Below are 138545 nucleotides of genomic sequence, written 5' to 3' on the forward strand. Positions count from 1 at the left end.
TTAAAAATGTTTTATAATATGCATATATTCCTATTTCTATATAATATGCCTGATAATTTGTTTACAAGCCATTTGCAGCACCTGAGACCATCCCTAGTTTTTGGTGGGGTTCGTGTTGCTTATTCTTTGGTTTTCTATGTTGTGTCATGTGTACTATTGTTTGTCTGTTTGTCTTTTTCATTTTTAGCCATTACGTTGTCAGTTTATTTTCGATTTATGAGTTTGACTGTCCATCTGGTATCTTTTGTCCCTCTTTTTTTTTTGCTGAAGCAGTTTTTTCAGTATGTTATATTGTGACTCAGTTCATACGACGGATGCAGTTTACATGTTACAATTATCTGTTTTAGTATATCTTTTTTTATTTTAATCTCATCATGCTTTATTGAAAATTTGAACATTTGTTAGTTAGATACAGAAAGTAATGGTATCGTCAAACATTGGATTGCAGATTTAATAACACTGGTAACTAAGAAATTGTTAGTATTCTAAATTCTGAAATATACATTTTTATATTACCATATATCCATTGTTTCAATATTATTGTTCAATAAAGAGAAAACTACGTTTTAGAGGGAAAGAAAAAACAAAAAAGAAAATACTAAATAAGTAAAAGAAAAAAGAAAAAAAAGCAAATTATATATAAAAAAAATACCAAAACTGAATTTTGGATTTTTGGCAGTAGTATATTGGTCAAAACTAAAATGTGTCTGAAAATACATCATTTAGCACATTTGAGAAAGGATGGTTTTCTGTTGTAATTTTTTTACAAGAATAAACAGATAGTAATACACATACATGTGGTTGTTAGCACAAACATTTAAACAAACAAACATATTACACCATATTACAAATTACTATATAAAACATATATGGTGGTGAGGAGAAGACTAAACACTGTATCATTACGTAAGTTGTTTTATTATAAATTATTCCAGTAAAGGAAGCCAGGGGTCCCAACAGAGATTGGCAATGTGAAGAGGCCTAATTAACAAAAATAAATTCTTTTCTAGTATTCGATTTTCTTTAAGGCAATTGTTGAGACCTGTAAAATTTACTTGTTTTTCATATAATTTTTTTCTATAAATTAAAAAAAAATCTGTTTTTCCTCAGTTTTCAAAATAAATTATAAATAATTCAAAAATTGGTGACTTTGTTGAACGCATCTATCCCATCGAACTAGAGATAAAGGATTCTACAGATACAGTTAAGTCAGCCTCATATCTTGACTTACATTTAGAAATTGACAATGAGGGTCGATTGAAAACAAAACTTTACGACAAAAGAGATGATTTCAGCTGTCCAATTGTGAACTTTCCATTTCTAAGTAGCAACATTCCAGCAGCACCTGCATACGGGGTATATATCTCCCAATTGATACGATATTCCCGTGCTTGCATTTACTATCATGCTTTTCTTGATAGAGGGTTGCTGCTCACAAGGAAGCTATGAAACGAAGAGTTCCAAATGGTGAAGTTGAAATCATCCCTTTGTAAATTTTACGGACGCCATCACGAGTTGATTGACCGTTATGGAATAACCGTTTCACAAATGATATCGGATATGTTCCTTACGTCGTAACTACAATCCCCTTCCCTTTCATGAATGTGACCTACCGAATTACACTATTTACCGGATTTGTTATCACATAAGCAACACGACGGGTGCCATATGTGGAGCAGCATCTGCTTACCCTTCCGGAGCACCTGAGATCACCCCTAGTTTTTGGTGGGGTTCGTGTTGTTTATTCTTTAGTTTTCTATGTTGTGTCAATTGTGTGTCTGGTTTTTTTTTTCATTTTTAGCCATGGCGTTGTCAGTTTATTTTAGATTTATGAGTTTGACTGTCCCTTTGGTATCTTTCGTCCCTCTTTTATATCCATGTGTAACCGGAATTATTAATTGTGTTTGGGTATAAATGCAGTCACCGAGTCTTATCCCACTATGTACACAGCTATCATGGTTAATTTAGCTTAATCTTACTATGTACAAAGCCATCACAGCTTATATAATTATTAGTCATAAGATGTATTAAAAAATGAATCAACTAAAGTTTGGATTAGATTTCCCATTCAAATCGTATTTGCTTGCTCGCTTTCTCGATGAATCACTACAACTGTATACAACAATACACAATTGTAGAAATATAACTCCACACAAGGTTCCAACTACAATCCAGAAATTCTGCTTAGTGTAAAAATCTGCAAAAAAATATACATGTATAATAGTAATGTCATGATAAAAAAAAAATACAGCACGAATTCTTTTCGGTTTTGTGTAAATAGGATGGAAATGTAACCAAAATATTTTAGTTTGTCTTGTCACACGGATACTAGTTAATAATTTTCAAGATGTTGCTGGAGTTTTTAATTTTGAATTTAAGCATTTAACTTCCGTTGTATTTTCCTCTCGATTTTCCTGGCTTTGATTCACATATAATGCTGGGAGGACTGGTCGAAGACATGTTTAAAATTTGCAAGAACTAAGCTTCATTACCAAAGGAAGCGATTATTATATCTTAAATAAACTCATCATAGATACCAGGACTACATTTTGTATATACGCCAGACGCGCGTTTCGTCTACAAAAGAATCATTATCGCTCGAATCCAAAAAGTTAAAAAGGCCAAATAAAGTACAAAGTTGAAGAGCATTAAGGATCAAAGTAAATGTTCCTAAATAAAATTCGAATTCATAATTTTTTCAGCTTGCATTTTATTTGTTTGACCATTTCAGCTTCTACTATTTTATGAAATCATTCACTAATTCTTTTTTCAAAATTATGTGCTATTTTGTGCTTTCAATCTACACAGATACTATTTCTGAATACTCTATCGTACTATTTTGTTAATTCTAACAAATGTTGCTGGCTGTTGTCTTAGTTACGTTTACGTCTCGGAGACAACACGTATAGTCGGAATCTTTTTTTTTGTATTGTGTTTATACATATTAGGCTCTTACTTGATAAAAAAAAATGTAGCATATGGGATATTGAAAAATAACAATTAAATATCAGTATAGGAAAATACATTTCCGTTTGATTAAAATGACTGAAAAAATTACCCTACAAATTCCTTAAAACCCCTTTTTCTGCCTAATCCGAATAATGTCAGTCGTTATATTCCACCGATCTCCGACTAATCTCCGATTACTACATCAACTCTCGATAGGATCAAGACTGCTAGAGAGATCAGAATTATACGAGTTACCTTCTGCCAATCAAAACAAAGAAAACAACAACAAAGATAATCTTCAATTGATTTAAGTTTCCAACAAAATAATAAATATTTCAACCAAAAGATCATACTGACCATTGCACACTTGATTTATGAACAGTTTTAATTATAAAAAGAAGATTTAAGGGCATACGATACAGTTACAGGGGAGGTAATGACGTTGCTAACGTAAAATGTTATTTTCGCGACGTCAAACTATGACATATCGGGAAAAAATGCATTTTCGACTGATTTTTATCGTTCAAACTGATTTAATTTGAAAACGAGTGCATGGACCCCTATTTTATAAAACGACATTTTGTTTCATTTTGCAGGGAGATTATGTGGACCAAATTTTATAAAACTGTAAATAGTGCAATTATTTTTAATTTTGATAAATATATAGCAAAAAAATACGTTTTTTTTCTCAATTCATGACCATATGATAAAGGTGACTTATTTTTGAATAAAAAATGCATAAATTTTTAGGATACTTATAAAACACAGTAATTACAAATTATTTAACAAAAAACAATTTGTGTTTATCGTTTAAAACAAAAAAGTTATGAATTTCTTTCGAAAGGGAAAATACGGCCAGAAATCCGAATTTTTAGCAAATATACAAATTTTCGACCTCATTTAACTCAAAAAGTAGCACATGAAGGTATATTTTTTATTACATATTTGATTTAATCAGGCAAAAATTAGCCTATGTAGAAATTTTCATCAAACTGTAAATACGGAATCAAAACTTAGGTAAACGTCTGTAAGAAAACAATCGAACGGTAAAAAAACATACAACTATAGAGGTCAAAATACGTTCAACAGGGAAAGGACTTTACAATATGTCAAGGTCTGCATCGCTCTAAGTTTAGACAAGCTGTATAGAAATTTCACAGAGACTATCCAAAGTGTCCTAAAAGGATAAACCTAATAAAATGAACTAAAGAAAATCTCTAACTGAAGACAGCCACATGAGCTCTCGATCTGTGGACAAAAATGTTTAAACAAATCTGTTTCATTCAAAGCACGTGACTACATTATAGAATTAAAATAGATAACTGTCGCTTTACATCATTCGATGTTAGATTGAGTGAGAGATTTGTTTTTCAACATGCACTGTCAGCATTCTGTGATGATATGTTTTTTTGCTAAACTTCTGTGTTTTGTTGTCTAATAAGCGGGTACATGTATTGAGATCTCACAAACATGTTTAACTCCGCCGCATTTCTGCGCCTGTCCCAAGTCAGGATGAATGATTACAAGGCTAGATTAATCGCGTCACATGTTCTTTTAAGGTATTTTGGAAAAATCAAAATTTGACAAAGTGCTATACATGGTCGTGATAAAATTGCTTAACCTGCTCTGTTTAAACTCTTTCGGTTTTATACTTAAAACACGTTTGTTATGAGTTTAAAACTTTCATTGGCATTATAGTAATGTCCATATCAGAATAGATTTATCTATTTCAAGTGTACTTTTGATAACAGATTGCTATTGAATCATTGAATTATACACCGGTCCATGAATATGAACTTACCAGCATTAGTGGTTCCAGTTTCTTGATTGATAGGAAATTTTGATGTCATTGATGAAGGGGTTGTAGATGGTTGTGGTTCGTTGTCAGGATAACTATGACAATTAGGAAATCCCGTGGGTGGTGATGGGTGATGAGGAAACGATTCATTAATAAGCATGGCCATTCCATCATTCGCATGAAGTTCAATGTGACAATGTAAGAACCAAACGCCAGGATTATCTGCTTTAATACGGGTTATAACATAACCTCCACTTGGAACAATAATTGTATCCTTCCTTACTGGTTTTAGTAATTCCAATCCTGGCACATTTCCGTTAGCCCATGCTGGATTACTCCATGTAGCATTGTTGCACCAACTATTGGCACGATCAGTTCCTCCTCTACAATCGATGTCAGAATTTCCTTCTAGTTTTAATCCTGTTCTGTTATTATGGTTGGCATATCCCATTTTAAGGACATAGAACGTATGCCCGTGCATATGAACTGGATGCGCCCATCCTGTTCCTTGTCCCATATTTAGAAAAATCATTTGGACTGTATCACCATGGTTAATAGATAAAGAATGCGTACAAAAACAATGTTTCTGTTCGCCACAATCTGCTTCCTCACAAGGAAAGTTGGCATAATCAGGATCAGCCAAAACATTTTTTGTTGGAAATACGAACCTTCGTCCATTGATAGTACTTGGAAAAGACTTAATTCCGGGAAAAGCAAAGTTTAAGAAATATTCCTTGAATTTTCCTTGATGAACAGGTGGAGCAGGGTCAGTATCAGATTTTAGTTTCAAACCATCAATAGGTAAACAATCGGTAAAATATTCTTCTGGGTAATATGGAAAGAAACAATTTATAACAACACATCGGTCGTCAGCTGTACACTGCCGAGGAACAGACGTTGGTTGTACATTTTGATTGGCGCCATGATAATGAAGTATAGCTTCCGCTGTCGTGTTGCGGTTTATTTCGAGAGTTTTGGCTCTAATGTAATAATTATCCACGGTTTGGTTTGCGGTAATGACGAAATCGTATCGTTCTCCGGCATTTATTATAAATGCATCTGCTATCTGTGGTTCAATATCAAACCCGTCGGTGGCTATTATTGTTAACGGGTGGTTATCTACAGAAATAGACCAAGGAAATAACTGTCCTGCTGCTATCACCCGGAACCGGTACTGTTGGCCTTGTTCTACAGTGAACACCTCAAGTGGAGCCTCATTATGACTATTTTCATCAGTATAATATCTTCCGCGTCCATTAATAAGACCACTTTGCGCTTTTATATTACTAAAAAATTGCCCGTCAAGTGACTGAGAGCTTTGGAATTTTTTTCTGTTTTCATAAAATCCAAATACCATTTTTGCATCTTCCAAATCTGCGTCAAAGTCATGATTCCATTCCTGTATAGTCATTATATGTTCCTTCATTTCCAAACTTGTTCTCTCACGGACAATCAATGCGCCAATCAATCCCTTTGCTCTTTGAGCCCCAACATGAGAATGATACCAGTAAGTTCCTTTAAGTGATGCAACAAATCTGTAGACAAACGTTTGGCCAGGCGATATTGGGCACTGTGTTAAAAAGGGTACTCCGTCCATATACGGACTTCCCTTTTGAGTGATTCCATGCCAATGAATTGTAACCTCTTCCGATTTAAGGTGATTTGTTACGTGAACAATGATTGTCTGGTTTTCGTATACAATAATAGGCGGACCCGGTAATGTACCATTCGCCACAACAACCAAACGAGAATCCTCCCATCCATCTGCTGTTATAACATCATTTATAGGTATAGAGTTTGATTCATTTATATTAGTCACGTCATATTTATACAGCCTCCCTTCTGCTGAGTATACAGCGACTTTTTTATGCATCATTGTCAAACGATGAGATATCAATAAAGATGTTTCACATGTTTCAGCTGACTTTTCACATTCATAGCTGATAGCACCATGAATTAAAAAGACTGCACAAATGGAGACAGACCTCAACATTGCAGAATATCTGAAAAATACAAAGATAAGGTTAACACATATCACATCCATACAATGTGAGCTAGTTGTAAAAACAGTGCACTCAGAGAAGGCAACTGCACACCAAATTACTGAGCATCTGAGATCAACTCAAAATGTTTCATGTGGGCTTATTTTTCTACTAATTGGGATTGATTTCTGTTTTTCAACTTTTTATGTATTTAGCCATTTCGTTTTTGTTTCAGCATGGCTTTATATTTCCTCGTACAATCTATTGATATTCTGATTGTCATTTTGGTTCTGCACGTTGGAAATAAATAAATAGTCCTCCCCTAATCGTTCGAACTAGATAAAAGTCCTCCTCTAATAATTTGAATGTCGAAAAATATTGATAAAATTTACATTAATCAACAAATGAGCTAAGCGTATGAGTAAAACATCAGTGTTGTTTTAGACACAATTTTGCAAAAAAACTATAATTTGATAACTTCTTTTTGATACATATTAACAACGGTCTTGCCAACACTAGCTGCTGTATCACATCAGGCCGGGCAGGAAAACAAAGATGTATTCCAGTATTTCGTTGTAACCCATGTAGTAGTTAAACTCTACATATTTGAATAAATGTTTATCCCCGACACATTTTATATTTGCTTGTCTCCAGTCAGGAGCCTGTTTTAATGGTTGGCGTTTGTTACTGTATTGTATATTTGTTTTTCGTTTGTTACTGTATATCATATTTGTTTTTCGTTTGTTGCTGTATATAATACTTATTTTTCGTTTGTTTTTTTTGTACAAAAATCAGGCCATTATTTTCTTCTCGTTTGAATTGTTATTGTTTGAATTACATTTTGAGATCTTAAGGGCTTGCTATGCGATATGGATTTTGATCATTGTTGAAGGCCTTACGGTGATCTTTAGCTGCTAACATCTAAGTCAATTTGGTGCCTGGTGCATAGTTGTCTCATTGTCAAACATACCACATCTTCTTATTTTATCTTTTAAATGTCTTAAGAGTCACTATCGACTTGTTCCCTCACATTAATAGGCGACTGTTACTTTTGTTTAAATGTTTATATTTGATTATGTTTCATTACATTTTTGTCATTTCAGAACATGTCTTTTTGTCATTTTATATCATGTTTTTTTGTCATTTTAGTTCATGTTTTTTTGTCATTTTAGATCATGTTGTTGTCATTTTAGATCATGTATTTTTTGTCATTTTAGATCATGTTTTTTTGACATTTTAGGTCATGTTTTTTTTTGTCATTTTAGGTCATGTTTTTTTTTTGGACATTTTAGATCATGTTTTTTTTTGTCATTTTAGATCATGTTTTTTTTTTTTGTCATTTAAGGTCAAGTTTTTTTTGTAATTTTAGATCATGTTTATTTTGGTATTTCTAGATCAAGTTTTTTTTTTGTCATTTTAGATCATGTTTTTTTTTGTCATTTTAGATCATGTTTCATTTTAGGTCATTTTTTTTGGTCATTTTAGATCATGTTTTATGTCATTTTAGGTCATGTTTTCTGTATTTTTTGGTCATTTTAGACCATGTTTTTTTGTCATTTTTGATTGAGTTTTTTTTGTTATTTCAGGTCATGTTTTTTTTGTCATTTTAGACCATGTTTTTTTGTCATTTTAGATCTTGTTTTGTTTCTTCATTACAGGTCATGTTTTGTTTGTAATTTTAGATCATTTTTTTTGTCATGTTAGATCATGTATGTTTTGTCATTTTAGATCATGTTTTATTTTTGTCATTTTAGATCATGTTTTTTTTTGTCATTTAAGATCATGATTTTTGTAATTTTAGAACATGTTTTTTTGTCAATTTAGGTCATGTTTGTTTTTGTCATTTTAGATCATTTTTATTTTTGGTCATTTTAGGTCATGTTTTTTTTTGTCATTTTAGATCATGTTTTTTTGTCATTTTAGATCATGTTTTTTTGTCATTTTAGATCATGGTTTTTTTTGAAATTTTAGGTCATGGTTTTTTTTTGTCATTTTAGATGATGGTTTTTTTGTCATTTTATGTCATGTTTTTTTGTCATTTTAGATCATGTATTGTTTGTCATTTTAGATCATGTTTTTTTGTCATTTTATGTCATGTTTGTTTTTGTCATTTTAGATCATGTTTTTTGTCATTTTAGATCATGTTTTTTGTCATTTTAGATCATGTTTTTTGTCATTTTAGATCATGTTTTTTTGGAGAGAAAAGCATTATTGACTATCTCGTGAAGGTCAGTTTTTGTCGGTGAAGGAAACTGGATTGCACAGACCTTCGACATGAAAACTGGCAATTCTTGTCAATTAAGATTCGACCAAACACACCTGTCATGTGCGGGGTTCATATCCGCAGTATTGACAGCCTAGTGATACAGTAGATACACTTTCTAGACCACTCGGAATACGAGGCCCCAATGAAACTTGATTGATTTTTATTGACGGCTAGTGCATATTCATGTTGAGAACAAATTTGAATGAAAACAAAAAAGCATTGTTGCAAAGCTTCTTAAAGGTGAAGAGAAAGTGCATTTGTACTTATCAAACTGTCTTCAAATCGAACGTCTTACTGTCAGATTTCCTAGATGACAAAATGCCTACATCCCAGTCACATAATGGTTCAAAAGACCGGTGGTATTATATTTGCGTGTATTGTTTGTTTAACTGAAATACAGATAAACAGATACTTTTCCTGTTGGTAGTGACTATACTAGTAGACCCGAGTGCGGCAGTCATTTTGCAATTGGTCTAATGGTTGATATGATATTTCTGCTTTTGCAAGTGATTAAGGACATATTATTGATGCAAGATAAACATAAAGGTTTCTATTCTGTTGTGTTGGTTTAATGGGTACATTTTCGTCATATTGAAAAGATTAGACGTTTATTAATTTGGTCATAGATTTGTCTATCTTTTTTTTTTCATTTTCTTTCTCGTTGGTATCTTTTAAAAATTACGTAATTATCACGAAACTACAAATTCAAACTGAAAAATTAAACAGCAATGCATGGTAATAAAAGTTCGCTATAAACAAATTGAATTGTCTGGCATAATCCTCGACTGAATCAGTTATTATGTTAATGTTTCCAATATGTCACCCGCAATGACATTTCAAGGTTATGGAGGGAATGCGTCATTGTGATGAAAACGCCGTTAACTATGAGAGTTACGACTTTTATATATATGATAATACATTCCTTATCTAAAGATGATAACCCAATTAAGAAACTGTCTAATTTTTTATGAGGCACTTAACAAATACATGCATGCATTACACAGTCAACAGAAAAATATAACATATATAAAGTCATTTATACATTCAAATGTCATTAAAATATCTGCAGCGTATCAAACTAATCATAGAAACCAGAATTGAAATTTTGTACGTCAGCCGCGTGTTTCGTCGACAAAAGACTCATCAGTCACGCATTTATACGGAGCCTCTTAAATGCCAAAGATGAAATTAAAAATATTTGTGCGCGCGACTTAAAATCTTGTGCGCACAACTTTTTGAAACTTGAGCGCACAACTTTTAGGAACTTGTGCGCACAACTTTTTGAAACTTGTGCGCATAACTTTTGTAAACTTGTGCGCACAACTTTTTGAAACTTGTGCGCACAACTTTTTTAAACTTGTGCGCACAACTTTAAATCTTGTCACGGCGCACAACTTTTAATCTTATGCGCACAGCTTTTTATCTTGTGCGCACAATTTTTAATCTTGTGCGCACAACTTTTAATCTTATGCGCACAACTTTTAATCTTGTGCGCACAACTTTTGTAAACTTGAACGTACGACTTTTTAAACTGTCCACAAAACTGTCAGTCATTTATATCTATAAACTTGCTTGCATTTACAAGTTAATCAAAAAAGGATGGGCCTGATTTTTACGTATATTATTTTGGGAATAAATCATAAGGATATACATATACTGCATTTTCTGGCATTGTAGCTTATTCTAATATTTAAGCTGTTAGCCGAAGCACCATATGAGCTATTGTCATCAATAAGCGCCAGTCGTTAGAGCCGTGGTGTAGTGGTTATCGCATCGGAATACTAACACAAAGGTTCCTGGTTCGATCCCCGTTCCGGGGACAGAATTTTGGGCTCTCCCTAGACACCATTTGCGAGTATGGTCTTGAGAAACGATGATAGTCCATCGGAAGGGTACGATAAATGTCTGAACCGTGTTAAGAGAGAACAATATTTCTTGCACGTAAAAGATACCCATGTAGATTTCGAAAAAATGCAGATCTCATAAACATGTTTAACCCCGCCGCAATTTCGCGCCTGTCCCAAGTCAGGAGCCTCTGGCCTTTGTTAGTCTTGTATGATTTTTAATTTTAGTTTCTTGTGTATAATTCGGAGTTTAGTATGACGTCCATTATCACTGTACTAGTATACATATTTTTAGGGGCCAACTGAAGGACACCTACGGGTACGGGAATTCTCGCTACATTGAAGACCCATTGGTGGCCTTCGGCTGTTGTCTGCTCTATGGTCGGGTTATTGTCGCTTTGACACATTCCCTATTTCCTTTCTCAATTTATTAGGTTTAAGGCAGCAAACGCACCCACAAAATGTAAAGGAATTAATATAAGTTGTAATAACTTGTTTCCCAATCCACTATAAATAAATATGTTCAAACTAGGCGCCAGTCGTCCGCCCGTCCCCAATTCACATTTTAATTGTTTTCCTCTGAAACCACTGGGCCAATTCGGACCAAACTTGGTCGGGATGATACTTGTTATATAGCAGGGGGTTCGTGGTTTTTTTTTTTGTCAAGTGGTGGTCAATAGGTCTGTGGAGTATAAGATCTTGATATTAACTGAAAGTTTAAAAAAAAACCGTAAGAACCAGCAGTAGTAAGGCAGTCATATTGTCCGATTCATCAGAAAGCATGATGTTTCAAGTTTGTATTAATGAAGGTCCGGGTTCCAAGGGGTCCGAGCAACTGGGGTCCATAGTTTAACATTAGCTTTAATTTGAAATTTGTTTTAAAGTATTGTTCCTATGAACCAACAGTAGCAATGCAGTCATATTTTGCATGACACAACAAAAGGATAGAAGATTCAATTTTGAACAAATGCAAAATATTTCCACACGAACCAGCAATGATGAGGCAGTCATGTTTTGTATGAAGCATGAATAGGACATACATATTCAAATTTATATAAATTGATGCCTAGTAATCTTTGGGACCAGCATATATGAGTGAAAAGCTTAGAATATTCCTTAATGTACAAAAGCTTTAAAAAATATTCTTTAGAACCACCATTGATAATGCAGTCAAATCTTGAATGACTAAAATTAAGAATGGAAAGGGGAATATCACCAAAGAGACAACAACCCGACCAAAGAACAAACAACAGCCGAAGGCCACTGATGGGTCTCAAATGCAGCGAGAAAATCCCGCACCCGGAGGTGGTCCTCAGCAGGCCCCTAAATAAAATTGTGTTCTTGTTCAGTGAAAATGGACGCCACACTAAACTCCAAAACATATAAATGAACTAAAATTAAAAAAAACATACAAGACTAACAAAGGCTAGAGGCTACTGACTTGGGACAAACGCAAACATGCGGCGAGGTTAATCATGTTTTGTGATATCTCAATCCTCCCCCTATACCTCTAGCCAATGTAGAATCTTGAACGAAGTATACAAGTAGTATATGAATATATGTTATGAATAAATTATATCTTTTCTGAGCTGCAAGCAGTGTCCGAAGATTAAAATAAGCTCTTATTGGAAAAAAGCTATTAAAATCCTCTATTTCTCTAGAATCAGCAATGACATGGCAGTTATATTTTGCGTTAAGCTTCACTGACAGTGTCATTTCTTTTACTTTTTCCTTTGATGTTGTAAAATATTAATTGAAACTGATTTAATCATTTTTTTTATAATGATCAACAGCCTTCAACCTCGACCTGAAATATTAATGCCATCAATTACTTATCAATTATGGACTTCTGACGAGGTCAATTCGTTGTTATATGGACCTGTTCGAAGCTATATCGACAAAGAACGTAGCCCGAAGTTTATATTTTGGTTTAGCAGGTCCATATAACAACGTTTTTGTCGAGATAATCTTTTTTTAGTCCTTAATTTTAATATTACATGTTATATCTGTAAGAACATGGAAATAATGGCGGCTTTTTGTTCAAGGTTATTGGTTTTTTTTTATATTGTTTAACATCTCACAGCGGTATACTATTGTTGCCTTTATTTGTTCACCCCTTATTTTATTGATTTTGTATTTACATTATATCATAGATCAAATTTATTAGTTCAGTGTATGTTCACTAGTGTTAATATATCTTTTGAATGAGTTCAGCCATTTCAATTGATATTTTATAGTGTGTCTTTCTATGTTGTGATGTAACACTATTGTTTCAGATAAGGGTGAAGGTTGGTACCTATTAAAACGTGTAAACCCGCAGCATTTTTTTTTTTTTTGACCTGTCCTAATTCAGGAATCTGATTTCAGTAGTTGTCGCTTGTTGATGTGGTTCATAAGTGTTTCTCGTTTCTCGTTTTTATATAGATTAGACCGTTGGTTTTCCCGTTTGAATGGTTTTACAAAATTTACTCTAGTCATTTTTTGGGGCCCTTTAAAGCTTGCTGTTCGGTGTGAGCCAAGGCTCCGTGTTGAAGACCGTACTTTGATGGGTTTACTTTTACAAATTGTGACTTGAATGGAGAGTTGTCTCATTGGCACTAATACCACATCTTGTTATATCTATTGTTAAGAACTGAAATTTAGAAATCAATGCGTGCATTTATTTTTGCGATTCCTTGATAACTATCCAACATTTGCGGTTAATATTTTAGTTGTGATTTCAGTAAATGTTATATGAAATAGTTACTGATAAAATCAAAATACGAGTTTTTATCAATGTGACGAACATCTTGTTGCATTATTCGCATTAATAAAATCGTTGCAATAATTTCTAAATTTGCAGTACTTTATCAGTATTTGCGTCCTGAACTTCGAGCATTCATCGTTAATATTTGGTTTGCTTGTCCTTTGGTACTGTCAATTGATGTTAGAGTACTATTGGAGGAATTGAATACCAGTACATTTCGGTTAATTTCTTCTGTTTATGTGTGTGTGTGCGTGCGTTTTTTTGTTTTGTTTTTACATGAAACCCTTGAACAAACTATTTTCACTCTTCCGCAAATAATTTGCGTCTGTACCAAGTCAGAAATTTGTGGTCATTGACATGTGATTGTCTCTTTACATGTTGTTGTTACTCGACATTTCTGAGATAAATTGTTGTGTATGCCAATTTATCCACTTGTATATTTTGCTGGAGATATTTAAAGGCTCGTCATATGGTAAATGGCTTCCAACTTTATTGGAGATCAAGTGTGAACTCAAGATGTCTAGTTTCTTAGGGGATGCATGTTGCCTTTTTGACATTACTGCATGTTCCTTCTCCTTCATTTTCATTTTAAGATAAAAAATGAAATAGACACAATGTGTTTACGTGTCAAAATATTTCTGGAAGAACAAGAAGGGGTTAATGAGCCAAAAACAATCTTTCTGATCATTTTTTGGACTGTCGACTAAAGGAGGTGTCGGAAAAATAGACTGTTTGACAAATGGGGAAGTCGGACTTGTGGACTGTCGGAATATAGCTACGCACCCTTCTCAGCTCACAAAACTAACCAGCACATTAACAATAAAAAAGAAGAAGTGGTTTGATTGCCAATGAGACAACTCTCTACAAGAGACCAAATGACACAGAAATTAACAACTATAGGTCACCGTACGGCCTTCAACAATGAGCAAAGCCCATACCGCATAGACTTCTTCTTCTTCTTCCAGTTAAGCGGCCGCAATCAACTGTCTGCTTGTTCTGCCACTGTGTGTTGCGCATGAAAGTCCAAAGAAATTCAATTATATTTACATTTTGTGAAATAGTCAGCTATAAACGGACCCCAAAATTGATCCTTATTGCCCAAACTACTTTAAACAGATGTAGATTTATCGAGTTTTTGTTTAGGGGTATGTGTCTGTAATCATGTAATAACTCATTGGTGTGCGTTGGTAGTCATTAAACTATTTCCTTCAGTAATAAAATTATCACACCAATGAAATAACGCAAACAATTATTCATTAGAAATAACACATTATGATAAAATAATCAGCCTCAAAATGCTCTTGTTATCATATAATCATGCAATCAAAACCCCTAACACAGTTCAGTATCATTATAGACATACATCAAGTATTCCGTCTTGAACTTGCATTGCAGTGAGACCGTTGACTTTGAGATGAAGAACAGCAATAAAACTGCTATTCCGTTGCTTTGGGCTTTGTCAGGTGTACTATGTAGAAATTTTGAGTCATGAATTTATACACCATATTCATATTTGGGAAACATGTGTGCAAGATATAAAAGTTGAGGGTAGTTTTTTTAATGATTTTCTTCACATAATGAATTTAAAACAATTCTAACATTTGGACGTGTTTCTGGTACAAGTTATCTAGGCTATGAATAAAAAAGAGTGAATTAGGATCAACATAAATAAAAATTAAAAAAAAAAAACGTTTTGATATGCAAACAAACATGTACCAAAGACTTCAATTTGGTAATTAAATGATGTCCATTACCCAAATATCATTGATAAGAAACCGTTAAATGCTGTTCTAAATGAGGGATAATTTTCGTAGCTTTTGTTACTTCCAAAAGTTTTCCACATGACCCAGACTATCTTGTAAAACAAACTGAAAGGAATATCTACCAGGTCTTTCAACATTAAGTCAGACGCTGTACAAAAGCATAAAAACAATTTTAATTTGGCCTGGACTATTTCTTTGATGTATTTTTTCAAGTACTGCATGACATCACTATCAGCAGAAGAAAGGTTTTCAAGAAAGATAAGGCTTCCCAAAACGTTTTTACAGTCGGTTGTTACGTATTGTAAAGCTGTTGTTATTTCGTTGGATTGATCAAGGTTCCCAAGTCCGATCAATGTACTTTGGTTGCTGAACTAGTTCTTAATGTGGAATTTCCTTTATGATTAAAAGGTTGAAATTGTCAGGTTTTCCCACTTTTCACAAGAGTGGCTATCAAGAAAATCTGCAAGGTTTATTTTGTCGATCTCTGCAAAGTTTTCCAAAGCACATAACAAAGCTTCATTCTCACATGGAGTCTGGTACTAAAAAGATTGCTTCTTCAAATATAACTCAGTCTTGTGCAATTGAACCATTAAAGATTTAAAGTTGTGCGCACAATATTAAAAAAGTTGTGCGCACAAGTTTAAAAAAGTTGTGCGCACAAGATTAAAAATAAGTTGTGCGCACAAGATTATAGTTGTGCGCACAAGATTTAAAGTCCCGCGCACACATATTCTAAATTTTATCATTGGCACTTAAGGGGCTCCGTAGGTACAGGTGTCTGGACTTTCGTCTTTTTAATTGAGGTAATATTTCCCATGTAGTGGTACCGGTGTTTGGACTTTCATGTGTTTAATTGAGGCAATATTTCCTATGTAGTGGTACCGTTGTGTGGACTTTTGTCTGTTTAATTGAGGTAATATGTCCTGTGTAGTGGTACCGGTGTGAGTATTTTCGTGTGTTTAATTGATGTAATATTTCCCATGTAGTGGTACCGGTGTCTGGACTTTCATGTGTTTAATTAAGGTTATATTTCCTATGTAGTGGCACCGGTGTGTGGACTTTCGTGTGTTTAATTGAGGAAATATTTTTATGTAGTGGCACCGGTGTGTGGACTTTCGTGTGTTTATTTGAGGTATTATTTCTATGTAGTGGCACCGGTATGTGGACTTTCGAGTGTTTAATTGATGTAATATTTCTATGAAGTGGCACCGGTGTGTGAACTTTCGAGTGTTTAATTCCCTTTTCATTGTTATGACTATCCTTTTCATCAAGTTACCGTTAAGTCTGTCCCTTTAGAACAATTCTATTGTCTTTGTTACACTTGTAGCAGAGTCATTTTTTATGCTTCATAAATTATGTAATTTGCACTTTTGAAATCATTGATTTATATTAAAAATCTCCTTATTAAATTCATATTGAGTCTCAGTTTATTATTTCACTCTTGTAAAGTATTTTTGCTAAAGGATATTCATCCTTTAACATTTGATTTAGTATATAATTTACGTATTGAGTAATGTTACTCATACATATTCATGGGGTTGAAACTGAACTCTTGTTTTGATTGGTTCTTAGTTATTTGCGGTTAAGTTGAGTTTTTCCTTTGTGCACCTTGAGTAGAATTTACCTGGACACTGGTCAGTGAAAGTCGTCCTTTTATTTATGCAGATTATTATTATATCAGAAGCCCATATTTACAGATTGTATTATTAGATTCAGCTGTATAGTTTTCCAGACATGATTTGTCACGACTAGTAAGTTGCACTTTCTTCTTTATTAACATTTTGACACGATTTAATATATGTGGTTAACTTTCCTATTTTCGAGTAAATACTCTTCAGATAGCATTTTTATAACACTGGAATGAAAGATTTGAATGAGCGTATTTTGGTAAAGAAGCTAGGTCATACTTTTATAAAGTAATGTAATATTTGCCACTGATCATAGCGTAACTATATAATGTTTAGAGAAATCGTAATAACAGTATTTTACAGATACTGCATGTAGAAAAATGGCGGCATGTATAATTAGTTATAGTATATTGTGAAAAGAATATTCGAGTTACATGTTAGCGTAATGCTATTTTTATATAGACGAGTTGAATACAATTGTCATGTCATTGTGATTAGTATTTTATATAATTACGAAGAGTCCGTTCTTTTTATTGTATTTTTGTTTTCAGGACTCTGATGTAGATTTTTTATTTATACTTTGTGCCAAGTTCCTTGTTTACTGGAGAACTCACTCCACAAGTGGTAAGCGCATAATTTGTAATTTTTGTACTATTTTATACTATAGAAATACTAGTCAGACATGGATTATTTCCTTTTGACGATTTGTGCGTTTTTAGCAAATCAGGGTATAGAATTTATGTGTCGGTATTCAGACATAGCAATACTTTTTGAATGTTGTAATATTTATTAAGTTTGATTGTAAACTTTCATGTACTTGTGAGAAGTAAATCTAAGATACATTCAATAATATTTAAGAATTGAATGCTTCTTTTTGTAACTTCATTGGGGTGTAAAAGCGTTGACCGAAGTACATTTTGTATGAAGCGCGGAAGCGCTTCATACTAAAAATGTGCGCACGGTCAACGCTTTTACAACCCTATGAAGTTACAAAAAGAAGCATTCAATACATATAATTACATTTTTTTAGCAATGATCATGAAAATACGAATTTTATTATTGTTTTATTTAATTCACCTGTGCACTTTATTGTAGGACCACGTGTTATCATGAATGAAAAGTTTTATTGAGCAATGCAATTGTTTACGGAATAACATGTGATGTGCAGTTAGCCAATCAGAAAAAAAGTATCATAATGAAACATACATCTAATGTAATTATTTAGTTGTAAACGCAATGAAACTGATTACCGTTATATTTTAATGACGGTCACAGAAACCGGTTTATTAAAGTAAAGGTGACATGTGATGTGAAAAACAAATTTTGGTTAAGAAATAGTCTAGAGCAAATCAGTTTCAGAGTGTCAGTCAAAGCAGGGATGTAATATTTAAAAGGAATAACATCGACTAATTATTTTGTTTTATAAAATGACCATAAACCCACTTATTCATGGTATGGTATCAATATTTCTGACCTGACACTACGTACTTTTTATTGCTTAATTCTTAAGAATTTTATATGCAATGTTTCGGGTTTTTTCGTGAGTATTCCAATGTAAACCCTCATCAGAGGCCGACTTTCGGTATCTATTTCGTATCTAGTATCATAGATAGATGTGTGTCTGTTTCATAACAGTTTTTTAATTTATTAACTACACGTGCATATAGGTCTACGTTGTAGCTAGTCTTTTTACAGACTGAAAAAAACTGACCAAGTTGATCAGCACTTTTGTTAAATTAATGAAGAGACTTATTGTCTTTATTTTGATCACTAATTACTTAAACATAAACTAGTCTACACGGGATATAGTAGAGATAGTATTTATCAATGTCATATTGTTGAATTCAGGGTATACTGGCGTGTTTGTTTTATCATTTATATGATATTATACAAAAGTCTTCATGTTTAGCATTTGAAGAAACATGTGTAGGTACCCTGCCGGGTAGAAACATGGACATATAAGAAACCGTCGGTTATCTCAGATACGTGATCTATTGAAATAAATCGGTGTCATGTTTTTATTACACCTGTTTCACAGTATACACTATATTATAAAGCTTCCTGTATAGGGGTTCTTCGACTTAATGATTAATTATCATGTCGCTAATATTCTTATTGTTTTTGAAACCCATATCTGGTTTAGATTTAAAAATTTGTTTGGCAATCGGGTCTTTCAGAATTATATACGAGAACTTTGTTATAATTTTTTAAAGATATTTAGCATTATAATGATACGTTGTCTGCCTGTTATTTTGTTTCTTCCGAAGTTTTAACTGTCTGTCTTCGTGACGAATTTTGTGCAATATTTGACTGACGATTTCTTTCGTGTATCCCCGTCTTGATAATTTATCTATAAACAGTTTAATACGTTTATTAACATGGTCCTTATTGCTGGTGTTTCTAACAATTGTAATTCCTTGTCCTTCAAAAACACAAGAGAAACAGGTAGGGGCATGACTATGAGCTTCTATGTTAATACGGAAATGTATTTATTCAATTTCTCAGTAGGTATGGTGTGACAGTTTATATATAGTATTCCAAAAGTAAATTTCAGCAGGTTATGTTTCTTATTTGCTATTTCAATTGGTTGTTTAATCTTCTCACTGCTTCCATTAAATATAATAAAGCCATCATCTCTCATTTGTTTATGAAATTTGATATTATCTTTGTATGGACATTGTTCTATAATATTATTTATATGGTCAAATATAGCAATGTCAGTTATTTCCGGGGAAGCAACTCCGCCCATTGGAACGCCAACAATTTGTTTATATGCGTTTTCATTTAAAGTAAATTCATTTTTTGTCAGTAAAATACCAATAGTATCAAGTAGACCTTCTGTAGATGGTCTTTTAATTTCATATTCTTGATTTACATGGTCTTTCAGCGTATTTTCTATAGCCGTATTAATTTCATTGAAATTAAGATTAATATATATAACTTTATTGCAAAAAAACATGAAACCCTGACGGGTTAAAATGCAAACATAGTACATTGTATACACAAGTGACAAGAAACATATGGTGGCATACAGCTGCCATCGAATTGACCAGTTGCCCAGATAATTATTGATGTATATTATTACGATAAGTCGACATGTTATCTCGATATGTCGACTTAATTATCTCATCAAGTCGACATAATGGAGGCACTAAATCGACTTGTTAAGATAGTTAACACAACATGTCGACATACTTATCACGACAAGTCGACTAAAGCTATCTCAGGAACTCGTCTCGAGGTCGAGATGAATGCCCGTAACTGCCCTTGTCTTGTTGAGTTGTCTAATTAATTATCACAACAAGTCAGCTTTATTTTCTTGACAAGTCGACATGCAACGGGGTCAATCGAGACGATATTGGTTAAAAATAGACATTCGTTCGGAACTCTGCAGTAACGTTTTTCCGCTACGGCAGTTGACATGGCAAAAATCTTTCTCGCGTTTACAGTCAAGTTCCGAAAGAATTAATAGAGTTCCGAAAAAATTCTATTTTCAAACTATCTCAGTATCTGTCTCGATCCGACCCCGTTGCATGTCGACTTGTAAAGAAAATAAAGCTGACTTGTTAATTCGACAACTCAAAAAGATAAGGGCAGTTACTGGCATTCATCTCGACCTCAAGACGAGTTGCAGAGGTAGCTTTTGTCGACTCTTCTCGATAAGTATGTCGACATGTTATGTTAACTAACTAGACAGGTCGATTTAATGTTTCCATTATGTCGACTTGTTGAGATAATTAAGTCGACATGTCGAGATGATATATCGACTTATCGTGATAATATATCAATTTGCCGTTATAATTATCTGGGCAACTGGTCAATTCGATGGCAGCTGTATGCCACCATAGAAACATTATAGCGATGTTATATCATAGGAAACATATGGTGGCATACAGCTGCCATCGAATTGACCAGTTGCCCAGATAATTATTACGGCAAATTGATATATATTATCACGATAAGTCGACATAATGGAAGCAATAAATCGACTTGTCTAGATAGTTAACACAACATGTCGACATACTTATCGCGACAAGTCGACAAAAGCTATCTCGGCAACTCGTCTTGAGGGCGAGATGAATGCCAGTAACTGCCCTTATCTTGTTGAGTTGTCGAATTAATAATCACAACAAGTCAGCTTTATTTTCTTGAAAAGTCGACATGCAACGGGGTCGGATCGACCCTAGATTTGGACCTAAATTTTTTTTAAATCTTAGCCGAACGACACCTTGGATTTTTTCTAAAGTAGACCTTAGCCACCCAGCTTCGTTTAGCACCTAGTGCGGACAAAAGTATTGCCGTAGGGAATTTTTTATTAACTTATCCGTAAGGGTGGGGAAGGGTGTCCGACCCTAACTTTGGACCTATTTAAACAAAAAACTAAGCCGAACAACACCCAGTTTTTTTCAAGGAGACTTCAGCTACCCAGCTTCCCTTTGTACATAGTGCGGACAAAAGTATTGCCGTAGGCATTTTTTTTATTAACTTTTCCGTAAGGGTGGGGTTGAGTGTCCGACCCCAATTTTGGACCTATTTAAAAAAAAAAATAAGCCGAACAACACCCTGGATTTTTTCTCAAGAAGACCGCAGCTACCCAACTTCCCTTTGCACCTAGTGCGGACAAAAGTGGGAATTTTTTTATTAACTTTTCCGTAAGGGTGGGGTAGAGTTGTCGATCCCAACTTTGGACCTATTTAGAAAAGAAAAAAAAAGCCGAACAATTAACACCCTGGATTTTTTCTCAAGTAGACCTCAGCTTCCCATCTTCCCTTTGCACCTAGTGCGGACAAAAGTATTAACGTAAGGAATTTTTTTATTAACTTTTCCGTAAGGGTGGGGTAGAGTTTCCGACCCAACTTTGGACCTATTTAGAAAAGAAAAAAAAAGCTGAACAACACCTATCGGCCAGCCTTTTTTTAATTAACTTCATACGGAACAATGTTTTTTTAAATAACTATAGTCTGCCGTTTTTAAACTGGTTTTTTTTACTAAGTTTATGAAACAAATAAATATAGGGGAATTATAGTTAAGATTATATGGTGGCATACAGCTGCAAAAGAAAGCTTGGAAGCTGAGATCTACTTGAGAAAAAATCCAGGCTGTTGTTCGGTTTGCTTATGTTTTTTTTTTTTAAATAGGTCCAAAGTTGGGGTCGGACATGTGCACCATCCTCATTTATACAACACAAAGAATATGTCGTCCACTTTTCGGTGTAGTGAATGAGAATTATTGTCAGGGGTAAAATTAGAGAATAGGCAGGCGAAGAATGGAGATCGTAGCGGTTTTTTTTTTATCCACACAGGAAACACATTGAGAGATTTATGCTATAAGAAATTAAGCATTTCGCATTGTGTCCGAAAAGACAAATTTTCTTTCATTGTAGAGGATGCTTACATAGTTTTGACATACTATATTTGATTGTAATATAAAATTTCAACTGTTTTTTTTTTAAATGATTATTTATTAATTTATTTCTGTCATTTCTTTAACCCGAAACCGTCTTTGAAACTGGTGAAAATGTTTTGCAATGTTCCTGGGATATCAATTTTACCCCAGGGTTTTCGGATTTTTTCATTGCTGTCAGTGGGAAATCTAGTGTCAAAATATTACCTTCTAAGTAAACACTGAAAACTTGATCTTTCAATGTTGGTTCTGTTTTAGCAAAGACACTATAAGTTAAAAATTCACAAGAAAACTTTCTGGTATTAAAGGAGCACTAGCTACGATATATATAAAAAAATAAAGTATGATTTTTTTTAGATCAATCATTAATCAAAATGGAATAATCAAATAATAATTTGCTTTTAGCAATCAATTTCCTTTAATTTTGTTGAAATAAGCGATTAAACATAATTTTTGACTGATTCACTTGCAAGTGAAAACGTCATCATCATTCTGAACCGGTATTCATGTGAACTTCAAGTTAACCCCTAGCTAGAGATTGACAACGCATGCATTGTACGTGTACTGGTTATTTAAAGAAAAAGAATGTCAACAATGAAAGTGAAACTACGGTACATCATTTGATTACTAATTCGATGCACATAAAATCATTCGTATATGGTTAAAAACAATGAGAAACATCTATTTTTAATCTATAAAATAAAATCAAACAGACCTATAAAAATCCACTTGCACGTGTTGGTTTAATCTATTCGTATCTCTATTTTTGTTTACATCGCTTATATGGTCATCTGAGGTCAAATCGATAGTTAATTAGATGGCGTCTGGAGTAAAATACACACGAAACGAACCTATATATTATCTACCCCATGCTCTGTAAACTGTTTATTTTTGACTTTTGATAGTTTGGATAAATGTTTTACCTTGTTATAAACCAAATATGAGAATTTGAGTCAAATCGGTTACAATGAATTTGACAGCTAGTGCCCCTTTAACAATAAAAAAGATTTGCACTAAAAAAAAACATTTCCAAATAAAGTTATCATTTCCCTCCTAAAAAAGCAATTAAACGACGAGTACAACAGGCTACAGAAATTTTGTGTATATTAAAGATAAAAAAAGAAGCTTTGTGTCAAATTAGGTGAAAATACTCCTATGCGAATAAATTCCTGGAGTACCAGCTTTAATTTATGTTTTTACCGGCTGTATACCTCTCTGGAACATGCTAATTATCCGCATATGTATCATATGTACATTTTGGTTCAGTGGTGCTGATGGCATTTGAAGGAGTCCTCTTTTTCATATAATGACATCGGGGTTTTATATGATTTGCTATGTGGTATGGGGTTTGCTCATTGTTGAAGTGGTAATAAGCATTGTATGTAACTTTCATAACATTTGGTTGAGGCAATTAAAGTTAGAGCGCGTAGACGACAAATTTAAATTTTTTCCCATTTATAAATGGGCTTGAACGGTGAAAGTGATGCCAGCCAAATTTAAACTTGATCTCAGTTTGGTGGTAATTAGCATTGTGTATAAGTTTCATAGCATTGTTTGAGGCAAAATAAAGATAAATTGCGGAAAATTCCAAGTTGTAAATTTATCCCATGAATACGTACGGACGTAAATACGGACAAGCGTTAAAATTAATGCCCCCTCCGCTGTAGCTGAGATTATTCCGGCGGCACGTCTGTCTGTGTATACCTTCGTTAAAGAAATAGGCCATTTATAAGAATGGATAAGTTTGAAAAAAAGTTTGTGTATGGAAAAGGAGGGGGGGAGGCAAACTTCTGAAAATGACAAGAAAAAAACCCTATTTTAATAATCTAAAATTTAGTGATTGTTCTCTTTCATTTTCATTTTTTAGTTTCAATTTTTGTTTAAAATGGGAGGGGTCATAATTTTGTACCCTTTTTGCCCCTGGCTCCTATACCTACACTGTAATTATGACATATGTGTTGTAATAGCAATGAAACGAGTCATTTCGAATACCGGTATGAAAATGAGACTGTTCTATGACGACTTTTATTTATTGAAGGCACTAATTTATAAAATAAAAAAATATTGTATTTATTGGCTCTTTGTAATATTCAATAGTGTATTTGAATAAAATTTCAAAGAATTAAATTTACTACAATACAAACAATTCTTAGCTCTATTTAAGAACATGTAATTTAAAGTTGTTGAAACGAAGTTAGTTTAGAATTTGTCAAAGTAAGCTTTAAGAAGTCCTTCTTTTAATTAAAATTTATATTTCTGACTCCATTTATGAAATAAAATCTATAGAGCAGAGAATTTTGATTTTTTTGTGTATCAATTAAAAATGTAGATTGAATGAAATACGTATTTGTGAAGAAGAGATAAACACTTTCCTTGGCTTCTTTTTTGCGGACGCCGAACTATACATTATATATAAGTTTTGAAGAAGATTTACTTTATCGTTTGAAGTGAAAAATATTTGAATCTACATTTTTAATTGATACACACAAAAAAAAAATCAAAATTCTTTGCTCTATAGATTTTATTTCATAAATGGAATCTGAAAAACATCCATAACAAATGCACCGTATCAAATGCATATAAGAGAACACCTACTTATAAACTGTTACGTCGCATACTATGTATAGAGACATGCATAATAAATCTTAATTAAAAGGAACTCTTAAAGCTTACTTTGACACATTTTAAACTAACTTCATTTCAACAAGTTTAAATTAAATAATATTCTAAAATAGAGCTACAAAAAAACAAAATGCTCTGCTCTATAGATTTCTTTCATAAATGGAGTCTGGAATATATCCATAATAAATGCACCGTATCAAATGCATATATGAGAACACCAAGACTTTTAAAATGTTACGCGTCGCATACTTTGCATAAAGTCATAGTTAAATACAGACCAATTTTACTTAGCAAGCTTTATCAATATCCAGGTTTAATTTCAGATATGTACTAAGCTTTCTAATTTTTTGAAACATACACTAGTTCACTGAATGAGCATGACATGTAGATATTGTTTAAGGCAATTTCAAGGGAAGCTTTGTCAATATGATTATAATTTTACCTCAAGAGCTTGAATTTAAATAGTAATTGTAGCAAAGTTGTCCAATTTTGGATGTTGAAAATGAGATAAGCCGACTGTTGTATGAATTGATGGGATCACTTCCTGGAGGAAGTGTTAATAGTAACAGCGCCTTTTGTGTGTACCCTGTAAACCTGTATGTGGTGGTCTGAAACATTAATCAAAGGATCATGACAAAGAACTAACATGGGTTGTCTGCTGTATGAATTATCATTGTCAAAGATAAATATGTATATAAAGAAAAGCATTACCAAGTTCCTTCTTTAAGATATCTCATAGAATTAATCTAATAAAAGGAAATCAGCTTTAACCTAAGAACTGTAAAAAGGGCGACTTATGGCCAAAGATAGTCCTGTCTAATCTGAAATTTTTGCAGGTTATTTAAGTTGCAATCTAATTGACTTTAAAAACCTCGAATCTCTCTTTATTCATAATTATACTATATTACTCATTTGAACGAAACTAAAAAAATATTTAAATAAAATACACCTAATGCCTCAAGAATATAATTGTTTAGCTTTTAAGGTCCACTAAACTTTATCAGTGATCTCTTGGTAGTATGTTTGAAACCATGATTTATTGTAAAATCTCCCTCACTTTAAAAACATAAGAAGATGTTGTATGATTGGCAATGACAAAAATGTTCACAAGAGAGAACAATGATGAGGGTGTGGATGTTAACAACTATAATAGCTCATCGTTAAAATATAAAACTGTTAAGACAATAAATAGAAAAATAAATATGACAGACAGCAAACAATAACCACCATGTACTAAAGGGCCACTTACTTGTGATAACCATGTTTGCAAGCACTCTGACAGCCCTCCCATAATCAGGAACAGTTGTGAAATAGCAAACAACATAAGTGCAAATTGTAAAACTCAGTTCGAAAGGGCTCAACTAAAAAAGGTCAGCACAGAGTATATATATATATACTAAACCAATTAATAAAATGACACTAAGTTCCAATAGCTAGTTCGAAGCTAATTACAGTTGATGAATAAATACTCTTGACACCGACAAAAAATATAAATCAGTACACATCCGATTAGAAACCAGTGAAAAGTGGGTTCAGTGTTATTATTATAATTATATTATATTGATGTTTTGGAGGCGACTTTCCTGGTATGGAACTTGCACCCTTGTGGGTTTAGCTTCAGAAGCCTGGAAATCGCATTTGTGAAAAAATATTTAACATACAATCATTTAACACTCATCGTTCTTTTTTTTATGAAAAACATTGTTCGATTCTATACCTTAACATGTTTGTTCAAGAAGAAAAGGTGTGGTAAAAAAAATAAAAAACTTTGAATTTCAAAAATTAAGTCTTGTAAAAAAAAATATTTTAATGGCCAAAAAATTGTGTAGTAAGATTGTGACTATGTTGGTTAATCTAACTCAAATTAGTCTTATGTTATAGGTTACATACCAACACTGTTGGGGAGAACAGATCTTTGAATTCTAAAATAGCAGAACACAATCTCGGTCTATATCTTTATTTAAATATACAAATTTTGAGACAGGAAAATGATGCATTTGTTATATTATTCTTTTGAATTGAGATAATTATGCATTGTATTGTATTGTATTACTTGAACTATTTTAAAAAGTACAGAACATTTTTTGTATATTTTTTTTTCAACTTTGGCAAAAAAGGGGAAGCAACTCATATTACCTTACTTTTACTACAAAATGTTTTTTTGTATAGTTTAAGTATGGATACATGTAGTTACAGACTTGTTTTGCAGAAAAAAAAACTTGTGTTGCAATTAGTTGCATATTGTTCACTAAATTGACTAGACTAATAGGCAAGTGTAATATTTGAAAAAGACGTCTAGTTAAGGACTTTAATGCACCCACCTAACACACGGCTAATTTCTTTTTTAAGTGAAAGAATAATGATTTATCTTTGATTTTTGCCCGGTCGTCACAAAATCGTACGGTGCAGTTTTTGTAAAATTGACGTTTATTTCAGAAATTAGTTGAAAATTATAAAATTACGACATGTTTTTCAAGCAAAAGAAATTAGTCGTATCTCTTCTTTTAGACAGAATAATTAAGTGAATTAGATTCTTAAAATAATGAAAAACAATATTTACAACTATAACTCCGCATGCTTTTGCATTCCTTCTAAATATTTGACATTTTGTACGAAAATTTTCATAATCCTGACCTTTTCGGATCTACAATTAAATTTTTTATTAAATGCTTTTGCACTCTATCCATTTTAGAACACACCAAATCACTCATCAGTTGTCGTTTTTTCATTCAAGATCAAGACTTTATCTCAACATTTCTTAAAATCACGAATTTCTGTAATTTTATGATGTTGGGTAAAATCACTATAGTTTCCGGAATCCTTTATCTATTTCGTTATCGTTTTTTTACTGAATATATTAGTCGATTTCCGTGTACTTAAAGTGTTATTAGAGTACGATAAATCATATTTAAACAGTTCTATTTCTATCTTAAACTTCAGTGTAGCTTAAATAGATATAAAATCGTCCGAAATTAAGATCAAATCAAAGTAAAACATAGTTTTTGAGTTCTGTAGAATTCACCCATTTCTAAATAAGGAATCGTATCGGAAAATTGTAGAAAATCTTCCGAGTCGTGTCAAATTTTCACAGTCCAGTTCACAATGAAACCCTTCATATGCTAAAGAGCAAAAACTATCTATTGATTGACACAGATGCATAGTCTGTCATGTATTTACTACATAGAAACTATGTAGTTTTAAAAAAACACTTAAATGAAGATACAGTTGTATTGCCGCAGTGGGAAAACGAAAAGATGAAGTTTACAGAAGACTGGTCGATGAATATGAAAAAAATTAAAACATCCCATTTGAAAATACAAAATATCATAAAAGTTGCTATGAATATTTCAAAAGTAAGCACAACCTATCATCTTCTGTTTTGTCTGTACAAAGACTTTGTACTACATGTACCAATTCTACCGACCAGTCTCTTCTCATATATCAACGAGGGCAATAGATCTAAAACTCATTCTGATTTGTATGTTTGTATATTTTGCAAATGTATAAAGCCTATAAGCAAGTTACACAACTTCATAAGGTATCCTCTGAGTAGCAAACTCAAGCTGTATTGAGTGTTAAAATACCTATATCTCCTACAATATATAAAAAAAGAAGATGTGGTATGATTGCCAATGAGACAACTATCCACACAAGACCAAAATGACAAACATTAACAACTATAGGTCACCGTACGGCCTTCAACAATGAGCAAAGCCCATACCGCATAGTCTATAAAAGGCCCCGATAAAACAATGTAAAACAATTCAAACGAGAAAACTAACGGCCTTATTTATGTAAAAAAAAGAACGAAAAACAAATATGTAACACATGCATAAACAAACGACATCCAATGAATTACAGGCTCCTGACTTGGGACAGGCACATACATATAGAACGTGGCAGGGTTAAAAATTTTAGCGGGATCCCAACCCTCCCCTAACCTGGGACAGTGGTATAACAGTACAACATAAGAATGAACTATAAAAATCAGTTGAAAAAGGCTTAACTCATAAGATGGATAAAAATACAAGTGGACGTAATGATCTCAGTGATTTACAAAATAACTCATGATTATTTTACTATTAAATCTTTATACCATCGAGCTTGCATCGCTAAATATTTGCTACAAAATTTGAAGTCAGAGAGTAAAGAGCTATTTTATTCTGAACATAAAACAGCTTTTACTAACATTTCGACGATTAAAGATGACGTGCCTGTACACAAGGAAGTATTCTGGTTAACAACTTTTAAATTAATTACTTGATCAGTTAACTGGGCTTAATTTATGCCCGAGGATCGCAACTTCATAACATATTATCAGCTTCAACAAATACTAAAAATACATGTATATGGTCAATTTATAGTTACAATGTACATGTATACAGCCTCAACAAGGCCAAGGTACATCCAATATTGTATACAGCAGCTCTATAATTTTGTCTTATTCTTTTTAACTCTTTTTCATTTAGATTTATCATTACAAATGCACCATATTTATGGACACACCTTTGATAACTATTAACAAGTTTGACTGATCAACAGATTAGAAAATGGGGCATACATTCTACATGGCATTATTTTTCTTCTGGGGGTCAAAATTTTATCCAAGACAATGTCGACCTAACTACAGAAACAATAAGAGTTCTCCGTATGACTTTGGTTGGTTAAAAGGCAACATCGGTCCGGTATGATGTTATCCAACTTTCTACAATATTTGATCTGTTCACGCAGGGGGAGGGTTGAGATTGCAAAAACATGTTTAACCCCGCCGCAATTTTGCGCCTGTCCCAAGTCAGGAGCCTCTGGCCTTTCTTATTTTTGTATGATTTTTTGTTTTAATTTCTTGAGTATATTTCGAAGCTTAGTACGACGTCCATTATCATTTCAAACTAGTACATTTTTGTTTAGGGGCCAGCTGAAGAACGCCTCCGGGTTTGGGAGTTTCTTGCTGCATTGATGACCCATTGGTGGTCTTCGGCCGTTGCCTGCTTTTTGAACGGGTTGGTGTCTCTTTGACAAATCCCTCATGTCCATTTCCAATCCTTAATTCAATCTGTATATAGTAGATCTTGTGTCCGCTTTGAGCAAAACCTCTGCTGTACTGGTATATACCCATGCCAAGGAAGTTGTCTTTGTATGGATATTTTGACCGATATGAATTATTAGATTACAAGTTAAAATGAAGCTATAATATTCCGATATCGCAATATTCCGACACCTAAATGGTCCTTCATCCCATTGGTCCGACGTTTCGATCATTTAGGTTATACGCTAACGGGATTTTAACATAAGAAAGCCAAATAAAAGGTTCAATATTAGGATAACCTTGTCCTCCGTTTGAAGCGGTGAAACAAGATATAAAAAAGTATTACGTAGTGCCAAAGTAGCCGAAGGTCATCACAAGCGTAATTTAAAAAAAATACAAACAAACTTTGTCAAGTGCAAGTTGTTTGATTAATAAGATATCTCAAGATACACGGCGGCCGACTAAAGTAAAAATCAAACACAGTTTGACGTACAATGAGTGGTCATTTTTTTATATTAAAATTGTTGATATAAATATACTAGTAGCACTTTACTCATTTAAGTAATGTTAGTTAATACTCTTATCATATCTGATTTTAAAATTAGTGATGTAAATAAAATTGCGGTATGATCCAGACTCAACATATTGCACTACAATAATAACAAAAAATCCACCCTATGGTTGTCTGTTCTTGAAGCGGTTCGTAGGCTTTCAAACTTACAGGAGACCATACGCTTCTTCAATTTTAATGCACAGCTCATCATGGGACTTTCTAAACAATTAAAAATACGTCATATGTTAAATTTCCCCTTGCTTCAAATATTTTGTTTCGGATTATTTATATCAAATTTGCAGATATATGTTTGTAAATACGTGCAATCAAATGATACGGAGGTATTATAAGATTTAGATAATACAAGGGCGACTACAGATACAGTTGTGTGACTTAATGGTTGATTTTTCAAGACTCCGAGAGAAAACGTTACGTAACATGCGTTACCGTTAAAATCGACCAAAATTAATTAACACTATGATAGAAATATATTTTCGCAACAGTAATACAGCATTCCTATAAAATTGTTTCATTTTTGCATTTGTTTTGACTCGATTTTTCTACTGGAAGTATCCGTGAATTGAAATTGCACCCATGACCTTTGATCTCGATTAAAAAAAAAATGCACCATAATTTCTTTTGACGACCGGGATATTTAGAAAGTACACATTCTTAGCTTTCCAGTGATATATAATTTAGCCGTGTGTTAGGTAGGTGCATTAAAAATGTAAATTTGGCTCTCATATCACTCGCCTATAAGTTACTAGTTACAAATTAAGAATTTTGACCCCGTTGGCTTTCCATACTTGTCGGGCAAGTTACATACACATCATAATACAATCATTATTATGAAACAAATTTTTAGCGAGATATCTGATTACAAGAAAAATTCTCACGTCAATATAGATGGATGGATAAAAAGAACAATCGATGTAATTAAACAATTTTATCATGCTTACAAGGTTATTTTTTGCAAAAAATATCGGTTGAGAGATAAACAAATTTCCCTCGGCTCACGGCTCTGGAAATTTGTTAACCTCTCAACTAGTATTGTTGGCAAACACCCCCTTTTATGCATGATATATTTGTATAAAAGGTCATAATAAATAGAGTTCTGCTATATAAGTAAAAATTTTATTTAAAAACAAATGCCTACCTTTTTCAATAACGACCCAATTTGAATTTAACTCTTCAAAAAATGTATTTGATACTTAATAAACAAGTTTTTTTAAATATAAGTGTATTAATTAAGGTTGATATCTCGACTGAGACGGTGAAGAAATAAAACACCCACCAAGGTTATATGTTCTACATTACGAACATTTCTTTGTTGTATAGCCGATTTAAAGGGTCTCATTATGTTCATCGAGAATAAAGATCGTGCAAGAATACCCAACGGGGGTTAAATATTACGATTGGATCGTGAAAGCTCGGGTATAAGATCGTGAATTCCACGGGTGTAATTCGGTTTATCGAGATAATTGGTCGTGAAAGAATACCTAACGGTGGTCAAGCATTGCATTTGGATAGTGAAAGATCTGGTACTGGATCATGAATGTAATCAAATGTAAATTCTACCTTAAAATATTTGAAAAATCGCTGAATTTTCAAAACGCGGAACAAATCCGAAAAAAAAGCGCGATACATGTCTATGGATTTCATTAAAAAAAAACAACAAAAAAAAAAAACACGCTTTTTGTAACTTTAATGGTCACATTCCAATATATCATGATATATTTGAAACTCCATGTTTGATTTGTCTGATAGTACAGGGAAATAAAAGTATGCTCTTCCCTTGAAACCGTTCATTTGTTTATGAAAATCTTGTTGAATTTTGTTGATTTTTCATCAATTTTGATCGTGAACGATCAGGCAACGCTTTAGAATGAAATTCAAAACAGTGTGGCTGTGGCCATTGATTGACACATTAAATTCATCCATTGACTGGGACAATTTAGGTGAACGTTTGTATGTAACGACCATTGTTCACTGTGTACTTTTTAAAGACACTTAAACTATGGGGTCACCAAAGGTCCTCAACACCTTAATAAAGTATTTCGAAAAATTAATCATGAATACACTTGCAACTGATGGAAGCGTGTAACTATATATATTTTAATAAGAACGAACATTGATTTCTAGCTTTCAATTATTTTTTTCTAAATTCAATCCTTTACCTCGATAATTAATACAAATAACTAGGGATGTCAAAAGTTCTGAAATTTAATACTCGGATACTCGGTCATGATACTCGAGTACTCGCGAGTACTCGGATGAATCTTATACGTCTATTGAAAAGTTTAGATTTTAGGCGGGATGCAGTGTTTTTGTCATTACCTTTCATATACATATTTTACGAAAGACAACCGTACTTATAAAAGCACAGCTTTATCCTCTGTTTGTTGTGTCAATTTAACAATGAATTACCGACCGCTGTTTCTATAAATAATTGTTTTTTGCACTATCTTACGGAGCCCCGCTAGAGACATGCTAAGAAAAAAAAATATATTGTGCGCACAACTTAAATAAATTGTGCGCACAAAATAATATACTGTGCGCACAAAATAATATTGTGTGCGAACAAAATAATATAATGTGCGCACAAAATAATATATTGTGCGTACAAAATAATATATTGTGCACACAATTTAAATATATTGTGCACACAACTTAAACATATTTTGCACACAACTTAACTTTGTGCGCACAAATTAAATATATTGTGCGCACAAAATAATATAGTGTGCGTTAAATTATTTGACCTTACACATGGTTCGGGTCTTCAATGTCTCCTTTTTAAAGTGACAGAATGGAGAAATGCCAGTGGCGGATCCAGAGGGGGGCGTAGAGGGCGTACGCCCCCCTTTGCTTGGACTTTTTTTGTAAAATGATTAATCAGACTAGACTTTGTGAACTTTGCCATTTCCCGTGTAATTATCATGCGACAATTCTTTACTTATACATTTGTAAAGATATTTTTCGCTGGTATTTACTGATTATGTCAAAGTCATGTGATTCGCTACATGGTGGAGTTGATCAGTGCGTAAAATAAAACGTCACTTAGTTATTTTGAAATTCAAATTACAGTAACACTTTGCTTAGGCTGAGGATAACAACCATGATACCTTCAAAGCGACACGGGATTGAGCAAGAACGTAGTGACATCTATTTCACAATTTCACCAAACAGAAAGTAATACGTACTCTATTACACTCTCATGAAAAAAAAATCCACAGCGATATCATTTACCTACGAAAAAATGTTTAACCCCAAACTACCCAGGCTATTTTAAAATAGCGTGATAGCTGAATAATGATCCCCAGTCAGTATAAGATCTAGACAGATTTAAAGTCTAAGGTACGAACCATTTGATTTGAGGAGGCAGTCTAAGGTATTTGAAAGAAAAAAAATCTGACTCTGATTTTTGCATTAAATAAAAATTCTGGCCGTATCTGGAATGAAAACAATAATCTTTTTTGCTCATTGATTAGAAACAAAAATTTCCAACAGAATTATTTAGTATTAAATGAACATGATGAATACAAAATGGGCGTATTTGTTTGAGGCCGGGGTTTGTATGTCTGACCGGAATGTCTGTTTCGCTGAACTGATTTATTGAATACTTTTTCAAGACCAGACTGCAACCTGTCTGCTGAGTGTGGCCTGTATGTCGCCATTTGTCGACCGTCATTCATAAATTCGTTGTCTTTTCAAACTCATTCGTAGCCTTTGGTTGATTTGGAACCCCTCATCTTCCTTAATTTTGTTGGGTGAAATATATCAACCAAACATTTGGATAAAAATTGCTTGTTTGACTTTTTTTAACTCGTGATAGTCGTATTGTAAATTTCATAGAACAGCCCGACGTATTTCTTGTTTGCAACAAGAAATCTTTGAGGTTATGCTAACTTAACAAACAACAAACGAGAATTTTCCATGTCTATTTTTTACTGACAAGTCCCACATCAAATATATCAGTACATAGCTTTGGATCCATACTATCATTTTATGACAGACAATCAATAGGGAGAATACAGCATAAAAAAATGGCCAACACTTACACTTTAAAGCAACTATATAATATACATGCCCCACGCCAGGAACTTTTTAAAAAGTGCATTTTACACTTATTTTATGGTTTTTAGCCTAAAAAAGGTCCCAAATTTTTTTCGCCTAGCTCCGCTCGGCAAACATTAAAAACTTCGCCCCCCCCCTTTTCCAAATTCCTGGATCCGCCCCTGAGAATAATATGTTCTTCAAAAGTGACAAATATTAATTGCGGGATAATACCTTGTGTATACTATAAATATATACATATAAAAGAAGATGTGGTATGATTGCCAATGAGACAAGTCTCCACAAGCGACCAAAATGGCACTATTATTGAAATAAACAATTATAGGTCAGCGTATGGCCTTCAACCATGCCCATACTGCATAGTAAGCTATAAAAGGCCCTGAAATGACAATGTAAAACAATTGTAGCGAGAAAACTAACGGTCTTATATATATAAAACTAAAGACTCTCAAGAGCCTGTGTCGCTCACCTTGGTCTATGTGCATATTAAACAATGGACACAGATAAATTCATTACAAAATTGTGTTTTGGTGATGGTGATGTGTTTGTAAATCTTACTTTACTGAACATTCTTGTTGCTACAATTATCTCTATCTATAATGAACTTGGCCCAGTAATTACTGTGGAAAATATTTTCTAAAAATTTACAAAAATTTATGAAAAATGTTAAAAATTGACTATAAAGGGCAATAACTCCTAAAGGGGTCAACTGATCATTACGGTCATTTGACTTATTTGTAAATAGTTATCAAAGGTACCAGGATTATAATTTAGTACGCTAGACGCGCGTTTCGTCTACATAAGGCTCATCAGTGACGCTCATATCTTACTTTGCTGAACATTATTGCTGTTTACAGTTAATCTCTATCTATAATAATATTCAAGATAATAACCAAAAATAGCAAAATTTCCATAAAATTACCAATTCAGGGGCAGCAACCCAACAACGGCTTGTCCGATTTATCTGAAAATTTCAGGGCAGATAGATCTTAACCTGATAAACAATTTTACCCCTATCAGATTTGCTCTAAATGCTTTGGGCTTTGAGTTATAAGCCAAAAAATGCATTTTACCCATATGTTCTATTTTTAGCCATGGCGGCCATCTCGGTCACTGGACACATTTTTTGAACTTGATACCCAAATTTAATTGTTTGGTTTAATTTGTCCCAGTAGTTTCAGAGGAGAAGGTTTTTGTAAAAGTTAAGGACGGACGACGGACCCAAAGTGATGAGAAAAGCTCACTTGGCCCTTCGGGCCAGGTGAGCTAAAAATGAACGAACAACAAATATGTGACGCCCCTGATATGGGAAAGTGGAATATCAGTACAACATAAGAACGAATCATAAAAATCAGTTGAAAAAGGCTTAACTCATCAGAACGACACACATAAAAATGGACGTGTATGTCAGTTTCATTTCAAAAGCACACACAGCGCGTCAATCGAGTACAATGGAGGGTTTATATTTATGCAACAGTTTCATGTTCTCGTCTTGAATATGCATGTAGTTAGACAATTGGCGTTAATGACTCATTCAAACATCAATGCTACAATCTGTGCGGTTTTACTCCTGTGCATGATGTTGATTATAAACATAGAAAAAACCGTTATAAAAAAATAACTGACCCACTGACATTAATTACTTTGGTGAAATTGCTACACGTTGATATTATTATTTATCATATACTTAGCATTGATATGATAGCTTTTGCATATGTGTAATGAGCGGAAGTACACAAGCCATCATTTCCCACCCGGCCTGATAACCCATATCAGCCCCGGGCTGATAACCCATATCAGGGGCGTCTCGTGCAAAAACCCATAATGTTATCAGTGCTTCTCGTGCAAGTTACTTCCGGTGTTTCTGGTATCGATTGTTTACTTTTCCATTGTGACGTCAGATATTTTTTATGACGACGTCAAAATTTACGGGAACTTTTGTCCCCAGTTTAGTACTTGCTAACAAATGCCATTGACAATTTAGAATCATATTTTAGTACAACAAACATGGAGTAATAATGATCATAAAACTCTTCCAAATTTTCAATGTTTCAAGATGCCTCTATATATAGGAAATGTTACCATACATATATATGGAGGTAGTGATACTGTTGTTGGACAATTATAGTATATTTGATTCATAATTTAACTTCTTTATAACGTTTTTGACTGTTTTAGTTATTGTATTCGTTTATTTGCCTTATTTAGTCCTGGTATCTATGACGAGTTTATTTACATAACACTAGTATCGGAAGTATATGATAAAGCGATTAATACATGGCCTTCTCCATATCAGCCTGGGTATCATCCCTCGACCCATATCAGCACCTCGACTCCATCTCGGGCTGATATGGGGGTATCGGGATGATACCCAGGCTGATATGGAAAAGGCCATGTATTAATCTCTATTTATAATTTGACAATGAAAAAGAGACCCATTCCTGTGGCACGTCTATGTATTCTTTATAAAGAAGGAACCCCCTACCACGGTATGAGGCTGTCAGAATAAAGGTCTAGTATTGAAGATTCACAGTTAAGCACTGATTATGTAAATATAGCGCAGGTGAAGCAAATTGCCCGTGCTAACGATTTTTAAAACCCAGTTCTGTAGATAAAGTTTAGTGCTGATGTTAACACCAGGGCTGCGTTCAATATCGTAGCAGCTACGCAGTGCTACGTAGATTTTCACTATTGAACGTGTAGCTATTTATTAGTTGTTACATAGATATTGATAGCAGCACTGCAAATGTAAAGTATAGTGATGTCGATATCGAAAAGCTAGCTATTGAGATGTCAAGATAAGCGTTGTAGGAATAAATTCTAGCCCTGGAAATGTCAATTACACCATTATTGACTCTACACCTTCTATGCAAAACTGCACCTCAAACGCTAGACTATTAATATCCAGCGCTAAAACGCTGGAATTTTTATTGTGTTCATATTTTTTTCAGTACATTCCTACAATAATTTTTTTTTCTTATGAGAAGGAAAGCAAATTTTTTTCCCTATAATGTGACACAGAAATACATTTTTTTTTTCACAAAACTATAAAATTAACATAAAATTCATTTTAACTATTCACTTTGATGTAAAATAAAAGTGCATGGCTCTGTCTATATCCTGGCATTGAATTTTGTCTCTTTTGTTAGCCCACTTCCTATATTATCATATTCTCCGAGTCCGTCATACAGGTACTACAGTCCTTAAATTTAAATACTGCAATTGAAGTGGCCACCATTGCCATATGTAATAGTGGAGTGACAAATCGGGAAAAGTCGCTTATTTAAGGAGTTTAATGGACCGAAATACCTCACGGCTGAAAGTTCACATGAAGATAGAGTAAACATTATACTTTCATTTCAGTCCTGTCGTAGAGTTTTCCCAAGGTGCTGTTTTTTGTAAAATCGCGTAAAACTGAGATTTTCTGATTTTTTTCTTTTTCATTTTTAAACACGGGAACGTTTATTATAAATTCTCGAATGAAGCTATCATCAAAAAATTGGTATCAGATGAAAGAGTGATGTATCAGCTTTTATTTGACATCAAACTTTAATATCATATGAACATATAAATTGAGTGAATTGGACGATTTTCAATTTAGAATTGAATGCTTCTTTTTGTAACTTTATTGGGGTGTAAAAGCGTTTACCGAAGTACATTTTGTATGAAGCGCGGAAGCGCTTCATACTAAAAATGTGCGCACGGTCAACGCTTTTACAACCCTATGAAGTTACAAAAAGAAGCATTCAATACTTATAATTACATTTTTTAAGCAATGATCATGAAAACACGAATTTTATTATTGTTTTATTTAATTTACCTGTGCACTTTATTGTGGGACCACGTGTTATCATGAATGAAAAGTTTTATTGAGCAATGCAATTGCTTACGGAATAACACGTGATGTGCAGTAAGCCAATCAGAATAAAGTATCATAATGAAACATACATCTAATGTAATTATATGTATGTAACATCTTTTTACCACCTTACCGTCTATCAAAGTATATTTCATTTCTTGTATATATCATCAATAGTAAATTTTCACAAAAAAAAAAGTGGAACAACCAATTCTTAAGAAGTTTTGATGTATAAAAGTTTGATAGAACATACAAATCAATTTTTACGAGCATTTTTATAAAACTCATCACATAGCAGTATTACTACTCAATTTTCACCTCAATAAGTCATGTAACGTTCCCCTTTCCTATTTCCCCTGTCATATGAAATGCAATAAATTAATATGCATTTTCTAAAGTTTTATAAAAAAAAGAATATATAATTGTATCAATAGTTGTGTCTATGTGCTTGAATAGTACAGATGCTAAGGTTAAATAACTTTTGAGATGCTTTTATTCTTGTTCGGAAATACTAATTTTAAACCACATTGGAACACATCCGAAAAATTCCGGAAAATTATTGTCAGTGCTAATTATTCAATTAAATAAGAACGAGTAAAGTAGCTTAGATCGTATTATTAAGCCTTTACATGTCCAAGAAGAAAACATGATCACGCATTTGAATTAGTGAGAGCAAAAACATGCGTGTAACGATGAATCAACATTCGTTAAAACACGTTGGTGAGTTCACTCGTCATAAATAACTTCAAGGACAAGCCGCTTTAACATTCAGCATGCATTGTTAACTATTTGATGAAATTTAAAATAATTTGCTTCTGATGCTTCAAATTAATGGTATGATTGCCAATTAGACAAATCGCCACAAAAGACCAAAAATTACACATACATTTACAACTATAGGTCAACGTACGGCCTTCAACAATAAGCAAAGCCCTTACCGCATACCGGTAGTAAGCAATAAAGGGGCCGAATTGACAAATGTAAAACAATCCAAACGAAAGAAAAAAACGGCCCAATTAATGTACAAAATAATAAACAAACAACAAAAATGTAACAGCAACAAATGACAACCACTGTATAACAGGCTCCAGACTTGGGACAGCCACATACAGAATGTGGCATGTCAGCAGGCGCCCAACCCTCCCCTTACTTCGGACATTGGTGTATATAAAAAGAAGATGTGGTAGGATTACCAATGGAATTACTCTCCACAAGAGACAAAATGACACAGATATTTACAACTAAAGGTTACCGCACGACCTTCACAATGAACAAATCCCATACCACAATGTCAGCTATTAAAGGCGTCAAAGGGACAGTTTAATATGATTAAAAATGGTGGTAGGTCCAAATTGTTCTTCAAGTCATTGAATGCAGATCAATTAGAGATTATAAGAAATTTCTTTGCATCTGAAAATAAACATGGGTTGATAAGATTTGTAGGTACACTGTTATGCACTATCGCACTACAATGATTTTGATTTGCAAGAACATGACGAAATATTTCCAGCGGGATCTTTTCAAAATCTATAGACTGTGAAGCAATTTTGTGTAGGATTTGTAAGTGACTGAAGTGGCAGTTATACGAATTATTCTGTCGCCCCTTTTTGTCAGTAAACAGATATTGAAAAGTTATTCCAGTGGTTGCATCATATTAAAATCATGACAGTTATGTTTTAATTCTAATAAGGTCTTTGTCAAACAAGATGAATTGTGATTTTAGACTACAGGCGTTTCTTCAACCAAAGCCACAAGACACTTTTTTCTTATTCACGAAATATTCAACTTTTTAAAAGTTATTGGACCCCTGATATCTGGCACACCAACAGAAACTCGCGTTCTTACAGGATGCGATACGTCTCCTATAATCGAAATTGGCAAAGGAAGACAATTACAAGGGGTCTGGAAAACATGCATGTATCCAAATTTGTCATTCTAGCTGGTTGACCGTTCTTATATTGACATATTTTGCAGTGAAAATCACTTCACCGCGGATCAAAATAACCCCAGAAGCAATTGTGGTCAATCAGTACATGGTGAATTGAATAAACTCATGAGTATTGTCGGCGCTATATATACAATGACATCAAATTGATGTGCATATTATAATAATACATAGACAGCAACTTTTGAAGCGGTATGTCCCTGTGAATCTTTGTTAACATAAATATATCGAGCTTTCAAGTCGGCTTTATATTTCATTGTTTATAGATATAAGAAGAAATGGTATGAGTTCCAATGAGACATCCAGGTCATAATTTGTAAAAGTTAATCATTATAGGTCAAAGTACGGTCTTCAAAACGGAGTCTTGGCTCACACCGAACAGTTTAAGGGCTCCAAAAATGACTAGTGTAAAACCATTGCAACGGTCTAATCTGACTATATAAAAACTAGAAACGAGAAACATTTATGAACCACATCAACAAACGACAACCATGTCTGTCGTTGTTTTATAAAAAGAAAAGGGGGACACATCTTCTCAATGTGCAATTGGTATAGTACTGGTTTATTTATTTACATAAAAACAAACTTCATATACTATAGTGTCATGAACATGAAGACTCATTTTTATAGTTCTAAAATCCTTTTAACAGTTTAAATATTTAGAAAAAGAATTTCATCATTTCTTTCATAACGTCATGGACAGAGTGTTAACTTTACAGTTCTTATTTCTCCTCTGTTCTATATGGCATTTTAATGAAACTTCACAGAAATATCTTTATAAGTGGCAATATATTATTGCATAGCTAAATCTTAATTATGAATATTTTTTGTCGATTATTTCCGTAGATAAAGATATTTGTTTCATTTTCTAACATGTTGCAAGCGAGGGTACGTATTACTGATATCTGGTAATCAGACATAAAAATGGCTAGCTGTATTTGTGGAGCATTCTTAGCGCATGCTTCCATCGAAAAAAAAAATCTCATTTAACATGAGAGACTACCGAGAAATTGTCCAAAATATTTAAAATTTGCGATTTTTTAACCCCCCCTCTTTTGACCTTTGAACGCAGTTTTCCAAAATCTGCACCACTTTGGCACTCTACGACATGCCTTAATCAAAGGATATTATATTTATCTACAAAATAAGAACAAAATCAACCGTGAGGCATTTCGGTCCATTAAATTTTCAAATTTACCTTATTTGTCACCGTACTATTATGGCAAAGAGTGAGTAACTCCAAATTATAAACATCCACTGTTTCCAACTATGATAATTGATATTCCATTGAAAAAGAGATATAAAGAATGATACAAACGGAAAATACTACCGGTATGCAACTCTGTGTCATACACAATCAGTGCTATTTTAAAAGACTGCTTATGATATCATATCTATTACTGTTATAAAATGACCATTTCATGTTTATGATAGTTACAGTTTTAAGTATGGTCTTATGCATGAGATTTGGAATGCTTTTAAATATTTCTGGATCAAACACTGTTACAGGAACATACAAAAAGTAAGAAGGTATAAATAGAAATCTTAGCTTAATCTGTAGAGTGGACAGATGTTTATAATCTGCTGTTTCACTGTCTCAACTGTTGTTGGTTTCACCATTCTCAATTCAGCAGTGCAAAAAAAAAAAAATCAAGCAGGTAACAGCATATATTTTTTTTCAGCTACAGTGCCAAATATATTTTTTTTCTGTCAGCTAGGCCATCAACATATTTTTTTCCAAAAAAACTTAGGCCCCTCCAGATAAGAAAATGGTTGTTGCCTTAGACTATATTACAACCAAAGGTCTCTTTAGAAGCTGCTGTCATAATTACAGACAAGATTTAAATGACAGTTGAAATGTCAAACAATATACGGCAAATTTATGAATTTTGACGGCTAGTTGAAAATTCCATTCACCAGAAGATCTCAACATTGTTCCAGAATATCACAATTGATACCAGAAAATCTCAACATGGCATACTTTCTAACATATTTAGCTTTATGAAATTATATAAGTAAAGAAAAAGAACAAAATGTAATTTTGTGTTTAGAAGGTTTAAGAAAAATACTTATTTACTGATATATACATTAGTTTATCAATGATATCACTGTCATTTTGTCAAGTATAGCTGACTGCACTGGCCACATTTACCTGCTGGAGAAAAGTCATTCCGGTGTCATTTGAAATCATATTGGTCCATGTTATACACAAGACAAACCCTAATTCAATTATCTATAGCATGACATTCTCCTATTTTACAAAAAACGCATTGATATTTAGTAAATCGACGAAAAGTCGACCTACCCTGCGTTTATTTTGGATAATTTGAACCTGAAAAGCTCAACAGAAAGTGCCAGAATACTTTTTTCCGTCTCAACCGATTAGATTGTTTACCAGGCGTGATAGAGCGAGGACACTATTGAATTTACGTAGACTTTGATAATATAGTTTTACCTGTTTTCTTTTAACAAAGATTGACATGCTACTCAATTCACGACTTTGTTATGCTCCGTTGACGTTGGAGATGGTCATTATATTTAAATGTCTTTACGTCCGTCCATTCGTCCGTCTCTGTTTAAGGTAAATGTTTTGGTTATAGTTTATGATGAAGTTTTAGTGCCATCAACGTCAATGAATTAAGTGGTTTCTCTAAAGATAGCATTGTAAAAGTGTAGAGTACATCTTCCTATATCTATAAAGTAAGTCAAATCCGCTGAAAACTGAATACACCTACACCTTTTTTTTATTTATTAAAGATGACTATGTTTGATCATGATTTAGTACGTTTCTGACCCAAAATGTACTGTTCGTTATTGAAATGTGACGGTGTGTTTAGTATAAGAAATTCACCATAAAGTTGTGATCAAATAAAGATAAAACTCAGTACATATACAAATCAGAAGATGCAATATGAGTGCCAATGAGACAGCTCTCCATCCAAATCATAATTTATTAAAGGTAACAAATATTGGTTATGATACGATCTTCATCACGGAGCTCACACCAAACAGCAAACTATAAAAGGCCCAAAATGACTATAACAAAACGATAAACATATATGCACCACACCAATAAACGACAATCACTAAACAACAAGCTCCCTATATATATAGAACAGCATGCTTATTATGATTTAAAAATTCATAAGAGTTGTGTACAAATGTTTCAGGTCAAGTTATAGTTTCATTCTGAGTAATAAAAGAGAGAACAAGAGGTCACTTATAGTTTCTATTTGTGATCGATTTGATTATAAAATTTACAGAATGTTGTTCGTGTTCATTATCACGGCCGACACTCGGCTAACCGAGAGATTGGTCGGTTAATCTATATTGAGTATGCGGCTATATCGGCAGTGGGTCTGTTAATCGGGTTGGCTATACGTCTGTTAAGAGTAAAACGCACAATTTAATGTTAAACTCTATCAAATATACAGATTTTTGGCATATTATAAGAATTAAATAAAAAAAAAAAAAGTGTCTGACAAAATGATATCTATCAAAGAACATTTTCCACCTTTAAAAACATTTCATAGTCTGCGCAGTTTTCAGTAAAAGTAAAAGGCGTCGCGCAAGTATGAAGTATTTATGATTACACGCATAGCAATTTTTAAATAAAAGGCGAAACAAACAATTTTAGATATCATTTAAAAGACACAAAATACTACTTTGGTTCTTAAATATAAATTGACATTAGTAAATATTTCATAATTGTAATATAACGTGAGTAATACCACGTTTTAGTGAAAATTATGTGAATAAAGTCTGTTAATGGGTTGGACAATTGAAATTGTGTCAGTTAAGAGTTATTTAGCCACGAAAATAATTGTGATACCTTTATATTTTCCCATTGAAAATGTTAAGAATGAGATGTAAAAAAAAATATTGTAAGGGTGCCGCGGAACCCAGTGTCTCGCCTACTTTTGCTGTAAATCGCAGGCTCAACAAAAATGAGGAAAACAATCAATAAAAATATTCCTCTTGATACTATCTTATGATTGTAAGAAGCTTCTGTCCAAGTTTGGTAAAAATTTAGGATAGTGAATGAATCTAATAAATGTTTTGAAAACTTTAACTGCAGACTTGTAATGTTAACTGGAAGAAAATCTAAGTCCATTTAAAAGTTAAATACAGAATAAATGGAGTTATCTTTTTACAATATTTACTTCTGGATACTATCTTATGATCATAAATAAGCTTCTGTCCAACTTTGGTACAAACCCAGGATAGTTTAAGAAAGTTATTCAATTTTTAAAAACTTTAACCACAGAGTGAATGTAATGTTTCCCCGCAGAAAAACTAAGTCCATTCAAAAGTAAAATACGGAAAAAAAATGGATTTATTTAATTACAAAATTTACTTCTCGATACTATCTTATGATCATAAACAAACTTCTGTCCATGTTTGGTACAAACTAAGGATAGTTTAAGAAAGTTATTAAAACTTTAAAAACTTTAACCACATAGTGAATGTAATGTTTCCCCGCAGAACAAACTAAGTCCATGATTTATAAGTAAAATACTGAAAAAAGGGAATTTTATTTTTACAAAATTTACTTCTGGATACTATCTTATGATCATAAACAAGCTTCTGTCCAAGGTTGTTAGAAATCCAGTATAGTTCAAGAAAGGTATTAAAATTTCAAAAACTTTAACCACAAAGTGAATATTTGTGGACGCCGCCGCCGACGACGACGGAATGTAGGATCGCTTAGTCTCGCTTTTTCGACTATAGTCGAAGGCTCGACAAAAAATAATAATAATACGATGCAACACTATCCTTCCAGTAAAAGCATTTTTATTTTGACTTTCTTTGAATTTTATTCAAGAGTGTGTCACTTCAATATAGCGTGATCTGGGTTGGTCGCTGGAATATGCATGAATTTATTATTAACGATTTTAATCAGCCTTAATTTTTGTGTCTGCTCAAAGTAGCATGTTCTCAAATCCGATTGAACGTGTCTTTCTAATACAACACAGGGTACATATATAACGTGTTGTCGTTCTCATATGCACATGACATTTGTCACTGGACGTTTAGGTGGTATCCAACACTACAGGGAGATAACTCTGTAAAGTCAGTGATACGGTTTAATTACGTTGTGTTGTAAAAGGGAATAATAAGCTTCTCGAAGATCAAAATTGGTGTTTGTCAAACTGCTATATAACCAGTTACTTTTTCTGACAAAACGGTTGGTTCAAATTTTTTGAAATTTTAATATTTCTGTTAAAGGGTCAAATTAAATACTTTGTCAAAATTTTATCCAAATTAAAAGAACCACATTGATTTTAGTGAAAGTGTTCGGTACCACCTTAATCCTAATTCGTCAGCATCATCCAATTGTTTTTTCTTCTTCTATTACTTAATCATCTGTTGTTTACAAATCATTCTAAAGAAGTAAATGGAAAGGAGCGAATGCAGCTACATTTGGTTGTATTAAAATTTAATTCATTTTATTCCGTTTAGTTCCTTTTCTGCATATGTGCAGAGGAGAACTGCAGGTGTCCACATGTAAACGTCAAGCATTTATATACTGATTACCAATGTAGATGACAAATTGGTGTCATTCATTACAATTAAACAGAATCCACATGATATATGCGACCATTCTCGGATAAAATCAATTTTACTTTAATTTAACACTTTTTGAAACCATTTTTTTCAATTGGCAATTTCCATTGCCTACATTGTTATTGTTCATGTGTTTTGTTCCGTATATTTTATATTCCCTTGCTCATGTTTGTTTCCGTATATATTTTATGTTCCATTGCTCAAGTGTTGTTTCCGTATATTTTAGCCGCTCGTCTTGAGCCTACCAAATGAACACACCATAAAGTAATAAAATTATACTTTCATTGTCATTCATAACTCTTAACAGACCAATTAACAGACCGGGTTTTATACATCCGACCCATTAACAGACCAGGTTTAAATGAAGATTGATTCATGTCACCAAAATACAGATTTTCGTGTAGATTTTTCACAAAATGATATCAATTTGGTCAACACTCATAATGCCTGTCTTTTTTCGATGTTCAAAATATTGCATGCAAGTAAATTCTACCCAAGTGTCATTTTGTGTACATTTTGTGTGTGTAAAATGTGTATAAATTTACTGATGAGTAATTTGCCTTTTCATTTTATAGATCGTACATAGAAGCTAGAAAAATAATAATTACACCACTGGATTCAGTACATTGAATAGTTTTGTCAGACATAAATATTGTTTTTGATAAACATATATTTAAAAGGTTATACAATGAAACATTCTGAGTTTTCAATGATTTTCTCGATAACACCTGATTAACAGACTTTAGCCAACCCGATTAACAGACCCACTGCCGATATAGCCGCATACTCAATATAGATTAACCGACCAATCTCTCGGTTAGCCGAGTGTCGGCTGTGATTATGAAACTGAAATGTTACGAAGCAATTTAGGAATAGTCAATAAAATTCCTCACTGGAAGATTTTGAAAACAAACGAAACAATTATGATTCATTTTTTCCAAATATGGTCCGTTTAGGGGCATCATTTATTCAAAAACTTGTGGCCCGATTGATCTCGATCGATGTGATTGCCAACGAGACAACTATATACATATACACTATAGCTCATACAAATACGGGTTATATTCTTCTCATATATTTTACGATGGTATGAATTTCAACCGCTAACGGAAGGGATTGTGATTGATATTCATATGATTAAGACATATTCTTTCAATCAGTTTAATTGAGGGGTGGAGCTGGCATGTCAGTAACTGCTAGTAGTTCTTTGTTATTTTATGTATCATTGTCATTTTGTTAAGTTTCATTTGTTACCTATTCTGACATCGGACACGGACTTCTTTTAAACTGAGTTTTACTGTCGGTATTGCTGTTTGGTTTTTGTTTTTATCTGCATTGGCTAGAGGTATAACAGGAGGGTTGAGATCTCACAAAACATGTTTAACTCCGCCTCATTTTTTGGGCCTCTTCAAGGTCAGGAGCCTCTGGTCTTTGTTGGTCTTGTATAATTTTTAATTTTAGTTTCTTCTATATACTTTCGATAGATAAAGTACCAATTAACCCTGAAAATGAGGTCAAGGTATTATGACATATGTCAAGTGGGCATTTAGACATTAAAATTGTTCCATACAACCAAATATAGAAGAACTATTGCATTTTGTATCTGAGATTTCGTCTTAACCACGAACACTTAACCTTGTTCAATGATCCATACAATAGGGTCATGCATGGTCAAGTGAAAACTGTTTTCCTATTTTTAGGAGCACACCATATTATTTTGGTGCGCACAGAATATTATGTTGTGCGCACAACATATTCAAGTTGTGCGCACAATATATATAAGTTGTGCGCCTAATATATATAAGTTGAATGTCGCTCTCGTATTTTCTCCCATCTTTAAATTGTAAAAATTAAACAATATAAATAGTTAAGTTTCAAATACAGAGTAATTAAATTAATTCAAATGTACATATCATACCAATCACGTTTACATAGACGTCTTGATTAACAAACAAATGTAAGTTTTTACGGCTTGTGATGAGTTAATTTTTAATCCATGAAGGTGTTGCTCGTGTCCAAACACCGTTATAAATGTCTCTAATCAGTTGCGTAGGGTTCACCGCAGGTCACTTTGATTTTATTCTTGTTTAGAAATATGATCTGGTGAACAATTTCAGTCGATGTACTGTTTGACTTTTTATTTTTTGTTACAAGTAGTGCAAATGAAAACCTTCCATCGGAAGGAAAGGACCTTGCTGGTACTACAGTAACTATAAAAATAGTGTATGATTTATATATGATTAGGTTCTTTTTAGAGTTTTTTTTTTGGCATTCTTAAAACTTCTGAAAATATTCTTTAAAGCTCAGTTTTTCTGATTTTTTTTATTTAAGTATAAACTGCAGAAAATCCTTAAAATTTGAGATGTTTTATGTATTAGATGTTCCAATTAAGGTGGTGTATTATTTTCAATAAAATATATACGAAGCCTACGTATAAGTTGTATGCAACTAGGCTTCACTAAATTCATCTGTAAAACATCTACCATGATTTCATCCAAAAAAAAAATAATATGAAAATATGATAGATAAAGCAAATGCATCCTGATTAGTTCTTAAATCTATTTTGCGATTGTTTGTGCAATTTGCATTCGATATCCGGTTTGCAGAAACTGGGATTTGTAATAGGATTATGAAACCATGATTGGCACTTCAAAGAAATAAATCAAAAAGTCAAGCCTTAACATGTAAATTCAAATAATAACTGTATATATATGAAGGCAAATGTAGTATATTGCTGTTCAACAGTCATAAATCGAGAAAGCGAAAACAAATCCGGGTAACAAACCAAAACTGAGGGAAACACATCACAGAGGAAACCAATGGGTCAACCGAAACACTGAACTGCAATGAAAACAAACGCAAACATACATAGAAACAGACTATATGATAAAAACTGCCATATTTCTGGCTTTGTAAAGGACGTTTAAAACAAATGGAATTAATAGGCAGAACCTGTTATTATGTCTATCCATACCTTTTGCTTATATGACAATGTTAAAAATACTGTTTTAATGACAAAATTATGTGAGAGGAATATAAAAAACTTGCAAATTAATGCAAGGACATTTAGGACAGGGAATTGCATAAATAACTAATATGATTGTACATTTAGTCATTACGACATGTAAACCACAGAATAACAATGGCCAACTCTTATGAATTAACGACAGTATGCCAGGAGATCCCACTCGAATTATAAACTGTTTGTCACACAAATATATCAATGTTTTTCATATGACTTTGTAAGCGATACAAAACTATAGAAGTGAATGAGCCATCATTCAGGGGGCAAGCCTTATTGTAACCATAAAAATATGTCTATACTAATATAAATGCATACCAAATATTGACAAAACCATATAAAAAACGTATCGCATTTCTATGAGAAAATATCGCATTGGAAAAGTTTTCATATTAGAACATATCGCCATTCTATCAAAATAACGTCACATTCATATGAGAAAAAATAGCATTATTATCAAATTAAAGGGTATAATGGCGTTTTTTAGCAATTCTAATGTCTTGAGGCAAACTCCATACAGCGTTATCGTTCGGATCATACTTCCCTTTCCCTACAAAAAATCCTTTATTCTTACAAGTGTCAACATTCGTCTGAGAATCCCCCACAATGCATTTAACAAAGAAAATATCGATACTTCACATTAGAAACCGATTTCTCGATTTGCACTTTCAATATACTGCTGATCACTGCTTAAAGATACATAAACCTTCTATAATGCAGTATTCGGTTATTCCATTCATTACTTGTAATTTGAACTGATCAAACTATTAAACAGCTATCATGGTTAATTTTGCCTGATCCTAATATGAACATAGCTATCATGGTTTATGTGACATGATCATACTATGTACACAGCTATTATCAATCTCCCATACAGACAGAGTTATCGTCCTTTCCTCATCAAGATTGAGGAGGAAAGGACGATTACTCTGTCTGTATGGGAGATTGAGCTATCATGGTTAATTTAAACTGATTCTGCTATAGTAAACATAGTATAATCTTACTATGAACACAGTAATCATCATGGATAAATTAGCCTCACTGGAGAGAAATTGACCGCGTCGTAACCATTTGGATAGCGAAAATGTTTAAGGGGTTTATATATGAAATTCATATTTTGTATATACTTTTTATTTTCCAGATGCGTTTCATAAAAACAACGATCGTTTGCATTTGCTATACAATGCTTAGCAGCTCGTTTATTAGGTTTGTACTTTGGATTTAAAAACATAGGTATAGGAAGATGTGTTATGAGTGCCAATGAGACAACTCTCCATCCAAATAACAATCTATAAATTAAAAGTAAACCATTATAGGTCAAGGTACGGTCTTCAACACGGAGCCTTGGGTCACACCGAATAACAAACTATAAAGGGCCCCGACATTACACGTGTACAACCATTCAAACGGGAAAACCAACGGTCTAATCTTTATAAAAAAACGACAAACGAGAAAACATGTATAAACTACATAAACAAACCGTGGCGACAACTATTGTACATCAGATTCCTGACTAAGGACCCGTGCAAACATTTGCAGCGGGATTAAACGTTTTAATGGTACCAAACCTTCTCCCTTTTACTGAGGCAATAGTATAAAATTACAACATAAAAAACACACGATAAAATATCAATTGGAAGGCTTATAACTCAATAAAAAAAACGTAAATTAACACACTATTAACGAATAAATTTGAGATGCGATACCTGAATAAATATACATATGTTTTCAAATTCTACACAGGTAAATACAAATAATTTTGTCGTTAAGTATACTAAATCTTCTTATTAGGAATACCAAGAAAGTTCTGTAATATAAATAAACATAATCTAACATTTGGTGCATATGGGTCAATATCAACAATAAATCTATACAATAAGAGCTAGATAAAATTTCCTGTACAGATTCTATAAGGTGAAATGGAATAATTTTGATGTTCAAAGTACGAAGCAAAAATAAGTAGATATTCCAAATAATCATCAAAGCTATTATGTAGACAAGATCCATATTAATAAACAAAGTAACAAAAAAACATTACAAATAGTATCAACAGGTCAAAGAAAGTACGATTTGAGAGTACTCCCAGTTACTGACAGCTAGTTAAAAGCCAAAACAATTAATGATAAAAAAATCATGCATCAGAGACAAAAATCAACTAAAACACATTCAAGGGATTTAGTATTTTAACGTCATGAACAGTGAGAGAAGACATGACTTGTGCAATGCCAAAAACAAATGTATCGACAGGTAGTAGGTTAGTGAGGAGCGAATTCTTCAGAGATAGCAATTAACGTGTGTGTCTATACATCCCGCTTTAAAAGAAAATGCTATTTAGTTATGTTTTAATTTGCTATATGTATAATGATACATACATTTGAACATATCGGTCAATCAATATTGGTCGGTGTATATTTTTTTTGAAATATCGTGGCTTGCAATAAGTTCGACGTGTTCAAATTGTGTCTTCTGCACTAGCTGTTTTTTTTTTCTTCTCATTGAATTTTGAACACTAGTCGGAGTTTATATTCTAGTAACGCGTTAATAATATGTGCGTTTAAAAGCAAGAAGAAGTGTTGGAACGAAAGCCTAGTAGTCCGTGTTTTTCGTTTCTGTACTTTGGTTGCATGAATGAAAAAAACAAGACCTCCATGTAAGCATGCATCTATTATGTCGTTTATTTATAATACCAGTTTTATTCGGATAAAAGACTCAAATGATAAAGTCAAAATTTGTATTTAGTTTCACATTGTAAATAGCTTAAACACATGTTTTTATTTAAAACTTATCTTATTTCAGGTACTACGCCTGGGCCTATATTTTTGGTTGCCATCATTGATAGTTCGTGTGATTTGTGGCAAGATACCTGTGGTAAAAAGGGTTCCTGTTGGATTTATCGAAAATATGACTTAGTAACCAGTCTAATGACTTGGTGGATGTGTTCCGGACTATATGAGTATTTGGACCATACGCGTATGGTCATGACCATATGGGTATATACTTATATGGTCCGACCGTATGCGTATGGTCGGGGTAATTAAAACTGTTAGTTTACTTTCAATACTTCTAAACTCTTCATATGGTATGACCGTTTATTAAAAAGACGCTATCATATAGGTTAATTTTATTATATTATAATAAAAAACATTAGCTAAATAAAAGTTTTAAATAGTTAATTTTACTTACTCGTCAAAACTATAATAAACACATTTTATACCGATGGTCATTACATGTACTGATGGTCATTACCGATTTGTAATTACGAGTGAAAGGCAATATGCCGACTTAAAAAAATAAATTCTACACTTTTTTTAATGAACTGTTACACAAGAATTCACTGGAAAGTAACATAATTTAAGTTGTCTTGTGAATATGGTTTATTGCAGTCATGTTACATTTTACAATATTTGAGATCTAGAGCTTCTTAAAAACACTGTAGACATATCGGCATGGCCCTAGACCTCGGTATCACTGTACGAAACCACAAAAATGATAGCTTTTCACTCGCAAACAAAAGGTGTAAATGAAAAGGATCGTGCACAACAAAGACTTGCAAATGCAAAAAAATCCTACATGCAAGAATGTAGTTAGCGTTGTTGCATTTACTCATGAACCATTCAATCTAAGCTTTTCAAATTTTAATATGTTGATACTGATGACAAAATGGAGGTCAAATTTTATATTGACGATTTTCACTTTCACCATTCATCAGAAATGTGTTCTTGTGATATTGCCAGGACACAAATAAATGTTAATAAATCCGGTTTGCTGTCGTTGTGACAGCCTCTTGTTATTATTTGCTGCAAAATTATACAAACCTTGTGTAGAGAGTATAGAGGTAAAACCTGAAAAGTCAACTTTGAATGAAAAGCAGTAAGAAAATATCTATTAAATGAGAAATAACTTTTACGGGGACTGTATAATAAATGCCCCAATCTGTATATATTATTTAGTTACATAGTGTGCTAGTGACCTAATACGGTATATATGGGGTCAGTAAATTCTATATGGGGTGAGAACGAAGCTCGAATCCCCATATGGAATTTACTGACCCCATATATACCGTATTACGTCACTAGCACACTATGTAACGAATTTATCTTACCGACTATCTTAACGTGTTAAATTTAGACAAGTGACCTATCAAAATGAGCAAGTCTTCAACACAGTTAGCATTAACATGATGCCAACAATGACAACTTGTTAGATTTAAATATGTTTTCTGAATTTATTTCACTTTATCATCTCTTTCTTCGTCTGTTGAAACCTTTAAGATTTTTTCTCAGTACTGTTTTGTTTTTCTAAAGGAACGTAACACCACTACTAAGGTCCGTGTATATCTGCGTCCATTCGTTTTTCGTTTTGAAATATCAAAAACAAAAAACAAAAAACGAAAGTGTTTTCATTTTTCGTTTTTGATTTCATAAAAACCAAAATGAAAAACGAAAGTGTTTTCATTTTTCGTTTTTGATTTCTTAAAAACCAAAACGAAAAACGAAAGTGTTTTCATTTTTCGTTTTTGATTTCTTAAAAACCAAAATGAAAAACAAAAGTGTTTTCGTTTTTCGTTTTTGATTTCACAAACAAAAAACGAAAAACAAAAGTATTTTCATTTTTCAATTTTGATTTCTCAAAAACTAAAATCGAAAAATGAAAGTGTTTTCATTTTTCATTTTTGATTTCACAAAAACAAAAAACGAAAAACAAAAGTGTATTTATGTTATCTTTCCAACACAGTTTAATTGTCATTCAAAAAATGACAATGTTGCCATTTGTCATTCATTTAAAGGTCGTTAAAGTATACATGCACAGCGGTTGTCAGATCAATACTACTTTAATCGAAGATAATGTCGACGGATGCAAAAGTCTTTATCAATCTAAACAATAAGGGTGCGTGATCTTTACTTTTAATTTTGAAGAGGTTAATCTAAGATGATAATAGTGTAGCGTAACTAGCCTCTTTTACAAATAAAGCAAACTATATGTTGTTGGCGAGGGAAGGGCTCAAGGACTCCAGAAGAACTGGAAAAAATGATACAAAATCTTTCACACCCTTTCTTAATCTAAAGCGCAAGTTTTAATTTATCTATTTTATTATGTTCTGGTCTCGGAGCAAAATATATAGATACAGTGTAAGACTTTAAGTATTTACATGTATGAACAATATCAAAAGACATATGTAGGATGATGAAAACAATAATGTAATCCACAAAGTCAAGTGTGTGGCTATTGTTAGTTTAAACATATTTATTGATAGTGGATTGGAAATTTTCTCACCGGAACGGTGATCGAACCAGGAACTCATGTTTTTGTATAGTCCGATGCACTAACCTATGTTACTTTTGTATAATGAGGATCAATGGTCTAGTTCCTCGTTGAAGACCCTCCAGCTCCTTTCAAGATGAAGAACAGGCATAAAAGCCCTGATCATTAATAATTTGTATTTTTTCTATATATTGTGTGCGATTTTGTCCCGTGTACATTTACTCCACATCAGTCTCTTTATTTTCTATTTCGGACCTGGACACGGCTCAATGCCTCCAATGTTAAAGGTCATATGTTTTTTTTTAATTATTTGGATTGGGATTTTTAGCTTCTATGTAAACCATGTCAGGTTTTTAACTTGTATTTACAGCAAAGATAGCCAGTTTTGTGTTCTGTAATATACTGTAACAGTTTAATTTTACTTGTCCGGTCGCATCGGAACTTCTCAAAACATCTTCGGAACAATATCTGGACGTCGGTTTCGTGGGCATGTACAATTGCTAAACCACACATGAACGTTCTTTAGTCTTCGTAGATCTATTCCAACTTGAAGTCTTTTTGAGTCTACGACATGCAGAATATGATATGTTATACCAGTGAATATTGAAGCCATAGTCATGAAGATCGATTACTTGATTGATGTTCCGTTAACGTAGCCGCAGAACAAAAACGCGAGAGCTACTTTTGAATATTTCTACAATTTTAAGTAGTTTTCCACTCACAAACACAATAATATTTTCAACATTTATTAAAATATTTTTTTTTACACTTTTTAACTTTTATGTTGTTTTAAAATATCAATTTGACTTGACTTTGGGATCCCGCTAACATGTTTAACCCCGCCACATTCAAAATATATGTGCCTGTCCCAAGTCAGGAGCCTGTAATTCAGTGGTTGTCGTTTGTTTATGTGTTACATTTTTGTTTTTCGTTCATTTTTTTTGCATAAATAAGTTAGTTTTCTTGTTTGAATTGTTTTACATTGTCATTTCGGTGCCTTTTATATCTGACTATGCGGTATGGGCTTTGCTCATTGTTGAAGGCCGTACGATGACCTATAGTTGATAATTTCTGTGTTATCTTGGTCTCTTGTGGAGGGTTGTCTCATTGACAATCATACCACATCTTCTTTTTTATATTTATATGAGTATATTAAATAAACATGTATATACCAAGCTAAGTCAGTTTATATCTTGTTTTTCATCTGACTTTACAAAAGGCGAGGAGAGCTACTTGATAGATCAGGTTGACTGATAAGCTGTCTATATAAAGTAATAGGACAATGCATGGCATGAAGACATCACCAAATCACCGTATGCAATACTCAAAAAGACATCCAGAGCTTACCATATAGTCATCAACTACCCACCAACAGGCCGTGAGCTTTGGTTGGCTCTTAACTCAAATCCAAGAGCACAGCAAAATGTCAAAATATTCTATTCAAACTGGGTGACCTGGGAGAAAAACATTGAAATTTCCAAAGAAACACACACACCCCTCAACTTTTAATAAGGAGATTTGGTATTAATGCAAATGAGTCAACTATCCAACAAAGTTCAAATGTAGTGGATGTAAGCAATTATATATAGGCAACCATATAATCTTCAACAATGAGAAAAAAACATACGGTATTGTCGGCTACAATAGTCCATGAATTGAAAAATATGAAACAGTTCAATTGAGAAAAATAACAGCCTATTTTAAAACAACATGAATTACGAAAAACACATATAAAAGACACCAACAAACGAGAACCATTGAACTACATGCTCCTGAGTTGGAGCAGGCACATGCAATACATTGTGGCGTTTAACATGCTTGAAAACAGCCGGGACAGTTTTGTTACAGCACAGCATAAGAACAAACTATACAAATCAGTGGAAAAGGGCTTAACGTATGAGATCGATACAAAACAGAAGGAAAAAAAAGGTCTAACAAAAACACATACCGAATGTGGCAGGGTATTTTTATCTCGTTTTCAAACAATCAAAGTACTGAAGTACTGAACATCGAATGACTGCAAGTTCTTTTGGATTGTCACAAGCACTTGTCTCAGAAAAAAAATCACATCTCTATACTTGAAAGTGAAGTTAATGTACAGATATATATTTTTTGAAACTCAGTACACATATTCTATATCATATGATCTTTTTAATTTCAATGCCAAATATAGAGTTCTGACCCTCAATTCCACGGTCCACTAGACATGGAAAATGATAGTGCGAGTGGGTCATTTATGTGGTATGGACACATTCTTATTTAAATCCTTTATTAAAGAAGTCAGTAAATTTTCTACAGATAACACTACATTTGTAAATTAGACGAACTAATCTAATCAAAATGTATATCTCTGATTTCGTAATACTTATGTGTATGAGAAAATTAATATATATTAATTTTAATAAGATTGTTGAACAAACGCGTTCAATCTTAGGATTTTATTCTTATCAATTTTTCCGACCGAGCAGAGCGAGTCGAAAACAATTAAATAGACGTCTTTCAGGCCAAAGTTAATATGTTTGCTATACACACATATGATTTGGTTATCAATTGTTAATCAAAAATATAGTCCTAGATAATGAAAAATCATGAAATATTTGGTCTAGTAATAAAAAAATCACACAAAAAACAGTAGTTGTAGTTTGTTGATGTCGTTCTCGCTTCTCGTTTTTTTAGCTCACCTGGCCCGAAGTGTCAAGTGAGCTTTTCTTATATCTTGGCGTCCGTCGTCCGTCGTCGTAACTTTTACAAAAATCTTCTTCTCTGAAACTACTGAGCCAAATTCAACCAAACTTAGCCACCATCATCATTGGGATATCTAGTATAACAAATGTGTCCGGTGACCTTGCCAAATAACCAAGATGGTCGCCATGGATAAAAATAGAACACAGGAGTAAAATGAAGATTTTGGCTTATATCTCAGAAATCAAAGCATTTAGAGCAAATCTGAAATGGGTACAATTGTTTATTAGGTCATTATCTATCTGCCCTGAAATTTTCAGATGAATCAGACAACCTGTTGTTATGTTGCTGCCCCTGAATTGGTAATTTTAAGAAAATTTTGCAGCTTTTGGTTATTTTCTTGAATATTATTATAGATTGAGATAAACTGTAAACATCAATTATGTACAGCAAATTAAGACCTACAAATAAGTCAACATGACGAAAATGGTCAATTGACCCCTTATGGAGTAATTGCCCTTTATAGTCAATTTTTAACAATTTTCATAAATTTGTACATTTGTACAAAATATTTTCCACTGAAACTACTAGGCTAAGTTCATTATAGATAGAGATAATTGTAAGCATCAACAATGTTTTGTAGAGTAAGATCTACGAACACATCACCATCACCAAAAACACATAGACCAAGGTGAGCGACACAGGCTCTTCAGAGCCTCTAGTTATATATAGAGTTTAGACCTTTGGTTTTTCCGTTTGAATGGTTTTACACTAGTCATTTTAAAGGATCCTTATAACTTGCTATTCGGTGTGAACCAAGGATTCGTGTTGAAGAGGGTACTTTAACCTATAATAGTTTCCTTCTACACACTGTGACTTGGATGGAGAGTTGTCTCATTGGCACTCATACCATGCACATCTTCTTATATCTATATATTCTTTCGATATTTTTGATTGGGGTCTGGAGCTGGCATGTCAGTTACTGCTAGTAGTTCTTTGTTAATTTATGAATCATATTCGTTTTGTTTAGTTTCTTTTGTTTACTATTTTGTCATCGGACTCGGATTTCTTTTAAACTGAGTTTCTCTGTGCATATTGTTGTGTGTTTGTTTATTCTACATGAGCTAGATATAATTGTATAGCGGGAGGGTCGAGCTCTAACAAAGCATGTTTAGCCCCGCCGTATTTTTGCGCCTGTCCCAAGACAGTAGACTCTGATCTTTGTTAGTTTTTTTATGTTTTTATTTTGTCCAAGTTAAGTGTGACGTCCATTTTCACGTTACTAGTACATGTATATATTTTTATTTAGAGACCAGCTGAAGCCCGGATTTTCTCGTTGTGTTGAAGACTCATTGGTGGCCTTCGGCTGTGCTCTTTGGTTAGGCTGACTGTTGTTTCTTTGACTCATTTTTTATTTCCATTCTCAATTTTATTGATTGATCAATTGATTGATTGATTGATTGATTCATTCATTGATCATTTTACTACAAGCAAAAGTCATGATCATTTGAGAATCCTTTATTTGTATTGTAGTGTTAATTTCACCAATGAAACTCGACATTAATGTTTGTCTTAATATTAAATTTCTTTGTAAACTCTAAAATTACCGTCTGATTATAATAAGACACGCAAGAATAAAAAAAAATATTAGTTTAGGTTAGGCTGACTGTTGTTTCTTTGACTCATTTTTTATTTCCATTCTCAATTTTATTGATTGATCAATTGATTGATTGATTGATTGATTGATTGATTGATTCATTCATTGATCATTTTACTACAAGCAAAAGTCATGATCATTTGAGAATCCTTTATTTGTATTGTAGTGTTAATTTCACCAATGAAACTCGACATTAATGTTTGTCTTAATATTAAATTTCTTTGTAAACTCTAAAATTACCGTCTGATTATAATAAGACACGCAAGAATAAAAAAAATTATTTGGCCTTCAATGTCTCAACCTTTTTTAATGTGAGTTACTTCATTGTTCACTTTGATTTCGATTTTGATATTGTTTTTGCAAGTTTCCATAATAGATTTCCGGTAATTGTTCTGCATAAAACCCTATGGGAAAGCACATTAACTAAATTTTCCAAACGTTTATTGGAACCTAAGGATTTGGCAAGGTGTTGCAACCTGTAATGTAAAAAAGTTACAGCCGATTGCACTGAGTGTGTAGGCAAAGGTAGCCTATCCTTGGTTAGCTTGCTTGTATTATTATGTTAGGTAAACTACCCTCCTTTAAGAGTAGACTAGTTCGACAAATAACCAATCAATCTGTCTGTAGGACTAGGCTCCTTCTACAGAAGGGTGGTATACCTTACCTAGTTACTTCATAGTTCAGCTAACAAACAAGCGATCCAAAGATATTACCTTTGTCTGCACACTCAATGTAATCGGCTGTAATGAAAATGCGGAGTTTGTGAGACCAGGCTCAAGCAACCAGTCGGTAGCAGTCAGTTTTCAGATATATAAAAACAAATATTGCATAAGACTCAAACGTACTTAAAATGTTTTTATTAATATATAACCACTATATCATCAGTTTTTAAAATATAATTAAGCAGTCAAAGACACTTTTCAATGAATTTTAAAATTTCATTTTTTGTTTATTTAAGAATAATTGAATGCTTTTTTTTTGTTACTTCATTGAGGTGTAAAGCGATGACCGAAATACATTTTGTATGAAAAGCGGAAGCGCTTCATTCTGAAAATGTAACGCACGGTCAACGCTTTTACAACCCTATGAAGTTACAAAAAGAAGCATTCAATATTTATAATTACATGTTTTAGCTAGGATCATGAAAACACGATTTTTATCAAGTTTTTATTAAATTCACCTTTGCACTTCATTGTGGGACCTCTTGTCATCATGAATAATGATTTTCGTTGTGTAATGTAACATGAGATGTGCAGTTAGCCAATCAGAATAACGAATTATAATGAAACACATCTTATGTTATTATTACTTATATAAAGCCAAAATCAATCGCTTTCGATATATTACACAGCGTACTGCCCGCTTTACATTTTAAATAGTCAACACTTGGAGTGTTTATAGAATCGTAAATAATTATGATTTTTTTTAATGATGGCAAAATTGCACTATTGGGTGAAATAGCTTTCCTTATTATCGGCGTCCTGTCAAATAGTTCACGAAAAGTAATAATAATTCTGCATTAAAAGAAAAGAAAGTTGTACTCGTGCTTAAACTTTTTTTTGCCACACAAAACTGTTTTTACAAAACATTCTACCTCTGAACTAGTGGATTTCGCTTAAATGTGACTGTACAGAAGGTTTATTTTTTGTATTCAAAGTATGGTGGGCAAGTAAATTATTTATTAGCTTAAAAAGATTAATCCGTGCTATAAATTAACTTGTAATTTTGATCAAGTAGGCCCTAGATCTCTAGCTTACGTTCTCACCTAGAGCAGATAAAAGTATTGCCGCAGAATTTTTTTATTAACTGTCTGGTAAGGGTTTTTGTAGGGTATACGACCTCAACTTTAGACCTACTTTAGAAAAAAAACTAAGCAGAACAACACCCTGGATTTTTCTACTGTAGACCCCAGCTACCCAGCTTCTCTTTGCACCTAGTGAGGACAATTTTTATTACATTTTCGGTAAGGATGGGGTTCGGTGTTCGACCCCAACTTTGGACCTATCTTTGAAAAAAAATAAGATAAACAGCAAACCTTGATTTTTTTCTCCAGCAGACATCAGCTACCAAGCTCCCCTTTACACATTGTTCGGACAGAAGTATTTCCGTAGACATTTGTTTATTAACTTTTATGTAATGATGGGGTAGGGTGGGTAACTGCGGCCCACTTGAAAAAAATTTACAGGGACTCCAATGTGGTGTGGTCTATGCAGAACAATTACCGGAAATCTATGGTAGTTTGCAAAATAATAGTCTTTTTTTTATAATGTGATATGTAAAATGTTGGTAAATAATGAAAGCATGCTTCTGAATTAATAGACATAGAAATAAAGAGAAACCATATGATAACCAATAGCAATCTCCCAGTGACAAACTAACGTTCATTAAGGGACGACATCAAAAGTTCAATGAAGGATAAAAAACTTAATTCACATAGTTTTTTCGCTGACCCCCCCACCCCCCCTCTTAACTTAATTTGGAAAAAATTGATTGACCAATAAAGGGCATATATGCTTTCAGAGTATACCTTTTGTATCGGATGTTGTTTTCTCCTCAACAATGTATTTTTGTTTTGTATATTGACTTCAACATCTCTTTTATTAAAAATGTGTGAAGAAAGTGTGGGTGTAAATTTATGCATTGAGAAAGATACGGCTAAATCATAATTTTATTAACAATACAATCAGCATGGATTCTGCATTTTTCATCTGTCCATAATGGCATTGTGGTTATGTTTTTTTTCTCTTTAAACAGCTCAATATTTCATATAATATATATAGCTTTGAAGTGAATATTGTGCCAACAGCGGAGAGAGGAAAAAGCACAATTCAAAATGAATAGGATTTGTGTTATTTTATCTAATGTTTGTAGAACACTGTCACTCTAAATTGGGCAACACTTGAGAAAAGGCGAATTAGAACCCGCATCATTTTCCTCTACAAAATTATACATTATCTTGTTGCCATATATCTGACAGACCTACTTACACAATCTGATACAAGAACAAGACAACATTCACATATTTACTCTTTCAGACCCATACAAACCACTAAAGACTCATACAAGCACTCATTCTACCCTAGAACAATCTTGCAATGGAACCTTCTCCCAGTAGCTGCAGTTCAATGTACTACTCTTGAAAGCTTCCGAGAACAGATTCAAATATCTGTTCTCAATAAACATCTAAACATTTAAATAAATTCCACAATGTATATAGTTTTAACCAAAATGTATAGTACAAAAACAGAAGAAAACGTTCTGTTGAAATTTTTATTTTCATTTTCGTAAAATAATAATGTCACGTGTAGGCTCACTGACGTCACAATTGCATTGATCTTGCAATACACTACAGTTAACTCTTGGTTTATCATGCAAACATGTAACGTGAATGTGATTGATTATCAAATAATACAGAATTACTGCATGTGCAGGCAGTTTTAGAATTAATTGGTTCATCAAATAGATTTTGACACGAATAGGTCGGGTTGACATTTCTGTCATCAGGGATAATATTGAGATAAATGGGATTAAACTGACCGTCAAAACATACTTACCAAAATTACTCTATATTAATAAACTCTATATGTAAGTGAAATTTCACAATGATAACGATAAATAGTTTTGATGATGGCGATGTTCAAGCTGGTTAAATTGGCGCTTAAAATATTAATACTCCTATTGCTTTACGTAATAAAATTTGTATAGAATTAAGTTTGATTAAAGTTCAGCATAAAGAAATGTGAAATGCAGAAGCATGACAATGTTTTACTGATAAGGTGTGTATATATTCTGTGAACGAAATTGCCTGTACACTTCATAAGGATTACATTTGAGCGCAAAGAAATCTCTATTGTGAATCGGTTTATTAAAACCTTTGAACACAGGGTCGCAGTTCAAGATGTTAACATATTAACGGAAAATTTTAGCGTTGCTTTTACCATTGAGGCCATCTATTTTTATTGCGGGGTTTCACATATTTAAATCGGAATTATAGAAAAAATGGAATGTTGTTAGCAGAATCAAAACAGTAAATAATGAACACTTGATTATGTTCAGCAATACATACATTGGATTGAGGGGATATGTATATTCACATTATTTGTAAAACTCTCCTTATTCATGTGAAGCGTGTGCTTACATCGAGGCTTGCTATGCTTTACATTGACGCCACAGTACTTCAACCAATCAGGGAATGTTTATTTGGGGCATTCGACCTATTGAACTCAGATTTTGGCACATTTTAATCGAAATTGTAGAAAAATGGAATATTGTTAGTACAAATAAAATAGAAAAAGATCAATGTTTATAGCTAAAGAAAATTTGGATGGGGGTTCTGTGTATTCACATTATTCGTACAACTCTCCTTACTGATGCCATATTTTGGAATTTCCGTGACCTAAATGGTTCGCGAAAATTAATATTTTTATATATAGTATAGTAATTATTCACTATAAATAAAATTTATATCCCACGCACGCGCGGCACAGATTTATAGTAAAATCAGTGCCCGGCACGTTATCATCAGTATGTTGATGGAGTGCTGAATTAAAAGAAGAACCCAAACAATCTGTGTTGATCTGTATACGATTTCATATCATTCAAAATTCACGATCGATTAAGCGTTTGAGCGACATAGATAATGGAGTCAATTTCGTCCCTATACTTTCGGCCATAAAATTGTTTTCCGGTACGATTTGACGACTTTCATTTAGTTTGAAAGCCCGTGTAAATGTTAGGGGCGAATTTGAACTTGTATTTTTTATTCCGAAAATCGATGTCGGATAAATAAAATTTGCAGCGATTTTTACCCCCCCCCCCCCACCCCCAAACTATTTGAATAAAGTTTTTTATCCGACATCGATCTTTTGATGTCGTCCCTAAGCGTTTGAGCGACATAGATAATGGAGTCAATTTCGTCCCTATACTTTCGGCCATAAAATTGTTTTCCGGTACGATTTGACGACTTTCATTTAGTTTGAAAGCCCGTGTAAATGTTAGGGGCGAATTTGAACTTGTATTTTTTATTCCGAAAATCGATGTCGGATAAATAAAACTTGCAGCGATTTTTACCCCCCCCCCCCCCCCACCCCCAAACTATTTGAATAAAGTTTTTTATCCGACATCGATCTTTTGATGTCGTCCCTTATAGTCCTCACAAATAAGCAAAATTAATACCTTATAGGCTCCTAATGACAAACCAATTTAATATCCCAGTTTGAATTGTGAAATTGCGAAAATTTTCAAAATTAAATCAAGCAAAATACATTATCGTCCTCGTAGTTCGTAAAATACTGGCAGATGGATCTTGGTCATCAATTCTAATAATCTTGGATCGACCTTTCTAAACTTAAAAGTAATAAAGTTCACGCATCCATATTGTTCCGATTGCTAAAGACTTTTGCATCCGTCGACATTATCTTCGATTAAAGAAGTATTGATCTGACAACCGCTGTGCATGTATACTTTAACGACCTTTAAATGAATGACAAATGACAACATTGTCATTTTTTGAATGACAATTAAACTGTGTTGGAAAGATAACATAAATACACTTTCGTTTTTCGTTTTTTGTTTTTGTGAAATCAAAAATGAAAAATGAAAACACTTTCATTTTTCGATTTTAGTTTTTGAGAAATCAAAATTGAAAAATAAAAATACTTTTGTTTTTCGTTTTTTGTTTGTGAAATCAAAAACGAAAAACGAAAACACTTGTTTTTCATTTTATTTTAAAAAAAATCAAAAACGAAAAATGAAAACACTTTCGTTTTTCATTTTGGTTTTTATGAAATCAAAAACAAAAAATGAAAACACTTTCGTTTTTTGTTTTTTGTTTTTGATATTTCAAAACGAAAAACGAATGGACGCAGATATACACGGACCTATTAACCGTGTATGAAATAAGCCTCGCCTCCTTATTACCTTATATGGAATATAAAGGGGCGTAACTCCACTACTAACCGTGTATGGAATAAGCCCCGCCTCCAAACTAACCTAATATTGAATATACACGGTTTCCACGAGGACGCTTTTAACCAATCATATTCCTAGAAATGTATAAGAGGTAAGATAAAGTGAATATACAGGCTAATTGATGAGAAATTAATATCAGATATGTGTTCCACAGGAAAGCACCAACAACAGTGAAACTCATATTTTGGTTTGGATACAGCTAGTCTTGAAAGAGAACACAGCACTTGCCAACTGTTTATCTTGTTAAACTTTGTAATATTCAAAAATCCATGTAGTGTTCCTCAACAGAATTATGTATGATTATGTTTGTGTAGGTCATTTAACTACTCAACTTCTGATGCTTCCTATAACCTGCATCATTATATATCCCGGTTCATGGGTGGTCACTGGACTACTCAATCTCGGATGCTTCCTATAAATTGTAGCCGCTGCATCATTATATATCCCGGTTCATGGGTGGTCACTGGACTACTCAACCTCGGATGCTTCCTATAAATTGTAGCCGCTGCATCATTATATATCCCGGTTCATGGGTGGTCACTGGACTACTCAACCTCGGATGCTTCCTACAAGTTGTAGCCGCTGCATAATTATATATCCTTGTTCATGGGTGGTCACTGGACTACTCAACCTCGGATGCTTCCTTTAAATTGTAGCCGCTGCATCATTATATATTCCATTTCATGGGTGGTCACTGGACTACTCAACCTCGGATGCTTCCTATAAATTGTAGCCGCTGCATAATTATATATCCCGGTTCATGAGTGGTCACTGGACTACTCAACCTCGGATGCTTCCTATAAATTGTAGCCGCTGCATCATTATGTATCCCGTTTCATGGGTGGTCACTGGACTACTCAACCTCGGATGCTTCCTATAAATTGTAGCCGCTGCATCATTATATATCCCGTTTCATGGGTGGTCACTGGACTACTCAACCTCGGATGCTTCCTATAAATTGTAGCCGCTGCATCATTATATATCCCGGTTCATGGGTGGTCACTGGACTATTAAACCTCGGATGCTTCCTATAAATTGTAGCCGCTGCATCATTATATATCCCGGTTCATGGGTGGTCACTGGACTACTCAACCTCGGATGCTTCCTATAAATTGTAGCCGCTGCATAATTATATATCCCGGTTCATGAGTGGTCACTGGACTAGTCAACCTCGGATGCTTCCTATAAATTGTAGCCGCTGCATCATTATGTATCCCGTTTCATGGGTGGTCACTGGACTACTCAACCTCGGATGCTTCCTATAAATTGTAGCCGCTGCATCATTATATATCCCGGTTCATGGGTGGTCACTGGACTCCTCAACCTCGGATGCTTCCTATAAATTGTAGCCGCTGCATCATTATATATTCCGGTTCATGGGTGGTCACTGGACTACTCAACCTCGGATGCTTCCTATAAATTGAAGCCGCTGCATCATTATATATCCCGTTTCATGGGTGGTCACTGGACTACTCAACCTCGGATGCTTCCTATAAATTGTAGCCGCTGCATCATTATATATCCCGGTTCATGGGTGGTCACTGGACTACTCAACCTCGGATGCTTCCTATAAATTGTAGCCGCTGCATAATTATATATCCCGGTTCATGGGTAGTCACTGGACTACTCAACCTCGGATGCTTCCTTTAAATTGTAGCCGCTGCATCATTATATATTCCGGTTCATGGGTGGTCACTGGACCAATAAACCTCGGATGCTTCCCATAAATTGTAGCCGCTGCATTATTATATATCCCGTTTCATTGGTGGTCACTGGACTACTAAACCTCGGATGCTTCCTATAAATTGTAGCCGCTGCATCATTATATATCCCGTTTCATGGGTGGTCACTGGACTACTCAACCTCGGATGCTTCCTATAAATTGTAGCCGCTGCATTATTATATATCCCGATTCATGGGTGGTCACTGGACTACTCAACCTCGGATGCTTCCTATAAATTGTAGCCGCTGCATCATTATATATCCCGGTTCATTGGTGGTCACTAGACTACTCAACCTCGGATGCTTCCTATAAATTGTAGCCGCTACATCATTATATATCCCGTTTCATGGGTGGTCACTGGACTACTCAACCTCGGATGCTTCCTATAAATTGTAGCTGCTGCATCATTATTTATCCTGGTTCATGGGTGGTCACTGGACTACTAAACCTCGGATGCTTCCTATAAATTGTAGCTGCTGCATCATTATTTATCCTGGTTCATGGGTGGTTACTGGACTACTAAACCTCGGATGCTTCCTATAAATTGTAGCCGCTGCATCATTATTTATCCCGTTTCATGGGTGGTCACTGGACTACTCAACCTCGGATGCTTCCTATAAATTGTAGCCGCTGCATCATTATATATCCCGGTTCATGGGTGGTCACTGGACTACTCAACCTCGGATGCTTCCTATAAATTGTAGCCGCTGCATCATTATATATCCTGGTTCATGGGTGGTCACTGGACCACTAAACCTCGGATGCTTCCTACAAGTTGTAGCCGCTGCATAATTATATATCCTTGTTCATGGGTGGTCACTGGACTACTCAACCTCGGATGCTTCCTTTAAATTGTAGCCGCTGCATCATTATATATTCCAGTTCATGGGTGGTCACTGGACTACTCAACCTCGGATGCCTCCTATAAATTGTAGCCGCTGCATAATTATATATCCCGGTTCATGAGTGGTCACTGGACTACTCAACCTCGGATGCTTCCTATAAATTGTAGCCGCTGCATTATTATATATCCCGATTCATGGGTGGTCACTGGACTACTCAACCTCGGATGCTTCCTATAAATTGTAGCCGCTGCATCATTATATATCCCGGTTCATTGGTGGTCACTAGACTACTCAACCTCGGATGCTTCCTATAAATTGTAGCCGCTACATCATTATATATCCCGTTTCATGGGTGGTCACTGGACTACTCAACCTCGGATGCTTCCTATAAATTGTAGCTGCTGCATCATTATTTATCCTGGTTCATGGGTGGTCACTGGACTACTAAACCTCGGATGCTTCCTATAAATTGTAGCTGCTGGATCATTATTTATCCTGGTTCATGGGTGGTCACTGGACTACTAAACCTCGGATGCTTCCTATAAATTGTAGCCGCTGCATCATTATTTATCCCGTTTCATGGGTGGTCACTGGACTACTCAACCTCGGATGCTTCCTATAAATTGTAGCCGCTGCATCATTATATATCCCGGTTCATGGGTGGTCACTGGACTACTCAACCTCGGATGCTTCCTATAAATTGTAGCCGCTGCATCATTATATATCCTGGTTCATGGGTGGTCACTGGACCACTAAACCTCGGATGCTTCCTATAAATTGTAGCCGCTGCATCATTATATATCCCGGTTCATGGTTGGTCACTGGACTACTCAACCTCAGATGCTTCCTATAAATTTTAGCCGCTGCATTATTATATATCCCGATTCATGGGTGGTCACTGGACTTCTCAACCTCGGATGCTTCCTATAAATTGTAGCCGCTGCATCATTATATATCCCGGTTCATTGGTGGTCACTGGACTACTCAACCTCGGATGCTTCCTATAAATTGTAGCCGCTGCATCATTTTATATTCCGGTTCATGGGTGGTCACTGGACTACTCAACCTCGGATGCTTCCTATAAATTGTAGCCGCTGCATTATTATATAACCCGATTCAAGGGTGGTCACTGGACTACTCAACCTCGGATGCTTCCTATAAATTGTAGCCGCTGCATCATTATATATCCCGGTTCATTGATGGTCACTGGACTACTCAACCTCGGATGCTTCCTATAAATTGTAGCCGCTGCATCATTATATATCCCGGTTCATGGGTGGTCACTGGACTACTCAACCTCGGATGCTTCCTATAAATTGTAGCCGCTGCATTATTATATAACCCGATTCATGGGTGGTCACTGGACTACTCAACCTCGGATGCTTCCTATAAATTGTAGCCGCTGCATCATTATATATCCCGGTTCATTGATGGTCACTGGACTACTCAACCTCGGATGCTTCCTATAAATTGTAGCCGCTGCATCATTATATATCCCGGTTCATGGGTGGTCACTGGACTACTCAACCTAGGATGCTTCCTATAAATTGTAGCCGCTGCATAATTATATATCCCGGTTCATGAGTGGTCACTGGACTACACAACCTCGGATGCTTCCTTTAAATTGTAGTCGCTGCATCATTATATATCCTGGTTCATGGGTGGTCACTGGACCACTTAACATCGGATGCTTCCTATAAATTGTAGCCGCTGCATCATTATATATCCCGGTTCATGGGTGGTCACTGGACTCCTCAACCTCGGATGCTTCCTTTAAATTGTAGCCGCTGCATCATTATATATTCCGGTTCATGGGTGGTCACTGGACCACTAAACCTCGGATGCTTCCCATAAATTGTAGCCGCTGCATTATTATATATCCCGGTTTAGGGGTGGTCACTGGACTACTCAACCTCGGATGCTTCCTATAAATTGTAGCCGCTGCATTAATATATTTCCCGGTTCATTGGTGGTCACTGGACTACTTAACCTAGGATGCTTCCTATAAATTGTAGCCGCTGCATCATTATATATCCCGTTTCATGGGTGGTCACTGGACTACTCAACCTCGGATGCTTCCTATAAATTGTAGCCGCTGCATTATTATATATCCCGATTCATGGGTGGTCACTGGACTACTCAACCTCGGATGCTTCCTATAAATTGTAGCCGCTGCATCATTATATATCCCGGTTCATTGGTGGTCACTAGACTACTCAACCTCGGATGCTTCCTATAAATTGTAGCCGCTACATCATTATATATCCCGGTTCATGGGTGGTCACTGGACTACTCAACCTCGGATGCTTCCTATAAATTGTAGCTGCTGAATCATTATTTATCCTGGTTCATGGGTGGTCACTGGACTACTTAAAACCTCGGATGCTTCCTATAAATTGTAGCCGCTGCATCATTATTTATCCCGTTTCATGGGTGGTCACTGGACTACTCAACCTCGGATGCTTCCTATAAATTGTAGCCGCTTCATAATTATATATCCCGGTTCATGGGTGGTCACTGGACTACTCAACCTCGGATGCTTCCTTTAAATTGTAGCCGCTGCATCATTATATATCCCGGTTCATTGGTGGTCACAGGACTCCTCAACCTCGGATGCTTCCTATAAATTGTAGCCACTATCATTATATATCCCGGTTCATGGGTGGTCACTGGACTACTCAACCTCGGATGCTTCCTATAAATTGTAGCCGCTGCATCATTATATATCCCGGTTCATGGGTGGTCACTGGACTACTAAACCTCGGAAGCTTCCCATAAATTGTAGCCGCTGCATCATTATATATCCCGGTTCATGGGTGGTCACTGGACTACTCAACCTCGGATGCGTCCTATAAGTTGTAGCCGCTGCATAACTATATATCCCGGTTCATGGGTGGTCACTGGACTACTCAACCTCGGATGCTTCCTTTAAATTGTAGCCGCTGCATCATTATATATCCCGGTTCATGGGTGGTCACATGACCACTCAACCTCGGATGCTTCCCATAAATTGAAGCCGCTGCATCATTATATATCCCGGTTCATGGGTGGTCACTGGACTACTCAACCTCGGATGCTTCCTATAAATTGTAGCCGCTGCATCATTATATTTCCCGGTTCATGGGTGGTCTCTGGACTACTAAACCTCGGATGCTTCCTATAAATTGTAGCCGCTGCATCATTATATATCCCGTTTCATGGGTGGTCACTAGACTACTCAACCTCGGATGCTTCCTATAAATTGTAGCCGCTGCATCATTATATATCCCGGTTCATTGGTGGTCACTGGACTACTAAATCTCGGATGCTTCCTATAAATTGTAGCCGCTGCATCATTATATATCCCGGTTCATGGGTGGTCACTGGACTACTCAACCTCGGATGCTTCCTATAAATTGTAGCCGCTGCATAATTATATATCCCGGTTCATGGGTGGTCACTGGACTACTCAACCTCGGATGCTTCCTTTAAATTGTAGCCGCTGCATCATTATATATCCCGGTTCATGGGTGGTCATTGGACCACTAAACCTAGGATGCTTCCTATAAATTGTAGCCGCTGCATCATTATATATCCCGGTTCATGGGTGGTCACTGGACTACTCAACCTCGGATGCTTCCTATAAATTGTAGCCGCTGCATTATTATATATCCCGATTCATGGGTGGTCACTGGACTACTCAACCTCGGATGCTTCCTATAAATTGTAGCCGCTGCATCATTATATATCCCGGTTCATGGGTGGTCACTGGATCTACTCAACCTCGGATGCTTCCTATAAATTGTAGCCGCTGCATTATTATATATCCCGGTTCATGGGTGGTCACTGGACTACTCAACCTCGGATGCTTCCTATAAATTGTAGCCGCTTCATCATTATATATCCCGATTCATGGGTGGTCACTGGACTACTCAACCTCGGATGCTTCCTATGAATTGTTGCCGCTGCATCATTATATATCCCGGTTCATGGGTGGTCACTGGACTCTTAGTATCTGACTTACTTTCTCATTAACACTATAAATTGTTGAAACTTAACGGACGCCATCACGAGTTATGGAATCTCTGTTTAACAGATGACGACGGATATGTTCTTATTGACATAACACCAATCATGTCCTCTTTTCCTCGAATATGACTTACCGAACAATATTTATCACTGGTTTGTACTTACTTTATAGCAACACGACGGGCGTATAGTGAAGCAGTATCTGATTACTCTTCTGAGGCTCGTCAAATCAACCTCGGATTTTGGTTGGGTTCTTGTTGCCCAGTCGTTAGTTTTTGCGTTGTGTTTTGTAAACTGTTATGTGTAATTCTGACGAATTTCACTTCAAAAGTTTGTGTTTGTATACTTCAAATTGGTTCATGATACAATAAATATACCTGAATTTATGTGGCTTTTTACGTTTCCGCATTAAAATTCCTACGTTTCCGCATTTTTATAGTACTCTTTCCGCATTGTTTTTACACTGATTTTGTTAAGGGTTATTTTTGTTTCCGCATTTTAATTTTAAATGTATGCCTCTTCTGTTTGCAAGGTAATAAAACCTGTTGCCCAATGCTCACCAACGGGGAGGTGGAAGTAAGAATTCGAGCAGGATAAGTCTTTATGATTAAAATGAAACTATCAACTTAAAATGATAAAAATCATACATGGTCATACTACATGATATATCAATTAAAAATCACTGTTCAGAACTAAAAGTTTATAATATATACAGAAAAAACTGTAAAAGTCAGTATATATAAAAAGTCGTTTAATCCTATAATACAGTACATGTAGCACAGTTTACATATTTGTTAAAGCGGAAAGCTTGTAGACAACTTGAACTCATGAATAGTATATCTAACATTTACCTACGATATGTTTAAAATATTTGATTTTCTTCTTTATATATAAAATAATTTATTTTTGACGTATCGTGTCATCAACTCGGTCAGGTATATAATTTGTTTTAGTTGACATACAGCCGATTTTATCCAGTTACGTCTTTCTGAATAAAGCGGTGAACATGCGCGTAGCTACGTTTACGCCCGGGCGTACACTTGAATTTTGAAAATAAAACAAATAAATAATCGACATAGAATAAGAAAAACTGGTCAGAAGCACATCAGCCTTGTGCTTCTTTTTTCAATGGATTGTAATTTTGAATAAAAAGGGACTAAATTTACTCATATAGATCATTTAATATATTTGTTCGAAACTTTTGTAAAAGTCTTAATCTACTATGAATTCTACGTACTTTTCTTATATTTAAAGCAATTCACTATCTGCTCAGATTCGATATGCTGTTTGTATTTTTTTCGAGCCTGTGATTTATGTCCCAAAAGCGAGACAAAGCGGCGTCAATATTTAGGTTCCAAATGTGGATAAAGTCTTCTGAATGACTCTCCGTGAAATTTTAAGAAAGTTGGACAGAAACTGTTTATGATCAAAAGAGTATTCAGAGCAATATAATAATGCAATTATGTCTTTAATTTTCCCGCATTTTAAGGACAAAATGTATTTCTTTCTGCAATCAATAAGGGACGACATCAAAAGTTCAATGAAGGATAAAAAACTTAATTCACATAGTTTTTTCACTGACCCCCACACCCCCCTCTTAACTTAATTTGGGAAAAATTGATTGACCAATAGGGATATATGTAAAATCGATTTTAGATTAACAAAACTTGCAGCAATGTTGACCCCCCCCCCCCCACCCCCAAACTATTTGATTTAAGTTTTTTATCCTACATCGATCTTTTGATGTCGTCCCTAAGTGGTTGCAGTTTGGGCTTACGTTTTGTTATTTCTCAATTACATTAACTACTTGTCGAACCTTCATTGAATTTTATGAAAATGCCAAAGAAGCTTTTTCTATGACTAATGTCTAAAGCTAAACTTTTGAAAGCAGTTGTTTTCGTTCATTTTTCTGTTCTTTTCTGATAGACAGATAGCCGGACTCTTCTTTACGCAATTAATTGTTTTACATGCTCAATTTATAAACCTTCATAGATTGTCTTGAAATATTCCAGATCAAGAAAAAAATATCAAAAGAAAATTTTAGATTTTTTTTTTAAATCCCTTTAGAGGAATGATAAATTGATTCACTTTTTGTGGGAAGAAATCCTAGGTGTTCTAGAATTTTTTTATATTGCACCTATTAGAAATCTTTTTTTTCCGTGTTCATTAAAAGGTGCTTTTGTCGATTGTATGCTCACTCACATCACCCTTTGAACTTATATTTAAAAGTAATATTTGTTTGGACGTTTTCTCTAAAACCAATGGCTAGCTTCCAGTTTAACACGATGAATAAGTTAACATATTACAAAAATTTAAGCAAAACAAATAGACCATTTAGATTCAAAAATATGTTGCTATCAATGATTTTTTACTGACAGGAATCATTACGGTATCTCATTCTCGATAGCTTTCGGGGGCTTCGTCCTTTTCGAACCAACTACCAGCAGGTGCTTTAACATTGAGCAGTTGGCTATCCTCATATCCCTCGCCAAGGTTCGGGCGTACACGTAAAAATGACCCAGCTACGCCACTGGTGAAATTTCATTGTTACGGGTATTTGCGGAAACTGTTATACACCTACGATTAGGATTACAATTACACTTAGGGAGCTACCATTTTATTTTTATGGGGGGGCTAGGATGAAAAATTTTGTCCTGCTTTCTTTTTTAGTTGTAATCTCTGTCCTGCCTTTTTATTTTTTACTCTATTCGGTCCTGCCTTTTTTTTTACTAGTTTATCCCGACTTTTTTTACACAAATTGTCATCCTGCCTTTTTTTTTTAACAAGTTTCTCATCCTGCCTTTTTTTTTTACTCAAAACTCCTGTCCTGCCTATTTTTTTCAAATTTCATCCTAGCCCCCCCCCCCCCCCCCCATAAAAATCAAATGGTAGCTCCCTTACAGGTAGCATTTAAATCTTGGGTCGTTTCAAAGTGTAAGTGAGGTGGAATCAAGTGGTGAAAAGACAACTCGGACCAGTTTGAAACACTTGTCAGACCAGTGGCTTTTCGTGGTTTTTACGTTGAATATAATTTTTGGTTTGTTTTTGTCTGGATTTGTTTTCTTCTCAATTTCCCCTAACCTACAATCTTAGCTACATGTAGCTGTGACAACTTGTCAGTTTGAAGAATTTCATTAAGTTCTGTTACTATAAATTGTTTTATGACGGCCTAACGAGATCAATTAGAAATATAAAACAACAAATATCTTTCATTGAAATGAAAATATAAAGCATATATATATTCGTCTTTACATTTACGAGCCCGTGTTGTAATAAATGATCCTTGAAATCTTTCAAGATGGTTGAAATGCCTTTTACAGTCATGCGCCAAATGGTAATTTTCAACTATCGTTAGCGTCAACTTGATTCAATTTATATTGTGGTTTGTCAATTTATCCTTATTTGTCAGAGGTGTCAACCATTTAATTTAAAACGTTACCGTTATAATAATTGGAAAACATATATATCATGATTCGTCAAAATCAGTTGATTTTTTTTATCGTCATCGAGAAATGAACAATATGTTTCTTTGTGGAGTTTTTGTGGACTTTTATTAGTATTTTCGTCGTTTTAATTTTGCCCACGGTGGGGTCTTTTTTCTTGACTTATGGGTTCTAAATGCCCCTTTTCATCGTTTTCTTTAAACAATAAATAAAAGTAACTTGAGTTGCATTAAACATATACATTTTAAATTAAATCAAGCATTTCAAAGTATAGATCCCCAAGAATTTCGTTTAAATATTCTTAAAGCACCCAAGTTGTCTTTTAAAGTACGCGGATGTCTGTGAACCCAAATTTAGATTTATTGCAATTCAAAGCACGTAAGTTGTCTTTTAAAGTACACGGATGCAAGCTGTGAAGCCAATTTTAGATTTATTGCAAATCAAAGCACCCAAGTTGTTTTTTAAAGTACACGGATGTATGTGAACCCATGCAATTCAAGATTTATTGCAAGTCAAACAATTTTTTTAAACGATGATTTTTTTTATATTTCTTTAAATATAAACATGATAAATTAGTAATATGTTATCACAAAAAAATTATATTACTACATTTTTGACTTAAATGCTCTTTGCTTGTATAGATATTTGAATGCACACGAATATTAAGTGGATCCGAATCTTAATCAAACACATAACACATAATTTATAACGAGATATTTTCATATTTCATTAGAAATAAATTATAAGCTGATAATGAAAAAAATCGCCAACGCGTTATTTACTCCGTCAAAAACACGTTAAAAACAGTAGAAAAATACCGTCTATATTATTTGGCAAGATTTAAACGTTTTTGTTAAAACAAACATTCACTATTTAAGTCGTTTAGGAAGCATTTGTTTGCGGATACAAAAGTGTTATCGTATAAAAGACGAACGACACCTTTTAACAATATACCGCTTGATTTTTTAAAGCGATTGGAACTATTAATACGGAAAATGAATAAATTATTAGTGTATTTCACGCATTTATTTTATTTTGCTTCTTATGAAGAACACAGGTTAACCATCATGGCAGCTTTACCTTCCCTGATGCAGACTCCACCAGATGTTATACACATTTCATTCGTCGTCTGATTCTAACCCTGGTAGTCCTAGCTTGACCAACGACCAAATTTTTACAATCAAGGAAATATCATAGGCAATGATGTACACTTTTGAACTGGGAGAGCTGTGTTGGTCACTTGTTTTGCAAGCAACCTATATTCCTTTTATAAGTGAAACTCCTGAAATGTTACTTCAAATTGAAGCGGATGTTAATGGTCTTTTAAGACAGAGAACCGGTCGGAATCATATGCTTTTCCCGGGATTCACATTTGTTGTGACCATACGTTTTTGCATTTGTGTGTCGTCGAAAAGACTTATTTACATGATAAAAATATTATTTCTTTATTTTACTATGTATCTCAATTGGGATTTTTTTTTAATTTTGAGAGGACCCCTTGTTTTTCGTCAACTGTAATAGTAAGTCTAAGTGTAATTAATAGGTATAGACCTAGTTTCCGCAAATGTCTATAATTCGCTCTAGTACCGCCAACACGGCCGACACTCGGCTAACCGAGGGATTGGTCGGTTAATCTATATTGAGTATGCGGCTATATGGGCGATTGGTCTGTTAATCGGGTTGGTTATACGTCTGTTAAGAGTAAAACGCACAACTTTATGTTAAACTCTATTAAATATACAGATTTTTGGCATATTATAAGAACCAAATTAAAAAAAGAAAAGTGTCTGACAAAATGATATCTATCATAGAATATTTTCCACCTGTAAAACATTTCATAGTCTGCGCAGTTTTCAGTAAAACTAAAAGGCGTCGAGCAAGTATGTATAATTTATGCTTATACGCATAGCAATTTTTTTTAATAAAAGGCTAAATAAACAATTTGAGATATCATTTAAAGGACACAAAATAGTACTTTGGTTATAAAAAATAAATTTACATTAGTAAATATTTCATAATTGTAATATAACGTGAATAATACAACGTTTTAGTGAAAATTATGGGAATAAAGTCTGTTAATGGGTTGGACAATTGAAATTGTGTCTGTTAAGAGTTATTTAGCCACGGCAATAGTTTTGCTACATTTATATTTTCCATTGAAAAAGTAAAGAATGAGATGTTCTTGAGTAAAAAAAAATGACAATACGGTGCAACAGTATCGTTCTAGTAAGAGCATTTTTATTTTGACTTTCTTTGCATTTTATTGAAGGGCGTGTCACTTCAATATAGCATGATATGGATTGGCCATTGGAATATGCATGCATTTAATATCAACGTTTTCAATCAGCCTTAATTTTTTAATCTGTTCAAAGTAGCACGTTCTCAAATCCGACTGAAAGTGTCTTTCTAATACAACACAGGGGTACATATAAGTTATCAACGTGTTGCCGTTCTCATATGCACATGATATTTGTCACTGGACGTTAACCCCTAATTCGTCAGCATCATTCAATTGGTTTTTTTCTCCTATTACTAAATCATATGTTGTTTTCAAATCATTCTAAAGAAGTAAATGGAAAGGAGCGAATGCAGCTACATTTTGTTAACTTAAGTTTTAATTCATTTTATTCCGTTTAGATCCTTTCAACATAAGTGCAGAGGAGAACTGCAGTTGTCCGCATGTAAACTTCTAGCATATTCACCAATATGAGTACATCGCAATCCGTTACTGTTTCAACACCCAGGGGTGTTTCATGTCTGTATTCTTAAACAGTTATTATTTTTTTGTCTCTTTTTTAGCAATGCATCAATCTCTACTGTCCTTATCTACTATTTTATATTCTGCGTCTCCATCCAGATTCTCGTGTATACCATGAGGGTCCGGATTGGGGGTGGTGTTTATTTCTGTATTCTTTAAATTGTTATGTCACTTTTCTCTACATTTTATTTATCTTACTCAGTATTATTAATTCGTATATTTTAACTTATTTGATTCGTTAAGGGATAGTCACATGTTTAACTATATTTTCGAAGGTGATAAAAAACGGCGGATAGCATAATGCATATTGCACAGCAAAACGCATAATGCACGGTTTATTTATATGTCGTTAATGTATAGGAGACAATATGATATCTATAAAATTCAAACAAAATCAAATGACGATTTTGATGCAAATATGGTTGGAAATTTAATAATATAACAATTATAGCCTATGTATGAGGTCAATACAGGATATATCGACCCAAAGAAGTATTTCGACCTAGGACTTCGTCCTCAGTCAATGTACTTCTTTCAGGTCAATATATTCTTGTATTGCCCTCATTCAAAGGCTACAATTGTATATTATTCCACTGTTTATACACATTGATAGTTTAATCAATATCTGATTGGTTGAGACTATCCCACGTGTCACTGAACAAATCTTCCTATCTCCCTGAGGCACGGGAAATAAAATTTTAATGTATATTATTCTTTCTCTATTCTTTATATTTTACCATCCCAATATGTTTTACTTACTGATGTTTAGTTACATTACGACGTTTATCTCTGATTTATATACTGGTTACCAATGAAGATGACAAATTGGTGTCATTCATTATGTAAACAGAATCCATACGATGTATGCTACCAATCTTGGATGAAATTAATATTACTTTAATATAACACGTTTTGAAACCATTTTTATCCATTGTCTAAATTGTTAATTGTTCATGTGTTGCTATCGTATATTTCATGTTTCATTGCTCATGTGTTGTTTCCGTATATTTTAGCTGCTCGTCTTGAGCCTACACATTTGATCCGATTACACCCCATATAGCAATAAAATTATATTTTTATTGCCATTCATAACTCTTAACAGACCAATTAACAGACCGGGTTTAATACATCCGACCCATTAACAGACCAGGTTTTAAATAAAGATTGATTTATGTCACCAAAATACAGATTTTCGTGTAGATTTTTCACACAAAGATATCAATATGGTTAACAAACATAATGCCTGTCTTATTTCGATGTTCAAAATATTGCATGCAAGTAAAATCAACCAGCGTGTCATTTTGTGTACATTTTGTGTGTGTAAAATGTGTATAAATTTATTGATGAGTAACCCGCCTTATCATTTTATAGATCGTACATCGAAGCTAGAAAAATATTATTTACACCACTGGATTCAGTATATTGAATTGTTTTGTTAGACATGAATAATGTTTATCATAAAAATATATTTAAAAAGTTATACAATGAAACATGCTAAACTTTCAATGATTTTCTCGATAACACCCGATTAACAGACTTACCCAACCCGATTAACAGACCAACCGCCGATATAGCCACATACTCAATATAGATTAACCGACCAATCTCTCGGTTAGCCGAGTGTCGGCCGTGGCCAAGTTATAAAGAGTCATAATTACTATTAATCTGATCATAATTTATACTTAATTGGTTAAATATATATCATAGACACATCATAGAATGTACTCATAAAGAATTGCAATACATTAGATTTTAATTAACCTGAAATTTTATGATTTAAATATGCAAGACAGTTTTTATTTATGATTTTAAATGTAAATAAATGGTTTTCTTATCATCCTAAACTGTACACATAAGGATAATTATAAAATCGACAGTGTGTTCTTTTACCAGGTAAATACTATATTAAAAACTTAATTTTTGTGGATAAATATTCCCGACTTTTTTTTATTTATCTAGATCTTAAAACTGAAACTGTACAAATGTTTTTTTAAAAAGGGTGTTTGTTTATGAACAGAAGTAAGTTTGTGATATATGATCAATGAGATAGCAACCAAATACTAATACCTCCTAACAACACATATACAGCTCCAGATATAATATTTAACAATTTATCTATTATTAGCAGATAAGATTTTAAAAAAAACCCAGAGAGTAAGCTATTAATTATTTAACTTTAACTTTTGACATGAAAAACTTATCAATACCCTTCATTATCCTTATGAACTATGGCAATCCATTTCAATTTCTGACAAATTGAATGTTCCCGTGTGTCTTATTAAGGCACCTCATTGATATATAAAAAAGAAGATGTGGTATGATTGTCAATGAGACAACTCTCCATAAGAGACAAAATGACACAGAAGTTAACTTCTATATGTCACCGTACGGCCTTCAACAATGAGTTAAGCCCATACCGCATAGTCAGCTATAAAGGGCCCCGAAATGACAATGTAAAACAATTCATACAAGAAAACTAACGGCCTTATTTATGTACAAAAAATGAACGAAAAACAAATATGTTACACATACACATACATTCTCTTCAACTTTGTACTTGTTTGGATTTATAAATATTTTGATATGAGCGTCACTGATGAGTCTTATGTAGACGAAACGCGGGTCTGGCGTACTCAATTATTATCCTGGTACCTTTGATAACTATATATACATAAACAACAACCACTGAATTACAGGCTCCTGACTTGGGACAGGCACATACATACAGAATGTGGCGGGGTTAAACATGTTAGCGGGGATCCCAACCCTCCCCTAACCTGGGAAAGTGGTTTAACAGTACAACATAATGAACAATAAAATCAGTTGAACAAGGCTTAACTCATCAGATTGATAAAAATACAAATACTGCAAATACAAGTGGACGTGGCCGGGTACTTGTACATACCAACAACAAAAAGACACTAAGTAAAGATTTCAGATTACTCGCAGTCATTGACAGCTAGTTCAACGCCACTAACAACTAATAAAAAACATGCATCTAAGACTAAATTATCAATCAGTACACATCCAACATCCAATGGATTTAGTGTAAAGATTTCATAAACTGTCGGACAGTAAGCAAGCGAGTTCACTGAAAAAAAACAAAATATAAGCTATCTTGTATTTTCTATAGTGTTTCTGTTCATTTGCAGGAATACATTTCTTAAACATGAACAGCATCCTGGAAATTGTTTATATTTGTTGTTACTTTTAATAGACACTGCAATAATACTAGCCTGTTCGGCGTAGTTTATCTTGCCAAATAGAAAATAATGTCCTTTACTAAAAGCAATAAAATTAATAAGCACTTATTCACATTCGTTTGATGTTTTATAGCTTTTGATTTTGCAATTTGTTGGGACTTTCTGTGGTTTATTATCCTAAGAGATCGGTATTTTTGTTATTTCACTTTTTATAACAATAGGATTAACCTTCCTTTCCGAAAATGCTTCTATAGCAACCATGGACTTACGGATGACACTGAGAAACATTTGTTTGTCTGATTACCTACTTAAAATGTTCCAAAACCTCTGGCCTTTGTACGATTTATATATATGTTGCTGTTTTTGTTTGTGCATTTAAATTTTAAATGTTTCGAAGTTTAGTGTGATTTTCGTAGAACTAATACAGTTTTTGTTTAGTTGCTAGCTGAATCCGGCTCCCAGGTGCGGAATTTTGTTGCCGTATTGATTAAAGATTAATTGGTGGCCCTGTGCTGTTTTCTGCTTTTTGGCTCTTTGACACATTCCCAATTTCCTTCTCAATTTCAAAATCCGATTTTTGTTCTGTGAACGAGACCTTGCATCTTAGACTCAAGATTAAGACATAATGTGTAATGGAAGAGACATTTCTTCTTGGTGCTCAAGGAAAGCTCTTTCCAAATAATCAAGTTTTTATTAAAACTGGATTAATCATACATATATTCTACTACATGCTTTAAGGACGATGTGAACCAGTGTGGGCACGTGAAACCCGGTCAAGTAACAATCCAGAAGATCTAGTGAAATCTAAAATAAAATCAAAATAGCTTAATTCTTATCTCTACACAGAAGTAAACAACATTCTACACGTAGCGCCAAACAGAAAAGAAATAATCCAGCTTTGTTTCATTCATCAACATGGCTAACTTACACAGATAAAAATAGCATAGATGTAAAATAAAAACCAATGTCCAAACAAAACTAACATCAAATTGCCATCTGATTCATGAAGAGGATTGAGTTTTTTATTTTGGTGTTTTTTTTATTATTCAAACTTATTGTTCACGTTTATAGGACGTGCTTGAATGGAGCTTTACATTAGTTGTCCGTGTATTTTTTTTTAAAGTCAGTTGTGTGTTATGTCTGTACGATATCGGTATGTTTACACAGTGTTGGGCGCTGCGTCCCAATTGTTGTCATGATAACCAACTATGCCTGTTTGGGTTGCTCACCCAATATTGTTAATGTAACAGAACTAAAAACTCACGTCATACAAGTTGGAGGTTAAGCTAGCTTTGAAACAAATTTTAGCATACCATTTTCTTGATAAAATTCCTGAACCAAATAAAGAATATGACAGTTGTTTTTCGTTTGTTCCGATGATTGATATAGTCGAGCATTTGATTTTATGGTTTCCTCTTTTTTTTGAGTAGGAACTTTTGTTAATATGTTTTAGATCAAAGGCATTTTTCGTTTTGTAGAATCAGAACGACATGAAATTTTACACAAATAATACCTTCTTTTCCGTTCGTGATTATGACTTTATTTTCGCCTCCTCGTTACCAGGTTTTTTAAAAAGGCACGTTTTTACCAGAGCAGAAAAACAAATTTAAAGTTTTTTTGATTTTTGCAGAAATATGTTGGAGCTAAAGCAGGCCAATGGAGAGGACATTGAGATTTATATGAACGGTGCAGTGAATTGAATGTTGACATTCTTTCACAACCAGATAACGGAGAAATAAAAGGAACAGGCAATGACAGCTATTACGGAAATTTCGTTTTCAGAGGATTTTGTGCTGGGAATAGTACCGTTGCATTACAAGCTAATAGTTTTACTAAAAACCGAACTATCAGTATTCTATATAATGGACAGAGAGCAAACGATGAATTCATCAAAGGGAAATATGAAATAAGTTCAAATGATAAACATTTACCACTGCTTCACGTAGCAGAATTTTCACTGCGATGGATTTCAAACAATCACTTATTTGTATAGGCAAATTAAAGTTTAATGTAAATAAATGCAATCTAATCTAATATGCATTTTGTTGTAATTGATTTGATACAATAAACATGAATCGTCAAAATACCTTTGTATTGAAATTAAGGTTAAAACTATCAGATTGTAGTAAATATTGGGTCAAAGATATAGATCTACTTGCTCAATTTAATAACTGAACAATCAATATTGAGACTACACAGAAAATGCTAGTCCCATTCCAACATAACAGGAGTGTGCACAAGCATGAGAGGATGGATATAACAATGAACTTTTAAAGCAGATTACTTTGTCAAAACGAATTCCCGTCAAAATCAAACGTACTATTTGTGTTCTCGTTAATAGGTAAATTTGCTTCAGTATAGAGCATACTCTGAGAAAAAAATATAGCTAGTACATTGTCAAATACGATTTCAGTATTTGAATACCCAAATAAAGTTTTTAAAAATTTTAATGTAAAGGCATTTGGGCAGAGGAACACATAAAAAATCGAAAAAACGTATAAACTCTTTGATGTGTTCTGACTTGTATTGTTTTATGGAAAATTTATGCAACTTAAAGACATGTCACAATATGATAGTTTAAGTTGTTATTAAATAAGATGTTATAAACATATTAAAAAAATCAAAAATTAATATTGGCAAGAAGTACCAGCTTAGTTGTCAGTACTTCTGTGTTGACATTGATTCTCATTTATATGGTCATACTCATTAATTAACAGATTACAAACTGAATTTTTCATAAATGTTTAAGCTATTCTACCATGAAATAATTTACATTTATTTAGCTGTATTTAATATAACCTTTCGAAATGTTTAGTCCGCAATGCTCTTCAACTTCGTACTTTATTTAGCACTGTTTTACTCTTTTTGATTCAATCATCACTGGTGAAATTTGTAGACGAAATGCGAGTCTTGCGTACATTTTTTTTAATCCTAGTATCATTGATGAGTTTATTTGTAAGGATTATTGTGCGAAACATAAAAAAACATTTGAAGCAACAGTGACAGTAGTTTATCAATGTCCACCCAGAACACAAAATAATGTAAAAACTGAACCCTATGGAATCGCATGAACTCAATTGAAAGTCAGTTGATATTATATGTGTTAACACATTACCCTGGAAACAAATATAACATAAATTAATTGCTGTCACAGTGTTAAATTGAATTATGTATTAAAGACTCTCTTTGAGGAATACAGAGTATCGTAATATATCAATTACAGTCAAATTTTAAAACATAAATCAATAAAATTAGGAAAAGCCATATCCTTTCAGTTCCTGTACATGTTGTAGACCCAGCAATCATTTACTAGTATATCATAAAGTACTTGACCGAGCAGATTCAGAAGACAATTTTTAATATGTTCATAATAAGAAGATGTGCTAATATGATTGGCAACGGGACAACTCTCTATACCAGAGACTAAATGACATAAAATGTCATGGAGTTTAAATCATAGGAAAATTTTCCAGAACTGCATTATATGCTCAGAAAACAAAGGATTTACAACGAATACCAGTAAGAAACCAGAAGTTTCATGAGACAATTAAAAAGGAAGTGTTTAAATCCTTCATTCCAAAATCCAACGGCGAATCCGTCTGTTTTGCCAGAGCAATGAAAAGAACTTGTTTATTGGTATTCATTGAGATTGACTGCACACGGAAGCAAACAAGTTTAATTAACATACTTCTGTAGTTTGTCAAATACTAAGATAGATACACATTTTTATGTATCAAAAAGTTAGAAGTTAGATCTTTTTTGTTTGACGATGGCCGACAGACCTCACCGAGATATCAATGGATACAATCATAAGTCCTTAGCCGAGTATAGGATCTTAGAAGCTGATTTTTTAAATGATGAAACTAGAGATGAAAAGAAAACGGTATTGGTTAATGACCCAAGCAGTGTAAAGAGGAAGTTGAAAGTCAGAGATGTGAAGAAAGCCGAAACCTCTCAGAAGACTTAGTCATTCCAAAGAAGAAGTTGGAGACAGCCTTCAATCTTGATAGATCGTTTAATGAGGAGGATGTTGAGTATGAGGAGTTGAGAAATTTAAGAGCGGATTTAAAAATTTAAAAAGCTCAAAGATGACAAAATGAAAAGATGAAGTTGAGGAAGAACTAAAAAAAAACAGCTGAATTTAGAAAAAAAAGAAATGTGAGAGTAAAAGTACATTACAAAAAAAAGTGGCTAGGACAAAGGGAACAATGTGAATGAAAACAAAAGATCCCTAAGTAAATAAGCTTAGGTAATTCGAGAACTTAAATGAAACAGTAGACTAAAAGTGTCGAAATTGGTCTTTTGTTTTAGCGATTAATTAGGATTCGTCTTCTACTTCATCTGAAAAATCTAGCTCTGTTGAGAAGGGAAAAACAGATTATAATGTACCAGGGTTTCGGATAAAACCGATTCAGAGTCAGATAGTGACGGAAAGTAAAAGAAGAAAACTTAGTCAGGAATAAAAGCATAGGCAGCAGACCAACTTGCTCCAATTCTTACAGAGCTGTACCAAGCATCCCTCAACACCGGAGAAGTCCCTCAAGATTGGAAAGATGCAAATGTAGTCCCACTCTTCAAAAAGGACGAAAGACACTTGGCATCAAACTACAGGCCTGTATCACTTACCTCCATTACATGCAAAGTCCTAGAACACATTGTACACAGCAGCGTAATGGACCATTTCGACAAATACAAAATTCTCACAAATGCACAGCATGGATTCCGCAAACGACGATCTTGCGAATCCCAACTCATCATCACCATTCATGATATTGCATCGAAATTAAAAGGTAACAGCCAGGTAGATATCATACTACTAGATTTTGCTAAAGCGTTTGATAAAGTGCCAAACCATTGCCTACTACATAAACTTGAGTACTACGGAGTAAATCCTAAAGCAAACAGGTGGATAAGATCATTCCTACAAAACAGAATGCAAAGCGTTATTCTAGAAGGAGCTGTCTCTGAACAAGTACCAGTACTCTCTGGTGTTCCTCAAGGAACAGTCCTTGGACCCCTACTGTTCCTGGCCTACATAAACGACATGCCAGAAACAGCAACATCATCAGAGACCAAACGTTTTGCAGACGACAGCCTCCTCTATCGAACTATCAGTAACCAAGCAGAAAGTGACCTACTACAGAAAGATCTCACATCATTAGAGGATTGGGAAGATAAGTGGCAAATGAGCTTCAATGCAAAAAAATGCATTGTAATTAGAATACAACCCAAGAACCGTCCTGTAATACCAACTAATTACAAATTACACGGACACACACTGGACACCGTTGAAGCTAGTAAATACCTGGGAGTTACTATCAGCAATAATCTAACCTGGGACAGACACATCGACAACATAGTGGGAAAAGGAAACAAAACACTAGGCTTCATACGACGTAACCTAAAATATTGCACTAAACCGGTCAAAGCAGCAGCATATTCAACAATAGTAAGACCTTCAGTTGAGTATGCTAGCACAGTATGGGACCCTACGAAACAGGCTAAAATAAAAGCAATCGAGCAGGTACAGAAAAGAGCAGCTAGATGTGTAAACAACAACTACACATACCGCACACCTGGCTGTGTAACAAAAATGGTAACATCTTTAAAATGGGAAAGCCTTGAAGACCGCAGGAAACAAAAAGAAGAAGAAGGCTTCCGACAAAGTCACGACTAAATTGCTCTCGCCGCATTATTATAATATTTGTTCTTGGAAAGGTCTGTTATCTGTTCATGCTGCGTGGTTACGCAAGATTGAGTTGGGTCAGGCATCCAGGGACCACTGACATGTGCCATCATCTATTGGAGTTCCTATTCTCACTCAGTACGTGCTGCCTCGAAACAAAAACATCAAGTGTTTCTGCTAAATCGTCGGAAAAATAAGAATGATCAAGTTTGATTTTGTACTTTATTCAATAAAAATCGTTGTACGCATAAACTATAAGGATCACATGCAACTTTCAATAAAGGTCAGCAAATAGTGGTTCAGCACTTTGTGCAGTATGCTGGAAAAAAACTAAAGTAAATTAAGTCTTCTAGAAAGTGAGTTACTTCGATAATGATGTTCATTTAAAATATCCAAATGTTGATGCATTAGTAGAGCTTATAAAAAGCATGATTGGAACTTTTATTATTAGACGTGACTTGAGTAGGGCTTACAGTTTGAGATATATTTTCATTGACTAACACGATGTTCATTTTTGAATTAATGGTTGGTTACAAATCAAATTATCTTTTATATTTCGATAGCATTTCGAAGCATGGGTTTGCTTTCATTAGCTCATATATGCCGGCGTGTTACAAATGCAGTCGCTTTCATGTCATGTTTTGACAAATGGGATTTACAGTTAACTATTTAGATGATTTTGCGAGGATGGAATCAGTTGACAGTGCTTGATATGGCAGTTATCGAATTTAATCGTTTACATGATTCTTGTGGTTTAGATAAATCGGCTCATAAGGCTCCTAGTCTAGGAAGGAGTTTCAGAGGATAATACGTGACTCATTCTTGTTCAACTCATATCATTAACATACAACGAGTATAATTATGAGGATACATGTTACTCTTGCACCAAAACTACGTTAAATAAATCTGATTTTTTTCCATTACACTTTATACATCTAATTTATTAGTCTAACACATCTGACGAAGTAACGTGACTTACAGAAGTTTCACTGAAAATTCTAGTATTGATCAATTAACAAATGATATACAGAAAATAAAGATTTCAGAAAATTTTACTGAGAAAGATATAAATAGTTCAATCTATCCTAATATGGGATAGATTGCTTTAACTCTGTGAAGCTGCCGTTTCAGTTATTCGAGTTACCTTTCTTTATACAGTTTCTTTATAATGTAGGTTTGCAATTTTCTGAAAATCAAACTAAGTTTCTCGAAAAAGGGTCACGTGGCCTAGCGGACCAATATCGTCTGTGACGTCAATATATCGCCTGCATTGGCGTTTAGAGATTTAAGAAGAAAAGGCAGACATTTTTCGTCAGAGTAAATTCTGGGTTTTGTATTAATATATTTCTATGTAATGTAAGAAAAATGTAAGAAAAACGTATACATATTTCTACGTAATACAACATGTAATTATCAGAAAAGAAAAATGTTTTTTATGAGATTCAGTAAAGATAAATTTTTGGTAAGTTTTGCAGTGGGATTTAACGTTAGGCGTGGTTTTGTATAAAATCCTTTAAACGCATAACTAATTGATCTCTATAGCGAGGATCGATATATATAAGTTCTGAATTCAACCAACGTACACACTTGCATGAAATAAGTAAAAAAGGATTTGTTGTTCACATTTCACATATTAGTTTTTCAGATTGTGTGAAAGTAATATGGGAAGAACGGCCCGGAAGACTAGGAGCCCGTATGCGGCGGCCAACAGGAAGTCCGCACACCATTCTTCAGATGGGGAAACAGTTATTTATCGGAGGACTGGAAGTGTGAATGCCACTACTCCCGAGTTCCCCAGCAGCAACCGACCGCAAGCCTGAGTCCTGAGTTGGAGCAGGTGGCAGATACTGTCGCCCAACGCATCGTGCCAGAATTAAAGGACCAAATAGCTAAAGCAATTGAGGCTATCCAGAGGACACCCACACTCTGCTTAACCCCAGATACAGATTTGTCAGGTATAAATCTCACAGCATATTTGTAAATGATAATGATAATATTGCCCCTGTTAAAAGTTCCAATGATGACCTTGGGGTGCACATTTCACATCAAGTGAGAGACAAAATTATTAATGGGGAATATGTAGAATTAGAAAACTTATTGCTTATTTCTCATTCCGAGCAAACAAGGGCAGTAGTTATGGATAATAATGGAAATCTTAATTTAAAACCAAAATCCGGAAAGAAAATATCCGACATTAATACATGGTTCGATGCTATCTTAATTTATACTAGCATTTATACAGCAGCACATCCTAGTAGTACCCCGGGTTTACTGAAGTATATTTATAATGTAAAATTGGGGGCAGGCAGATGTGCTGATATGGGTTGGTTAACCTATGATCAACAATTTAGACTAAAACGTGCCAGAAACCCATCAATGAATTGGGGTTGTGTAGACATGGAGTTATGGCTTCTGTATATTTCCCAGGGTGTAACTCCTACACAAGAACCTCAAATATCTCAAATGAATGCAGGAAAATGTTTCTTGTACAACAATAAAGGTAGATGTGGCCGTTCAGCTTGTCGTTATCTTCATAGGTGCTTAAAATGCGGGAGTGCTCATGCAGCTTTGTTTTGCAATTTAAAAACTACACAAAACAGTCAGAATGAGAAAAGAAAGCCTTATGAATCATTTCGGAGTGACTTTCGGAGAGAAAAAAGCTATAAAAACAATATCAATGGATTCAGATTTAAGTCCGCATCGTCAGTCCCAGGAAGTATATAGCCAGTATAGGCTAACGGAATTAGGAAAGACACCGATTAAAGTGGAAAGATTAAGACATTTTTTAAAAAAGTTTTCCAAATACAATTGATGCACATATATTGTTAGATGGATCTACAAATGGATTTAAAGTAAATTACATGGGTCCGCGTCAAGCTGTAAATTGTTCGAATTTGATTTCGGCAAAGCAGCATGAGTCTGAATTAGAGGAAAAAATTACGAAAGAGATTCAGGCAGGGCGAATAGCGGGCCCCTTTAAAAACAAACCTTTTTCTAACCTCCGCTTATCACCGATATGGCTTGTAGCTAAAAAGCCCCCTTCTGGCTCTAAAATTCACGGATGGCGTATGATACAAAATTAGAGTTATCCACTGGGAAGTAGTATTGATAGTTTTATTGACCCCCAATTAGTGCTATACACATCCTTTGACAAAGTTCTTGGCACTATTAGTAAACTAGGAAAGGGGACAGAAATGGCACGAATGGATATAGTCTCGGCATTTAGATTATTAATATTGCACCCTGATGAATTTGTTTTATTTGGTTTTCGCTTTCAAGACAACTTTTATTTCCAGAAAGCGCTCCCAATGGGATGTTCGGCGGCGTGCGCGCTGTTCGAAAAGTTTTCATGTTTTTTAGAGTGGTTGGTCCGTTTTCAATCGCACAAGGAATCAATAGAGCATTATTTAGACGATTTCCTGCTTGCCGGAGAAGCTCGGTCGGGGGAATGTTTACATCTCATGAACAATTTTAGGACTATTTGCAGCGATATTGGAGTTCCTCTAGCGGAGGAAAAAACTTTAGGTCCTACGTGTATTATGACTTTTCTGGGATTAGAAATAGACACTTTGGAGATGGTTATTCGGATACCACAAGACAAACTAACAGAGGTTAAGGGAAAACTGGAATTGACTATAAAGAAAAGAAAAATCACTCTAAGGGATCTTCAATCTTTAGTGGGCTCCCTACATTTTTGTGCCAAAGCAATTCCGTCAGTTCGGGCTTTTAACAGGAGGTTTTGTGATGCTATGTGCGGTATACAAAGGTCAAATCATTTTATCCGAGTAACACTAGGTATGAAGGAGGACATAAAAACTTGGCTTACATTTCTCGAGAATTTTAATGGTACTTTGGCTTTTGGGGAGAGCGAATGTCTTTCAAATAGTAAAATTCATTTGTTTACAGATAGCGCTGGTAACCCAGATTTAGGTTGTGGGGTTTACTTTTCAGGCCGATGGGTTTATTTTCAATGGCCTTCTAGTTGGGAAAACACTGACGTTATGGCTGATATAACCTTTTTGGAGTTAGTGCCTATTATGCTATCGATTTTGTTGTTCAAAGAGGATTTGTACAACAAGCGAATACTTTTTCATACAGATAATAAGGCACTTGTGAGTATTTTGAACAAGAAATCCTCAAAACCGAGACGGGTGATGGAGTTGGTTCGGCCTTTTGTATTACAAACAATGCTTTTTAATATGCAATTTAAAGCAGTACATATTGAAGGTCGTTCGAACTTTATCGCTGATGCTATTTCACGTAAACAGTGGCACAGATTCCGCATGGTAGCACCACAAGCAGAGACAGAGGCGACACCAATCCCAGAAACTTTTCTGCAGCTGATTTCCGGTCTGAAATTGATCGTCTAGTAGATGCCTCGCTAGCTTCGAACACGAAGGATACATATAGAACGGGATTGCGGAGTTTCGAGATATTTCGGAAAGACTTTAATATGGAGTACGTGTGGCCGCCTCCCCCCTCGCATATTGTGCTTTTTATTACATATTTATCACTGAAAGGGAGAGCACATAAAACTGTCAGCTGTTACGTGACTGCTATCGGTTTTCGTTGCAAGGTTCTACAGTCTCAATTTATGGACTATTCACAAAATTTTATTATACGAAAAATGTTAGAGGGTTTGAAACGCAGTAAGTTCTCGAAGGATAAGAGGCTTCCAATTACATCGGAACTTTTGACTAGGATAATTGAAAAGTTGCCATTGGTTTGTTATTCAGCATACGAATCTTTGCTTTTTGCGGCAGCCTTTTCAGTCGCCTTTCATGGCTTTTTAAGAGTTGGAGAATTAGTTTACACAAAATTAGGCCAAGCGCAAAATATAATATCAATACACGGTACACAAATTTTATGGGGAGCAAAAGGGGAGTTTATTAGGCTTCACTTAACGCACTCTAAGGGGGATCAAACTGGTAAGGGTATTTCTATTGATATAAGGAAGACGGATTCAACAGTTTGTCCAATACTGCTATTAAAAAGATACCTAAGAGTAAGACCAAATAAAAATGGTCCTTTACTCTGTCACCTTGGTGGAAAATGCGTGTCTCGTTATCAGTTCTCTGGTATATTATCTAAAGCATTGAATGTAATAGGTATTGATTCAAGTGGCTACAAGTCACATTCATTCAGGATTGGGGCAGCTTCAGAAGCCTTTGCTAAAGGAATTTCTAATGAGGAAATTATGAAGCTAGGACGATGGAAATCTGGGGCATATAGGTCATATATCAGATTGTAAAAATTTTATTTTGATGTGGTCATTTATTGACATAAAGACAATTATTGTTTATATATAGCTGTACATAGGTGGTATATATATGTTATTAAACGTTTAATTGTGTTTTAATAGGGATACTTGAGAGATATGAGAAAAAGTCTGTTTGGATAATAGGCTCGTCCATTGTAAAACATGCATTTACCCATGCCCGCATCACTTTAATATGACGGCATCCATTTGGGTTTGAAGCGGAAAAAATGTACCATTTGGTGGCAAGGTAAAGGGGGCATGAATTGGTAAGAATTAGTACCAAGGATAAAATATTTATTAAGATTTGAACAGGAGCCAGATTTTTTAATTATACATTGTGAGGGCAACAACATAGGCTCCTGCAAGTTACATAATTTTAGACGGCAAATTAAGTCGTCTCTTTGTAAGGTTTCAGAATTGTTCCCTAAAGCTAAATTAATTTGGTCCCAGATACTACCAAGGCTAGTTTGGCGGAATGGCCAAAACATTAAGTCTCTGAACCGAGCTGCGGTCAGAATAAACAATTTTGCTGGTTGGTTATGTCTTACGTCTGGTGGAGGATACATAAAATATCCTGAAATAACATGGAATGAGAAGGGACTTTTCAACATGGACGGTGTTCATCTTTCAAACATGGGAAATGAACTATTTTTGTATAGAATTCAAAGTTTTCTTCAGGAAGTTGTGTAAGAGTTCCTAATGAAAGAAAATGTACAGATAATGATTTAGTGTACAAACTGTGTGGTTACTATCTAATAATGTTTTGTTGATTTAAGTCGTGCACTTGCAATAGTGTGCTATGACGTTCGTTTATTTTAAAGGCTTCGCCCTGCAAGAGAAGGGATAAATATAAATATGTAGCAACCAAGTCAATAAGGCCACGGCTTGTTGCGTCGTTTTCTTTTATTTCATGGCGGTGGTCGCATGTTTAACATGTTACATGCGACCATTTGGCGGGAAAGCGACACAACGCCAAACATCTTGCTTCATGTTCACATAATGGACTCTAATATCCGTTACTGAGCTTCTGTTCCCAGGGCCAGTATTTTTAAAGTCAATGTCAGTATTGGACAGTAATGATAAAGTGCTCTTTTTGTACAGATGGTTCTAATTGATCATTCTTGATCCATGCTAATGTTATAATTGATCAATCGTGATCCATGCTAAAGTTTTTAATTGATCAATCGTTATCCATTCTTATATTATAACTGATCAACAGTGATCCACGCTAATGTGTTAATTTTGATCATTTGTGACTCATGATCATGCTAATGTTTCATCTTTATTGATGATAAATTATTGTTTGATTAATTTGTGAGCCGTGGCCTTTATTTCGCCAATAAAAATAATAATTCATTTATATCTCTTTGGTATTTATTCAAGCATGAATCTTAAGTTAATCCTTCTGACCTGATCCACCATTGTACATAGCTATCATGGTTACTTTGTCCTCTTGCTATTTATACAACAAAGGTTGATTTCTTCGCGTGCCAGTTCTATTCACATATCTTTGGGGTTTGAACAAACACGTTTACATAAATTCCGTATTAGATTTAAAAAAAGATGAAATAAGATTTTTGTAAACTACCATCGACGTACAGCTGTATATGCTAAGATCATAACTTTGAGTTGACAATAAACATTCCCCTTTTCCAACGGCAAAACACAATAAAATTGATTAAAAATGTTTTATAGTATTCACATTCTATTCTTATTTATTTAACATGCTTGATAGTTTGTCTACACTCCAGTTGCTGGAGCAGCTTTTCAGTATGGTATGGTGTGGGTAAGGTCATACGAGGATTCAATTTAGATGATTAAAAACAGTCCGTTGAACTATAAATAAGTTAATTGGTAAAGTTTGGATTAGATTTCCCATTCATATTGTATTTTTGTTTTCGCTTCCGCTTCCGCGATGAATCACTACAGTTATATACAACAATACACAGTTGTAGAAATATAACTCCACACAAACTTCGAACTACAATCCAGAAATTCTTCTTAGTGTAAAAATCTGAAAATATGTATAATAATGGTTTTGTCATTATACAAAACAGATATGCAAAACAGCACGATTTCTTTTCTGTTTCTGTGTAAATATGATGGAACTGTAAAAATTCATTTTAAGTTGTCATATATAAGGAAGAGATAGAAAGAAAATTAAATTACGATACCAACATCATAAATAATTGGTGTTTGAACAAAAGAATGATTAAAAATCCTTTAAAAACTACTTCTATGTTGATTGGAACAAATAAGGAATGATAGGAAATTATTTGAATATATCATAAGAAGATAGCACAATCACATCCGTTGAAATACAGAAACTTTAGTTATATATTTTTACCAACATTTGGACTGGAAATTTCAAATTGACTATGTATGTAAAAACTTAAGTTTTCGTATCGCATCTAGAATTAAGAACGTTTTGGATATTAGTAATAGAAAGCTGTTTTACAATGCTTATAATCTGCCATATTCGATTTTTGTTGCTCAGTATGGGAAAATTGTTATGAAGATGGATATAAAAAGACTTAAAATTTAGAAAGGAGCTGCAAGGATTATATTTGTTGCACCAATACTATCAACTAGTATTAATTTATTTAAAAAGCTAAATTGTTAAATTTCAAATATAGAATTTCATATCATAAACTTATTCTTGTTTATAATGAAACTCTAGTATCCAATTATTAACCTACATAGTAAAAAATATAAGGTCATCTGCAAATAATAATTAAGCTGTTGTGCGACAAAACACAAATCCAATGAAGAAATCTTTCGCATATAGCTCCTCAATATTTTGGAATAAACTATCAAACGGAAAAAAACGTTGTGAAATCGGCAAATGATTTATAATAACTCACTCATATATTTTAATGATTTTGTATTTTATGTATATGTTTATGAATTTAATTTTCTCTTGTTCTACAGACAATGCATATTTTGCATGAATATTGCATCTACATGATATGTTTAAATTGTAAGCTCAAGGTAGATAGGTGAACGCTAACTGAGTCACCATCTTTATATTTAGTCATTACTTACTTACTTACTATATACAAATACTAATTTATAGTTTTCAAAATGTCGCTTGAGTTTTATGTTTTACTTTTTACTTCCGGAGTATTTTCCTGGCTTAGATTCATATAATATGCTCGGACGGTTGGTCGAAGATATGTTTAAAGAAATTACAAGTACTTGGCGTAGTAACCAATGTAACCGATAATTATATCTTAACAGTAGCTAACAAAATATTCGGTACGCGTATATGACAGTCAAAATGGTCATTTTTTTTTAATTAAAATTTTAAACATTTGGCCATTTATGGTTCAAAATCATATGTTAACAGACACCATCCCTGTAAACCCTATATCTTACTATTGTTCTTAATTCCAACAAATGTTGATGGGCTGTTGTCTAAGTTACGTTTAAGTCTTAACAGAAAAAAACACTTCGAGATCGTTTTATTTTTATTGTAATGTGTTTATGCATAATGAGCTATACTATAATTGATTAAACTAATTCGTAGCATATGTCATATCGAAAAATATCATGTAAATGATATCGTATACGAAATTACATTTCTGTTTGATTTAAAATTATAATTAATAATAATTTGTAATTGCATCACTGAATTAAACGTTGATACATGCATATGGAACTTACCATCAACCGTGATTCTCGGTTCTTCATTAAAAGGAAATTTGGATGTCATTGATGAAGGGGTTGTTGTTTCAGATGATGGTGGTACGTTGTCAGTATAACTATGGCAATTAGGAAATCCAGTGGGTGGTGATAAGTGATGAGGAAACGATTCATTAAAAAGCATAGCCATTCCATCATTTGCGTGAAGTTCAATATGACAGTGTAAGAACCAAACACCAGGATTATCTGCTTTTATACGGGTTATAACATAACCTCCACTTGGAACAATAATTGTATCCTTCCTAACTGGTTTAAGTAATTCCATTCCTGGCACATTTCCATTAGCCAATGTTGGATTACTCAATGTAGCATTGTTCCACCAACTATTGGCACGATCAGTTCCTCCTCTGCAATCGATGTTACTAGTTCCCTATAGTTTTAATCCTCTTTTGTTATCATGTTTAGACATAAAACGTATGTCCATGCATATGAACTGGATGGGTCCAGCCAGTTCCCTGTCCCATATTTAGAAAAATCATGTGGACTGTATCACCATGGTTTATAGATAAAGAATGCGTACAAGAACAATGTTTCTGTTCTCCACAATCTGCTTCCTCACAAGGAAAGTTGGCATCCTCAGGATCAGCCAAAACATTTTTTGTTGGGAATACAAACCTTCTTCCATTGATAGTACTTGGAAAAGATTTAATTCCGGGAAAAGTAAAGTTTAAAAAATATTCTTTGAATTTTCCTTGATGAACAGGTGGAGCAGGGTCAGTATCAGATTTTAGTTTCAAACTATTAATAGGTAAAAAAATCGGTAAAATAGTCTTCTGGGTAATATGGAAAGAAACAATTCACCACAACACATCGGTCGTCAGCTGTACAATGCCGAGGAACAGACGTTGGTTGGACATTTTGATCGTCGCCATGATACTGAAGTATAGCTTCCGCTGTCGTGTTGCGGTTTATTTCGAGAGTTTTGGCTCTAATGTAAAAGTTATCCACTGTTCGGTTAGCAGTTATGACGAAATCGTATCGTTCTCTGGCATTTATTAAAAATGCATCTGCTATCTGTGGTTCAATATCAAACCCGTCGGTGGCTATCATTGTTAAAGGGTGGTTATGTATAGAAATAGACCAAGGAAATAACTGTCCTGCTGCTATTACCCGGAACCGGTACTGTTGGCCTTGTTCTACAATGAACACCTGAAGTGGAACCTCATTATGACTATTTTCATTAAAATAATATCTTCCGCGTCCATTTATAAGACCACTTTGCGCTTTTATATTACTAAATAAATGACCGTCAAGTGACTGAGAGCTTTGGAATTTTTTTCTGTTTCATAAAATCCAAATACCATTTTTGCATCTTCCAAATCTCCATCCAAATCATGATTTCATTCCTGTATAGTCATTATGTGTTCCTTCATTTCCAAACTTGTTCTCTCACGGACAATCAATCCCTTTGCTCTTTGAGCTCCAACATGAGAATGATACCAGTAAGTTCCTTTATGTGATGCAACAAATTTGTAGACAAACGTTTGGCTAGGCGATATCGGGCGCTGTGTTAAAAAGGGTACTCCATCCATATAAGGACTTCTCTTTTGAGTAATTCTATGCCAATGAATTGTAACCTCTTCCGATTTAAGGTGATTTGTTACGTGAACAATGATTGTCTGGTTTTCGTATACAATAATAGGAGGACCCGGTAATGTACCATTCGCCACAACAACCAAACGAGAATCCTCCCATCCATCTGCTGTTATAACATCATTTATGGGTATAGGGTTTGACTCATTTATATTAGTCACGTCATATTTATACAGCCTCCCTTCTGCTGATTATACGGCGTCTTTCGTATGCATCATTGTCAGACGATGAGATACCAATAAAGATGTTTCACAAGTTCCAGCTGACTTTTCACATTCATAGCTGATAGCACCATGAATTAAAAAGACTGCACAAATGGAGAGAGACCTCAACATTGCAGAATATCTGGAAAATACAAAGATAAGGTTACCAAATATCACAATACAATTTGAGCTAGTTGTAAAAACAATGGAATTAAAGAAACCAAATTACTGAGTATTTAAGATTTACCCAAAAGTTTAATGTTAGCTCATTTTTCTATCAATTGAGATTGAAATTCTTTTTTCTACTTTTCTGTATTTAGCCATTTTGTTTTCATCTTAGCATGGCTTTATATTTCCTCGTAAAATCTATTGATATTCTGATTGTCATTTGTAATGCACCTTTTAACTTGAAGGTGGGTTTTTGCAAGTTTGAAATAGATCAATAGCGAAACGAAACATATTCAGATTGACTGAACATTTACATTAACCAACAAATGAGCTAAGTGTATATGAGTAAAACATCAGTGTTATTTTGGACACAATGCTGCAGAAAACTATAATTTGATATTTTCGTTTTGATGAATCTTGGTTAACAACAGTCTTGCCAATACTAGTTGATGTATCACATCTGGTTGGGAAAGGAACAAAAGAAGTAATTGTAAATCATGTAATGATTAAACGACATATTTGAATAAAATGCTTAACCCCGCAAAATTCTATATGTGCCTGTCTCAAGTCAGGAGCCTGTTCTTTAATTGTTGTCAATTTGGTGACTAGTGGATTGATGTCTCATTGGCAATCAAACCACATCTCCTTATTTTATTTTTTTAGTTTCATTACATTAAAAGGCGACTATTACTTTTTATCCTGTTTCATTACATTTTTGTCATTTAAGAACATGTTTTTTTGGACAGATAAAATAGCAGGTTCTTTGTTTTTCTCGTTGCTTTTCTTAGATCTCTCAATGTTTTTCTTTTCTCTTTGTCTTCAATCAACTTGTTCTCCCCCTGTTTAATTTAAACGTAAAACATCGCAAAGAGACAACCACAATCAGTTATAAATGTCAGTCGTATGTTCAGTGCATTGAGTGAAGTGGCCCTGGCTTTCATATGTTTGGGCAATGAGTAACAGTAATATGAATGTTATTCGTTTGATCAGTGCATTAAGTGTGTAGAGGGTTTACACATGTTTGAACAATGAGTAACAGTAATATGAATTTCAAAGACAGAATATTTTCAACATTGATTACCCAATTTCTGGAAATATGTGTTAGAAATTAAAATTTAATATATATAAAAACTCGTGAAGAAATACATTAATACAAGTCTAGGGCAACATAAATAATAACCAGCTCTAGAGTTATCTGCGACATTCCAAACCGTTCCAGGACTGAAAAACTTTAAAAATGTGAAAGACTATTTGAAGTCCTGAAATGCATGGTTTGGTAGGAAGCAAATTTGAAAGATTTTTTTTGCCGTAATGGACTGCCTTTACCTGTGAAACATCCAAAATATTCACATACCTGAAACAATATTAACTTTTTTAGCACTCGAAATAGTTTGTAAGCACACAGGAACTATTTCGTTTATAATCTTGAAAGTTTCTTGAGTCATTGCTCTGATCTGCAAGGATTTTAGCTCGTCGGAACTGCTTAAATCTTCGTATACAAAAACAGAATGCTCTTTCCTGCACCTTTCCTAGTTTTTTGGAATTTTGCTCAGTGCAAAAGTGTCAAGAGCAATGCTCTAAAACGTATAATTGAGTTTCTCTTTATCTTAGTTACCAAATTTCTTTGTTGTTACAAATTTCTCTGAATTTTTGTCACTCCGGTTCTTATTGTATTGTGAATAAAGCACGTGTTTTCGATATATGACCCCTTTCAGTTCTTTATTCATCCATGGAAGTAGTTTTCTTCTTCGACACTTAGATTTTACAGGTGCATGTTTATTTCATTTTCTTTTTTTTTTAATTTTAATCTGTTTCATCATCATCATATAGAATGACTTTTTATATCTTTCTCAGTAATATTTTCTGAAATTTTTATCTTCTGTAAATCATTTGTAAATTGATCAATATTTAAATTTTCAGTGTATATTACGTCATTTCGTCAGATGTGTTAGACTAATTAGACGTAAAAAGTGTAATGGGAAAATTTTAGATTTATTTAACGTAATACTGGTGCAAGGGTAACATGTATCCTCACAATTTTACTCGTTGTATGTTAATGATATGAGTTAAACAAGTACTAGTACAAATCACGTAGTAACCCTAGGACTAGGAGACAGCCTTATGAGCCGAATCTTCTAAACCACAAGAATCAAGTACACGATTTGATTCGATAACAGCCTAATCAGCACTGTCAACTGATTCCATCCTCGCAAAATCATCTAAATAGTTTACTATATCAAATGTCATTTGTCGAAACATGACCAAGAAAGCGACTGCATTTGTAACACGCTGGTAAACTCCCTCTTTACACTGCTCGGGTCATTTACCTATACCGTTTTCTTCTCGTCTCTAGTTTCACCATTTAAAGAATCAGCTTCTTGGATCCTATACTCGGCTAAGGACTTGAAACTAAATCCATGGAATTCTCGGCGAGGTGTAAGGAAAAAAAAACATCTTAAAAATGAGCATCTATCTAAGTATTTAACAAACTGCACAGACAAAAAACTACAAAAGTATGTGAATTAAACTTGTTTGCATCCGTTTACAGTCCTTTGTATGCTTATCAGATAATGCAATTCGGAAAATTGTTCCATTGATATAAACGCCATGCAATTCTGTGTCATTTGGTCTCTGATAGAGAGTTGTCTCGATGCCAATCATATTAGCACATCTTCTTATTTCATGCTGAATCTGCTCGGTCAAGTACTTTATGATATACTAGAAACTGATTGCTGGGTCTTCAACCTGTACAGGAATTGAAAGGATTTGATTTAAATTTCATAGTCACTCTGTTTTTCATCTAGTCTTTGAATCCACAATATTCGATAATTGTAATTTAACTAAAATCCTTCTTTTCCTGTTTTTATTGATTTATGTTTGAACTTTCGACTTGTATGGTTATATTTACAATACTGTGTATTCCTCAAAGGGAGTCGTTAATACATAATTCAGTTGAACACTGTGACAGCTATTAATTTATGTAATATTTTGTCATTTTTTTCTAGGGTAATGTTTTAAGAAATTTAATAGCATTTTGCTTACTTTGGAGTTCGTGCGATTCTATCGGGTTTTTACATTAGATTGTATTCTGGTCGATTTGAAATCGGTAAACTACTGTCAATGTCGCTTCAAATAAATTCTATGTCTCTCACAATAATCCTTACAAATAAACTCTTCAATGATCTTAGGATAAAAAAAATGTACGACAGACGCGCATTTCGTCTCCAAAATGTGACGATCGAAACCACAAAGTTAATAGGGCCATATCAAATACGAAGTTTAAGTGCATTTCGGACTCAAAATTTGGAAAGGTTGTATTAAATACAGCTAAGGTAATCTATTTCTTGGTAGAATAGCCTTAGCGTCTCTGAAAAATTCAGTTTGCAATCTGTTAATTTACGATTATGACCATATAAACAAGAATCCATGTCAATACAGAAGTTCTGACATTAAGCTAGTACTCCTTGTCAATATATATTGTTTTTTTTTATTTTATTGATATTTTTATGGCATCTTATTTAACAACTTAAACTATCATATTGTGACATGTCTTGAAGTAGTATAGATTTTCAATAAAACAATACAAGCCAGAACACATCAAAGGGTCTAAAGATTTTTTAACTTTATTTTGGTATCCAAATACTGAACTCAGAATTTTCTTGTTTATGCTCTATACTTAAACAAATTAACCAATTAACGTAGAACACGGGTAGACTAGTACGTTTGTTTTTGGTGGTAATTCGTTTTGACAAAGCTTTAATAGTTCATTGTTATTATTCATCCTCTCTTGCTTGTGCACACCCCTGTTATGTTGGAGTATGGCTTGCATTTGTTGTGTAGTTTAAATTTTGATTGTTTTGGTTGTTAAATTCATCTTTATTGTATCAAATCAATTACAACAAAATACAAATTATATTAGACATAATTTTCATGTATTTATTAATATTCAAATTCAATGTGCCTGTTCAAAAAGGTGACTGTCTGAAATCCATCGCAGTGTAAATTCTCCTACGTGAAGCAATGGTAAATGTTTATCATTTGAACTTATTTCATATTTCCCTTTGATGAATTCATCGTTTGCTCTCTGTCCATTATATAGAATACTGATAGTTCGGTTTTTAGTAAAACTATTTGCTTGTAATGCAACTGTATTATTCCCTGCACAAAATCCTCTGAAAACGAAATTTCCATAATAGCTGTCATTGCCTGTTCCTTTTATTTCTCCGTTATCTGGTTGTGAAAGAATGTCAATATACAATTCATTGTTCCCTTCATATAAATCTCGATGACCTCTCCATTGGCCTGCTTTAGCACCGACATATTTCTACAATTATTCAAAAAACTTAAAATTCGTGTGTCTGGTCTGGAAAAACAGGACCTTTTAAAACAAAATCTGGTAACGAGGAGGTAAAAACCAAAGTCGTAATAGTCAACGAAAAGAAGGGGGACAAATCAGTAAAAATGTATTAACTGTTTATTGATCTAAAACTATCATTATGATGTTTTTCTTTTATTTGTGTATAATTTCATGTTGTCGAAAAACGAAAAAAGGCACTCAACCGAAGAAAATATTAACAAAAATACCGTCCTCGAAAAAGGGGGAGGTTCATAAAACCATACTATCAAATCAAATCCCCGACTATATCAACCAACAGAACGAATGGAAGACAAAGTTCTGTCACATACCTGACTTGGTACAGGTATTTTATCAAGAAAATTGAATGATAAACCTGGTTTCACAGCCATACTCGCTAAACCTCCCACTTGTATATGACGTGTGTTTTTAGTTCCGTTATATTAACAAAATCGGGTGGGGAAAAACACTTCCTATAAACGTGAAGAAGGTTGGTTTTTTTTGGCGCTATGTGTAGAATGTGGTTTACTTGTGTGAAGAGAAGAGAAGTCTTTTCTTTTCTTTTTTTTAGATTTCAACACATCTTTTGGATTGTTACTTGATCGGTTTTTATGTGTCCACATTGGTTCACACCGTCCGTAAAGTATGTAGATGCATATAACTATTTGATAAGCATAGTTTTAATAAAAATAGAAATTATTTGGAAGGAGCTTTTCTTTAGCACGAAGAAATAATGTCTCTTTCATTGCAGTCTTTCTTTATCTTGAGTACAAGATGCAAGGTGTCGCTAACAGAACAAAAATCGGATTTTTTGAATTTAAGAAGGGAATTGGGAATGGGCCAAAGAGCAAATAAACCACAGACTAAATATCAGAAAACAGCACAGAGCCAGCAATAGGTCTTCAACACAGCCACAAAACCCGCATCTGGATGCCGGCTTCAACTAACCACTGAACAAAAAAGCGTACTAGTTCTAAGAAAATAGACAACACATTAAACTTCGAAACATTTAAATGCCCCCCAAAAAAACATATTTAAGTCGTACAAAGGCCAGAGGTTCCAAAATATGTTTCTCAGTGTCATCCGTAAGTCCATGAATTTTTGAAAGGAAGGTAATCCTACTGTTATTGAAAAAATAAAATAACAAAAATACCGATTTCCGAGGAAAATTTAATAAAAACATCAAACGAATGTAAATAAGTGCTTCTTAATTTTATTGCTTCTAGTAAAGGACATTATTTTCTATTTGGCAAGATAAACTACCCCGAACGAGCTAGTATTACTGCAGTGCCTATCAAAAGTAACAACAACTATAAACATTGACATGCTATGAGTGTACTAAGAAAATATAAATATCAATACATAGTGATTGCTAACACCGGTTCCATTTCAATTTGACTCACCTTTTCTTTCTTTTTTGAAATTTCTAGGATGCTGTTCATGTTTAAGAAAAGTATTCCTGCAAATGAACAGAAACACTAGAGAAAATGCTAGATAGCTTATATTTTGTTTTTTTTCTTAGTGAACTCGCTTGTTTCCTCTCCGACTCTTTATGGCGTCTTTACACTAAATCCATTGGATGTTGGATGTGAACTGATTGACAATTTAGTCTTAGATGCATGATTTTTTATTTGTTGTTAGTGGTTTTAAACTAGCTGTCAGTGACTGCGAGTAATCTCAGATCTGTACTTAGTGTCTATTTGTTGTTGGGATGTACAAGTATCCGGCCACGTCCACTTGTATTTGTAGTAATTGTATTTTTATCCATCTGATGAGTCAAGCCTTTTTCAACGGATTTTTATAGTTCGTTCTTATGTTGTACTGTTATACCACTGTCCCATGTTAGGGGAGGGTTGGGATCCCGCTAACATGTTTAACCCCGTCACATTCTGTATGTATGTGCCTGTCCCATGTCAGGAGCTTGTAATTCAGTGGTTGTCGTTTGTGTATGTGTTACATATTTGTTTTTCGTTCATTTTTTGTGCATAAATAAGGCCGTTAGTTTTCTCGTGTGAATTGTTTTACATTGTCATTTCGGGGCCTTTTATAGCTGCTTATGGAGAGTTGTCTCATTGACAGTCATGTCGCATCTTCTTTTTTATATATCAATGAGGTGCCATAATAAGACACACGGGAACATTCCATTTGTCAGATATTGAAATGGATTGCCATAACACAAAAGGATAATGAAGGGTAAAGATAAGTTTTTCATGTCAAAATTTAATGTTAAACAGCTTACTATCTTTTAAAAAAAAATCTTATCTGCTAATAATAGATAAATTGTTAAATACTATATCTGGAGCTCTATATGAGTGGCCACGATTAGGAGGTATTTGTATTTGGTCGCTACCTCATTAATCATATATCACAAACTTACTTCTGTTCATAAACAAACACCCTTTTTAAAAAACATTTGTACAGTTTCAGTTTTAAGTAAAACAAAGTCGGGAATATTTAATCACAAAAATTTAGCTTTTTTTTAATATATTATTTACCTGGTAAAAGAACACACTGTTGATTCTGTTTTGATTATCCTTACGTGTACAGTTTAGGCTGATATGAAAACCATTTATTTACATGGAAAATCATACAATGAAAAATGTCTTGCATTTTAAATCATAAAATGTCATGTTAATTAAAATCTGAATGCATAAATCTATTGTAATTCTTTATGAGTACATTCTATGATGCGTCAATGATAGATATTCAACTAATAAACTATATGATCAGATTGATAGTAATTATGACTCTTTATTAGACGGTGGTACTAGAGCGAATAATACCCGTTACAATGAAATTTCATCGCTTTAATCAGAAATACGGGACTGGATAAAATCGGCTGTATGTCAACTAAAACAAATTATATACTTGACCGAGTTGATGACACGATACGTCAAAAATAAATTGTTTTATATTTGTGAATAAATAAAGAAAATCAAATATTGTAAACATATCGTAGGTAAATGTTAAATATCTTATTCATAAGTTCAAGTACAAATATCGCAATTTCGTGTAATAACATCGCAGTTCTACGTTCCGGTGCAAATGTCGCAATATACAAATATCGTAAATAAATTCATGTATATTCATTGTATGAACCAATTTCAGGTATACAAACACAAACTTTTGAAGTGAAATTCGTCAGAATTACAAATAACAGTTTACAAAACACAACACAAAAACTAACGACTGGACAACAAGAATCCAACCAAAATCCGGAGTTGATTTGACGAGCCTCAAAAGAGTAAACAGATTCTGCTTCACTAGTAACACCCTTCGTGTTGCTATACAGTAAGTACAAACCAGTGAAAAGTCTAATTCGGTAAGTCACCTTCGAAGAAAAGCGGACATGATTGAGATTTTGTCAGATACTAAGAGTCCAGTGACCACCCATGAACCGTGATATATAATTATGCAGCGGCTACAATTTATAGGAAACATCCGAGGTCAAAATTGGTAGTTTCTATTGACCTACACAAACATAATACTGTAAAGAAACACTACAAAGAGTTTTAGATATTACAAAGTTTAATGAAATAAACAATTGTCAAGTGCTGTGTTCTCTATCAAGTCTTTCTTTATACAAACCAAAATACGAGTTTCGCTGTTGTTGGTGCTTTCCTATGGAACCGACATATCTGATTTTTTTATCTGAATTTTCCATCAGTTAGCCTGTATATTCACTATATATATACAGATCAGAGCATTTATTATACATTCTCCGTAAAAGTTATTTCTCATTTAATAGATATGTTCTTACTGCTTTTCATTCAAAGTTGACTTTTCAGGTTTTACCTCTATACTCTCTGTACATGGTTTGTATAATTTGGCAGCAAATAATAAAAATACTATTCCAATAATTTTAACACATATCCACCAAGTCATTAGACTGGTCACTAAGTCATATTTTCGATAAATCCAACAGGAACCCTTTTTACCACAGGTATCTTGCCACAAGTCACACGTACTATCAATGATGGCACCCAAAAACATAGGTCCAGGCGTAGTACCTGAAATAAGAAAAGTTTTAAATAAAAACATGTGATTAAGCCATTTACAATGTGAAACAAGATACATATTTTGACTTTATCATTTGAGTATTTTATCCGAATAAAACTGGTATTATAAAACTAGAGGCTCTCAAGAGCCTGTGTCGCTCACCTTTGTCTATGTGCATATTAAACAATGGACACAGATAAATTCATGACATAATTGTGTGTTGGTGATGTGTTTATAGATCTTACTTTACTGAACATTCTTGTTGCTACAATTATCTCTATCTATAATGAACTTGGCCCAGTAATTACAGTGGAAAATATTTTCTAAAAATTTACAAAAATGCTTTGGTTTTTTGGGTTATAAGCCAAAAACTGCATTTTACCCCTATGTTCTATTTTTAGCCATGGTGGCCATCTTGGTTTGTTGGCCAGGTCATTGGACACATTTTTTAAACTAAAAACCCTAATGATGACTGTGGCCAAGTATGGATTAATTTGGCCCTGTAGTTTCAGAGAAGAAGATTTTTGTAAAAGATAACTAAGATTTACGAAAAATGGTTAAAAATTGACTATAAAGGCCATTACTCCTAAAGGGGTCAACTGACCATTTCGGTCACGTTGACTTATTTGTAAATCTTACTTTGCTGAACATAGTTGCTGTTTAAGTTTATCTCTATCTATAATAATATTCAAGATAATAACCAAAAACAAAAAAATTCCTTAAAATTACCAATTCAGGGGCAGCAACCCAACAACGGGTTGTCCGATTCATCTGAAAATTTCAGGGCACATAGATGTTGACCTGATAAATAATTTTACCACCATGTCAGATTTGCTCTAAATGCTTTAGTTTTAGAGTTTTAGAGTTATAAGCCAAACCCTACATTTTACCCCTATGTTCTATTTTTAGCCATGGCGGCCATCTTGGTTGGCTGGCAGGGTCACGCCACACATTTATAAAACTAGATACCCCAATGATGATTATGGCCAAGTTTGGATTAATTTGGCCCAGTAGTTTCAGAGAAGAAGGTTTTTGTAAAAGATTACTAAGATTTACGAACTCGAGGCTCTCAAGAGCCTGTGTCGCTCACCTTGGTCTATGTGCATATTAAACAATGGACAAAGATAAATTCATGACAAAATTGTGTTTTGGTGATCATGATGTGTTTGTAGATCTTACTTTACTGGACATTCTTCTTGCTACAATTATCTCTATCTATAATGAACTTGGCCCAGTATTTACAGTGGAAAATATATTCTAAAAATTTACAAAAATTTATGAAAATTGTTAAAAAATTACTATAAAGGGCAATAACTCCTTAAAGGGGTAAACTGACAACTTTGGTCATGATAGCTTATTTGTAGACCTTACTTTGCTGAACATTATTGCTGTTTACAGTTTATCTCTATCTATTATAATATTCAAGATAATAACCAAAAACTGCAAAATTTCCTTAAAACTACTAATTCTTGGGCAGCAACCCAACAACAGGTTGTCTGTTTTGTCTGAAAATTTAAGGGCAGATAGATCTTGACCTAATAAATTATTTTACCCCATGTCAGATTTGCTCAAAATTATTTGGTTTTAGAGTTATAAGCCAAAATCTCCATTTTACCCCTATGTTCTATTTTTAGCCATGGTGGCCATCTTGGTTAGTTGGCAGGGTCACGCCACAGCTTTTTAAAACTACATACCCCAATGATGATTGTGGCCAAGTTTGATTAAATTTGGCCCAGTAGTTTCAGAGGAGAAGATTTTTGTAAAAGAATACTAAAATTTTAGAAAAATGGTTAAAAAATGACTATAAAGGGTAATAACTCCTTCATGGGTTAACTGACAAATTTGGTCATCTTGACTTATTTGTAGATCTTACTTTGCTGAACATTATTGTTGTTTACAGTTTATCACTATCTATTATAATCTTCAAGATAATAACCAAAAACTGCAAAATTTCCTTAAAATTACTAATTCTGGGCAGCAACCCAACAACAGGTTGTCTGTTTTGTCTGAAAATTTCAGGGCAGATAGATCTTGACCTGATAAATAAATTTACCCTGGTCAGATTTGCTCTAAATGCTTTGGTTTTAGAGTTATAAGCCAAAATCTACATTTTACCCCTATGTTCTATTTTTAGCCATGGCGGCCATCTTGGTTGGTTGGCAGGGTCTCGCCACACATTTTTAGAACTAAATACCCTGATGATGATTGTGGCCAAGTTTGGATTAATTTGGCCCAGTAGTTTTAGAGGAGAAGATTTTTGTAAAAGATTACCAAGATTTACGCAAAATGGTTAAAAATTGACTATAAAGGGCAATAACTCCTAAAGGGGTCAACTGACCATTTCGGTCGTGTTGACTTATTTGTAAATCTTACTCTGCTGAACATTATAGCTGTTTACAGTTTATCTCTATCTATAATAATATTCAAGATAATAACCAAAAACAGTAAAATTTCCTTAAAATTACCAATTTAGGGGCAGCAACCCAACAACGGGTTGTCCGATTCATCTGAAATTTCAGGGCAGATAGATCTTGCCCTAATAAACAATTTACCTCTGTCAGATTTGCTCTAAATGCTTTGGTTTTTGAGTTATAAGTCAAAAACTGCATTTTACCCCTATGTTCTATTTTTAGCCATGGCGGCCATCTTGGTTGGTTTGGCGGGTCACCGGACACAATTTTTAAACTACATACCCCAATGATGATTATGGCAAAGTTTGGTTAAATTTGGCCCAGTAGTTTCAGAGGAGAAGATTTTTGTAAAAGTTAACGACGACAGACGACGACGACGACGACGGACGACAACTAAGACGGACGACAACGGACGCCGGACGCCAAGTGATGAGAAAAGCTCACTTGGCCCTTTGGGCCAGGTGAGCTAAAAATTGTTAAAAATTGACTATAAAGGGCAATAACTCCTAAAGGGAGATACAGTTTATCTCTATCTATAATAATATTCAAGATAATAAACAAAAACAGTAAAATTTCCTTAAAATTACCAATTTCGGGGCAGCAACCCAACAACGGGCCAGGTGAGCTGCAAATATACACCGACCAATATTAATGGACTGATATGTTCAAATTGTTCAAATGTATGTATGTTTTTAAATCCAAAGTACAAACCTAGTAAACGAGCTGCTAAGCATTGTATAGCAAAAGCAAACGATCGTTGTTTTTGTGAAACACATCTGGAAAATAAAAAGTATAATACAAAAATGAATTTCATATAAAAACCCATCTTCGCTATCCAATGGTTACGACGTGGTCCCTTTTACTCCATCGTAGACCTTGGCTAGCAAAGATGTTAAAAACCATTTGAAACAATGATAAAAGATACAGTGTTTCTTTCTCTAGTGATTGCATTCCATATAAATAAAAGAAAATGCGGGATAGCATTAACTTGAAAACCAATTAATCAAAGGAGACAACAACCTTAAACAGGAAAATCACTAAATTAAAAAAAAATAACGCTAGACAGAAAAGAAGAACGCTCTAACTAAAGCCTCACAAAAAGTCTAAAAGCGGAAGATTTTAACTGGGACTAATATACTGTTAGTATACTATTAGTATAATAGTCCAAGATTTTAAGGACAATTTATCATTTTATAAACAATGAGAGGAATACACTTAACATCTACTAGTATTACAAAAAATATAAATTATAACAAGCAGATTTATTCTTCAACCAGAAATCTCTGTATTTTAAATATTAAAGATAAGTAGAATGGTTTAACCTTTATGATATTTGTGTATCTGCTTGAAAAGTTTATTTAGTAATGAAAATATTTCATTGTACATGTTCAACATTTATCATTCATTTGTTTATTTCTTAATTTGTGTGAATTAACATTGTTGTACAGTAAATGTTCATAACTTCACTTTCATACCTCAACAAAACTGCCCGACTGTATTGGTATCACTTATATTTGTATTCATATAACCAAAAAGTTGAAAATAGAATAATTTTGCAATACCTTTTCATATTGAATACTATAACTTTTTAGATAATAAGACATATAAAGTAGATGTTCATAATATCCACTTGAAATCTTATCAGATGACTCTTTGAAGCATGCTCACGAAGGTTCTTTTGTTGGAATCATTTTCATACTGGTCAAAACTGTATTTTGCTTTGACCAGCTTTGTAGGAGATATTATCAAAAAATTGATAAAAAATAACACAGAAGTTTACTTTCTAGGTCATCTAGCCCTAAGCATCAAGTCAGGCACTGTCATTACTAAAAACAATTAAATGTCTTCTAATCTGAGAAACAATTTCTACATCTAAACGAAATATTTTACTTGTGATACTGACGATCCACCACAAAGTAATATAAATAGAACCATACAAAAAGTAAGCAAATACATGTTCTCAGATACCATATTCCTATATAAAAAAAATCACATCATGAAAAAATGAACCTATTATGTGTTCCTCTCATAGCTAGAAAATGTATCCAAAATCAAAGATGTGGCACATATTCTATCATAATAATTTGGTAATTAATGCTATTAGTGTCTCTTCCATGCCCGTCTTGAACATAAACATGAATATTAAATAAACAACACTCCTAATGCGAGGTTGGTTGTCATTGTGAAACACAGTTAATAATATAGAACCCTATAGGAAAAACATAGAACTCCTTTTGTCATATAAAACAGTCTCACACATCTAAGCATAATATCCACATTGATCTGTGTCCACACTTGTTTAGTAATGAAAATATTTTATTTTTTGTACATTAGTTGAAATCCGAGACATCATTGTAAGAGTTAACATACAGAACGAGCTGAGATCCATTATAAAACTTCACAACAACGTTCCAACTGATACCGGTATTAGCTTTGTCTGTTGAGTTTTTATATATAAAATATTTTCTTTAGTGGGTTCGTTTAAATCCTTTTTTTTAGAAATTTTCTTACTTTTTCCTGTATCAATTTTAGGATTCCTTTCCTTGATTGGCATTAAACTTATACAGCTGTAAGATTTAGGGAAAAGGGAAGAAAGCTATTTATTTTGAGTCACTATTTAAAAGGCCATAGTAACTGTTACTAGATAAAGAAAAGTTGGATATGGTAACTTGAGTTTTCTTCGCTTAATTGAAATGAAATTCATATTCCGATGGAAAAGGAGAAAGAAGACAATTGATTTTGGCAGCAATCGATCAAAGGCTAGGGTGTTATTACTTTTTTGTTGTTTGGAGAAAAGTGGTTTCTGAATGGTAACCTGAATATTACCTGGTTCTTTGGAATGTGATGTATACAGATGGAAAGACAAAGGGAAAGGAAAGAATCCTATTGATTTTGGAATCAACATGTTGAAGATCAGGGTAATATAATTTAAAAATTGCGTGCTTAGAACTATGGTGGTTATCCTCTGCAGAGATTTAGTAAACGGTGTCTGAATTGTTGTGTGTTCTCTTTTGTTCATGCCATATACCTTTCTATAAATACCTGAATGTCGTTGTTACTATCGGTGACATCGTGGCAAAGGTAAACCATAACAGAAAGAACAGTAACCCACAAAACACATAAAACCAGTTACAGTCCTCAGAACAGTTACCAGACACTGCCACAACTACGTTCTTATTTGCACTGATACAGCTACAATCAGCATAGCTCTGAAATATAAATATCAGTTCAAACTTATAAAGACATACCCTTTGGAAGTGTAACGTTTTTCGGACGCCATCAGCGCACGATTTGATCGACCGTTATATGGAATATCCGTTTCACATATGACAACGGATTTCTTTCAATTGTCATAAACCGCCTCCCGTCTTTTTTCTTGTATGACATCGCCGAATTTGTACTTGTATGAGCAACACCACATAAAAGTGCATATTTCTAGTGTATGGGGATTGTGTCCGTTCGTTCCTTTGTTTTGCTCGTCCGTTCACACTTTAAGTTTTGTGATATTTTATTCTGGTAGTCATAAAATGTGACAAATAGCAAAAATTTGTAATGCTCATGAAAAATGTAAGGTTTACAATACTAAAATTATCATTGGATAAATTCCTATCAAATAAAAACACAGAATAAGTCACAATCACTTACCTGTCAACTGTCACTATTTGCGGGGGTTTTCCCCCATGAAAGCTCCCAATGGAAATTTTGAAAGACCAATTTTGTCCATAATTTGAAACAAAACACTTAATTATACAATTGCTTTAGGCTTTTAGAAGTATGCAGAAGCCAAAAAACAACATTAAAATATATTTGAAGGTCCCCTTGGTGTTTTTAGGACTATAAGAGCCCTGTTGCACATAAAAAAACCATTGGTTATTTTGAAAAGTTGGCAGGTATGCAATTATACATGCATACTTTTTTTTCAAATTGCATAAAGCATTTTAAAAGAGCCTTATGTATCCAACTCTTATCTTTAAAAAAAAACACCACTAACAAGCTTTTGATTCTGAACAAAACATTTCGCCATTTTGAATTCCCCCTCTCCCTCCATTCCCCCCCAAAAAAATCAATAAAAAATCTATAAATCAATAAACATATGATACAGTACTAAAATGGCAGACATTGAATATACGTTAAAATTGAGAATGGACATGAGAAATGTGTCAAAGAGACAACAATCCCACCATAGAGCAGACAACAGCAGTTGCACATATTTTTGAGTCTCAATTCTTTTGCAGTTAAAGCGTTATATTATAAATATGTTCGGAGACAGCAACTGTATTACCGATATAATCTATGACAGATCCAGGAAGTTGGGGATTGAGGCCTCCATTTCAAAGTAAGAATCCTACCTTCGTACCATTTAGTAGTACAGTGTCTGTACAACCAGCATGACAAGGTGAGAAGTAAACAGTTTTGTTGAGGTCACATATTGGTTCATACCCAGCTGTTGTGCAATGACAGTGTAAATTACAGCTAGAAACAAGGTCAATCTTTTCGCCACTAAAACATTAATACAATCATAGTTAATATTTGGTTAATAACTGGCTACATTTGAACATTTATAATTTGGATGAAAGGGAATGATGATTTAAACTTTTAAATTTGCAAGAAAGACGCATATAATTCTGCAGGAATTGTGGTTGAATATGAAAAGTTATATATTGTGAAGATCATTGTTGACGGCATCTGTTTTCGGAGTACAAAGACGCATATTGTCTAAAATGTTCATCGTATTAATACTTAACTAATATTTTTTTCTCAGGGGGTCTTTAGACCACACGGTTTACGGTAACACTTATTATTTTTATTAACATTAAACAATGCCTGTCAATGGTTCTGCTTTGAAAAAAGGTTATTTATATTTGTATTAGTGGTTTTGATTTGCCATATATTGTATATATATCGTTGTAACAATTTAACTGACCATTGTTAATATTCAAAGCAATCTTAAGACAGTTAACATATTAAGTTCAATATTTGCCTCTTTTACATCTTATGATGTTAATACTTGCAGTCTATAGCTAGTCGATATTCCAGCGACTGGCTGGCTCGGACATGTCATCAGAAACGACGGAGCAAGTACGGCAGCAAAACACATGCACACACAACAAAAGTAAATTATTCCTCGTAGTCGTAGTTTAAGTTTCTTTACCATGTATCCACCGAACACCATTCCACCTCCGGCTCCAGGAATGCTTATAGCACCTGTATAATAAACATGATGTACATTGGAGATCTCTTGCTTGATTATCCTGATCATCATTGCAATGATATGAAGTGTAGTGAAGTTATGCTAAAAGGTGTACTAACGAGCGAATTTAAACAGTTTTCTAAGTGCTCAGAGAACTTATGATACGATTAATCCTGACTACAACACCTGTTGTGGAAATCACCGTTAAGTTAGAAAACTAAATGTCTAGAAAGTTATTAAAAATAGGAGAATATAAGACTTCGGCGAACATAAACTTTACTTTCCCTTAATTTCTATTTAGTTGGTTCTACTACATTTAATGATTTAAGTGACACTACAGAGTAACTTCTCTTTTTTTTTTTTTGTTAACTTTTTGAATTTAAATGCATAACTCTTTACTTTCTATAGTAACATTTACGATATTTCGTGTAACAACTACCTTACACAAAATGATTAAACTGATATTACCGATGACAGTTCCAGCTGTAGCCAGGTCAATATTAAATAGTTGTTGTGCAATTTTCGAACCAAAGGTTGTCACACCACTAACCAACAATGTTTCACACACACTACTCAGAGTGACCAGAATGAACGTTGGATTCTTTGCCTGGAATACACAATTAAATGAATAAATCTAAACAATTACCCGCTCTGATAAACTAAACATTAAGTTATGTCATTTATGAAACTGTTTAATGCCATCTTGCCTGAGTACCCACGAGTTTCATTCGGAATTTTAGCAAAATTTCACACTTTAACTTTCAAATTCTTCCTACATTTGCAATAGTATTAAAACATTTGAATTATCCATCCTTTAAACAAGTATCCCCAGTATCACTTTAGTATGGATAGAGGGAACTAATTTGATTTAGGGTTTTGATTGCCATATAGGACCATAATTAAGGTGTCCTTTAATTTTTATACACGACCGCTATGCGAAGGGAACATTACGTGTAACCATTGTCCGTCCGTCCCGTTCGTCGTGTACATCACCAAAACTGATTTCCTTTCTCTAACTTTAGTTTGCCTTAACCAAATGTTACACGATGCTTTTCACCACAAAACAGACCAGGTTCCAAATTGGGTGGCGTCACTTTTACTGTTCATGTTATGGCCCTGTGTAAACATACTAATTGCGGATGTTTTTTGTTTCTGCTCTATGATTTTAGTTTGTTTCACTCAAATGTTATGAAACTTATTCAAAATGCTTGTAATCATTGTCAAACGGTCTGGACTATATGAATCCTGTATCTGTTTGTGAATTTGCCCCGTGTTTATTTACATCCGAGAGCACCTGTGCCCCATAGATATATTCTCCAATAATTTTCATCGAAACATCGTTAGGTAATTTTTGTTGATTGCACCTTTACTAGAGGAGTTATACAGTTATACAATCATATAACACGTATCTTAATATGTTTATTTAATAATCGGCATATATGGAGCATACTTACCAAAAGTTGAATCGATTTGGGGAAATCTTTCAATTTCTTCCCAAATGACGGTTGTGCAGTTATTTCTTCAGAATTATTGTCATAAGCTTCAGACTTTCTTTCTTTTTGTAGCTCCTTGTAACCTTAAAAAGACAGTTTTGGAGGGAAGTTACAAAACAACCCAAACATGATACCTCGAGGATCAACGACTGTGTCGTAAACATTAAATCTTTCCAGAATATAATATAATCTTAATTACTATCTAATACAGCAAGTTCTACGTCGTTTTGTGATCAAGTTGTTCCGATATTGATATATTGTTTATCAAATTTAAAATCTATCTTATTTCTTTAATTACCTAGAATTTATCTATTTTATTACTTTAATTACCTGGAAGTCGACGGGGATAACCATGAATGGGAAATGAAATCAAGATAAAGGCCGGCACAGCGATAACAATTCCAATCCACCACGCTCCTACCCACTGTGGATCTGATGGTGTCAGAGGTATACTTAAAGAAAAATCACAAGGATGTGGATAAAAAAACACATAATAATGAAATTGCGTGTTACACAAGATGGAATAACTTATCAGGTACAATCGAAACTCAAGTTTGGAAAACTAAAATAAATAGCATTTGACACAGGGCATAATCAGAACAGCCTAAACCGTCTAATGTAAAATATGTCGTACATATTTTCAATATGATAGATCGTTTAAACTTATTATTTTCTAGTGTGTTTCGTATATCTAATAACCGAAGGAAGAAATGAGAAATAAAAAAGACGATTAAGTTGTTGCATTACATAGTGGATAGAGAGTTTAACTTTTGTTAGGGGAATCAATCCACACACGTATTGTGGATTAAGACTTAAATTTATAATAGAAAAAGCAATTGCAAGTTTGGTCATCAATAACAACAATTAGTCAGTACTTACGTTGTAACATCCAAAGTATTAGCATCAACAAATATATTGAGAAGGTTTCCACCAACCACAAAACCTACTGCTGAACCGATTGATCCTGATGCGAAGATTACACCTAAAATAAACATCAGTTAACTAGGTATGCCTTAAAACAGTAACGTTTAAAATAGAAAAAATGTTTCGAAAAAGAAACGAAACAGAATCTGTGTCGCAAAACACGTAAAACGATGTGCGTCGTTGTTATAATCCTATATTTGAAACTTACGCTTATGTTACAACGGTCGGTCTTTGGCATTCAAATGGAATAAAGCTGGTAGAGAAAGCAATCTTAAAATATCATTTTTTCATTATCAATAAAGGAATAACGTGTACAAATTTTTAGCTGACTGAATTTACCTTAAAACTTTCTTGTATTTGCACTATATTAATGATACGTTTATGCTACAGTTTTATCCATTTTTTTTACCGGTTCATTCTGGCTATTCCTACATTTTGAATTTTATAGGTAAAATAGTATAATTTCATGTAGGAGTTCCCAGAATTTTTGTGTAAACAATGGGATTATGTAGGATTATGTTGTAACAACACTAAACTAATGAGATCTAATGAATTAAGGTAAATCCAGGTAATTCTTGTAGAAAATAAAGAAAAAGAATAATTTATATCACAATCTTTTATTTCATTTAATAATTTCATAGCACAGTTTATGTAAATAGTATTCAAAAGCACAATATGAATTTATAGCTATAATGACATGCACAAGTATTTGCAATTATTTACAATAATATATATAAGTAAATGATATCATTTGAAATATCAATGTTAAATCAGTCTTTAAACCAAAGCACTAAATTTTGAGTTACACTAAACAAAGCACCAAAAGTATACTAAATTGACATTATTCATAGCACTCACATAGTAATACATTGAACATGATTGAACATATAAAAGAATAGAAAGTCTTAATCAATGTGCAGGAGATGAGAAGCAGCATCTCCATACTCCACTGGAGTAAGTTCATCATTCTGTAATCTTATCTTCAGTGTTTGGAGTCTGTCATCAATTTCCCTGTACTTCCTCTTTCTTGGGATACGTTTCCCGCCAGCTCTGTACTGGATCAATGTTAGAGCATGGAAGGCTTCTTCTTGTCTGAAGACTGAAGTTGTTGCATTTCTGATGGCTATTTCATAGTCGAGGAACATCTTGGCTGGTCGAAGAAGGATGTTGTATTGGTTACATAAATCTTTAATAATAGTAAGTAGCATTGTGTACATCTGCTGATCTTTACCGGGTAGGAAGCAGTAAACCAGTGGAAACATAGTACCATCAACTTTGGCGTGGAATGTGTACAGCTGGTAGAACAGTGTTGGACAAACATAGAATGGTGTCTGCTGCTGCTAGATGATATAGGTTCTCTTGGGTACTGAATACAAGCATTCGCCCATTGGTGTTATCATCTGCAAGTAGGAAGGGTTGACCAGTAGTAGTTTGAGCCCATTCACCATCTACTGTGATATCTTCTACTGTTGTTGGTAGTGCTGGTATTAGTTTATGTCTCTCGTTGTAAGGCTGGTCTTTGCATGGTGTGTGTTCTACTAGTTGGCGTGTGTCATCATTCCATTCCCGCTCTCGTAGTTTTACCAATTCTTCTTCATAGACAGTTGGTATTGCAGTGAGTTCATCTTTACAACGAGATTTCATACGTTGTAATACATCGTCTACTCTGAGTTGCATTCTGTCTGAGGGATGGTTGTGATTAGCATCCACTTTGGTTGGTATGTTGTTGTGTGTGTTGACAGTAGCAGGGTAGTTACGGGTAGAGCATTTCCAATAACATCTGTCTCCACGTCTTGACTTTATCTGGAACTTGTAGTTATTGTGTACTAAGTTCTGGTTGCCTAATCTATTTGTTGTAAACTTGATATCTAACTGTGCATTTTCCATGATGAACTGAGAATGATTATTACAGGAAAAATCTGGCTACTTATAGTAATGCTTAATTGTTTGGTAGAGCTTGTGGTGTTCAGTTAAGACACTGAGCACAAGTTAATAGTGTTCAAAGCTAATCAAAGTTCATAGTCATTTGGCTTCGCTTAATCTATTAGGCCAATTAATACACTTATCTGATTATGATAATTAAGTACTTTTGATATTATATTCATTTTTTTAAAATCATAATTTGTTAAAATAATGAAATTATTAAATTCTTTGAGAATTTTTCTGAAGTTGAAAATGTGGGTAACTATTTATTTTCTTTTTAAATGTGTTTTTTTTTTTTTTTAGACTTTCCAGACTTTTAAATGCTTTTACTACTTTTTCATTCATTTTATTTTTATTTTTCCAGTGCTTTTACTTCCTTTTCTTTCAATTAGTTTTATTTTTTAGAAATTCTATGGTATTAAAATACTTAAAATTATTACTTTATGCATGTTTTCAAACAAAAAAGTCTCATTATTACATATAAAAAATAATTTTTATTTAATTTCCACAGGTAAATTTACCTTTGACCAAATTAGACACTAATGACTAAAACAACAAATTTTGCAATAAAAACATGTATTGTTCTTCCACTAATCCCCCATGTAGGAATAGCCAGAATAGTAAAATACAAAATGTAGGAATAGCCAGAAGACACCTTTTTTACCAACAAGTAATTCTCACAGTTCTTACCGAGCTATTTTAACAATTCTATATGCTATAATCATTTATTCTACACAAAGTCAATAGGACCCCATACCAACTAGCTTAAGCTATTGTTGCTTTACAAGTATTTTAATATCCTGAAAATTTAGACAATAAGCTTACAAGGTCATTTTAAAATGACTTTATATGCTACATGCACAAACTTGTATGTTTTATGTGAACTTACCGGTATAAAATGAAGTTAATTTTTGTTTACAGTTTTCATCTAAGTAGGTAAGGCCTATGGTATATACAGGAACAGCCCCAATACCAAGAAACATTTGTCCCACGATAAACATGGCGTAATAAGTTTTGTAGTTGTCTTTGATATCCATAGATGTAGACGAACATGATGCTCCAGTTGTATTTTTCTGATTACAAACATTGTCTGTGTTGTTATATGAATCTAACAAAAGAGAAGCACATTTTATTATGTAGCAATATGGTGTATGACTTTATCGTTTAATTGATTCTTAGATTTGTTTGCGTTCTGACAGTTATATCATTTGTCTTTATTGATATGCGCTGGACTCCAATCTTTGTAGGCTAGATTTTTTTAATTTTCCTTCCGACGGTCGATGGTTCTTTCTGGGTACTCCAGCTTCCTCTACCAATAAAAAAATGACCGCCACGAAATAGCACAATAGCGTTTAAAGTGGTGTTAAACACCAATTAATTAATCAATCAGTTCTTATTAATATGTGTTCGCATAACTGATGTTTTGTTCGATAAAAGAAGGTTACATCTGAGCTATTCCATTATTAACGGGTCGAAATATTTGTATGGAAAAGAACAACTTCAATCTCTTCAGAAGGTGTCTTTAGCAAACATGTCATGAAGATACAATCTACTCTTTCCATATCTGTAATACTAATACATTTGTATATAGCTGTACCTTCCTTTTATTTAAGTGTGTATGAGAATTTAGGAATTTGACATTGTTTATGATTTTTTTTGCAAATTGGTACACGGAATCAGGAAACAATGCTCCTTTATTTCGATTCATGATTCTAGTTACATCTCACATTTCCTGTCATTCCCACGAAATAAATTTCTGTCTTGTATTTTGGGAAAGCGGTTTTGTGTATCTCATAAAAAAAAGACGACACAAAAAGTAATACAATCAGACACATTTAAAAACAGTTTTGAACATGTCGTAATCATTTAAACAGAAGAATCATATATAATACTAAAAAATCATGATATTACATGGCTGTACCAATTCTAAGAGTTAGTACTAGTGGGTAATGATCCGCGCCTCATATATCACAAAATATTCCAAATTGTTCCCATCCAACTCCTAATCTAGATATATTCCTTATTACCCTAGATTTTGCTCCTGTGTGTCATGTCCATTTCAAATTATATCAAAATTGTTTATTAGGTTGAAAACTGTTCATATTCCCACCATAAACAATATGTACTAGTAGTCTTAATGGTTGACAAGAACATTTAGTGCCCTAGAACAATATAGATTTTTTTCGATGGTGGTTATACATTTGTACCCCGTCCCCTGATATCGTAAATGATTAACATATCAAAAACTGTTCAGAACCCGACCACTGAAATAATTATATTCTAAACTACCAGGACAAGACATTTTAAGAGCACCGGCATTTTTCCCCCTCTGTGGTGAGGTTTTGGGGGGATAGGCATTCTACAACCTCTCATATAATAAATTGTTAGATATATTGAAATTAGTTATGGTTCCCACCAATTACACATATATTTCCTTAGATGCCACGACATTATACATTGTTATTTGGAGAAGACCTTAGAATACGATTGTTGGACATTTTTTTTTACTGTGATAACTTCTAAACATGAAGGGAAGACATAGCTTTTTGACCACTAAAACAGATCCACTATATGTCTTTAAATATCATTTATTTGTTATTAGTCTAAATTAGTCTCATAGTCTACCTGAAACTGTGTAGGCATAACGTCCTCCTATGAACTGTGGCAGAGAAAACAAGAGACTTCCAAAAGCCAGCAAAGAAATTCCTACTCCCATTATTCTAGGTTTGTGACGTCTCTCTCCAAAATAACCCACAAAAATCAAAATCACAAAAGCTCCGAAATCGTTTGCGCTTGAAATCAGACCCGATTTAGAACTTGACAGGTCATATCGTTTCTCCAAAGCAGGAATTATAACACTTATCACACCATACACCATGAATCCATCGACGAAATTGATAACACACTGCCAAAAGACGAACCATCGTATAGAATTCATCCACTGTAGACAGCTAGAGGAAGACAGTACAATGTAATAGAAATAGAAACATTTAATAAGAGTTTGAAATCATGATTCCATAATAATTAAAACCGAAGAATAATATATAATACAGCAAAACGTGATTTTGCATACGGTTTAGTTACGTACTTAGAGTTGGAAGCAATGTTAGGATGCATCGTTTCTGATATTAAAGAACCATGTCCTATTAATTTTTGTACCGTTTCGCCGTTCAGATGTGTTACATGTGTAGCAGAATCTGCTTTCCCTTCCGGAGCACCTGGCATCAAGTATTGCTTAGTGTTTAGTTTTTTTCTATGTTGTGTTTGTAGACTTGTTTGTCATTTGATCGTTTTTCGTTGTTTACCGTGGTATCGTCAGTCTATTCGACTTATGTGTTTGACTACGCCGTTGTTATCTTCCGCCTATCTTTTAGAGTTATAAAAATGTTCTATTCATTGCTGTACCGTTTTTAAGATCTAGAGGAACACTGTTCTATACATGGCTTTATCGTTCATGATTTTTATGGCTGTAACGTTAAAGGAACAACGTTGCACATACATGCATATAGAAAATAAGGAGATGAGGTATATGGTTTTCAATGAGACAACTGCTAGCATCTTCTAACCTGGGACAGTGGTGTAACTGTACAACATAAGAACAAACTATAGAAATCAGATGAAAAGGTTAACTCTTCAGATCGTTACAAAACAGAAAACATTTAACGAAAATACATTTCCCACAACAACAAAAAAAGACACGAAGTAAAGATCTTCTAGTTCAAAGCCAATAACAACTAATAAAACAATCATGTATCTTAGACTAAAACATCAATTAGTTCACATCCAACAGCCAAGGAATTTGGTGTAAAAATGTAATTAACAGTCGGGTCAGGGACAAACATATCCTTGTCGATTACATCGTTTGATGTGTTTGATCTTTTGATTTTGCCATTCGATTAGGGCTTTCCGTTTTGAATTTTTCTCGGAGTTCGGTATTTTTGTGAATTTACTTTCTTTGTGCACTGCCAAAATATTTGTATCGATAAAAAAATAATTGTAGTACCGTGAGTGTGCATATGTGTATGATAATGTTTTAATTTACTGGTACAAAATAAATATTTGTGTTCAGTTTCTTCGAGTTAGGAAAATGATTTCATAATGCATAGCGGTACCGTTCTTATATTTGTTTTATTCATAACTGTACAATTTCTAAATGTTATTTCATCGTTACAAATTCCTTAAATAAGAATAACGAGATGCGATTGCTTATAAGCCAATTGTAAATCTGAGACCAAAAGGACGAGGTAATAAAAAACTGTAAGTCGCCGTACATCATTCAACAATAGGCAAACCCATGTCATTCGGTCAGTTATGAAAAGGTTACGGTATCGAGAGGATTTATATTTTAGACTATAAACGACCATCACTGAATTACAGACTTGACTTGAGACAGGCATATAAACATTGTGACGGGTAAAACATGTTTGAAAGTGGTCAATCCTGCTCTTATCTAGAATATCAGTGTAACAGTACGAAATAAGAACAAACTATAAAAATGAAAAAGGCTTTATTCTTATTAGATTGGCAGAAAATACACAAGACAAACAAACATGCAATACCGATCTAATGGTACTCGCAGCTACTAAAAAGCTACTTCATATCAAATTTTAATTTATAGATAAAACAAGTTTTTCCAGTCTAAAAAATCAATCCAGTGGATTTAGTGTCAAGCCTCACAGCAGTCTAAGAGAAGAGTATTTTTGACTGCCTTTCGTCGAATTGGACTCAAAATCTCCTGCGTATATCAATCACTTGATAGTTGGAGCATTCAAAGCAAGAGATGTGTTACCATTCCGATTAACAGTAATGGCGTAATTATAAGACATTGTCTCTTTTGCACCATTTTTTTTCTTTCTAAAATTGCCCTTTACCAAGTCAGGAAAATTACCATTGTTATGTTATTGTTCGTTTCTGTGTGTGTGCTACATTTTAGTGTTGTGTTTCTGTTGTGTTGTGGTTCTCTTACATTTGATACGGTTCCCTCAGTTTTAGTTTGTAACCCGGATTTGTTTTTTCTCTATCGATTTATGAATTTCGAACAGCGGTATACTACCGTTGCCTTTTTTTTGTTTACTATTCCTATTGCACATGAATTCAGCAGTTATTCCGATATTAGTTGAAAGCCTTACTTATAACATAGCATGCCAAGTGGCATCTTAATTGAACAAATTTAATCATGGTATCTATGATGAGTTTATTTACAACCAATTGGTTGGTGACACTGCTGGTGGAGTTTTAATTCCCAGAGGGTATCACCAGCCCAGTAGTCAGCACTTCTGTGTTGGCTTGAGTTATCATTGATATGGTCATTTTTTTTAAATGAACTGTTTACAAAACTTTGAATTTTTGAAATATCAAGGCTTTTTTACCTCAGGAATAGATGACCTTGACTGTATTTGCCAAAACTATTAGGAATTTTGGTCATCAATGCTGTTCAACTTCGTCTTTATTTGGCCTTTTTGCCTTTTTTGGATTCGAGCGTCACTGATGAGTCTTTTGTAGACGAAACGCGCGTCTTGCGTAAATACAAGACAATTCTTATCATATATGAAAGCTTTGCTTTGACATTGACATTGCTCGTTACTATTTCAAATGAATTTAGTAGTAATTGTTATCCAGTACGTTTGCATGACAGGCGGATCATGCAAAGGAGGAGATGTGTACCATATCAATTCTTATGAGTTGTTGATGGAACAAGATATTCTATATTGCTCATTCTTATGTTAACTATTCTTATTGCACATTCGTTTGTTTACTATTCTTATTGCACGTTATTTTATTTACTTTTCTTATTTCACAATCATTTGTTTACTATTCGTATTGTACATGAATAAAGCAGTAATTTTACCCCTAGGTTTAAGTCTTACTTTACTATTCAGGAGATTTACATACCTTGGTTTAAACTTTCCATATCCATAACGCTCATCTTCTTTCTTGTTGCGAGTCATTTCAATAACAATGTTTTTGTCTAATTATGTTATGCAAATTAGTTGTTTTTCGTTAAATAATCCAACTTCATAAAACGGAAATGTTTATTGTGATTGGAGGGAAGTGTGTGGGATATAAACGTTAACAATTTGGATGATGGGTGGACGATGATAAGTTATACTGACATAAGATAAAGATAAGAAGTGTGTCTTTTGTTGTAATTGCATTCAAGTATCTTAATCGTTTATAATCGTTTTAAAATTATGTAAGAGCTAGAACAAAGCCGAATATCTTTATCAATTTGCAAGTGTAATGATGTTAAGTCTGATTTGGTCATCAAGATAGGATATAGGCGTATTCCAGGGTATATAATATTGGTTCACCTTAAACCACATTATCATTGTTTTGTAAACTATTTAAACATTTACGAACAAAAATACTCCAAACACAAAAAGATCGATGTACATTGAGAAGAAACTGCTTAAATGCAATTGATAACCATTGGGATATGAAATAGGCACAGGGAGAAAAATCTAAACACAAGTACCAACCATTCTTCTTTATATTCTTTTTTCTGGGGGTGGGGGGAGGGGTAGGGGGTGGTTTTGTCCAAATATTCTTATCCATTCAAGTTTTGATAAGCAACACATGGGTTTTTTTTATCTATCATGAACTGTAGTACGACGCTAGATTAAAACTGACGAGGAAAGGTAACACACGGCCACCGAAAGCTTTATCATTTGTGAAGCCCATGGTGGTCGTGTGGTCTAGCGGGACGGCTACAGTGCAGGCGATTTGGTGTCACGATATCTCAGTCGCATGGGTTCGAATCCCGGCGAGGGAAGAACAAAAAAATTGCGAAAGCAAATTTACAGATCTAACATTGTTGGGTTGATGTTAAGACGAGTTGTATATATATGTAGTGGTTCGAATCCCGGCGAGGGAAGAACAAAACATTTGCGAAAGCAAATTTACAGATCTAACATTGTTGGGTTGATGTTTAGACGAGTTGTACATCAACCTAACAATGTTAGATCTGTAAATTTGATTTCGCAAATTTTTTGTTCTTCCCTCGCCGGGATTCGAACCCATGCTACTATATATATATATAGTGGTTGAGAATCCGCCTTGATTATATCAAGTAAAAAAAGCTACAAGATATCTATTGACCCATGCCCTTTTATACCAAATATTAAAAACATTGCTTATAAATTACATTTACGAATAGATGAAAAGTAGTTTCGGAAAGTTCAAACATGGTTGATCGAAGTGTAAACCAAGGTAAAAAATTCTAATTGACCAATCCGTTTCAAGTATTTATAGATATGCAAATCATTTAAAAATTATAATTATGTTACTTATAAAGCTCTACAAACAGGGTTCGATTAAGTATTTTTGAAAGCGGTCGTTATAGAAATTATATACCTGAGACTACTATAACCACTAAATTACAGTCACTAACATACATAATGTGGCGGGGTTAAACATATAAGCGGGATCCCAATTAGCCCTCCCCCTAACCTGGGACAGTGGTATGACAGTAAAACATAATAAGAACGAGCTATAAAAATCCTTTGAAAAAGGCTTAACTCATCAGATGGACAAAAATACAAGTGGACGTGGCTTGGTACTTGTACATCCCAACAACAACAAAAAACAGTAGGAACAGATCTGAGGTCTACTGGACAAAGTGAAAAAAATAATTATTATTTTAGACTTTCATTGTCATGCTTGTCCCAGTATAAGGATAAATAAATATGCATTTTGATATACATGTGTTTTTATATGCATTTGAAAGACTGGATTGCAGAAATTCACAAACATGCTCAGTCTGGATGACAGTTCAATGAAAAAATACACACAAGTAACCACAAATCTTGATATATATCAAAGGAATAACCACTTTTAGCAATACTAATATAAAAAAAGGAGATTTTGATATATATTTTGATAATGATCACAAATCAGACAACTATTGAAGTTAAATGAAGTTCAATGATTTGGATGTAAAAAGTAAAATCATAAAAATACTGAACTTACAGGAAAATCAATTCGGAAAGTCCATAATCACATGGCAAAATCAAATAACAAAACGTATCAAAAACGAATGGAAAAGAACTGTCATATTCCTGACTTGGTACAGGCATTTTCAAATGTAGAAAATGGTGGATTAAACCTGTTTCTATAGTGCTAACTCTCTCACTTTAATGACAGTCTCATCAAATTCCGTTATATTTACATTGATGCGTTAAATAAACAGACACAATAAATAAAATAGTCAAAATATGGGTACATCAGTCATCATCGTATAACAATTTTAAAAGGAACAATTTAACAGAACACAAAAACATCTACTATCTACGAACACATTCATTGATTCATTAATCCACCGTAATTACCTATATAGCTACAACGAGAAAAATTCTACTGTGCTTCAAAAGTCCCTAACATGAAAAATATAAAGCAATTCAGTAGAGAAAACGGAAGACGTCTACGGCTTAACTAAGCAATTTACAAAAAAAATTTAGTATGACACACATGAACCGAACCCAACCATGCACTGAAATACGGTAAACTCACTTGGGACAGGCACATAAAAAAAACTATCATGGGACATAGATGTAAAGACACAACATCAGAATAAACTTAAAACAAGTTGTAAAGTGTTTATTTCTGTATAATCAGACTGACTACATGAAATATTCGCCATTGACAGCAGTTGTGAAACGCATTTAAATTGACAGAAAGAGTGACATCATCATATATGCTATCATGTTTAACATTCTTGTTTAGATCTGACATTGCTCATTTATACAATCATACTTTTCTAGTATCAGTGACTTGAAAAACGACTAACCAAAGACAAATTACGACAACCCAAATGTTAAATCTATATGACTGTATATAAGCACACATGTCTCTAAATGACAATCAGTAAAAAAGCTATCGTCTATAGTTATTCCGATCCCTTCTTAACCTCTCATGATATCTAAAGACGACAAAACAACAAACATCATAATATAGCATAGTGGTATATATATTTATTATCTAGACTAATAAAAAACAAGCTATACTACTTCCATTATATAATTGCTAAAACTACATGACAACATATAAAAAATGTAACAATATAATCAATAAATGTATCTATGTTTTGGCTTTCTCGGGGGCTACTCACTTTATAAAAAATCTACCTAATCTAAACAATAATTTGAAACATTATTCTAAAAATAAACTATTAACTATAGGATGCGGTGGATACCTGCAACATTGTTTCGGCTGCGGTGGATACCAGCAGCGGGTTTTTCGGCTGCGGTGGATACCAGCAGCGGGGTTTCGGCTGCGGTGGATACCAGCAGCGGGGTTTCGGCTGCGGTGGATACCAGCAGCGGGGTATCGGCTGCGGTGGATACCAGCAGCACGATATGCAAAATAATCCCATGCTTACTTATACAATAATAATTGGAACTGATAATTAAGAATATATACTATACTGATGTATAATTGACTTGGGGGTAAAAAATAATTTCCCCGAAATTAAACATGGCCAATAGTAAGTAGCCCCAATATTTAATACATATATATGTGAATACACTTTTAAAGAGGTAAAGGTGAGGGCGGGTGGGAAACAAAATTAAAATATGCTACGATGAACTGGCAGCTTAAAACGAGCTTATTAATACTTTACTTATATCTCCTATCTGATTGGCTAACCAATCTTCTAAACTTATCTCAGTTCTCTCAGTAATTTCTAAAAATATCTCGGTTCTCTCATTAATTTCTAAAAATATCTCTCTCTGGTTTCTCAATTTGTATTCTATTAATATCCCACCTGACGTAGGCAGGAATTATTTATCGTATAAACTACAATTTAAATCTTTAAATTACCATTTATACAATCATACTTTTCTAGTATCAGTGACTTGAAAAACGACTAACCAAAGACAAATTACGACAACCCAAATGTTAAATCTATATGACTGTATATAAGCACACATGTCTCTAAATGACAATCAGTAAAAAAGCTATCGTCTATAGTTATTCCGATCCCTTCTTAACCTCTCATGATATCTAAAGACGACAAAACAACAAACATCATAATATAGCATAGTGGTATATATATTTATTATCTAGACTAATAAAAAACAAGCTATACTACTTCCATTATATAATTGCTAAAACTACATGACAACATATAAAAAATGTAACAATATAATCAATAAATGTATCTATGTTTTGGCTTTCTCGGGGGCTACTCACTTTATAAAAAATCTACCTAATCTAAACAATAATTTGAAACATTATTCTAAAAATAAACTATTAACTATAGGATGCGGTGGATACCTGCAACATTGTTTCGGCTGCGGTGGATACCAGCAGCGGGTTTTTCGGCTGCGGTGGATACCAGCAGCGGGGTTTCGGCTGCGGTGGATACCAGCAGCGGGGTTTCGGCTGCGGTGGATACCAGCAGCGGGGTATCGGCTGCGGTGGATACCAGCAGCACGATATGCAAAATAATCCCATGCTTACTTATACAATAATAATTGGAACTGATAATTAAGAATATATACTATACTGATGTATAATTGACTTGGGGGTAAAAAATAATTTCCCCGAAATTAACATGGCCAAATAAGCGAATTTAATACCATTAAATGAGTGAAAGCCCCCAAGATAGATACATCATTTATTACGATTTAATATATATATTTTTTTTTTATTTAGTTATGTAATCTAACCTAAATTTATTAAAATATGGAATTAAAATGGTCTTCATGTTGTTTTTTTTTTTTTTTACCACTCAAATGTCACATAATGTTACAAAAAAAAAAAAAAAAAAAAATTACATGTGTGTAAAACTACAAAAAAAAGAAACAATAATAATCTCTCTGAATCTTTAAACTACAACAAATGAATAAGTTATGAAAACACATATCGTGCTGAGCTCTTTTCAATACTTTGGCATCAGTTCGTATGTATCGTATGTAACAGTCTGATTACCACCTGCCTAATGTTTGAATTATATGATCCTCGACACCACATGCTGCTGCGGATGTAGCTGCTCCTATACGAAAGGAGTGACCACAAAACTTAACAGTATTATAGCCAAGTGTGTCCAATAGTTGTCTCAATGAAGAAATAAATGTTTCCCTGCTTAACGGCGATGATTGAAATTCATCCTCGACAAAAAGTGGAGATTTTGGTAAAGCGCCATTGTTATATCTTATAGACAGATACTTATTCATTGTATCCACTGGTTTAAATGTGTCATTTTCATAAATAGTAATATTCACCCCTTGACGAAAGGGATCACGCTTAGATGATCGCAGGCGAAAAATGAAAAACTGTTTCGTCGGATCCACAGTGATATCTTGCAAAAGTACTGTACATGAATTATCATTATAAGACCGACAGGTAAATTCTCCACACCTAAGAAAACCGAAAAAAGCCATTTTAAAAGCACACTGAAACATGAGGTCTAGCACTGGTGAAAATATTCCTTTCGATAATAATGCACAAAGCTTATTCAAAATTGATGATGTAATTGGCAATCTTTCTTGAACAACATTGTTCTGAGATTTTTTAATACCCCGAAGAATAACTGGTAATCTGATAGCATTCGCCATAGGATCATATCCTAAAAATCTTATATAATAATGACGTACTCCGGCAAGATAGAGTTTAATAGTCTGGTGTTTCAGATTAAGTGCTTTTTGACAATGACTAGAAGATCTTCTTTTACATAAGGAAGATTAACTTCGGAGCACGGTTGACCATTCATGACCAGGAAAGTTCTGAAACATTTAAAAGCGGATTTATATGTCAATCTAGTGCTTCCGCTCAAAGACGCATCCCATAATTCGTCTATCTTTAAATTCAAACCATCATCAGCTCTGAGGGATGCAGACAAGGAGTTGGTATCGCGTTTGCATGTGGTGCCAAGGCTCTGAACTTCATCATCTGGTAACGAGAAAGAGAATCAGCTATACAATTTTTTATACCAGGAATGTGTTTGGCATGCACTACAAAATTATTAATTGCTGAATGATAAGTGAGCTTTCTCATTAACTTCATCAAGCTTTGAATCTTAGATCTACCCTTTTTTATAATATCAACAGTAGCTAAATTGTCACAATTGAATAATATACGTTTCCTTTTCCATCTATCTCCCCACAGTACGCATGCCATTACAATGGGATACAATTCAAAAAACGCCATAGATGTTTGCTCACAAGACAATAGTTCATAAGGAAAGTCACCTTGAAACCATTCATTTTGATAAAAACCTCCAAATGAGGAAGGTGTAGCATCAGTAAACAAGTGAATGTCCGCAGCATTCGTTATATTATCATTTAAAAAGAAGGAAACACCATTCCAATCTTTTAAAAATTTTGACCACATAACAAGATCAGGTTTACAACTTTTTAAGTGCACATGGTGATGCAACTTTTTAACAGTAGTAGACAGTTTAATTAAGTGTGAAACAAATGATCTACCTGGCACTATAACTCTGCACGCAAAATTTAAATGCCCTAGTAAACTTAATAACTCTCTTTTTGTGCACGAATTGCGCTTACTGAAATATTCTATAATTTCTTGAATTCGTAAAACCTTTTCTAAAGGGAGATAAGCCTCCATATTAAAAGTATCTAAAAATATCCCTAAATATTCTAACTTATGACATGGTCCTTCAGTTTTCTTAAATGAAAGTGGCACACCTAATGACTTAAAAATATCTAAAAAAGTATTCATAGTTTGTTGAGCATTGTCTTGTTCTGGTACAATAACTAGAAAATCATCTAACAAGTGTAAAATGTGCTCTATATTGTAATTGTTCTGAGCAATCCAACAAATTGCTTGTGAAAGAGTGTCAAAGATTTTTGGGCTAGATCTGCACCCAAACACCAATTTATTAAAAAAGTAATATCTGTCATCCCATTTGATTCCATGAAACGGCCATAACATTGGCGACAGGGGCATAACCTTGAAGGCGTCGGCTATATCGGTTTTTAAAAGCCAAGATTTAAAACCTAGGCTTTTTATAGTTCTGATAGCATCATCAATTGAAACATATTGCAAAGAAAATTCATCTTTATCGATAAGTTCGTTTAAACTAGGATTTTTTGGATCCTCATGAGGCGCTGACAAGTCTACGATCAAACGCTTCTTTTTATTGTATTTACCTTCTGCCACACCGATAGGGTTAATGCGGTAATGTGTAAATGGAATGAAATCAAATGGTCCTTCTAAATAGCCCTTTTCTACCTCCGTCTCTATTAATTTTAAAACGTGTGTTGGTTGAGATAACGCTGATCTTAAGTTTTTGCACTCAATAGACTTAGATGGTAATGTTGTAATACCTGTGGAAAAACCTTGACTTAACCCAAAAACTAGGTAATTCTTGAATTCCTTATTTGGATGATTTTCTAATTCATGAACTAAATTACTAATCACAATGGGTGTTGTTACTCCTAAACTTAGGAAAACTTGATGGTTTACATTCTTCTCTGCATATTGGACCCGATTTTGTTGGGTCCTAGTGTCTCGTTTTTTGAACTCGTACAGACTGTTTTAGGGTGCTCTCCATTACAACTTAGACAAATATGTAAATTTCTACAATGAGGTCTAAAACAACCCGTTTTCCCGTTGAAATTATTACAGATTTCCTTTCCTCCATGGTAAGAACGCTCCCTGCCGTGTATGTCTTGATCTGACCTGTATGACCCTGTCGTATTCCTATTGCTATTGTTTGACTGATTACAATAACTACTTGAGTGAAAAGTGCTACCGCAAATGCTACATGTGTTAGGTTTAATGTTTGCAAAAATATTGCAAAATAAAGTGTTATTTCGGATAGACCAGTCAACAGGAATATTGTTATGCCTTAAATGAGCTGCCGCATCAGCAGAAAACCGTTTATGGTACTCGTAAAATCCCTTACCCGGATACCTGGTGGCCATATCAACCAAATCCCGTTCATAAAGATCCAACTCACTCCTGCGATGAGGAAATGTTGTACACATTATGTTCTTATAAATCCCAAAAGCCTGAATAAATTCGGCCAGAGACAATGATCTTGAACTCCTAGGGTCAGATTTATTGTTTTTGTCTTCACTCAAGCTTAACTCGTGTGTTCCTGAACCAGAATAGTATGGTATCAGTAAAGATGTTAGATTAATGTCCATACCTGATATAATATTCTTTCGTAACTGGGGTGAAATTGTTTCCACAAACGGTAGAGTTTCTGCAGAATAGCCGTGTGCTGTTCTCACCATGTTGCCTGAATTTCCCATATTTAAAAGCTGTTCCTCGCTTCCTGCGGCTGCGTTCGGTGCAGTTCGTGTGTTTTGTAATGCATTGTATGCGGACTGTAAATTGAAATTTGACCAAGATTGACCTGAATTTGTAGAAGTATGATTGATGATATTGGATGCACTATCCACCGGAGCGGAGACATATGCATTTGGTGTTTCTGCGATTCTACTAATACTGGTAGTTTCATTTCTGGCTTGAAGTAATAAATTAACCTTTCCTGTTAAGCCGGAAACATTCTGTTGTAGGGATTGTACAGTCGATGATAATTTTGATACAATTCCAATCAAAACACGATTGTCGTTACTGGGCGTGTTTTCATTATTGTTTATATTTGGTGCATCCTGGGATCGCGGATCCCCATCTACACGTGCGTTTTGTTGTGGCAATGCATGATGGTATACCGCACTACCATTTAAGGGTTCCTCACCACGTGTGTGACTGTCTTCGCCTCGTGCTTCCTCTCCACGTGCGTTTGTTGTGTTTGATGTGATACTATCGGAATGTTCGTATCGTTTCAAAATACGGACCAATGTCAAACGTTTTGCATTTATGGGAAAAGCGATATTCTTTCTTTCTAACTCTGCTTTTAGTCTAGCAATTGTCCAATTTTCAAGTAATGTAGGATTATAGACTGCGTTATTGTTTTTCTTTTTCCTAATCGGACCCATTGCGTCCGTGCATGTGTATATATAAATGTAATGTCAAATGCAATATAGGTGAATAAATAAATAAACAGACCTCAGATCTATGAATAATAAAACTCCAAATCAAATATAAAATAGAACATATCGTATGAATGAAGACTTCTCGCCGTACAAACACGTGGATTGTTCAAAGTTTATTCCATGCTCCTTTTCCTGATATATTTTATCACACGGGATAACTTATTTGAGTTCATATAAAGTCTGAATAATCCAACACTTAAAGTTTATGCACAGCAGTTTAAATACTGAAACAACTATTTTGTAATAATAACTTTTTGTAAAAACAAAATTAAAATATGCTACGATGAACTGGCAGCTTAAAACGAGCTTATTAATACTTTACTTATATCTCCTATCTGATTGGCTAACCAATCTTCTAAACTTATCTCAGTTCTCTCAGTAATTTCTAAAAATATCTCGGTTCTCTCATTAATTTCTAAAAATATCTCTCTCTGGTTTCTCAATTTGTATTCTATTAATATCCCACCTGACGTAGGCAGGAATTATTTATCGTATAAACTACAATTTAAATCTTTAAATTACCATACATTCCGCAATGTTTTGGCTTCTCAGTATCTTAAAATGGAAAACTGTCAGCAGATTGCTCCTTGTTTCGGTTTACGAAAGAGGGTCCATATTTCTGGTATTGAAACAAATGTTGTAGTTTACACTCATGTAAACATAGAGACAATTTGTTATATATTTTGATTATTTAGTCATTCAACTTGGAAGGTTTCTTCATTAAGACTATCTTATGTCATTAAACTTTGCCACCGACGCTCTCATGTAGCTTAGATCAAATTGAAAATGGATTTTAATTTTTGATTTAAAATTGTTTGCTCCAGACAATAACTCCTGTTAAAGCATTTCGTTGTAAATGTAATGTTGCCAACACAAGATTTGGAAACAACCATTAATATACTATACATGCTAGTATATTTATCTTGTTTATATAGCTCACTATGTGGTATGGGTTTTGGTCATTGTTCAAGGCCGTACGATTTCCTTAAGTTAACTTCTGTGTCTTTAGGTCCCTAAGGAGAGTCTTATCACTTACCTTTTATCTTGACTAGGCTGTGCTTTGTTCTTAAATGGCCAAGGAAACCAGAAACGGAAGAATATGTATTGTCACACTCGGGACACTGATATAGTATGAAATTCAAAACAGTGTAGCTGTGGCCATTGATTCATTGACACATTAAAATCATTCATTGACTGGGACAATTTAGGTGAACGTTTGTATGTAACGACCAATGCTCACTATGTACTTTTTAAAGACACTTAAACTATGGGGTCACCAAAGGTTCTCAACACCTAAATAAAGTAATTCGAAAAATTAATCAGAAATAACACGATATTTTGATTTATATCAATTATATAAATCAAAACACAAAGGTTATTCCTGATTAATTTTTCGAATTATTTTATAATTAAAGGCGTTAAGAAACCTTTGTTGACCCCACAGTTTAAATGCCTATCGTAGGTACGTCATGAACAGTGGTTGTTACAGACAAACGTTCACGTAAATTGTCCCAGTCAATGGATGATTTTGATGGGTCAATCAATGGCCACAGCTACACTGTTTTGAATTTCATACTATATAGCTTGACGTTTTGATTGACAAGCACTTGCGGTTGCTGCTTCTTTTGTAGATTTTGCAGTCTTTGCAGCAGAGTCGTAGTCGTCGTCAGATTCAGTATCTGATTCAGTATAATCACCCAGTTAAAGATCAAGAATTGTGATCACTGTCATCCCAAGATAAAAAAAAAATCATTGTGTGAATTGAAAAATGAAAATGACGGCGATTTCTGGGGGAACATTTATATATAATTTATATGGCTTATGTGAATTATAACCTCTTTGCTGATCTGTAACGTTAACGTAAGGAAATTATTCATTTAACTTTTATAAAGATATTTTTTGTCAGGCTCTTCTGTACTTGTCGCTTATTACATTGTCTGCAAATTGAAAATCTTGATCTAAATTGATCGAATAATCAAACCTTTTGATTCTGAAGTATTACTAACAAAGGCATTGTTATTAGCTGATTCTTTAGAAAGCAATGTGATTAGGAAAAAAACGCGCTTCCTAATTATCACACTGGAAATTTGAAAAAAAGAAGAGAAAAGAGAGATGGAGTTGAAACCGAAAAAAATATGGTTTGAAAAATAAAATTTACGTTGGATGAGGTTCTGGTGGGAGTTATTTATTTACTATAATTTCTATGTCATTCTTCTCTATTTTTTAAATTTCAACACCTAATTATATTATCTTCTCTTCTCAATTATTTTATTTGTCGGTCCATTTTTTCCCCATTCTCTACATTTTTTTGCCCTTGTAAAACCCCATCTACACCCTCCTGAATCCTACCTGAAGTGCACCGACGATAATTGACAAGGTTAACTACAATAAACATGTATCTTGGGTACTCAGCTGTGAAAATACCTTAAAAGTTTATGGCAATCAACGAGACTCGTGTATTCTGGACACCCAGCTGTGAAACAAATTCATCGCCCATGCTATTGAGACTCTGTCATAATACAGGTAACATATTTGTATATTAGATACAATTAACGGACCTGTAGCAAAACAATGTACCTAACTGTAAGATGGAAAAGATTTTTCACATTTGCATTTTCAAAAATCATTGCATCATTACAATCTATTAACAGGGGCGGATCCAGGATTTTTGGTTAAGGGGGGTGGGGGTATGGCGCAAACTTAAATTTCCCCCGAGCGGTGCGAGGCGATTTTTTTTTTGGAAGCATTATTATCGAAATTATTGAAATATTCTTCTAGAGAGGGTGCAATGTAGATATCTTGCAAAGCGTGGCGAGAAATAAATATTTTGTGGTAAAATTAGCGAGAAATTAAAGTTTCAAGCTAAACCAGCATAAATCCACCCCTGACATTTTGTAATCACTATAATTAACAAGAACTCTGCGCGCTTCTATTCATTGACTCAATAATAGCTCACCGACCAATATAAGATTTTGAAAACAAGAATTTCTACTTTTGCCAGCGATTTTTAATTGTCTTTTCTTAATTTTTCTTTTCTTCTATTTCCGGAGGTCGTGTCAAACTTTTTATATACATTTCTACCGAAAACCAGTAAAATCAGAATGAGGTCCTTGCGAAGATATGTTTATTTTCGTGGGATCCTATGTAATCATGTAATACGGTAGTACGGGTCGGGGGCTTTCACCGTTTATGCATGCTTCGGCAAACTTTACAGGTTGAAAGTTAGAAACATATATTGATATCATACAGAGATGTTAAACAATGATACAAATTAATAAACGAACCTTTCGCCTGAACCAGTATTCCTATCTTTCATTAAAGGGGTACTAGCTACGAGATATATAAAAAATCTAAAGTAAGATTTTTTTTGTTAAATCAATAATGAAAGTGAAATAGTGAAATAATAATTCGCTTTTAGCAGCCAAAATAGTTCAATTTTATCAAATTAAGCGAAGAAACATTGATATTTGCTAATTCACTTGCAAGTGAATCAGTCGACCTCATTAAATCCGTATTCATGTGAACTTCAGTTTAACCCCTAGCTAGAGATTGACAACGCATGCATTGTACGTGTACTGGTTATTTTTAAAGAAAAAGAATGTCAACAATGAAAGTGAAACTAAGGTAAACCATTTGATAACTTATTCGATCCATATAAAATCATTCTAATACGGTTAAAAAACAATAAGAAACATATATGTTTAATCTATAAAATGAAATCAAACAGACCTATAACAATCTAATTGCGCGTGTTGGTTTAATCTATTCATATCTTTATTATGTTTACATCGCTTATATGGTAATTTGAGGTCAAGTCGATAGTTAATTAGATGGCGTGTGGACTAAAATTCACACGAAACGAACCTACATATTCTCTACCCCATGCTCTGTAAACTGTTTCTTTTGGACTTTTGGTAGTTTGGATAAATTTTTTACATTGTTATAAATCAAATATGAGAATTTGAGACAAATCTGTGACCATGAATTTGACAGCTAGTGCCCCTTTAAGAAAGAATTTAAACAGGACTGTTTTCTTGGCCGTGCCATAATGAAATAACCAACCCAACCGCAGGTAGGGCACTTTCGCCTACTTCGTGGGAAAGTGAGGTAATGTTTTTTTGGAACTTATCAAAGCAATTGTTTATAAAATCCACAACTACCATGTCACATTGTTTTACTTGAACTGCTAAAAACCTATGATATTTTTTCACCAAACGCAGTACCCCGAATTTATAGAACTTATAAATAAACCGTAGGTCAGTTTATTAGTAATCACGTTGATTCTGTTAAACTTACTGTTTTATATACTTCTTTGAATGTTAAAACAGATGCATTGAGCTGAGGACAACCCATGCTTTGCAAATTTTAGGCGGGGCGCACGCCCCCGCCTAAAGCCGCCCCTGATTAACGAACTATAAACTGATTAAATATAAAATTTAGATATGAATAGCATTAGCAGAGACATATAATACAATTGTATTATACAAATACAAATACAAATACAAATATTTTATTGGCACAAACACAATTACAATAATTGGCAATGGCCCATACAACTGGTATACAAATAGTAATAATGCATAGAATAGCAATAGGCATATTTAGAACAATATCATCGAACGATATCAATATCATCAACAGTAAATGATTAAAAAAAAAATATATCAATTACATAGTTGGTCAAACATATTAAGTATTGAAAATAATGACAATATTAATATGTAATATTATGAACAATGATTATTAGCAATTTTATAGAGTTTGTTCTGCTTTACGCAGGTTCAAACTGTCTGAGATGAAAGAGGAAGTTAATTTTAGGATTGTGTATGAATTATTATTTAATAAAAAGATTATATTATTTTCATGTTTTTGAAATTTTGTAGGATCAACGATTATATTTGAAACTTTATGGTAAAATATGTCCCTCTTAGTTGAGTATTTTTCACAATGTAAAAGAAAATGTTTTTCATTTTCAATTTGACCAGAATTACATACAGAGCAGTATCTCTCATTTCTGGGAATATTTAGATGTCTCCCTCTTTCAATCATCAGTGTATGAGCGCTTATACGGATCTTACATATTGCAGCTCTGTCACTTCTGTTTTTTAATATATCAACATAGGGTGGTCTTCTGCCCATTATGTAGACACTTTTGAAAAAGTCAAACTTTTTGGATTCAAATATATTTGCATTTTGAACTTGCAAACATTGGTCATTAATTCTTTGTTTAATAGAATTTAAATTACCTTTAACATAATTAAAGTTATTGATGATATAAGACATTCCAAGTTCATTCAAAAGACTCTTGACCTTTATGACCCAAGGGTTTGAATTACAGATTTAGTGAATATATCATATGCCAAAGAATTTTCCGAAGAAACTATATGGTTCAGGTAGTTAAATATTGAATATAATATTTTATTTTTCAAGGGAATTCTATTAAGTTCAGCTCGACATCCATCATTAGATGCCTTACAGTGAACCCCTAATATGTCTTTGATAAATTTAACATGAAGTTTTTCAAATGGATCAGAGTCTTTAAAATGTGAATCCACCCCCCAAATTTCACTACAATATGTAAGAATGGGAGTAACTAAACAATCAAACAATTTTTCAAGAAGTCTACATGGGTTGTTGAGACCTATAGTTTTCTTTATTTTATAGTATGCCTTCCTGGCTTTTTCCATTAGAGTATTCACAGCAAGGCAAAAATTGCCATTATACTTTAAAACAATACCCAAGTAACAATAATTTGTTACTGTTTCAAGATATGCATTATCATAAGTAAAATGGTTTAACAATGTCTTGCCATTAGAATTAAATATCATAATTTTTGATTTATCAGTATTAACTTGTAGTTTCCATGTTGAACAATATTCATGTAAAATATCAAGAGATTTTTGTAGACCCTCTTTGCTTTCAGATAGTAAAACAATATCATCTGCATATAAAAGAATGTTCAAAGAGGTATCCCCAATAGCAACTGGATCCGTATGTTTGTCATCAAGATTACCTACTAGATCATTTATAAAATAGTTAAAAAGAAGTGGACTCAATACGTCAC

At 33.8% G+C, this 138545-nt stretch overlaps 3 protein-coding genes and 1 long non-coding RNA gene across 6 annotated transcripts; 1 reads left to right on the forward strand and 3 right to left on the reverse strand.

Annotated features, from left to right (window-relative positions):
- Positions 1 to 353: 353 nt before the first annotated feature.
- LOC139517607 (uncharacterized) lies at positions 354 to 31904 on the reverse strand. Its single transcript, XM_071308842.1, has 3 exons — positions 31737 to 31904; positions 4751 to 6750; positions 354 to 2197 (listed from the first exon to the last, which is right to left on the reverse strand). Exons 2-3 carry the CDS (start codon positions 6738 to 6740, stop codon positions 2040 to 2042), a joined length of 2148 nt encoding a protein of 715 aa, XP_071164943.1. The 5' UTR covers positions 6741 to 6750; positions 31737 to 31904; the 3' UTR covers positions 354 to 2039.
- On the forward strand, positions 16958 to 52149 carry LOC139517608 (uncharacterized). Its single transcript, XR_011663168.1, has 4 exons — positions 16958 to 17099; positions 17528 to 17600; positions 50193 to 50257; positions 51848 to 52149. It is a non-coding gene; the product is annotated as an uncharacterized lncRNA (long non-coding RNA).
- Positions 52150 to 93395: 41246 nt separating this feature from the next.
- LOC139515452 (uncharacterized) lies at positions 93396 to 98662 on the reverse strand. Its single transcript, XM_071305021.1, has 5 exons — positions 98572 to 98662; positions 98299 to 98305; positions 96019 to 96532; positions 95215 to 95623; positions 93396 to 93562 (listed from the first exon to the last, which is right to left on the reverse strand). The coding sequence occupies exons 1-5, from the start codon at positions 98660 to 98662 to the stop codon at positions 93396 to 93398; spliced, it is 1188 nt and encodes a 395-aa protein (XP_071161122.1).
- Positions 98663 to 101072: 2410 nt separating this feature from the next.
- Positions 101073 to 123550, reverse strand: LOC139514532 (solute carrier organic anion transporter family member 4A1-like). 3 transcript variants are annotated; one of them, XM_071303894.1, is made up of 14 exons: positions 123405 to 123550; positions 120138 to 120463; positions 118402 to 118620; positions 115545 to 115647; positions 114996 to 115117; positions 114627 to 114748; positions 113641 to 113779; positions 112994 to 113186; positions 112331 to 112481; positions 111024 to 111190; positions 108693 to 108757; positions 105332 to 105581; positions 102975 to 103030; positions 101073 to 101541 (listed from the first exon to the last, which is right to left on the reverse strand). In XM_071303894.1, the coding sequence occupies exons 1-14, from the start codon at positions 123458 to 123460 to the stop codon at positions 101525 to 101527; spliced, it is 1986 nt and encodes a 661-aa protein (XP_071159995.1). In that variant the 5' UTR covers positions 123461 to 123550; the 3' UTR covers positions 101073 to 101524. The 3 variants fall into 3 exon arrangements, with proteins under 3 accessions (XP_071159995.1, XP_071159993.1, XP_071159996.1); XM_071303892.1 differs by lacking the exon at positions 102975 to 103030; XM_071303895.1 differs by lacking the exons at positions 102975 to 103030; positions 120138 to 120463 and having other exon boundaries at positions 123405 to 123540.
- Positions 123551 to 138545: the final 14995 nt, after the last annotated feature.

This window comes from Mytilus edulis, chromosome 3 (assembly GCF_963676685.1).
Source record: "Mytilus edulis chromosome 3, xbMytEdul2.2, whole genome shotgun sequence".
NCBI classification, from domain to species: domain Eukaryota; kingdom Metazoa; phylum Mollusca; class Bivalvia; order Mytilida; family Mytilidae; genus Mytilus; species Mytilus edulis.

What these genes read in the sequence shown, in the direction of transcription:
- LOC139517607 (XM_071308842.1), bottom strand. Translation starts at nt 6,740, where the DNA reads ATGTTGAGGTCTGTCTCCATTTGTGCAGTCTTTTTAATTCATGGTGCT. An exon ending in AACTGGAACCACTAATGCTG is followed by an intron (nt 2,198 to 4,750) that starts GTAAGTTCATAT and finishes ATTTTTTTGCAG; the next exon opens with ATTTTTACACTAAGCAGAAT.
- LOC139515452 (XM_071305021.1), bottom strand. Translation starts at nt 98,662, where the DNA reads ATGACTCAAGAAACTTTCAAGATTATAAACGAAATAGTTCCTGTGTGC. An exon ending in CATATTACCCAGAAGACTAT is followed by an intron (nt 95,624 to 96,018) that starts TTTACCGATTTT and finishes TTAAAACTATAG; the next exon opens with GGAACTAGTAACATCGATTG. An exon ending in ACCGAGAATCACGGTTGATG is followed by an intron (nt 93,563 to 95,214) that starts GTAAGTTCCATA and finishes ACATATTTTCAG; the next exon opens with ATTTTTACACTAAGAAGAAT.
- LOC139514532 (XM_071303892.1), bottom strand. Translation starts at nt 123,460, where the DNA reads ATGACTCGCAACAAGAAAGAAGATGAGCGTTATGGATATGGAAAGTTT. An exon ending in TACAGCTGGAACTGTCATCG is followed by an intron (nt 113,187 to 113,640) that starts GTAATATCAGTT and finishes TTTATTATACAG; the next exon opens with GTGCTATAAGCATTCCTGGA. An exon ending in TACTACTAAATGGTACGAAG is followed by an intron (nt 111,191 to 112,330) that starts GTAGGATTCTTA and finishes TTTATATTTCAG; the next exon opens with AGCTATGCTGATTGTAGCTG.